The 144,179-nt window shown below is 38.5% G+C and overlaps 2 protein-coding genes across 2 annotated transcripts in view; both read left to right on the forward strand.

Moving 5' to 3' along the window:
- Window positions 1–17,317: 17,317 nt before the first annotated feature.
- LOC309881351 (phospholipid scramblase family member 5-like) lies at window positions 17,318–109,304 on the forward strand (the record flags this gene model as incomplete). Its single annotated transcript, XM_082767214.1, has 8 exons — window positions 17,318–17,444; window positions 18,530–18,703; window positions 100,814–100,965; window positions 105,276–105,318; window positions 106,135–106,355; window positions 107,148–107,309; window positions 108,138–108,299; window positions 109,266–109,304. 8 exons carry the CDS (start codon window positions 17,318–17,320, stop codon window positions 109,302–109,304), a joined length of 1,080 nt encoding a protein of 359 aa, XP_082623340.1.
- A 27,726-nt stretch (window positions 109,305–137,030) lies between these two features.
- Window positions 137,031–144,179, forward strand: part of LOC309881230 (phospholipid scramblase 1-like) — a 12,762-nt gene continuing 5,613 nt past the window's right edge. Inside the window, exons 1-4 of the mRNA XM_082766941.1 lie at window positions 137,031–137,153; window positions 141,337–141,368; window positions 142,158–142,259; window positions 144,071–144,179. The exon at window positions 144,071–144,179 is cut by the window's right edge and continues 61 nt beyond it. Coding sequence (XP_082623067.1) covers window positions 141,362–141,368; window positions 142,158–142,259; window positions 144,071–144,179 — 218 coding nt within the window. The 5' untranslated portion in view covers window positions 137,031–137,153; window positions 141,337–141,361. The remainder of the gene's footprint in view (window positions 137,154–141,336; window positions 141,369–142,157; window positions 142,260–144,070) is intronic.

Consider the following 144,179-nt stretch of genomic DNA (forward strand, 5'->3'; position numbering starts at 1 on the left):
CCGGTGTTGTAGGCCAACTGTTATATATTCTACTGATAAATCAAGTGAGGAAACCAAAGCACAGTAAGGACTGGATTAGCTTTATCTTAAGGACCAGGCTATAGAGCATTTCAGAAGTTATTCATTCATTAGATCTGTATAGTTAAATATACATAAAGATCCTTGGCACAAATCCAAGATTTCTCCTCTCTATTGGATCAGGATTTGTATTTTTCTCTTTCAGCTTCTGGGGAAAGGGCTACCAGTGAAATTGTCTTGGACTTTCTTGCACTCTATGGAGCTGCAGAGGAGAAATTGCAGAGCTCAGGGAACCCAAGAAGAGTTTTACTGTTTCCTGTTCTTGTAATACTGATGAAGCAGCTGCTCCAGTCTATTCCTATATTTACATGTATGTCTGTTACTAATAAGGACGTAATTTAGAAAAAAGAGGGAAAAAAAAAGGTAATTCCATCAGTGAATGTTTTTCTATTTGTTTCTGCTTGAAGCAAATAGTGCAGCACTGAAATTTAGCAATGTCTGTTATATAGATTAGCCAGCTAACATTTCTTCTCCCTTTTCCCATATGTGTCTCATATATTTCTCTTGTAGCTGGCAATGTGGCATATATTTGTCGGCCACTTCGCCGATCAAGTATAATAAGCATAACAAAGACAGCAGAACATGACACACAGTTTTCTGCACGTTGTTGTGTTGATCCAACATTTGTCAGTTTCTGAGAAATTAAAGCCAAGCACCAGAGGTTGAACTGGGGCTCAGAATTAGAGCAAAAGACACAAGTTTGGGTCTCATTGTGCTCAGCAGGGGTCACGCTCCACAGCAGATGTACCAGAGGGAAAAGAAAACAGATGTAGGTATGGAGAGACTTGAGTCTGTGCACAGTGAAGCTTCTCCACATTACCGGTGTTATATGGTGTTATATATGGTATTAGAGCAACATCATGGTGGGGTGTTGTAGTTCAGTTGTTTTTAGTAAGTGTCATTGTGTGCTGATTGCAAGCACTCAACTGTTGAGAAGGGGGAATCAAGGATACCAAATGGGGAAAAACAATACACAAGAGTCTAATATCTTTAAGAGGATAAATTATCTTTTCCTTGAGAAAGCAGAAAATGTTAATGGCTAAGTCTGCTAAGACATTTTCTAACAGAAGTAAATAAAGATGCAAAAGATCATTCCAGTCTTTTTATGTGCAATTATAATGTATCACTTGTTCTCTTACTGATCTGTGCAATCCTGGCATGACAAACTGATCGACTCTACAGAATATTGCAGTGGGTTTATGGCTGATGAATAAGAGGGAAGGTTATTTAGGGCTTTAAAAACAGCTGAAATGGAACATAAAGGAGCTGATAAGTGTGTGCCCTTCAGGACTCCTCCTGGAAGTTATTGGGGCTTGGCTTGTCATAGTCATCATACGTGAAGTTGTAAAGATTCAGTACAGATAACTACCTGACTGCTGCTGAGGACATCCTTTGTTGTATCTGCTATTGGTCTGTAGCCAGCTGACTGCAAGCTATTTGAAGAATTTTGGACATGATAAGCACGTGTACATCACTGTGGCAAGCACTTCACAGAGCATATTTCAAGTAAAATACTGTGTTTTAAATGGGTACAGCTTATTCACCACCTTCTTCAGTTGTTTTGCTGATGCCATGGCCAGGCTGTTTAGATAATCCTGTGTTCTCCTGATCCCAGGTAGCTGAATCAGCCTTTGGGGATCTTGGATCAGGTCTGAGACTGTTCCAAGCTGAGCTGAGCAAGAGGAGCAGAGACAAATACAGCCCTGCCCTTGGGGAGTGTTGAAGGGATTGAAAATAGAAAAAAGTGGCACTTCTAAACTGTGTGATCTTGAAATTAGGCAGCACATTATAATCCTGGGCCCAGAGCTCAAAGTGACTGTCCTGTATGCATGAGAATATTACTGTGTATACGAGTTAGTACAGTGATAGATTGAGCTAGAAATCATAATCAAGAAATACATAAAATAAAATCCTTTCCTATTGGTACAACAGGTAAAGATGATTCATTAAATGTAAACTAAAGCTCCAGATTATCTACCATGGAGCAAAGAGATGGACATTTTGAGATGTGCCATATTTTTCCTCCATCAAGAAGATGCATTCCAGGGAACGTTTTTGCACAGACTACTGGTAGTAAACATTACTCAGTGCTTTTTTTTTCTATAGTTTATAAAGCCTCATCCCTGTCTTACTCCAGGGAAGCTATGGAAGGCTCTACTATGGTAAATATGAGCTAATGATGGGGTGAATTAATAGTAATAATAAAACACTGGAAAACTAATGGTGTTTGAGACCTAGATCTTTATAAGGAACATGCCTTTGACAGAGTTTCCATCAGCCAAGTTGAATAATATTGAGTATTAGTTACCAGTAGTTATTTCTCTCTTATCAGAGCCCTCCTGTGTAAGGTAAAACAAAACCTTGTGACCCTGGCAACTACCATCCTACAGCTTCTGAAAAAAAAAAAAAAGAGAGCAGTGAACTAGATTGGAAGACCTTAAGGGAAGGGGCAGAACAGTATGAAAAGCATTTATGAAACAGAAATCCTCCTAAAGATGTTGCTAATGTTAGAAAACCTCTCTCTATTCTCAGAGAGATTGTACAAATGTTCATACTAGTTGCTTGTCTGTTTTGATTTCTAAATGCTATTTAACCATGTGGTCTGGGGACTAGAAGCTTACAGTATTGTATTTTTCTCTGAGACAGTTTTCCAAAAGATTTCTTTTGTACCATAAGTAATTGCTCTAAGCAGAAGGAGCTCTGGAGTTCAGGTGCACTCTCTGGGGTTGCTTGCTCTGAGGGCAGTGTGAAGTAGCAGAGGTTAGGCTGGAGCACACCTGATCTCTTCTGGAAAATAATGTAATGATCATAATTCAAAAAAAAAAAAAAAAAAGCAAATAGTACTGCAGTCCCCTTTTCTCTGGAGGAGTCATTTAAGACACTTTTTTAAAGAATCATCAGCATAAGTAGAAACTAGCTCTTGGAGTGAGTGGTAAAATGACCCATAACTTCAAAAGAAACACTCTTGAAGTATGACAAGTTTCATAGCACAAGATCTGGCAATCCAGGTTTATTTAGGATTTTATTGCATCTTATTTAAAACATGTAAAAATCCAAATACAGAGGAAAGAAAAAAAAAAAAGAAGAATCAGTAATGGTGGGGGTTGCAATGTGCTCAGCCTCACACTGAAAAGCAAGATAGATGTTTTCATCAGAAAACTGGTCACAATATATTCGTGTACCACACAGCTAATAGTTGAAACACGGCTGTAGGTGTGAACCTGTATTTTCTTGTACTGCATGAGTTTTTTTCCATAGCTCTCAAGAAGCGGATCTACTTAGAAGCAAGGTGTCACATACTGTAGTGAAAGAATTAAGGTAAGTGGACTTTGAGGTTTAACAGATGTCCAAGAAGGCAAGTTGGTGATGACAAGACAAAAGAAGGCATGGCAAGTGCTGGATAAGGCAGGAAGTTTTGGTCTGAGGGCAGGTGAGAATCTTGTCTTTCATAACGTACATCAGAAATGGAATATGTGGGAGAGGTAAGGAAATATCAGAAAAATAGTAGGACTTCATTGTGAGCTAACTGAGCCAGCCTCTAGGTGATGTTGACAGTGACCCAAGTTACAGCAAGAAGCCCTTCTCTTGAGTGACACTGGTGAAGCAGGAGTCTTCATGGGACAATGCTTCCTTGGCATGTGTAAGGTGCCTCATGCCAACAGCCAGCTTCGTCTTGTTTCATTTCAGAAGTACATCAGAAACGTTGACTGGGTTAAACAATGCCTGTTGAACCCAATTGTCCTGGTTTCAGTTAGGACAGAGTTAATTTTCTTCCTAGTAGCTGGTAAAGTGCGATGTTTTGGGAGAATGGCCCCACCTGGAGCCTCTGGCAGAAAGAACCTGGGGAAACTCAAGGTTGACCCCTGGGGTTTTGGAGTCGTGGATACAGAGGATCTGAGGCCCACTACACTCCAACCAAAAAGGAGATATTGACAGCATATGAAGGAGTTCAATCTGCTTTGGAAGTGGTCAGTACTGAAGTGCAGCTCCTCCTGGCACTCTGACTGCCAGTACAAGGCTGGATTTTCAAAGGAAGGGTCCCCTCTACACATCGTGCAACTGATGCTACGTTGAGCAAGTGGGTTGCACTGATTACTCAGCAGGCTTGAATAGGAAACCCCAGTCACCTAGGAATCTTGGAAGTGATTATGGACTGGCCAGAAGGCAAGTATTTTGGGATATCATCAGAGGAGGAGGTGGTCCATGCTGAAGAAGCCCCTCTGTACAACAAGCTATCAGAAAATGAGAAGAAATATGCCCTATTTACCGATGGGTCCTGTCGTATTGTGGGAAAGCATTGGAGATGGAAGGCTGCTGTATGGAGTCCTATATGACGAGTTGCAGAAGCTGCTGAGGGAGAAGGTGAATCGAGTCAGTTTTCAGAAGTGAAGGCCATTCATCTGGCTTTAGGTATTGCTGAATGAGAAAAGTGACCAGTTCTCTATACTGATTCATGGATGGTAGCAAATGCCCTGTGGGGGTGGTTATAGCAATGGAAGCAAAATAACTGGCAGCGCAGGGGAATACCCATCTGGGCTGCTGCATTGTGGCAAGATATTGGTGGTGAACCTGGTTGTAAAGGTATGCCACATAGATGCTCATGTGCCCAAGAATCGGGCTACTGAAGAACATCAAAACAACAAGCAGGTGGATCAGGCTGCTAAGATTAAAGTGGTTCAGGTGGACCTGGACTGGCAACATAAAGGTGAATTGTTTATAGCCTGATGGGCCCATGACACCTCAGGCCATCAAGGTAAAGATGCAACATACAGGTGGGCTCACAATCGAGGGGTGGACCTGACCACAGACACTACAGCTCAGGTTATTCATGATTGTGAAACATGTGCTGCAATCAAGCAAGCTAAACAGTCAAAGCCTCTTTGGTATGGAGGACGATGGCTGCAATATAAATATGGAGAGGCCTGGCAGATTGATTACATCACACTCCCTCAAACCTGCAATGGCAAGCGCAATGTATTTACAATGGTGGAAGCAACCACCGGATGGCTGGAAACATATCCTGTGCCCCATGCCACCACCCGGAACACTATTCTGGGCCTTGAAAAGCAAGTCCTATGTCGACATGGCACTCATTTCCGAAACAACCTTATACATGTAGACACTTGGGCCAAAGAGCATGGTATTGAGTGGGTGTATCACATCCCCTATCATGCAACAGCCTCTGGAAAAGTTGAAAGATACAATGGACTGTTAAAGACTACACTGACAGAAATGGGTTCTGGGACATTCAAAAATTGGGATACGCATTTTGCAAAGGCCACCTGGTTAGTCAATACTAAGGGATCTGCCAACCGAGCTGGACCTACCCAATCAAACTTGTTACATACTGTAGAAGGGGATAAAGTTCCCGTACTGCACATAAGAAATATGCTGGATAAAACAGTCTGGGCTACTCCTGCCTCAGGAAAAGTCAAACCCATTCATGGAATTGCTTTTGCTCAGGGACCTGGATGCAATTGGTGGGTAATGCAAAAGAATTGGGAGGTCCAGTTTGTACCTCAAGGGGACTTAATACTGGGTTAGAATAGTACATGAGTTGAATTGTATCATGTTAATTATTACATAATACTGTATGTCATCACTACCATGATTACTACATGTATATACCCTAAATTAAAATGGTGATTAATTAGAATGTATGGGAAAGAGTGTAACCTGAGCATGACATAAATGGTATGGAATAAGGGGTGGATAGATTTCCTGGTTTCAGTTAGAAGAGAGTTAATTTTCTTCCTAGTAGCTGGTAACGTGCGATGTTTTGGCTTAGGATGAGAAGAGTGTTAATAACATGCTGATATTTTAATTGTTGCAGAGCAGTGCTTACACCAAGCCAAGGACGTTTCAGCTTCTCACTCTGTCTTGCCAATGGGCAGGCTGGGGGTGCAGCAAGATCTGGGAGGGGACAGACCCAGAACAGCTGACCCAAACTGGCCAAAGGGGTATTCCATACCATCTGACGTCATGCTAAACAATATACAGGGGTAGCTAGCCGGGGTGGGAGGGCCAGACTGCTTGGGGTTAGGCTGGGCATCGGTCAGCGGGTGGTGAGCAATTGCATTGTGCATCACTTGTTTCATATACGTTATTATTCTTAGTACTATTATCATCATTAGTGTTATTATTATTATTATTATTACTATTTTTCTGTCTTAATAAACTGTCTTTATCTCAACTCACAGGCTTCACTTTCCTGTTTCTCTCCCCTGTCCCAGAGAGGGAGGGGGGAGGGTGAGTGAACGGCTGTGTGTTGTTTAGCTGCTGGCCGGGTTAAACCACAACACCAATATACTGGGTCTGAATCTTCAGTTTGCAGCACAGCCTGAAACCATCTTGAATCACTGCAAGGATTTAATATGGCCCAAGAAAATAACATTCAGGCTAATGCAGAGGCTTCTTGTCTCATGGATACTGTGAACATTATGAAGAACTACAACTCCTGTGGAGGTTTCCTAAAGCATGGTTGTGGCCATGATACATTTCCCCTGTGAAATGTTAAAACCTACATTTTACATATTATGTCCTTACGGCAGGCTTTTAGATTCACGTTTGTGTGCCCTAGGTCTAATTTGCTTTTGTGGATGCCCATTACTTGAGAAAAACAAAAATTAACTTAAAAGTGGTAACATTTTTACATAGTCATAATCTATGTAAACATAATCTATACACATAATCTATACACAAAAACAATTCCATAAACATGTGCTTGGACTTGCTTATTAGCCAAATAATGTCTAAGTGCCATCTTTAAAATTCTTTTTTATGCAGCCATCAAGGAAGAATATTGCTCTTTGCATGCCCATAACCTCATTTCTAAAATCACCAATATGACATCATTACTCGAGGATGACATAACTCGTAGTAGTAGTGGTGAGCCATGTAAAGAGCACTGTTACTAGCAGGGTAGATAATTATGTGTTTCATCACATTATATCAACACAAATAAATAGTCTTTGGCTACTGAACTGCTATCAAGTGCATATCATTAGTTTACACAATGTTTACAAGATCACCACAAATACCAATTAGTACAGCTGATGAAGAGGACATTATCTGTGGAACAGTGTTTGCCACCCCTATTCACAATGCATAATGGTCTAATCAGTCAGTTTAAAGTGCTGTGCATAAAGGAGCAGATCCTGGTTCTGTTTCAATGGGTTTATATCATTTCTGAAGAGTTGCATTGCTTTATCACAGTCAATGAGCTATAACAATTTACACTGAGTGGGTAACTAGTAAATGTTTTTTAGGAGAAATTGGTGCTTTAAAGTTCCTCTGTTGTTGTTCTGGATTAAAGTTTCATGGAGTAAGAATGGCAGCTATGAACGCACAGCTAAGGTCAGACATTGGCCAAGAGAGCAGATGTACAGTTTTTGGCAATTTTACTGGTTTGTCTCCAAGTATGATTTCCAGATGCACTCCCTTTGCTTTAATTCTTCCAAGAACTATTTGGAGAAGTTTTAAAAATATTTTATTGTCTTAGTTTTTATGATTCCAGTTGATAAAAACAGTCCATCTTTACCACACTTATATTGTAATATCCTACTATATTGTGGCAAAGTGCTGTGGTTTTATTTTTATTGTGTTTTCTAAAATTAGTATAAGCCATAGAAACTGAAAAACCTTCTTGGGAAAGGGGGTGATAAAGATAAAAGAAAGCAGCATTTTGTTTTCTCCCCAACCAGTTCCAAATGTGCCACTGTGCCTATTACATCCCATAAACACCAGGGCAAAAGCACCAGCTGCTCATTATTCTCAGAGGAAATGCTATTTCCTCTCATTTTGGCACAAACTACCCCTCAAAAGGAAAACAGCCCTTGTGAGCTGCAGCTAAACATGAAGTCTTTGTTACGGCATTATGTATAAACATTGTGATGTGATATGTCTCTCCTGACAGCCAAGCCCTATAAAGATATAAAATAAAAAGATGCACTAAACCAAAGGGCATAAAAGGTGTTCGCCTTTTAAAGCAGTTCTGTGAGGATTTTCTACCAGCTTGACTGTAGCTGTTACTCATTGGGTGGCTGGAATAAAGACAGGCAGGGAACTAAGCACCCTTAATATGTTAATGCCACTCAGAGGTCTCCTGCTAATGCCAGTTAGAACATTAAATCTATTTTTAAAAAAATAAAATCAGCTGAAAAGTGCTATGTGCTGCTTTACGTTAAATGGGAGGCACATTGAAACATCATTAATATTTGAGATGTGCTTTGATTTAAAACACTCATTAGTGCTTCCCATGTATTGGAAAGCAAACCAGAGGGAGAATCAGCACTCTCTTAAGTGAGGACTCCTGAGGATCTCTGAGTTGTTGCTCATCCAAACACCAGCCTGAAGCAGCTAGAATCTATCCCACACCAGTATCATCCATTTTTATTAGATAAATTAAAAAGGTGAAATTTCTAATTTTTTTTTTATTGTTCAAGGGCCACAGCTTCTGCCTGCTGCTTCTATATTTCAATGTGAATCCTCTTGATTGTCTTCACCATCACCTCTTTTCCCTGCTTGGAGTGCCCAGGCTGATTTGAAGAACAGGTCTGGAAAGAGAGAAAATCCAGCAGTTTCACTTGTGCCAACTGATAAATAGGTGAGACTGGCAGCTGATGAGGAAAAGGTCAGGGAAGATAATCTGCAAAGAAAGGAGGATACATCAGTGAAAGGTCTTTTGCAGAAAAATTTGTTTGTGGATTTGGAAAAAAAAAAAAAAAAAAAGAAAGAAAAAGAAAAAAAAAAAAAAGGAAAAGGAATTAAGGTGGCAAAGGGAAATTGGGAAGGAATGGTGCCAGCAAAGTCTGGAGATCAAAATTAACTTGAATATATCTTGAGAGATATCTGCATGGCATGCAGATTCTATTCTCCCAAGGATAGGTGGACACTGGAAAGTAAACTTCAAAATAGCAAACAAATAATAATAATAATAAATCAATCAATAAATAAATAAACAACTAAAATGTAAAATCAATCAGGAGGAATCAGTTTGGGCAGGTTCAGGCATAGTTTTCTGCCTTTCCATATTAGCAGGAGGGAGAAGTAAAAAGAAAAGTTAGATCACACTGGTTACTTACTAATAATCAGAGTAACCCATCTAAAAGATTGTGGTAACATAGCAGATGCCAGTAGGGTTGAAATTAAAACATTCAGCTCAGAATGCACATTGTTCTGAGACTGTAAGATTTCCCTAAAGCTCTAGCAAACATTTGGCTGGATTGATATTTTGGGCACTGATCTGCATAGCATCTGATTGAGAGCTGAATATGAGCAATGTAGAGAGGCAAATTTTTACTGAAGAAAAAAAAAAAAAAGACTGACTATTGCCTTCTGTGAGGCTGAGAGGTGAGTTATAAAAAGCCTTATGGTGCGTTTCCTCAGATGCAGTTGTCATGCAGAGCCTCTTGCCCATGCTTTGGGCACTTTGTAAGTGTAAAGGCAGCCTACCAGTCTTTGGTGTATTCTCTGCTCTATTCTGGAGCCATCCAGGTTGCCAAGCTCATCCCTTAGAGGCCAGCACCAAAGGCACTGGGTCAAACTGGTAGCTCATGTAAACCAGAATAATCACACTTCCATCAGCCCTGAAGCAGCACTATGCCAAAACACACATTGGGTTTTGGTAGTGAGGCTGTCAGGGAAATAGCGGCACACTTCACTGTCGTCATAACATTGTTATTCTTGTCTTCCTTGATTTTGTACAGCACATCAGTGAAAGATTGGAATGAGTCCAACATTTAATTTTTGAATGGCACTACAGAGGTCCCTCCCATTTTTTTTTTGTTTGTTTCAGATGATGTGGGTTAAAAAGTGTATAAAATTTATATTTCTTCCTGGGTCACAATCCTTCAAATGGCAATTTACAGAAATATCTGAGACTCAACCTTAGTTCTGGGTTCTGATTGCCCTAATATCTTGCTGCTGTGTATCTCAGACTTATATTAGAGTATAAGGAAGTCATTTTGAAAAGATTATTGTCTCTTCTAATTAGAAATATAGTACTCTAGACAACCTTTTTTTTTTTTTTTTTAAATCAACTTATTATCATGTTAATATCAGATAGACAATTGAATCTTTATTCACAGGAAATTACATTGCAAGAGCTCAGTAACTGAATTTTCTGTTTGTCTAATCTGAAAAAAGAAAGTTACAAAAATGTGTCAATTTTTCATAAAAATATTAACATTAAAATGTTTTTTAATCTATAAAAATATTTAGCTTTTAAAATCAAAATGCAGATTAAAACAATTTTAAAAAATACAAAATACCATTGAAAGCATCAAAAATTTATTTTGGGATATTATCAGGATTACCATTTTTGAGAAAATGAAAATGTCATGAAATATTTCTGTTGGCCCAAATGTTAGTTTCTGAGAATATATAAAAGGCTTGGACTAAAGATAGAGCCTGTATGCATTGCAAATTACCTATGTACCATGTCTAGTGCAATTTGTGTCCAAACCCAGTCAAACATTCCACAATGTTACGGTCCTGTTGCCTAAGTACATAAGATTAAAGCATGGAGTTAACTTCTCCTGTCTGAGGCAAGATACTGTTCCTTAGTACCAAAATTCACTGACATGGAAACACAGTGAGGCTTTCATTGCAGCTAATGGCAGTGTACCTATCTTGTGAGTAATTACCAGTCTCCAGACTTTGGTGCTTCTCTGTTCATGAGACTAATGTTTATTCAGAACAATAAATATAAGGTCTATGACACTTTTAAAGTAATGTTCAGATGTGTCTGTGTAACCATGGATGAGTGGTGTTAGTAGTTTTATGCTTTAGTAAACATATTTGACTCTCTGAGTGCTCCAGGGACAGTAGTGGAGTGTAGCAGATGCCAGAGAAGCGGTAATGATTTGCAATTTTGGATGAACTTGTAATAGACAATGTAATGACAAGGTAGTGGGTTCAGCTTTTATCGGCTTCATTTTCTGCTTCGTACAGAATATTAATGATTCATTTAGCATTGATCTGAATGGATTTGGAGCACAAATTTGTATCTATAATCTACGAGATTGGTTAATTCTTATATCCTCAAGCTAAGTAAATCTTAGTGGTGCTCACAGCTGTCTCTACGTAGTTAATGACCCTGAATAAATTCCATTCTAATTCCTGGGAGCGCAAAGATTTTTCATGGTGAGGAGCTGAAACCTTGCCCACAACCAGCCATCAGCCCAGGTGCAAATGCAGTCTGCCCCTAGGCCAAACATCTTCCACAAGGTGTTTAGCACTGATCACTACCAGCCACTTCCAGTGGGAATTTAATGCCTACAGTCTCCCAGCGATGAGCCTAGTTTTTGCCCCAGTCCTTTGCAAACTTCAGTCATGTGTTTAACTTGACCCATACAAGAATCTTTGTCAAAGTAAGTACCGCTAATCATGGATGTAATGCTTAGCCAGATTTTAAACTTTTGCAGGTCCTAGACCTGCTTTTTCAGTTTTGGCCAACTGAGAAATGTAAGTTCTCTCAGTGTATGATACTTTTGAACACTTTGACCTGTTGAAAAGAAAAGATACTTTTACCTAAAGTAAGCAATTCACCTGGTCTGAGCATTGATATGCCAAATATGGTGGGCTGGGAGAAATTAATTTCTACTTATTTTCTTTGTCACAGGTGGACAGGAATATTTTTGCAGGGTGCTACTTAATGTATTTTAGAGTTACACATAAAAGGATTGTTTCTTTATTTGAAATCATAGACACTTAATAATCATACAGAATAAAGTAGGGAAATGACCATGGCTTTTGAGAAACAGGTTTCTAACCAATAAGCATAAATCTGGTACTGATAGAATGGAAGAAAAATCTGTATTTAATCAATTTGATCAAATTTAACCTTTACAAAATTGAGCTTTGCCTGCATAAGTCATGCATGCACCTGCTGTGCAAAAGGAGGAAATCTTCTGTATCTAGGAGACTACAGCCAGCTAATCAACTTTAACAGTATATTATTTTCCTGTTTTATTTTTTTTTTTTCCTATCTAAATCCTACAGACTGACTAACAAGAACACAGAGTACCTGTGGTGCCTTTTGATTTACAAGATTCTAGGTTCGGTCTTTGATTCAAATTTATATTGTTCACAACTACTTGAGCAATGTGAAATTTAGAGTATCCTTCACAAAAATGTAATGGAAAAAGTAGGTGAAATTTTCACTTTAATGACATGATTAAAAAATATATAAATATCAAAATGGTGACTATCAAACAACAAAAGGAATGATAAAAATGTTTCCTTTGGTGTTACAGAAGATGTCTTGATGGTAGTGGTACCGTCTGTAGAACAAGAAGTTGCTCACTGTGTGATCAAAGATGTAGGTAGAAACTGGCTTTTACTAATTTGAAAATGTTTTCCCGTCTGAAGTTTCTATCATACTTCAGTGGAGATCTGAGCCTCTATTTCCTATCTTAATTCAGTTCTTGGTAAATAGCAAGAATGGACTGGGTTAGCTTCTCCATGACAGCTGTCAAAAAACTATGCATAGTGTGTAGAATGCCGACTTAAGTCAGCACCCTCTTACTCTTCCAAGAAACCATGAGTTTCTAAAAGAAGCTAAATAAGAAACTGATATGTAAACAGAGCTAATTTATACTTGTAATGAAGAACTGTAGTTAAATACTATGTTATTTGTTTTTCAGAATAATTTAAGTGAAAATACTTAAAGGTTAAAAAAAAAAAAAAAAAGTTAAAAAAAAAAAAAAAAAAGTGAAAATCCTTAACTTAAACTGAGGACAATGTAGGAAGAGGAGATTAATTTTTCATCTGTGATTTTTTAAAGTAAAACAAAATAACCACAACAACAAAACACACATTAAAAACAAACAAACAAACAAAGAAAAAACTATTCAGGCAGCTCCAAGTTACACAGGTAACTTGACTAGTATGAATTACCATAGCTTATGAGTCAGCAAGCAACTTTAGCAAGTGTGGATAAGTTTGCTTTACCATGGGATTACAATAGAGAAGGGAGAGTAACTCTTGTAATATATCAAGTGTATCTCACCGGAGAATTCCCTTTCACTCTTTGGGCTGGTTTCACTGGCTGTGCAGACATATTTTTCCTTTGTTCCTCATGCAACAGCCCCAAAGCAATTAAATGAAAGCCATTTCATTTACTGTTTCTTAATTCACTTGAGTATCAATAATTTTATGCAATGTTCATGTCCTCCACTACCTCATGAATATATCCTGTAGTTCTATATATTAAAAAAAAAAAAAAAAAAAATTGGATAAATTCATTTGGTGTAACTAGGTGATATAACTAAATGATGCAATGACTAGATAAGGGTGCAACTCTGATTCATCACAGCTAAGTTTACCCTTAAATTCCCTTCTGCATTTATTGTCTCCATACCCCTTCTTGGGAGATTCCAAATCACAAAACCACATAGAAAATAAAAGAAAAATAAATAAAAAGAAAAAAAAAAAGAGAGAGAGAGAGAGAAATAAAAGAAAAAAAGAGCAGAACAGATCTTTGTTTGAATCATGAATTTGTCACTTTTACTAAAACTTAGAACCTAAAGATTTTTATGTATGAACACTTTGTGAACTTTTTCTCCAGTGTTTTTCATGTTACTAGGACTGCAATGGATACATTAAATAATGGAGATCTTCTGATAGTCCAGAAACAACTGCCAACAGCATCTTACAAAAAATCTATTTTCATGAGTTTCAAAGAAAATAACCTGATCCAAATACACACTCAAACTCTGAGTATTTATTCAGAAAAAATCCTTCCTTGGTTCATCTCATGAGGAGTCACTACTCAATTTAAACCAGCATGAGTCATTAGAAGTTCAACATTAGAGCAAACTGGAATTAACTTGAAAATGTTATTTTTCTTTCTTGGGGACTTTTCTGTTTAAAAAGTCATAAAAACACTTCAGAAAGCTTTGGAGTTCATATATGAAAGATATACTTAAAAATATTAGGATTACTGTATGGAAGATTTTTGACTACTGGTTTTGGATGGGAGGTGCTTTTTTCACTGTGAGAATACAGACCTAGGAAAAACAACAGGTGCTTGAGCTTTTGAAGTTTAGTTTGTTTGATTTTACTACAGAAAACCAGCTACACTGTTCTTTCCCTCCTCCCCCCCTCCTTCCTCACAAACAACCAATCTTATAACCATCCTTATAACCACCCTCTGGTAAGAATAAATCAAAGAAAATAAGAAAACATCTTTGGACCTACAGCAACCTCCTGTAGCTAATTATCTTAATGACAAATGACAATATGGATATATCATTAATGTATTGTATATAATTAATATATTTGACAGAACGTAACAAGAGCTATGGGTTAGCCATATAAAAATGGGATATACTGATAGTCTGATCTAATTACTGATAGTCTGATCTAATTGCCATCAAAGCTGGAGAGTAAAGAAACAATTTAGAGAGTGGAAAAACAATTTAGAGTGGAAAAGTAGGGCTGCTGTTTCTGAAGATATTTTCTTTGAAGGGGAAAAAAGTTTTTCAGTGAAGTTTCACTGAAATGAAAGATCTATAGAGCTCTTATTTTTACTTCACTTATAAGCTGTAGTAGAAATGTATCAAGAATACCATATTGCTATTTCTGTGATTTTTTTCAGCTCTATTTTCTTTTGTAGATAAAGCTATTGATAGTCACAATAAAGCAGAGGTATTTCTTAATGATTAAATTTGGTTAGTGTTCAGTCAGTGCACACACACTACAGCAACATGTGAACAACAGGCAACAGTCAGGCATGTCTCGCTGCTGCTGTTCTTTCTCTACTACTGCCAGCAAATGACTTGTGTGGACAAAATCAGATTGTAGCACTCATGTCAAGTTGTTGGGAGAGGGCAGTTTGCTGTAAATTAGAGCTCGCATAATTTTCCTTCAAAATATTTCTCTATTATTACTCTGCCTTTTCATAAAACAAGAATTTTCAAACAGACAATTTTGATTTTCTGTTTTGACTCTTGCTGTGGGTCTGGAGGATAGCATGGAAATCCTTCAGCCTCCACCCCTCAAACCCATCCCGGTGTTTCTAACGTGATCATGGCTCTGTTGCATTTCAGTTTGGTGATTTGGTGAAATTGCCTATTTATCCTGTGATCATTTAGGTAAAAACATCAATATTTCAGAGTTTTCAATAGTACTTTATTAGTTCGACAATTTTAACATTGCATGTTTCATCTGTCTTCAAAGCAAAATTTGTGGTGCCCATTGTAATAGGATTTCTGGGTGTGAACCACATTATCCACAGAGGTGATATTATTGCCTATTCAAGCTTTTGAGAAAAATGAGATGTTTGTCATTGATCATGGTAATTAAAGCCTTTATTTTTTTTTAATTTTTTTTTTTTTTAAGCTGTGTGATAGATTCAGCATTATTGCTGTCCTTGCTTGGCACTGTAGTAAAGAATGTGTTATGGCCAATAAGATGACTGATTTACTAGGTTTACTAAGTTAGTCCTCACTAAGTTTAATTGTGAAAAGATACGTTTTATCTCATTCACATATCCAGTAAGGAGTATTTTGGTTGGCTGTATGACTACCATGAGGAATGGTAGCGACAGCATGATAAAATTCACAAGATTGCTTTGAGTAAATTTTTAGGCCACACATGGTATTGCAGAAAGGATAGAATGCTAAGCAGACAAAATAATTTAAAACACCAGCTAATGTACAACTGCATACGACATCTGTATACATTTTAGTTGTCATTTTGGGTTCACAGCAATTTGTGGAACAAGCAGATCAAGGCATTTGCAGCAGCATTTTTTGAAAAGACAGTTCACTAGAAGTTGACAGTGTTTTACACTGTCATTTTTAATTATATTTTAACAATGTCAGTTTGCACTTCGATTTTGAAAATATTTATTAATTTAGGACAACTATTGCATATAGTGAGCCAGATGTACTAGGAAATTAAAAATATATATATATTATGTTTTTTAAAGATTTTTTTTTCTGAACATAGATACTTTTTGTTGTTTTCACTCTCCAATGATGTGGTAAGGTAAAAAGCTCATTTCTTTCCAAATTAATATATAATGATACTAGTACTAAAACAGTTGACTGGAAAGCTGATATTTACAAAAATCTTAACATATAATAACTTCACGTTCTTTGTTGAATATTCATTAAATATTCTTTTCTCATAGAGCTTATAAATCCTGTGAAATGCAATACATACACACTTTAAAATTTAACAGAAAATACTCGTATTTCTGAGATAAAGTTGGTTTTTTTTTTTTTTTTTTCCTTCTTTAAGCACTCTCTCAAATCATATATAATCAGGAACATTGGCAACACTGCTGCTCAGAGAAGGCCAGAGTGAACATCAAGAAATCCAAATGAATTCAATCCCATTAAATGTAATGGTGTGGTAAATCTCACTATACCATCTGCTGTAGAACGCTGAGACACTATTGGAATTCCACATCTTATTTACATAGCAGATAAGAATGTGTTGGGAGATTTATATGGTGAATGAATACCAAGAGACAAAACTAAGTTTCTAGTCTGTTCACATCCGGGGAACATCTACATCTGTAGAGCATTATACAAAAACTACTGTAAGTTAGCCTTTCTGTGAAAGACCCTGCCACTTTATTCCAACATTACCCATTAAAGAAAAAAAAAATAAAGAAAAGGAAAAAAAAAAGTGAAAAAGTTCCTGGAAGCACTGGTAGAAGATGAGCTACTTCATCAAAAGAAAACATAACCTTTCCTAAATTAGTACATTTTTCTGAAGGAATTAGCATAGAACATTGTAGCAGATAGGTTGTATCATATTTAAAACATCTGTGCTGTGAGTTCAGTAATCACCTTGTGGGAAAACGTTAAGGAAAATATGCCACAGATTTATTTTTGCCCTCTCTTGAACAGTTAGATTGACACTCTCCATTTTAACTAGATTCATAACTTTCATTTACTTAGTACTGAAATGGAGCTAATCTTCAGCCCAGTTTTATACTAGATTATATCACAGGTGTCTCTTGCACAATATATGAACCACAGAGGAACAAAACACTGTGCTAGCCCCCACCTGATATGATCCTCTTTATCATTATATTTAATACATGGTGAGTTTACTTGAGAATGGCACATCCTTTGTGCACATTGATTATAAAACCCATGAATTGTCAATTCAGTTAAACGTTAAAGTTCTAATACATCAAAAGTGCATAGGGGAGCTGACCTGGGCTAAGAAAGCATTTTATGTAGGAATATTAATAGAGTTCTTCTACAGCTGCCTCATGTACTTCAGATTGGAAACCTCTGAACCAAAGCCAATTGACAGTAACAGATTTGGAAAGGAAGATGCTTTTAAATTACCTCCTTTCCATTTAATCAGACAAGCAACCTCTGAATCCCAAGCCGTAGGTGAATGTTTAAGAGAACATTCTTTATATAGTTAGCTGAACCATGCCCAAGAGCGCCCACTGACAGCTTTCCTATTACCAGGAGGACAATGAATCATATGAACTTTGCTGACACACATACCATAATAACTGTTACATTTTCTTTTAGAATACGTGTATATCCTCGGGCTTGCTTTTGGCCTCACCTTAAAGGTGACAGCTTGTAAGCTACATAACCTAGCCTGCCACTAAATCATCAATAACCATTTATATAATATCCTGTAATAATTTAGTAGTGCATTGGTGCTGATCCTAACGGAATCAGACATCAGCAGTTATGTTATTTCCTCATGGATTCTGGATTGTTCTATTGAACATTTGTTAAAACAGTTGTTCATCTACAGTGTATATATTCCTGCCAAGATTCATGGAAATGTTTCTATTCATTACTTTAATGTCAATTCTCAGTAGAAATTCATCTTTTGTGTTTGGAACTCAGTTTGGTGCTATATAGACATCTTTGTTTCATAAAGCAGACATTGTTATATATATTAAAACATATGCGTCCTCATTCCCTTCAGGTTAATGGCCAAATTTTCACTGCAGCTTTTCAAGTAAGAACATAAGATAAAGTTTTCTGTTTTTCTGTGTCAAAGCCCTGTTAAATCTTTCATGTTCAAAAGCATACTTTAGACAACTGACATTAAAGTCCACTCTATTTTTCTCTGCTAAATGCTCTAAAAGAGATTTTTGGAAGTATTAGTGCATTTTGGATGTTACTACTATACTTATATACATAATTGTTATTAACAATATATGTATTGTTATACTGGAACTTCTGTTCTGAAAATATTCTCATTGAAACAATATGATCATTACTTTTTCCTTAATCATGGTACATGTTTAGCAGTAGAACTGGTGACAGCAATTTTATTAGAGATTTACAATAGACCTTAGCTCGTACTTACCAATTGTGGCACCTGGTGTCCTAGAGTCCTTTCCACATTTTTTTCAGGTTGGCACAGCCTTGGTGTGTGTGGTGGTGGGTATTGCCTGCAGACCACCCCTGACATGTGGCCGTAGGAATATCTTTGTAATTCCTTGCAGGCTGTGGCCTCAGAAGTAAGGAGTACCGCGAATTTGCTCACGCGGGTGTCCCTGAGGAAGGTCAGATGCCACATGAGGAGCTGCAAGAACAACAGTTCTCTGAAGGTATGGCTGATTGCCACCAAAGACAGCACAGGAGAGGTGAAAAATCGTCTATCAGTCAGATGCAGTTGGGTGAGTTAAAATCTTGTCAGAGTACTTAACTGCATAATGTTATGTGTCTGATTTAACCAGTGAAGTTCTAACACATGTAGCTGGGCTACATGTGCAGCTAATAAGTTCCTCCAGAACTGGATCAGCTCTCAGTTTCTGTGGTTGTTCTACACTGAAGACTTCTATGATTAGGTTTAAATGTCCATGACAAGTTTAAATTATGATTAACATGAGATTCATCTCCATGTAAAGAAATGCTGGTATTTATTTCTTAAAATAATTGCAGTTAAAGTCAGAAGTGTTGTTGGATGTCAGTTTTCTGAAAAAATGTTGGATTTTGTCCAGCATGAATTATTCTCTGAAATTCATTTCTACATAATTTTATAATTTTAAAGTTTTGTAAATATTTTGCTATAAGGAAAATGACAACAGAATGCAAGGGTCCTAACTTTGGATCCTTTATATATGCCTTTCAAAGTCAGTATATTTCTCAGTCTGCCTGATAAAGAAAAGCCTTATGTAACAGTGTTACTCTTGACCTTCTTCAAAGACTCAGTAGCTGCCATGTCTGGAGCTGTAGATGTGGGTAGATGCAAGAATTGACTAGGATATGATTCCTCCTGGTTAATATGAGGCTTGAAACCTTCACAGTTTCAGCCTAAGAAAACACATTCTCCCTTTTCTCCTCCATCTCCCCAGAATGTCTTTCAATAAAGATCCCAAATCTTTCTTGAAATCTCCAAACCTCAGGTGTCCACAAAAGCGTCAGTATCCATCAGTGTTCCGCCAGACATTCAGTAGTTTTTGTTTTTCTGAGCCTACATCCTGCCTGGTCAGAGAACTTTTCCAGACTGTGACTAAATACAACAACAGCAAAGACCTAGTCTCCTTTTCCTCTTGTTATGAGACCCTCTATCCTCAACGATCTGGTTTTTCATTTTCTCCTCCCTACACTCTGTCTTTTCTCTTGTGTGTGCACGTCTTGTCTTCATCATTCTTTTCTTTCCTAACAATCTACTTCAGTTGTAATTTCACTTTTCCTCATCTTTCTCCTTGAGATAACTTACTGTATCTCATGTATGATTATGTACATGTATAATTAAGTAAAGACATGTGAATAAATAGACATCGTGGTACTTGTGAGACTTGAATGTGATCTCTGTTTTCCAACCTTCCCATTGGCTATTTGTGGTCACTTTCTGCTTTTGCATACCAGTATCTTGTATTTTTTACCATTTGAGTACATTAATTCATTTGGTAATTCTATACAAATAAAAATGGAAAAATCACATTCCATTGTAGTTCTCATATGTTATTGCTTATTTCTTTAGCAAAAATTAGGAGAAATGTTTGAGTTGTCTTCTCTAGAGAACATGTCCTAATTATGTGATTAGGAATTATGTGATTGGGAAATACATACAAATCATAAACCCTCTTTGAGATGCAGCTCTTCTAGTATCCCCACTGGAGCAGTATGTCACTGGCATTATGGGCAAAGCTTGAAAAGACCACTTAAGCATCATATATTTTTCTGCTTTATTTCTAAGACATGATGTTCTCTCTCTCTCTCTTTCTTTGAAATAAGAATGTCAATTTATTTAATGCAATCTAATAATTTTCCCAAGTATTTTTCAGTCTTCAGAATGATATCTACAATAAATACAGTTATCTCTTTGATAGAGGTTGTTTTGAACTCTTGATCACAGGTTAAATATTTCAATGTGTTGCGATAATATCTGGTATCTCACTATTTAACCTATTTTGCGATATTTTGATAGCATTCTATTTAAGTGACTGCAAGGCTTTTTCAAACATCAGTAAGAATGCAGAGTAAGCATTTTGCTTTGCAGGAGGAAAACTGGCTTAGTGTTTCTAGTTCCTCAAATACAAACTGATGAAACAATTGGACTATGTAACTTGCCATTTAGGACTGATTTATTTGCAAATATTCAGTGTCCTAGATGTCTGAAAGCATCAACTGACTTTTTTTTTTTTTTGGCAACAAATGGAATATTATATAGGTATACAGGTATACAGTTCTCTGGGTGACGAATTGGCTGAATTGCTAGGCCCAAGGGATTGTTGTGAATGGAATTAAATCTGATTGGTAGCCAGTCACTACTGGTGTTCTCCAGAACAAGGGGGGCAGTTTTATTTAACATTTTTATGAATGATCTGGTTAAGCATATGTTTGCTGATGATACGCAGTTAGTCAGGACTGTTGATCTGCTTGAGGACAAGGAGGTTTTGCAGAGGGATCTGGTTGGGCTGGATCAATGGTCTGGGTCCATCATATTAAATTCAGCAAGAGTAAGTGCCAGGTCCTGCACTTGGATCATAACAACCTGATGCAGTGATATAGGCCTGGGTCAGGATGGTTGGAAAGCTGTCCAGCAGAAAAGGACCTGAGGGCGCTGGTTGGCAGCAGACTGAATGTGAGCCAGCAGCGTGCCCAGGTGGCCAAGAAGGCTAATGGCATCCTGGCCTGCCTCAGAAATAGTGTGGCCAGCAGGACTAGAGAAGGGTTTGTGACTCTGTACTCAGCACTGGAGAGTCTAATGGGCCCCTCAATACAGTAAGGATATTGAGTTGCTCAAGAATGTGCAGAGAAGAGCAACAAAGTTGGTGAAGGGACTAGAAGTCAAGGCTTATGAGGAGCAATTGACGGCACTGGAATTCTTTACTCTGAAGAAGAGGAGGCTGAGGGGAGACCTCATCACTGTCTATAACTACCTGAAAGAAGTTGCAGTGAGGAGGGTTTTGATCTCTTTTCTCAGGTGACAAGTGATAGGATGTGAGGAAATGGTCTCAAGTTGTGCCATGGGAGGTTTAGACTGGATATCAGGAAGAATTTCTTCACTGAGAGTGTGGTTAAGCATTGGGATGGTCTGTACACAGAAGTGGTGGAATCCCCATCCCTGGAAGTGTTTAAGAGGTATTTCTGAACATGAGCCAGCAGTGTGCCCAGGTGGCCAAGAAGACCAATGGCATCCTGGCTTGTATCAGGAATAGCGTAGCCAGCAGGGCCAGGGAGGTGATCCCTGTACTCTGCTCTGGTGAGGCCACACTTGTGTACTGTGTTCAGTTTTGGGCCCCTTTACCAGAAAGACGTTGAGGCCCTGGAGTTTGCTCAGAGAAGGGCTACGAAGTTAGTGAAAGGCCTGGAACACAAGTTCTGTGAGGAGCTGCTGAGGGAGCTGGGGTTATTTAGTCTGGAGAAGAGGAGGCTCAGGGGAGACTTTATTGCTCTCTACAACTATCTGAAAGGAACTTTGTGGGGAGCTGGTCATTGGCCTCTTCTTGCAGATAATTAGCAATAGGACTAGAGGGAATGACCTCAGGCTGCAGCAGGGGAGGTTTGGATTGAAAATTAGGAGAAATTTCTTCTCAGAAAGAGTAGTTGGGCATTGGAACAGGTTGCCCAGGGAGGTGGTGGAGTCACCATCCCTTGGGGTGTTTAAGGAAAGGCTGGACATGGTGCTTAGGGATATGGTTTAATAGGTGATATTGGTAGTAGGATGATGCTTGGACCAGATGATCTTGGAGGTCCTTTCCAACCTTAATGATTCTATGATTCTATGAAGAGATATGTGGGCGTGGCACTAGGCGACATGGTTTAGTGATTGGACTCAGTTGGCCAGGTTAACAGTCAGTCCTGATGATCTTTAATGTCTTTTCTAACTTAGATGATTCTATGATTATTGATCATGCTCTTTAATTTACTTCATGACCCTTCAGCCACTAGTATAAGCCAGTAGCTGGGCATACTGTTATAAATCTGATACAATTTTAAAAGTAGTACACCGAGTACCAGTCACTGAAGAGACAGTGTGAAGAATTTACTATAAGGGCAGAAGCAGTTAAAAAACAACAAATTAAATTTAATCAGTTGTGATGCATCCTTTCTAGATCTTTTTTATCTTAATTTAGTTTGCAATTAATTATGTACTTATTTTGCCAAATGAATTACCAAACTTGTATTCTAGCTGCCTGTAATAACAAAGGCCTTTACTGTTGTTAGCTAAATTCTGGTATGTAACCCAGGAGATTTTATGAACAGTGAAAATGTAATCATTTTTAAATAATGCAGAAGTTCAGGTATTACCATTTTACATGCACAGGTCAGAAGTTATAGTGAAAATATAATCTTTATGTTCACTTACCTTGGATGGGAATCCTTAGCTCAGCTGCTAATGACCTTGAGGTTGGCAGCACATAGCCAGGTACAGCTCAGAAGCACCCTGGTTTCTTTTCATTTCTCAAGTCCATTTAAGAAACCAGAGAGGAACAGAAAAACCTCAAGAGACTTTCCCAAGACTGCTTATTGCAACACAGAGAAACCACATTAACCTCTATGGAGAATGATTATGATGCGTCTTTACAGACACACTTCACTATAGGAAATACCCTGTAATGAAAATTGTTTTGCATCTGTATAGTCAAGATATAATGGCAAGAAATTAAAATACTGGTTATCAAATAAAAGATCAAAAAACATAGGTATTTATACCCTTCAAACAGTTATTTTTTCCTTTTCTCACAGCACTAGAAAAGTTACAAAAACATCTTCACTAAGACTGTGCAAAGCAGTGAACCATATCTCAAACCTAGAGTGAACTGGAATCCATTAGCAATTCAAGCTGTATTCATTTATATATTTTATCATTTTGGTACTTCTAATACTCATTTCTACATGTAAAACTATTCTCTTTTCTTTAGGGCAGCCAGAGAATGGCCTGTTTTTATGCTTATTCCCACCCATCTGCAGTCATAGAAATAACACAGAAAATGCTATTTTCTGTCTCTCTGGTTGTGCAAATATATTGTTTTAGATTCCCGCTACTTGCCCTTTCAGAAGGAAAAAAGCTTGGGTGGACAAGTGTGGGTGGTAGATAGTTGCTGAAACACAGCCTCAAGACCATAAACATTTACAGCTCCATCCATCCCATAGGGATGGGCAGCTATTTTTAGAAGAGAAAAATCAAGTAATCATATTTGTAAGGTACAGTGAATACTCAGGGTTCCACGTTTATTGTCATGGCTAAAAATGGCTATTGCTGCCTGCCAGTCAAGAAACTGTCAGACCATGAAATGGCCAATTATTCTATCCTCTGGAATATTTTCAGCTAGAAAAAATATTTTTTAATAAAAAAAATAACAACCAACAACATAAATTCTGCAAGACTGACAATGAGCATTCTCTTACTGCAACAAAAGATACCCTCTTTCTCCTAAAAAACTGGGCTGCTTCTGTCTTCTCTGTAGTCTCTACAACTCTGTGAGGCAAGTCGTGGTGGCTCAGAAGTACTGGTGTAGAACAATAGAAATGCCTCCCCTTTGTATGCTTATGAAAAACATGACAACCTATTCTACCTAGCCAAGGAGCACAAAATTCCATCTTTTGGAACTGAAGGATGTCAGCAGTGAACATCTTAACTCTTATTTACACATACAGTGTTATTCCTATGTTGTTTTGATATTAACTCCCCTGGGAAAAATTCCTGGGGTATTCCTAGTGAAATGGCACTAAATAAATCTAATTTTAATGGAAGCTTAGATCTCTCCTGAGCTCTTTTTTCATCATGAGGTTTTAGCCATGCAGGATGGAGCCCATTAAACAGAAGAACAATGAAACAATACAATTGAACAGCACAGTTTTACTCATTACTGAGAAGTTCTGGTATAAAGCTGGACATTTCTTGCAGGGTGGAATCTTTTCATTCTTGGTTTTGAAGTGGGGGAGAAGACAGCAGAAAAGGAGGAGGGGGAATCCTTTAATTGTTAGTGCAGGTTTTAAACTGACAAGCCTCAAAGGCAGAATACTGACTCTTTGATCTTAAAAGGGTTGTAAAAGGATAGTCTCACTTGTGTTTATTCAAATATTTGCAGGTAAACGCTGATAATCTAAACTGAGTAAAAGCTGAAGAATTTAGCATAAGTGATTTGCATATCAAGAGCCTCAAAATAAATACAAATTCAGAGATCTTAAATGTTGTCAAAAACTAATCATGACTTGAAATTAAGTTGGGACTTGCTTATGTATGGAAGTCTGTGCTCAGAAAATGAAAGAATTCATTTGCAACCATTGGTCTAGTTGACATGCTTAATCCCCTTGAAGAGGGCTGTGTGGTAGCTGCAGGTATCTGCAGTCACATACCTGGTGCTTTGGGGCACACCAAGAGCAAAAGGGCATCCTTGCAGGGCAGAGAAGAGCTGAGCAGATACACGGTGCACCCTTGCTGCCAGACACTATCCACTGGAGACATCCTTTGGAGATGAGTCTGTAGCTGATTCTTGTTAATAACAAAAAGAACTACTTCTAGGGATTGCTCTTGTAGATGACTTGCATTTCTTTGTTTCTGTGCAGAATTGTTAATTCTTGAAATATAGATTCTTGACAAGTTGTTTTTATTATTTTGGTAATTATTTGTGTTTCAAGTAAGGGTATCACAGTTTCTGAATTACTTGGTTGTCTTCACAATCTATTTTTAGAACCTGATTCCTACTATTTATTTTATAGCTAATGACTTGGCATAATTTTGTCTGTTATTTGACTGAAGGAATGTACATCCTGCATTAGCATTGAGACCCATTTGGAAGTAGAGATCCTTCACACTTCTTCTCCAAAAGTGAGCAAAACTTTGTGTTTTGGAAGTCTTACGTGTATGCAAATGCTTAAGCTGGTGAAAGGAGACACTAATAATTAGCATTTATCAAGTCAGATCACCCATACTGCCCAACTTAATGACCTAACATAAAAGTTTCAGCCTCTTGATTCCCTTGGGGGGAGAGTTTATGGCATCAAAAAGTACAGAAGAGACTGGGAAATAATCTCAATTTCTTCAAAAAATTGCTTCTTTTGGTCTGAGCTGATATTGCTTGGAAGATAAAATGATTATAATCTTACAGAATTAAATCAGTTCTATTCCTTCTGGGTTTCTGTACTGGATTTTGCATGGACAACAAAGCTCTGTAAGACTAAGACCAGTTTTGGGCATTAAAAATATATTAATGACATGCTCCTGCATAAGAAAAACTTCAATTTGACTTTTTCAGCTAGTCACTGCTTACTCAGATCCCTTTTCAAGTGTTGGTCAATATAAGATTTTTCTATTCAGATTGACACAAGGTGGTGTGCCCAAAATTTGAGCTGGTATTCTTCAGGGAATGCAAGTGGTATATTGCCAGTCAATGCAGTGACTTACTAAATCATAGAAGGTGAGTGTATGTTTCAGTTCCCTAAAACCCAGTCTCCATTAATAGTGAATGAATATCTACTGAATCCAGTGTGTCTTGGGGTGAGATTTTCATAGGAAATTGCACATTGCCACACTGAGCAGAGTAGTAAATTAGATACCTGTTTTAAAGACGTAAGTCTTAAGGAACGAAATGAGAGTCTCTCTTTTTAGCAGTAATGTCCTGAGTTAATGTGCTGTTAGTACAGTTACATCAAGACGTAATTGTATTTCAAATTCTTTAGAATAAGAGGGGTTTTGAGATATAAGTAGCTCTTTTAAAATTCAGCAATTAAAAAAAAAATGCTGGACAATTTTTTTTTTTGAGAGTTTATGGAAATTGTGTTTAATTTTTTTATTTGAAAGGGAAGACTAAAATCCTTTGGATCCCTGGTAGGAAGCTCTGCCAGCACAGGGGAAAAGTAGGAGTGCTAACAGAAGCACTCAGCACCTACCTTACGCCAGCCCTGAGCTTTGATGATGATACTAAATTCTGACATTCAGAAAAACTTCTCTGCTGGTGTTGCCATAGTTCCCTGAGCTCATCACCTGCAATCCAGCTGCCTCCCCACTGTGATGACTCATTGACATTTCAACACTCGACTTTGTTGACTCTTATTGACTCTCTAACTTTCTGCCATACTGCTTTATTCTTTGGCTCTCTGCACACTTTTCCGAGTCCACTTACACCAATTTTTTATTAGTCAGATGTCCACAACTCATCCAACTCTGAAATTTTCATTTTCCTTTAGGATATCTTACTAGTGGTTTTCCACCACTCTCCCCACACCTTCCCATCCCTTGTCCACAGAGCACACTTTGTGTGGTTTGGATATCTAGATGCCAAAAAAATTGATTTGGAGAACAAAATAACCAACAAGCAGTTACTTTTCCTAGTCATTAGTATTAGTCAGTATAACCCTGTTGCTGTCTGTGCATTTTTCTATTTACTGAGGTACCCAAGTCTTTATCTTTAATATACATTTTTAATTTTAAAAGTGTACATGCTACAGTATTTTATTAAAATGTGCAGTTCTTAGGTTCAGCTACTCTGTGCGCAGCTGGTCATTGTACACAAAAAAAGACTATAGAAGTAGTTTTCACTTTGTTTGTGCTAAATATTTTTAGCACACTGTGCATATGTAGTCATTTCATTGTATTTCTTCAAGTTTTTTGACAATGTAAATTTAGTATTTTCTTCTTGCACACTTCCAAAGGGTAGGTTGAAGATGACTGAAACTTTCATGCTGTCACCATCCCCCCCCCCCCTTTTTTTTTTTAAATAAGATAGCAAGTTAAGGTTTGAAAAGTAGAATGGGATTGCAGAATGCTTTAAGTAGAATCAGATACTGGATAGACATGTCTGCACGGCAGTTGAAAGGCTATTAGTTATTACACGGACTTCATTTATATTACTGAGGGTGATTAGCTATGATGCAGTAGCTTGTCTAGTTTCTTGCTAGTAAGGAAATGCAGGCTCAATACAAGCCTCTAGAAGAATATCATCTTTTGACAGATTTATTTTACATAAAATAGCCCTGTGAATTTTATTTCAGATGCAGTCTGATCTTGTATTGCACCAAACCCCTTCTGTGAAATGCCAAGAATCTCAAATTCTGATGCATGAAGAATTCTGAACACTTCAAGAAATTCTCCTCATGAGTCTTAATGATGCTTTTTGGACTAAAATCAAATGTGGGAAGAATATGAACAACTAATTGCTGGCTGTTCAATCTCACTGAATAGAAGCAAATTTAAAGTGTTCTGGACCTCTAGAGATTTAGTCCCATGTACCTGGGGGATTTCAACAACAAAATCTTGATAGTACATGCTTAAGTATCTTAAATATATGAGTAATTCAACTGACTTATCAGGGACTGCTCAAGAACCCTAAAATTGATAGTACATTTCAGGATCATGACCTTAATGTGTGTGTGTGTGGAAATATTTTTGTGGGGATTTCCTATTTTCAGTTCAGGGGCATTGTACTTAAAAGTCCTTGTGAGTGAAACTGACTGTATTACCAAGTTTATAGCACTGCTTCACTTTACAGTCACTGTCATAAAAACAAAAACAAAACAAACAAACAAACAGAAACACACACACACACACAAAAAAAAAAAAAAAAAAAAAAAAGTTTAATATTGTTCCATTGTGTACATTTTACAAATACTTTTATAAGAAAGAGTTAATGATAAACCATTTTCTTTCTTTTTCCCATAATGGTTGTTGTAACATGACTTCCAAATTTTAATGCCTAATATGATATTTGAAAAGCTATAAACTTTTAACAGACTTTAAACATAAAGTGAGTGAATAAATTGCCAGGGAGTCTGTGGTTTGATCCCAGGAAATCCTGATTAATAGCCTTTAGTTTTACTTAGACCACCCTGAATAAATTGTGAAAAACAGTTGACTCATTTTATGGCCATTTAGATTGCAATTCAACGTACTAAATTTATAACATTTTTTTAAAAAACACTAAATGAAGACATAAGAATTTATATTTCTTCATAGAAGACCATATGCTGAACACATTTCTTGGTCTATTTAATTCAATCTTATAAATGTATAATTCCGTATATTTGCTAACCACATAAAATCTATTTTTAATGTAAAAAGGGCTTAATCCAAAACCAGTGCAATAAAAATAACTGTATTCAGAACATTTCTAGTGATTTTCATTGATTAGGACTCCCGCATTTAAAAGTGAAACCGTTGCACATGTGTTTTTGAAACTCTCCTAATAATATTTTTGGTAGGAATTATAAAAAGCAAAATAATTTTTGAAGATAATTCAATAGATAATCTTTTTTTTTTTTCCCCTCTTTATTTAATGTGTAGTTTATATAACGAGTATCTTAATAACATGGTAATCACATTTTATTATTTGTTAGTATTAATTAAAAGAAATATGTTGTATTTACTGCTGGTCTAAATCTTGACTTTGCTAGTCAAGGTCAAGGCATAGTGATAAATATACTCATTTTGTTTAAACATCATGGTTATCTTCAGTGTGCATCACTTTACAGAAATTTAATTCCTTCATAGGCTAAGTTTCCAGAAACTTGACTGGGTATTGATCCTAGTATGAGCATGAGCAAAGGTGGCAAAATATGACCCATGGTTTGCAATTGCTGCATAAATAGGCTCTCTCCATACAAAGAACATTTTCATGTTCTTCTGCAGTTTTCATGTGTACATACAAAAAGAACTTGATTTTTTTTTCTTATTGAAAATGGGATTCTTTTGGGGAGGTCACAGTATTAGCAATAAGATGCAAAAGAAAAGAAATAATATTCCACAATGCTACTGCAGAAGGCTGATTACTGAAAAATTAATTTGCATATTCTACACAATTTAACAAATCACACTGAGTAAAAAAGTAAACAAAACATCTATATAAAAACCTCCGATAGTTAAGTAGCAGGGTATAAAATAAATAGAGGGTATTTGCATTGTGTCTTTTCAGTATGCTTGGATTTTCTTTTTCTTTTCAATAAAAAAATAAAGGATTTTCCACATAATAGAAAATTGAGTTTACTATTTCTAAAATGTTTTTAACATAGAAAAAGGAAACATTTTAATATTAGTGCTTATCACAACATCTAAGGCATCACCATCCCCCTCTCAAGCTTTCTACTCTTAAATAAAAAAGGAAAAATCCTATTGTTTTCCTAGCTTCACTTTGCTTGTAGTGATTGATGTAGAATTTTACTGCCATCCAATGGCAAGGACCTATTATAGCCTAAGTAAATGTCTAATGCTTTTTGATCAAATTGCAGTCTAGGGAATTGTATGTAAGTGTATGTAGTACACTTAGAATTTACATCAATACATCTCTGTTCGTTACACAGTGAGAAAGAAATATGACTACAGTTTCAATTTATTCCGTGTTTCCTAATTCAATTTAACTCTGAATTACAAATAGTGGTACATAATTACTTAAATGAATAAATCAACCTAAGCTATTTACGAAAAAGTACATTAGCATATAATATTAATTTTTGCATGTACCTTGTCATGTTAGTTTGAAAGATTCCTTTCTCTACAATTAAGAGTGTTTTCTTAGTCAGCAAAATATGTTTGTACTATTATACCCTTCTCCATTTTACTTATTTTGTCTAGAGACTTTACAGATGTTATTGTATGCTAAATAATTGCTTTATGACTCTCAAATGCGTCTTTTTTTTTTTGTTTTTTTCTTTTTCTTTTTGGTGTTTACTAACACACACGCACAAACCTCTTAGAGGGACAGTTGCTGAAAACTATTATCTGCAATGTCTGGATTTTGGTATACTTTTTTTCCTTTATGCTTTTCAGATTCATCTTCAACTGGCAGTCCAACTTAATGGCTACTTTATACAGTTCTAAAAAGCAATTTAGTATTCTAACAATGCAGATACATCTAAGTGAAATAACTTCAATTTGGGGCAAGAATATAAAATAAAGCCACCATCTTTTACTGCTAAGGAATATTAAATTAAGTAGAGACTCTTACAGGAAAAAAACAAACAAACAAACAAACAAAAACTACCAGAATGGGGACAAATATAAGTATGGAGTAAAAGACCAAAAGCTAAATAATGCAGAGAAAGGATAGACTCCTTTATTTCTGTTTAATTCTAGTTGGAAGACTCCTCATGTATGGTCGCTCCATTAGCATTCTCTCCATTGCCTGCTAAAGCCAATAGACACATTTCAAGTGACATAAAGGAGAACTGAAACATGTCCCTCTGAACCATTCCTATCTCCTGGTATGGATGGCTACCTGCTGTCCCACAAGTATATTTCAATTCAGACATTTATAAGAACCTTTATGGTTTCTCATGAAGATACATCCAGTAGATAACTAGTTAAACATCACACCATTTAGGAACACTTTGTCAGACATTCTGTTGATGTCTTGCTGCTATTTTAATTCTAACAATTCTTTGCCCACAGTCTTTGACTATTACCACAGTTGTACAGAAAGAATAATCTTAGATTAAATTACCTCGTTAAGATGGAGCATGCTACAGAGTGTAAGGTTATTGGAGGTGAAGCAAGAAATAGAACATAGAAGAAAGTCCCAGAAGCCTCAGAAATATGCCTTATTTATCCACGCCTTAGTCACTGTAGGAAACAATTACAAAATTAGAACTTTCCTGCTATAACTGAAATACATTGGTTTTAACCTGCACAATCTCTCTGGAGTGTGTGTTCATGGAATAGATTGATTTGGTTAAAAAATAAACATTAAAATAGGCATGCATCTGCTGTCTGACACTTTAGTGCTTTAAGAGGATCAATATAATAGGAAAGTATGAGGAGAAAATGAGGATCATTGGAAATATATGATTTGTATTATTGTACTTATTTTGCAATTAATATCAGGACACCACAACTGTACTTGGAAAACAAAACTCACTTTTCTCAGTATTGCCATATGAACATTTAATTACAAAAGAAATTAAATTTTCTCTCCACCTTTTAGTTTAATTTTTTTTTTGAAAATTAAATGTTTCATGTAATGTTGATGTTCATGAGCTTGGAACTGGCTGAAAAGGGTGGATTGCTATGATATCATGACATACAGATGTAGCTCCTTTTTTCCCTTCATAATTTAGATTAATTTCAAAGAGCACTAATCTCAGAAAAGCAATTTATGTGAGTCCAGTACATATGTTCTTCCTAGGAAATAACCATTTATTGCTAGGTAAGTTCCTAATTTATTTTCTAATACGTTCTTATTACCATAGTTCTCAATGTTTTTGCAGCATATGCTTATGCAAATTTATCCAGTGAATTCAGTTTTAGTTTGTTCAAGACAAAACACTGCTACACTTTAGGTATTAATGCTCCAAGTGAATACACTTTTCACAGAGCAGATATATTCCCATATTCCTCAAAATCCACTTGATCAATTTCTAGAAATGGATAGGAGGAAAAATTGATTTCAACCACTTCCTTCATGTTTTGAATAATACTTTCCCTCCCACCCTGGTCTTTGAAGGAAAGATCTACGTGACAGCTAACAAAGCTGCCCTGCCTTTGTAGCCCTCATTTTATGAGACGTGAGATAAGATGCTCTCTGCATGGGTCTTGGCGAGTTCAGCTGGCCGCAGCACGTGGGAATCTTTCAGGAAACGAAGCCTTCACCCTTGTTTCTGCACACAGATGTGTGCAAGGAGCCTCTGTGTTGGTGAGAGGCAAAAAAAGGAGCTTGGGAGCTAGGCAAGGTGTTCTTGGGCAGGTTTGGGGCTTTACCATTGCTGCAGTGTTCCTGAAGCACAGAACTGGTAAAATGAAGACTATGGAGAATACGGAGTGTAGCATTTGTAAAGGGTGACGGTTGCCTCTGCTCAGATCCTTCCCTCACTGCAGGAAATACCTGCAGTGGTTCAACCTCTGAGGAGCAGAGGCTGTGTGGTGACACGAGGCAGCACACGTGACTTGGCCACCAGCCTTGCCTGGGAGAACTTTCTGTGTGTTACAGCCCTCCTTTCACTCTCCCCACCCATTCATGCATATTCAGATAATGCATCAAAATAACTGGAAGGCAAATATCCCCAGAATCACCATCTCCATTTCGTGAATAAGAAACTCACAGTTGATTGCCTTTTTCCCCATTTAATTTTCCTTGAGCGCATTGCAACAGTCTGTATGCTCAATGATGATCACTTTTGTGAAGCCGCATTTCATTTCCTCTGAGCACTAAAACTGGCTTTTCTCACCTGAAACACATATCATGCACAGATTTTAATTATTTAGTTATGATTTAACATTCATGATATATGGGTATCATTATCAGTGGTTGCAAACCCTCTTTTCTTTTGGCTACTTAACACGAGGAAGATGCTCTTTGTTATTAACATCTGTTCATCGAGGGCACAGACCTCCTCAGCATTGCTAGTACCTTCTGTTTTTGTCAGGCAAAGAGAAAGGGATCAAGAGCTTCATCAGAGCCTAACTTGGCACTGATGTGTTTTTTCTCTTAGCATAGCCTAGATCTAAATTGTTCCTAAAAATTGCAGTAGCTTTTAAAATACTACTCAATAACTAGATCTGACTAGGTGGAGATGAAGATGGTTCAGATACAAATGTAATATTATTTAAATGTTATGATTATGTACGGGCTACAAGATGAAAAATGAGTTATAAAAAAGATGTGGAAGAATTAGAAAATCAGATTAGTGAATTGCTTTAGCCGTGAAACCATCTTCTTAGCTATGAAAAAATAGCTAATCTTATTTTTCCCCACTAAGCTCATTCTAGTTTTTCTATAGATCAGCAAAGGCCTCACAGCAGAAATGTCCCCTGTAAATAACATTTACCTTGTTATTTCAGCAGGCTTTTTATTAAGCCTTTCAAGGCTAGATCTTTGGCTCCCAGTAAAACAAGGTGTTGTTTCTTCTCTAGAGACATTGCTAAGGCACCGAGTCACTTGCAGAAAGGTTCCTCTGTGCTGCCACTTTCCATCCCGACTGATCCAGAGGGGACAGTTGTGCTCAGAGGGGAGACTGAGCCTGAACTTTTTTGCAGATCCTTCTCACAGAAAAGGTAAACAGAAAAGAGATTTCTACTCAATCACTCAATTCTGTGAGCTTTGCCAATACATATGAAATGTAACAATGTTTGTGCTCCAGACCAGAATCTTATTTCTTCCTAAAAGAAAGCATCAAAATCTGATCATGTAGATAAAAGAGAAAACTTCTCATGAATATACTCTACATGATTAAAACTCAAGCTCCCTATGGTTTAGACCTGGAAAACATTTTAATTATCTATCTAACATCTTGCTATTTCTGGAATTTTTACTGCAAATGTTTCTGACATACTGTTTCATGGAGTATCCTTTCCTCACACTGTGCTTTTTTTTATACTCCAGATGTACAGTAAACAACAAAAGCTTGTTTTATCTTTTACTCTCCATCAGATGAAAGTGAAAGATACCTAAATGAAAAAAAAACAAAAAACACACCACCACCACCAACAACAAAACCTTGTAAAAATATATTTTAGTCATAGACATCATGCTTATAATCTAAAAGTCCTATAACAATTTCAGTTATACTTTACCAAATAGACAACTACTACACATAACTACAAATAATTGAAACATTAACTTTGCTGTGAATAAAACTAAAAAAAGAAAAAAAAATCTAAAATCATCTTATTACTTTTTAAACTAGGGCAGCAGACTAATGGTTTATTGAATCTAAAAAGTTGTCAAAAGTTTTCCAAAGTTTCCATTTCCTATATTAGTCCCCGAGTTGAATTTATATCAAGAAAATGATTGGTATCTGTCAGGCCAGGTTTTAACCTGTAGGACTGCCAACGCTGTAAAAGTGAATGTAGTGGCTAGATTTGTGAGTTATTATCTTATCTTGTAAGGCAGTCCTGTGTTATATAGCTTGCCAAACAGAGTTTAACTTCATTACCCGAGCAGTATTCACTGCTGCACTTGGCACTCTTTCACAGGATGTACTAGCTGAAGCACAGCAGCCTGTAAGCACAGCTGGCACCTGACTCAGGGTCTTCATCGCAGCTGGCACCTCAACCTGTGCCAGACAGGGCTTTACTTGGATGTGGGCGTACCTCAGGTGTCACGGTGTCTGTTGTCTTCAGCAACATCAACAATTCAGAATTTGCAAAGTTTGTAAATGAAATCTCTAAACTAGAGACATGGTTCCATGAGACAGGTCTACAAATATTATCTTTCCTCATGAGGAGAAGAAAAACAAAGAAAAATGAAATAGTGAATTCTTACATGTTTTTTAAGACCAGACTAACCACTTTGATGATAATCTAGCTTGTTTTAGTGAGTAAAGTGTACTTTCATCTAGTGATTCCTGCATTCCTAACTTCACATTGAGAAGGAGAAGGATATCTTTAAAAAGCCTGCTTCTTTAAAAGCAGTCATGTCAAACTAATTTTATATGGTGACCTGATCTGATATCGTGGTGTTTGGCATCAAACTGTTTCACATAAATTATTAAATTAAACAGTATTAATGAAAGAAATAAGCTATATGGTATGGTTACTATTTTTTTCTTTTTTTTTTTTTCTTTTTTTTTTTTTTTCCCCCATTATCAACCACTATATGTGTGTTAATAACTATATGGGAAATTATTGCTACATCTATTGGCTGCTGCCTCTTTTCTGTTCACCTGAGTAGAAATGGTGGTGTTTTGAAGGCTGATATGGCCAGCTTTTAGTGAGCTGGTTTGTGAATTACTTGGGCCATGGATGCAGTGATTGCTCAGGTCCACTCCATTCTCAGGACCACTCAAGTGCAACAAGACAGAAGCTGCTCTCAGGAGTTAGAAAGTGCAGCAGGTCTCCTACCACACAGGGCCTGATAAAATACACCTGCTCTACCCATGACAGTGGAATATACATGTATGTTCAGCCCCAGTGCTGCCTGGCAGAAAGTAGAGGAGGAGTATGCTATCTCAAAGGCAGTGAGATCCATCAGGCATCTGCGAAGTCCACTCAGGTTATGCCCTTTGAACTACCCATATGGAAACACTCTTTTAGTAGCTACCAGATTTCAGAAGGGCTATTTCAGGCAGGTATTCGGCTGTAACAATGTATGGACATGTTCAGGGCTAACACTGGCCTTTGTATAATAAAATCTTGGTACTGAGGTGCTTAGAGCATAATGTAGGCATACCAAATAGCTCTACAGGAAACAGCTTTGATACAACAAAACTCATACTGTTTTGGAGTTAATTAGTTAGTCTAACTAAACCAAGCCTGATTTCTTACGGAGAAGCTGTGAGATACATATGTAGTGCTCTGGGTTTGAATTTTGTAACACTTTTCTTCTTTGGGCATTTACATTAGCTATGGCCAAGTCTCTCATTCTCAGAGAACAAAGAGTTGATTGGAGAGTGGATGGCACACACACACATTGCATTCAGCCTACCAGGAGCTGCTGCAGAACTACTCCAACCTACATTAACTGCTACAATGCCTCTAAGATGAGTAAATATGGAGCATCTGGAGTGACTTTTGAAAGCATCATGTCCCACTTAAAAATACTGATTTACTGCTTCCTCCCAAAACAGCATCCAAGCCTTGTTGTCCTTGGAGTATAGGAGTGTTTAAAACACATATCTGGGGTAAAGTCAACTTGTAAAAATGTCTTGTACAATCAACTCAAATTTTTACCCATACTTGACAGATCAGAAATTACCTGCGATTATGCAAGTTTGGAAATTTTGGGCAACATCAGAGTATATTCTGAGTGACCATTTCTGCTCAATATCTCTGCACATCAGGTTGTGTATAAGAATCATCCATGTAATGGATGACCATTAGTTCTCTGACATGATAACAAGCCACTGAGCTATCAAAACTCATTGCTTTCTCTTAGCAAGGCAGCCTTAGGTCAGCAAAAGTAAATGCAGGGAGGTGAATTTGTGAAAGGTTTTCTTTCCAGTTGTAGGTAAATGGTTCTGTTAATAGACAGCCAGCTGTGGTAGTACCTCAAAAATTTTGAGATAACCCACCACACAATTTATATTCTGAAACGTGTTAACTTCTGAACACGGCTCAAGAAGGTTCTCAGCTCTCCCCATACTGCCCATGAAGGGTAAATGGCAGCACTCACCCAGAAAGCTGAACACTTGTGGGGCACAGCCACACTCATGCATTGGGGCTATAACAGGCTGCATCTGGGCTTACTTGACTGGTTACTGGAGGGGAAGGCATGGGGCAGCTCTGTGCCTTGACCAGCAAACAGCTGATTTGGAGGCTTTGCTTGTGCTGCTTAGGCTTGGAAACGGGAGGGGTTGATTGGAAGTGGTAAGTGATTTACATGGATGTCATGGTCATGAACCCATGGTGGGTAATGGGAAAATTATACTGTTTTAGAGAGGGGTGCTAATGACTGAGATCTCATTGTGAGGGGGAAAACTTGCAATAATGGCTTAGCCTGTTAAAGCAATGATTTCGGTGTTTCTGTGTTTAGCAGAATGAAGGAAGTGCATTCATCATGAATGTCAACAGGCAAGTGTGAATCATCAAAAGCTGGAAGGTTCATCCCTTGGAACAGAGATATCCAGAAGAAAATGTTATTACATTATCTAATGGCAGTCAGCCAGGCAAGAAAAACTAATTATTGTAAAAGGTTCTGTGACGGCAGTAAATGTAGTACTGGTATGGAAGCGTAGGCTTAGTTTTTAGTAAGAGATTGTCCTGGCTGTGGTAGGAATAGAGAGTATGACATCAGTTCCTGCTTTTTGGTGCCACTTTATATAATGCTTACACAGTGTTTCAGATTAGGTGAACTGATTGAATTCCTGTGAAGGAAGGTTTATTTTCTGGTGTTGGATGATGAATCTTGGTTGACATTTTTGTTATATAATTTTAGTTGTGAAGAATGCCAGAGTAACAATGAGGGGGGGGAAAATGTTTGTGAAGTGCAGGCAGTGGTAGGCAAGGTGTCCAGATATTGTCTTCTGTGTTTTATCTCTCTGCTCTGGAAGCTGTTTTAGAGCTTGAAAGATAGTACAGTCTCCATAATCATTGCTAATCCAAGAATCCAGTATGTTAAAAAATGTTATTTATGCCATGAAATTGTTACAAAGATTAAAATGTCTTATGTGCCAGCACAGCAAGTTTCCCTCGAGGTTCAGTCAGGACTGGATTTAAATGGCCTTGAGTCCAGCTAATTGCAGGCCAGTTAGCTTTAACCATGCTGAATCTGGAAAATTGCCTCTTTCGGGAAGTGACCAGATTCATGCCTAGAAAACCCCACTTGTATTCTGCTCTGGGGGGTGGGTATAAATCTTTAGTATTCTCATTAATCTTTTAAGCTGGTGAACATAAACATCTGGAAGCTTGCACTTTCAGAGTTCTGTAACAACATCTCCAACTGGTTATTTCACTTCTTTTGTCTATAATATTGCCCTTTTCACTCACTGTGTATTATTCATATCTTAAATTTAATCACCAACCCACTAAAGTTAAAATCACTCTACACCTGAAATATAAACACCATCACACTGAAGTTGAGAATGCATTATGCCTTATACATAATTACCGTTATGCTGAGGTAAGGTTCCCACCTTTTTTTGTGAAGCCACAAAAGATTTTTCTGGTTATCGGTGCCTTTTCATACCTGCGTAACAAATGCAACCTTTTGCAGTTCTTTTTCTTGTACCTTTTCAGAGGAAATTCTCCCACACAGAGAGAGTTTTCACATTTCCTGCTCAGTCTTCATGGCATCTAGGGCTGTGCTGCCTCCAACTGCTAAAATCACTCTGGGTGTCCTTCACATTCCCCAGCAGAAGCACTGTTGTGCATTCTTATGGTAGGCAGGGAATATCTCCAGCAACAAACCAATACAGTGTCCTGCTTTTCTTGAGCCAGCTCATCCTGGCTGGCAGCTCTTGTCTGCATTTGCTCCCCAGATAATTCAGTGATTTCAGTGGTGAACAAAGACTCTACTATAGGTTGTTGGCTGAGTATTTCTACAGAGAGCTCTTCTGTATTGTTGAGGTGCATGTTATAACAGAGTTCCCAAGAGATGGAACAGTGTACAGTGGCAGAGTTGCAGTGTGCCAGTGTTTGCATGAAAAAGGATTGAAGCATCCTTGTTAGAGGGGCACTGTGTCAATAAAGCTGGTCTAGTAGTTTGGGCTTTTTGTTGAATTGCTTGATCTTACCTGAAAGTCCGTAGACCAGTTGAACTCTTATTCTGTCTTCGATTTCTGCAGATGTTTGTTGTTGGTTACCCATCTTTTATGTATGTTTTTTGAGCAGTATCATTCCATTTTTGCTCTTGGTTCTCAGGTCTGTTCAAGACACTAGCTGAGCATCAGCTTTCCTTCAGGATGACTTTGAATAGTGTAGTTTATTACTGACATATATTAGCCCACTATCTTGAGTTCTGACGTTGCCTCCCCACATTTCTTTCACAGCAATGAATTTTGGGAGGATAAAGATTGCAGGATCATGCTTCTAGTATATTTTGTCACATCACATAATAAAACCCTGGTTCTGAGGGGAAAAATAACTTAACACTTCAGACACATAGTAATCACATTTAAGGGTCCTAAAAGGTACTTATTTGCAATATTTATTCAGTCTATATCCAATCAGTATCAAATGTCTTCAAATGATGGAACAGAATTGTGTACTTTGAACATTTCTTAATTTAAACTTTTTCATGGAAAGCAGAAACAAGTTACACAATGCAAAAATTAAAATGAACTTACGTCTGTTAAACATTAAAATGTTTATGCTTTGTTCAGCTTCCCAGTATTTTCTCATGCTTTATATGAAGGTAATATGTACACTTGGTGCTTTTTACAGAAAGCTGAACTTTTCTCTTACCTTTGAAGTACCTGGGTTCAACAGTGCATAAATGGAGTGAGAAAAAATTATTTGAATTTGTTGTCTGGCAATAATTAAAACCAGTAATGTAGTTCTAATGCTGCCTTTGTTACAGGAATCACAGCAGTGAGTGTTACATCTCATCTTATGTTATCTTCAAGAAGCCTTTCATGCTTATGTATTTAATTATCTAGCTTTCTTTTAATGTATTTGTCAAGCAATCTTAAATATATTATTGCAATACCATATCTGTAATAGTATCTCCACATAAACAAATGTGCTTTTTAACTACAGCATTGAGAACTCCCTCTGGTAGGATTCCCAAACTGCTCTGCAGGTTGCTGGCTACAGCAGACTACCAAAACAAATTTCTTACCATGATCAAGGTCAGAACCAGGTCAGTCATTCACAGAATATTACATCTCTGTTTGGAAGCAGGAAGCATTTGATATTTGATTTCCCTATGTGCCATTCTTTGATGGATTTTCCTTTTCTTTCCTGCAGAGGGAAGGATCTGTTATGTTAAAACTGTTATGTGTATTTACATATAATGACTGATACATATTTAATACTGATAGTGTCCTGGAAAACCGTTAAGGAAATGCATCTTCTGGATCTGCAAAAACATGTAATAGGCATTCTGCTGGAGTCTAAGGTAATTCTTTATGAAAAGTGTGTTCACATGAGGACAGCGGTCATAGTGACTTACTTTGACATCAGGTATTTCAGTAAAGTCTCAATCCCTAAATAGACTTCTGCAATGATTTAGGAGTGTTCAAAGAGAGGAACACTGCTATCACCATAGCTGTAGCTTGTCTAATTTTGTTAGGCTAATTTGTAAGGGTAAGTCAGAGATTTCCATTGTCTGTATATGTACGTATTTACAGCTATGGAAAGTGAGCCCCAGAATACTGGGGCTTAAATCTGAGCAATGTGTATGCGTGTATGCAACCCTTAATCCTTGGGTTCTAGAGTTTTAATAACACAAATAACAAAGTTTACTGAGACTCTAGGATTTGTATTTTTCATTTCATAGTCTTCTCACTTTTTTTTTTTTTTTTTTTTTTTTTTTTTACTTGATAAAATGTTTATTTTGCATCATTCTGTGATTTGGGATTGTTTTGCATGGATTCAACTACTTGCTTCAATTCCTCCCTCCCCAGCTCTTTAATACTAAGGTTGTCAGGGACTTCTGATGTAAGGAAAAACTGAAAACCTGAATGTGTTACATATATACTGCATTTTCAGTATGAAAGGGGGTACTTGTTGGTATTCTGTGAGTGTTGTGATGAAATGAAGAAAAACTTTTGGTTTTAAGAGCTCAGAATAGAGTAAAAACCCACTTAACTGAAATTGAATAACTTCCCTGATCTTGTCACATATAACAATGTGCTGTAGAAAGCCAAAGATGGTAGCAAAACATTTCATTGAACTTAGCAATGATAAACAAAGCTGTGGTAGGTCACATTCCTACTGTAGTGCAAGAGCCCTCCCTCATGCTGTCATGGAGCATGACAAGCATGACCAATGACCAAGGGAGACTAAGACCCACTAAGAATATGGAATTTTATCATGTGCATAAGTGTTTAATTTTACTTGCAGACCTGTATGTTGCTCAGATATACCTGATGCACTAAGTGCCTGAATATATAGGAGGATTTAGTTTGAGGTACTTAGGACCCATGCTTGGCAGCTCTTCAAGCTCTATAACCATAACAATGGAATATATTCACCTGAAAACAATAGTTGAAAATTTTCTGTGTGATAAAGTAGATTAAAAGTGTCAGTTTTTTTCAGTGTAATGCTAAGGAAGTTTAGGTATCTTATCTGGTATCTTATCTGGTTTGCAAGCACCACATAGTAGTAAAAAGTTTGCAAGGATGGATAACTGTTTATAGTTACTCAATGTGTAAGTAGAAGTTAAAGTATAATGGGAAGTTTCCATAACCACACACATTTTCACCTCACATGAGGTGATGGTAGGCACTGCTCAATTCTGCATTAGTATGCCCAATATCTAATGTAATACCTGTTCATGTGTACACAATAAGAAAGAAAAATAGTTTTCTTGTCATTCCTGATCCAGACATCTAGAATGAAATAAAATAATCCAGATACCACAGATAAGTTTAAAAACAGTGCAATGATATGCTCATTTTTTGCCTTCAAATCTGTAAAACTTTAGACTTCTCAAGATTCAGTTTAAGCATTTGCAGTCACTTAAAGTAGCAAAAGCAAAACCACAAGAAAACAAACACAGAGAAGCTTGCAGAAATGTGTATTTGAATCAAAGTTTCTTATTCTGTACTAATTTGATCTGTCACTTCTGATGAAAGATGGTGTATAGCAGCGTCTGGATAAGTGGAAAGTAGCTTGGAAAATATAAGTTCCCCTATCTTGCTAAGTGGGGTAAGGGAATGAATACAGATTCCATGCAAGAAAGGGGTGTATGTAGGCAGGACATAGTAGGGAAGTGGTAGCTGGGTAATTCTGTGACTACTTCTGTAAGGGCCACAGAAAGGAACAGAAAGGAACCTCACCTCCATAAATTACTCTGCATGTGTTTTTATGTGCATGTTCGCAAGGACATCTTAAATGCAAATGCTTCCAAAATAACAAGATCTCTTTGACTATTTTTGGTTTAGACCTGGCTCAAAGCACTCAAAGCAAAGGGTAGTCAGGGTAGGCTGCAAGTTGCATGTACTCAAGAGAAGCTGTAGCACACTCATGTTTCAGACTTAGTTTCATGTTTCCCTGGACAGTACTAGGAATGAACCAAATGGTACCCAAGCTACTGTAAGTCATGTCATAGTTGATGTATTAGAGAGTAGCCAAATATGTCTCTGTTGTTGTTCTTTCTGATCTGGCTTTGTTGTTTTTGGTTATGTGAGTAGACATACCAAAAATTCTTCTACTAGTTTGATGAACTATGTAATCCAATGGTAAATTGTACTTATTTTGGCATTTGTCTTGTTATTCAAGATAGATGAAGACTAAAATGTGAAGTAAATCCTAATATAAAGTGGCTGTGATGGATGGCTGGCTTTCTTTTATTGTTGCTTATAGTCCTTTAACTGCTTGTCATTAAGGACTACTAAGATGGTAGAAGCATGAAAATGCCTTGGAAGTTTTTAGGGCTCATTACCTTCATAGTTTCTTAGCTTCCAGTGTCCTGGGAAGATGTTAAAAATCTTTGTTCTTGGAAAAGTTAAAAACCTAATTTTAAGTAATTTCTTTGCAATCAGTTTTGCAATTTACTAAGAAGCTGAGGTTGAATTGAGGGGTGCCAGACAATGTGCATAGTTATCTCTGGACAGTGAGTCTAACATTTACTTCTGCAAGTCTTTCTCTAGAATGGAGACTGTCATTCTCACAGTTATAACCGTGATTATCATTGCTTGCAATCAAAGTCTGAGAAGGTAGAGACTTAGTTCTGTTGAGGAAACCTGTAGGTGCTGGATTAGTGCAATAAATACAGTGGTCTTTCATCCAAACAGCCTCACTTACTGAAAAAAGAAACACATAGATGCACATAATGTACCTTTTCGGTTTCTTCTCTCCAATTATGCTAACAAGCTTCATGCTGAGAGAGGATTAGGGATGGTGGACAATCAAAGACAATGCTTTCTTCTTGGTAAAAAGGTGTGAAAAGATATAGGCACTAGAGCTGGAGTTATTAGGCGTACCTGCAGGAGGCCATATGACTAAGGCCACAAGAGACTGAAGAATTGAAAATGCTTAGTCACTATTCTAAGCTCTTCAATGACATCTTTAACACCTTTTGATTCGAAAGGAAAAGCCACAATGCAAATATTCCCCTGGCAGGTTCTGCTTAGTGTTTGTGGCTCAGCGGGGCTGTGACACCTGGCTGAGTAAAATTCCCAGTGGGAGACCTGCACTCACCCTGCCAGCACTGAAGAGTATGGCACCTGCAGGAGCTCAGAAGGCAAAACTGAAGATTAAAGAGGCAGGAAGGTCCTATGGAATAAGCCCTCTACCAATTTTATTATGTATTCCATAGTGTAAAAGGAGTGAAATAAAAGGAAAAATCAAAAGAATTGTGTAAGCCCCTCTAATACTTCTATTAACAGTGCTGTTGCTTCTTTGGAGCATTTCAAATAGCCAAAGCAAGATGGTCAGAAAAGACAAAATTTCTTGTTCAATTGCATTATGAATCAATTATGAATTTTTAAAAGGAAATGTATAGATGCTCTGGCTGCCTTGGTCTTTTATTTGGCCTTTCCTGAAAATATTTCACTCTAATTTCAATAAGTGAAATTTAAAAATTGGATCAATTTTATTTCTGCTTTGTTGCTGGCTGTTTATTATCCCTTTTAAATGTATTCCTAACTTATGTGTGCAGTTATTCTGGAAAACCTGAATTATATCTCAGCTGCTCTGTGACTATATGCAGTATTGATGCTTGCCTGTGAAACCCACTGGTCGCCAATTGAACTAATCATAAAATACTATGTCAACATCTCCCTGCATCATGGATATATATTAAGTTACATTCCACACAGACAATGTGAAATGCAAATAATGTAACTTAGAAATGGGTATCTAACACAAATGTTATTAATGTACCTCCCAAAGACTGCTCAGAGGCAAAGGTGACCACAGGGGTGGAGGTAGCTGGTTACAGGCTGCCTTCTCTAACATCTGTGTAAATAGTGGAGTGGTGGCCTCTTGAAGTTGCAAGGGCTGCAGTTTCAAATATTAAACTACAAAAAAAAAAAAAAAAAAAAAGGCTGCTTGTGACTGTACTAAAGGAATTGCCTCTAGTATCTTTTCTTTTTTCTTTTTGGCTGCTGTTATTAAGAAAAATATCAGAAGACCACCAAGGAAGAAAGGAGCAGGAAAAGGACATAAGCATAATGAATGCCAAGATTTAATTGACACAGTAGCAGCTCATACTGCCTGTTCTCTTTGTGGAGATGTTATCCTTCACATGTTGATAACACTAATCTAAAGAACTGTATTGAACTGACTCATACCTCTCCCCCCAATATTCTAGAAATAAAATATTTCTAAAAAAATAAAATAAAGTTCCCTAAAGCCAAATATCCTGAATGTTCAACCACCTAACCAGAGTGTTTACAATAAATTTTGATCTGTAGGAGAGAGAGTTATCATTTAAGGCTATTTAAGTTATTCCTAACTTTTTAGCTATGTACACTTAAGTAGTCTACAGAAGGATAGATAGTTTCTTTAAAATGAGAAACAAAGACACTGAAATCCTATGCTTCATTTGATCTCTTCTGATTTTCTTTTAAGGCTTGCCTGAAAGATTTTCTTTTACTTCAACTATGCCTGATATTTTTCAACCCCCTACTTCAGCTTCTGTTTGAAAACAGGTACCAAGGAGAGAATGCAAGTTACAGGTACCCATGTGAGAATGCAAGTATGAGGCTGTGTTAAAATTTGTCTTGTTCTAGTGCTTGAAGGATGAATGCAAAGAAAATGTGGTTGTGTATAGATGTAGTCTGCCATTTATATACAAAGATAAGGTAATAGGCTAGAAATCACCAGTTTTAAGTTTCAACATTTCCATTTTATTTTCAGTAGATAGAAACGTCTGCACAGTATGTGGTCTTATGACCAGTCCAAATCCACAAATATCAGTAGTAACAAAATTAGAAAACTTAAGAACTGTTTTCCACTGCAGTCGGTCACATCAGCTTAATATCAATGCCAACTTCTGATTATAATTAATCTAGGAGAAAACTGCATTTTACAGCAGAAATGTTAATGAATTTGGATAATGTGATATAAGAAAACAGTAGATTGTATCAGAACTTGTTTGCTGCACATCAGAAGTACTGCAGCATTATTTTAGAAGCTCCCTTAAGTGAGGAGGCTCCGTAGTACACTGGAAATTTCTGTAAGGCAATTGTTCTTTCAAATAATGTCCAGGGAAAAACTCTAGAACTCTTTATCATTGTGGCGAAAGTCCTCTGCAAGTAGTTTAAGTTCACAGACAGTATTTTGAATATTTACCCTTTTCATTCCTAGTTTTCACTTTTTTCCTAAAATCTTATATTTCAGGGCAAGCTGTGTTTAAGTTCCAGTCTTGTGTGAAGCCTAGATTTTCCCATTGGAAGTGGGGAGTGGGAGGGAAGGAATGCAGGGACAGTAGAGAAGGTAGGGTACGGAATTGCTAATACCTCAGGGGTATGGTAATTTACTTGGTTAGTGAAGAAGTTGAGTTGAGTTTTAACAATGGGAGCTAGAAAGGCAAAAAATAAGAAAGTTCAAAACCAAGCAGATACAGGTATTTTTTGCTCAGCATACAGTTCTGTATAGAGTTCCTATAAGTTCCTATAGAGTTATAGGTGATGGTCTTCCCTATGGCAATGTCAATTTTACAGTTTGTGTAAACAAACTGAACCCAAAACCCCAAAGATCTATTTTTTGATCTTTAGTCTTGTCTTTTGGCAAATGAGGATTGATGAGGCTAACTACTTAATTTCAAGAACGTAGTTTCCAAAATAAATCCAATGCTTTTCTTTAAAAAATATTTATATTCCATATATTCTTTAATGTGGCCTCTCAGAGGAGGCCTGTGTAGTGCAGTACAGCGAAGATGTATGTGAGGAAGCTCTGAGCAGACATGTGGGACAACTTAAGTACATCTTCTGTATGGCAATATTGCCTCTGGATCCTGAACCAGATCATTTAACACTGCACTTTTCACATCTGTACTCTTTCTATTTCCTCAGGAAAAACATTTGAATCAAGCCTCACTGTAACTGAAAGAGTTGAGAGGTACATATGCAACTGGAAGAATGTCAGCAACAATGTATGCATGCTTGAAGATTTTGATTGACAAGCTGGCAGAAGATTGGTCAGAAATATGTAACTGAATTTTATTGGAATATGTTTAAGACAGAGTAGGTGTGGACTTAATGCTGGAAATGACTTATTGCTTAACATTAGCAGGACAGCTTTGCTTTTTGTTTCATTGTTTGGTAGCTCTGACTTAGTGAAGCAGCTCCTGATTAGGTGATGTTTTTCAGATGAAGGTTTTCAGGCCAAACTCAGAATGCTTCAGGTACATAGCTCAGATGTAGACATTCAAGTGAAGCAGTGTAAGATGTGAAATGAAATCCCTTTGTACTCAGGAGGGAGTTAGTCTAACCTAACTATTATGGCTATTATGGTCATTGCATAAAAACTGGATGACTTTTTTTTTTGGAGGATACTGCTACTGGAAAGGTAATAGTGATTGCTGTGGTATGTGCTGGGCTCAGTGGTCTCCTGATGTGGTTCAGGACACAGGACGAGGAACACTAACCTGGATAGTAAATGGGAGTGGAGATGCCTACTGGCCAGTTCTGGGTGCTTTAATGCATGCGTGTGCAAACCCAGGCAGAAAAGTTGTGTGGGTGTCCCAAAATACCAGAGTAGTCTGTAGAATAGGCCACTGGCTGAATTGCTGACTTGAGCTGAGCCAGTACAGGGACCTGGCAGCTGGTTTGTGCTCCCACCTCAGAGGAGGACTGGGGACACAGCACGGAAGTGCTCTGCCATTATTGGATGCCTCTTCCCAATGGCTTCCCAACATGTAAGAGGATTTTTTCCTCCTCACTCATGCAGCAGCTGCAGAAAGCTGGTACTAGATGAACTGCCTGCTTTCAGCTGAAGTTAGCACAATATTTTCACAGTGGTACACTACTTTATTGACTAGAACATATGTATATTTTTTATTGTATCAGAATTTACAATTTCCCAACATTATTTTAATTGGAAGTTAATGATGTATGGCTCTTCTAGTAACTAAATGAATATTTGAACTACTGCAAGTTGCTTTAATAATTGTTCAGCTAATCATTTAAATTATCAAAGATCTTTACTTGTGCAATGTCATATAAATGGTAAGAATTAAAAATTAATCAACTTGATTTACGTAACTAAAAGCTGCAATCTAATGGATATTGTTCAATAAGAAGACAGCAGTAATTATGCAAAAAAAAAAAAAAAAAAAATTGTTCCTGTAGTTTGAACGATTATAGCAATTTCCACCGGGGGATTTTGTAGTCAGGTTCCAGTTCTGGGCAACAGTGATTAATATAATGGTTATTAATGAGAATCCATTTTTGTACATGGAAGGGTGCTTGGGTGTCAGTGTTCCAAAAGCAATGTGGTTAGCATATTAATTATAAAAGATAGCATTGGACTGGTGACTAAGTAACTATATTGATTTTTTTTCCTTGTTTTCTGTGATGTGAAAGGTCAATTAGCCTTATAGAAACAATGGAGTCTTTCACAGCAGGAACCATCATTTCTCTGTGCTGACATCTTTTTAACCATGTACAAAGTTCATTAAATGTGCAAAGGTAGTAATGTTAAAAGGAAGAAAGTGATTGGGTCAGAGGTCACAAACCGTGGCAAGCTGACAGCCTCTTGTGGATTACACTACAGGAGATAAGTAATAGTGAGAATTGCCTTTCAGGTTGCCCACTGGGACCAAGGGGAATGATGTCATAAGCAGCTAATACTATTGGGTTAATTAAAAGGAATATTGACAGCAGCTTTGTTTGTCTTTGGCTTTGAATAGGATGCTGTTAACCAAGCATTTTATTGGGTTACATAACATTAGTGAATTTGTCTTGAATAACAGATTACCAAATCTTAAAATCTACTGTGTTCCAGTAAGCAAGTATTGAATGGAGCATGTCTGACACTTGTACAGCCTTCTATTTCACTGTGTCCCTCTATATGGTATGTTGTCAGATGTAACCCATTCAAGTCATTTTCTTTTCCACTGAAGCTGGCTCTCCCAGGTGTTAATGTCTAGACATTTTCACAGGAAGGTTACAAGCAGCTGAAGCTCTGCTTCCTGAGATATCATGGCTTGCTAAATATAACTGGAGTGACCACTATCCTCCTGTTCATTTACTCAAGCATTTATAACACTTTTAAATTCTAGTCACTGTCTCATTTAAAACCATAAGAATCAAAGCATGGAAGGTAAAACAAATTCCAGTGTTGAGGACAACAAGTATTTAAATTTAGAACTTGATTTGTTATTGTTCTAATGCTGGCAGAAGAGCTGAGCAAAGCATTCTTGATCATCTTGGTGAAATTAATAACTTAATAAGCAGCACATCTGCTGAGATTTCAAAATTGTCACTGTTGCATGAAAATGGCAGGCTTTCATACTATACATTCAAGAAAATAATCCTACATTTTTAGAAGTTTTTAAAGTGTTTTTCTTCACTGAAATGCTGAAAACATTAATTATATCCTAGATGTAACTAATTTGCTTGTAGTCTTCATCTCAACACGTCAGGGTTTTTACTTCTCCATGCTAAAAAGAAAAGTTGATGTGAAGTCTCCTTGTAGCAATGCATCTGATTGCTTCGAATTTTGTATGATCGTTCTTTGATTTCAAAATGAGCTCAGAGCTGGCTGTGCAGTGAAGATGTACAGGTAGACTTCAAAGCTGACTTTCTTCTTCCATTTTCTGTTCTGACACTAAAGTCCCTTTGGTTTGTTTTGCAGAAGCCTACAGTAACACAGCCTGAATTATCTGACAATGCTAGCAAAAAATGGAAGCAGAAATATAATTACTCTTCTCCTTTCATATCTTGGTTGATAAACGGTGAAGATGAAATCATTCCTTGCATGTACAAGAGAAGCACTTATGAACTGTATTTACATCAGAAAATTGTAAAAGCATGTGTTGTTGTGATAGATTGCTATGAAATAGGGATTTCTACCTTTTAAAAACTGCTATGACTGCAAAAGAGCTGGGAGTGTAGGAGACTTTTGAAGGAATTGTACATCCACAGATTATTAGAACCCCCTGTTTATGCTTTTTAAGGGTTGGATGGCTTAAGGTCAAGAAGGAACAAATTTGACACCTGACAGAAGCTAGCCTTCTAATAAAGAAAATGATCTTGCCTTTCTGTGCTTCTTCAATTAAATAGCTATACAGTTGTAGACATCTGTTTTGGTACATTTATACTGTAGGGAGGGTGCACATTCTGCACATAAAGTTCAATTCATTAATGACAGCCATCTCACTTGCAGTTACTCTTCTCCAATACCTTTTTGTAGCAGTGTAGATTTAATCTTTCACTGCACTACAGATCAGATCATGTATCAGATAACCATTGTCTTGCATGCTTTGAATGGATGGAATCTTACAGGAATGCCCTGCAATAACTGTTTTGTGCTGTTTGTATTCATAGGAAGTTAAACCTCTCATCTCGGAGGAAGTGCCCAAGCTTTTCAGAGTTAAGGTTTACTGCACAGCACCCTGTCAGGTACAGAAGTTCTGCCTTTCAGTCTCTCACGCAGGGATTTGGGCAGAGTCTTGCCCAATGTTTTACAGTGGTATGGTATAATAGATATCTCAGGGCAAGGCCCGCTGTTTAGTATCCTAATTGCTAATTCACTGTTGCAGGAAGAATGGCCAAAAACACAACACACACTAATATGGTCAGATCATGCTCTCTCCTTATTACCCAAATAGCCTGACTTTTATAGCAAACTTAACAGGGGCAGATAGTGTCTCACACAACATTATTGGTCAAAAGACACTCAGGCAAACAACTGCAAGAAAACAACCCCCTTGTGATTAGCAGTCACGTAGATCCCGTCCTTGAAGCCAGCTGCTGGCAACAATATTTTTCTAAATTCCTCAATCGGGCAATGTGGGAATACTGTCATGGGAACTTCTCATAGTCGTCCTGGTAGCTTGGTTTGCTCAGCTGCAGCAAGTCATGGGATCTTTGCTGTTTCAAAAGTCCCTCAACAATTCACCTGTTCTTTTATGAGGTGTGGGTGCTATAATGGTTGAGGTAGGGCCATCAAGCAATAAAACTTCCTGCTTCTATAAAAGCTAATAATAAGTAATAGCTCAGTAGAGAGCTCAACAGTAAAATCTCAGGTGAGATGGAAAAGCAGCTTCTGTTCACATCTACTGTCTCTGAGGTAAAGCAATATATGCAAGTTCAGTCAATGAGCACTGCACTCTAGAGAGAGAACTTGACACTTGTATTCACATCTTTCACAGTTTTCTGCAAGTGACAACTTTTGACACCACTACCTGTGTGTGAAGGGTATTGATGGCCAGAGTAATACACAGTTACTGTCCTGATAGTGTAAGGCTGGCACTCGAAGCATGTATAACCCCTCTAATGAAATAGCTCCACGGGTTTGCACTCCAAGCTTACGTGATCTAATTTGAAGGCAAGTGAGTCATACCTAGTACCTAAGCATGAGCCCTCATCATTAGTGTGCCTGTTATCCAGTGTTGTGTAGCATATCTGCAGGGGTGCAATCTTGCCTCTGGGTGTCCCTGATATTTGTGGTTACTGATTAGTTGCTGCCACAAATTCTTCCTGATAAATTCCACATATAGAGGCTAGAGCCTGCAGTAGTCTGTCATGATGCACTGGAAGTGTATAACCTGTAGTTTCATCAGCATTACTGACTTGTATGCTTTCCTATGCTACTTTTTAAAGTTATATGTCTGACTTGTTGACTGAGATTTATGTACAAACGCAGCATTGCCCAAACTCTACCTGCAGCATGGGTTATATTTAAAAGCTGCTGCTGTTTACAAAGTATGCTTTTGTCTCTACAGTGGATTTACACATGAATATCAAGTTGGCAGAAAGAGCAACGGGGTGCAAAGGGTTATAAAGCTAATCAGATTAATTCATCTCCTCTTGTACTGATTACAAATGAAGTATATTTTCATACTTGTACTCTGAAACAATCAAAAGGTTTTGCCCTAATGCATGTTAATTTGCTACAAAAAGGGTGGACCTAAGAGCTTGGTTGAGCACAGACCTCTGTGAGTTAGCACCACATGTATTCCTAACATATGGGCATAAGCCAGTTCAAAACCATGAGCTATAGCTGCCAGTCAGATGTCCCAGTGTGCCTATGCAGTGCTCTTGCTTCCAAAAAAGCTTTGGTCTCACAAGTCACCCTCCTGAGCCATGGGGATCTCTGTGCTAGCACTTCAGTGGAGATCAGGAGTGAGGACCTGAAACAACTCTCCCAATTGTCCTGTTGTGTTGGAGCACATCAGCTGGATTCCTGTCAGGTTAAATGCTTAAATATAAGTCACATTTAAGTCTGATATATATCTGATATCTGTCAGGAAGACCACTTTGACATCCCATGGCAGCCTGACTTTCAAATAGTTTGCAGATTTATAACCTTCAGCAACTGTGTGGATTCTGTAAGGGGATGTAGAGCTCCTATGCCCTGTTTGTTATTCCCTGCCATATTTTTGATGTTCTTTGAGAACAGCAGCTTTTACTCCTTTCTCTTCTGCAAAGACTTCCTGATCATGTAAGCTAAAGTTACCACAAATTTTCCGGAGGCTGTCTGCTTTATATCTCAAATATTTTATTCTATTTTAAAAAGTGTTTTTGGAGCAAGTGCCTCTTGAGTAGAAAGCGCTGTTACTGAGAATGCGCTTCAATGGGAAGGTGCAAAAATTTAAACAATCTTAAAACAATCTTCTAGTATGTCAGATGTTTGCTTCCCTATGCATCTTTCTGTTGTCATTCAGGCTGATGTCACTGTTTCTTCACTCACAACTGCCTTATTTCAATGTTATATGAGAAATGAAGCAATTATGCAAACCTCCTACCCACTCTATTACAATGTCATGTGCTTGAGGACAAATGAACTCATTTATTTGGGAGAGATGACATCCCAACAGATGTGCATGGCTGGTTGTTACCTTTTCAATAAAAGATAATGGTGTAAGAATGAAAGAAAACTTAGTAAGTACTATTTCTTTAAACTTCTGTTTTAGAGATGCTTTCCTGAGTAGAGACCTTATTGCAGAATGGCATTTCATCATCCAGACTTTCTTATTGAAGGTGGAAGGATTAAAGAATGTATTTGAAGTTATTCCTGTGCCTCATGGTCACAAGCCTCTCCACTTCCTTCAGTAAGCTATTTGGTGCCAACTATTCACAGTGATCAGTTATACCTACTGGGTTTTATTACTCTCAGACTTCTCTTGGTTCTTAATTGTTCAATAGAATACGAACTGAAGTGTGTTGTTTCTTTGACAAGCAGACTGTTTATTTTCCTATGCTTCAGAAAAGAAAAAAAAAAAAAGTTTTTAAGTAAGTTATGTCTATTCTTTATTTCATTTCAAAAATAATTTTGAACTGTCTGCAATGGTGAATCAAAGTCCTGACTTCTAATCTGATAAATTGATCTGCTGAATGTCTATATTCAAGCTTACTCTACTAGTTTGTATGGCTGTCTAATAGAGTCATAAAAGTTACAAAGTCAAGTAACAAAAGTACATGCAGTGATAACCCAATAATGCCAGAAGTGCCCTTTGTCCACCATTATGAAAAATAATACCAGAAAATGGTGATTTTGAGCTTCTAGAATGCCAGACTTAATTGTAAATTTTTAGGAATTTTATTTTCTATCTTTAAATCTGAAAATTAGAACACTATGAATTACTTCCAGATAATTAGCCCTACATACCAAGGCAAACTCCCAGGCCATTCCCCTTGATTCAGTGTCCTGACTACGAGCAAGGCTGTTACTTAGAAGAAATGACTAACTTCTGGACTGAACTGCCCACAGGGACAGTTTTTCTCTAATCCTCATTATTTAATGTTGGCTTATATTCCACAGCATGATGTTAAGCAACTAAGATATATCATCGGCGGCGGGAACATCCCAGACCTGAAAAGCAAATTATTTAGGTATGTTTTCCAAAACTTAGCAATTTGCACTTCAATGAAAAAAAATAAATAAAAAAATCTGCAACAAGTTCCTTTCAAATGTATATCGTGCTGCAGCTTAACAATTCTATAGGAAGCGAACTTACTCTTATTAAAGTCAGGCTTCATCTAATAGCTTTGACATACTTTAGCATGGAAAAAAGTTATATACAAATGTCCTCAGCCTTTTGGAAAGGCTGTGACCTGCATGATACTTAAAAGTCCACAGGAGTATATAGGAATGAACACAGCAGTTGTTCTCTCATACTATGTTATTACAAAGAGAACTGGGGGTCAAATTGCATGAATGATAAATGGAAGGTGCTTGAAATGAGTTGGTTCTTTTTTGAACATTATACATTGACCTTGGCAGTTTTGACAATTACATCCATCATTTCTAAGAATCCATTCCAGAACACCCGTCTGTTCTCTAATGTGGCCAAGTAAACAGGATTTGTGAGTATATGAATCAAAGACTGATCTCCTGTGCCTATACACTGATTAACAGTTGGTTTCTTAGTGCAACTTTTTCATTCTATGAATTATGTGAAGATCATAATTCACCATGTCACACCTGTAGACAAGCATGTTGGAATGCTTTAAACTTTACTCACAAGGTCTCAGTAGGATCGATAGTTGGCCTATGAGTTTGATAAGCAAAATGGAATAAAAACATTAAGAAGCACATTGTATAGAGTAAAAATGATGTTTCAATGCCTTGGTGTTCGTCGTAGCAACAGAACTTGATGAAGACAAAAGATGGGACAAACTGGGGTGGAAAAACTTAGCTGCCATTGAGCATCAATGTTCCCAGACTTGTAAAGTGAAAAGCTTTTCTGTTAGGAATTTACAGCTTATCCATCTCAGACTGACTGTGCAAACAGGTTCTGTAATCTTAAAAGAAGTAACAAGGCATGCTTATAAGTGCATTGTTTAATAGAGAGGTACTCCTGAGTAATGTTTTTTTCAGATCACTTCAATTCAACTGAAAGTCATTAAGCTGAATCAATGAAGCTGGCATGCAGCTTAGCATTACTGTAATACACAAAATCATCTCTTATGCATGCTGTATGTCTTTCAGTGTTTTACTACATTTCTTTAACAAAAAAATGGAAAGTGATGCAAGCCTTCCTTGAAGAAATGAAGGCTGAGATGACAGAACTTGCTCAGAGTAGAAATGGATGCAGATTAAGATTGAAGTCCCCACAGCAGTAACAACCAAGGCTTTGTCTGCTTGGAAAGGAACCAAGTAGGAGCCATCCACACATGAAACAGTAATGTCAAAACCTGCATCCACAGAGTTCACATAAGGGGATTCAGTTATAGTGTTAACTGTAAAATAGAGCTTTATCTCAACTTTTAATTCTTCTTTTCAGAGTACATGGCAAATCTGATGCTAAGGAGAGCACCAAGAAATAGGTGGATTGTTTGAAAGGGTTCTAAGATTTAAGCTTTGCTAAAAAGTTTTAACTTCTGTAATCTTTGGGTAATTATGTAAAAAATAATAGTTAGTCTTTACAAAATGATTCAGTATTGGAATGTATTAAAAGAATAAAATCTTTACTCTGTGAAAACTCAATCTTAATTTTACCTGCTCTTCTTTCCTATTTATTTCAGTAGGATTGCTTGTGCTTCTGTAAAGCATATTTGTGAGTCTACAAAAGAACCAGGCTTAAAATGCCTATAGAAAATGTTCTTGTTTGGGATACAAACCATATAAATTAAAAATGTGAACAGTACGATGCCAATAAAACAACTTTTGTCCACTGATATCTTTGATTTGTGCTCATCCAGGTTATCTGTAGGTGTGTATTACCTTTAAAAATTGAAAAATTTGCTTTTTAAAACAAAGCAATTTTCTCAGTTGATTCTTATTTTAAGGTGGAAGGTGCACTTAAAACTGAGTATTTAACTTCCTTCAGGGACACAATCTGACATAAAACTTAGTGACTCATGTCAAATATATTAAAGTATTCAGAATTCCCCTAATCAAAGTCAATTCTGAGCTTTCTTGCTGTTGTGGTTTAACCCGGCCAGCAGCTAAACACCACACAGCCGTTCGCTCACCCTTCCCCCTCCCTCTCCAGGATGGGGGAGAGAAACAGGAAAGTGAAGCCTGTGAGTTGAGTTAAAGACAGTTTATTAAGATAGGAAAACAATAATAATAATAACAATAATAACAGCAACAATAATGATGATGATAGTACAACTACTAATAATGTGTACAAAACAAGTGATGTACAATGCAATTGCTCACCACTCGCTGACCGATGCCCAGCCTAACCCCGAGCAGTCTGGCCCCCCTCCCCCCGGCTAGTCACCCCTATATATTGTTTAGCATGACATCAAATGGTATGGAATACCCCTTTGGCCAGTTTGGGTCAGCTGTTCTGGGTCGGTCCCCTCCCAGATCTTGCTGCACCCCCAGCCTGCCCGTTGGCAGGACAGAGTGAGAAGCTGAAACATCCTTGACTTGGTGTAAGCACTGCTCTGCAACAATTAAAATATCAGCATGTTATCAGCACTCTTCTCATCCTAAGCCAAAACATAGCACCCTACCAGCTACTAGGAAGAAAATTAACCCTCCTAACTGAAACCAGGATACTTCCACACTCATGGTACCAGCACAGAACTCTGTGAGGTCTTAGAGCTGAGCATCTGCTGTGAGTGGCTCTTGAACCACTCATATCTCAGATTCAGTGAGAAGTATTTCCTATCTCCATTTTTTCTTTGTATTGCTGTTCTCTTTTCATGATGCTGTGAGAATGTCATACCTCACACAAAGATGCGGTATTTCAAATTGAGTCACTTATTAGCCCATGTGATCTCTTAATAGCTATGAATAGCAACATAACATTTCCTTGCCTACAGTTTAGGCTGGCTAATACAGATGCTGCCATTGGTACATGAACCTATTTTGGTTTTTGGTTCCCTATCTATCTTTGTGTATTACAATGCTCTTTTTTTCCACACTTGTATGATGTGCCCTGAAGAAAAATAAATAAATAAATAAATAAATAGCTACATGTAAGCACCCATGGGAGCAAGTTCTGATATTAATTTCATGTATAGGAAATGACAATCTACTGTTATTAAGGTAAATGTCACAGTGCAGTAAACATTACCTTTAACCAAGTCCTCCAAGCTACCCACCAGTTTGGTGCTTAACATATCATTATGAGGGAAAAATGGATTTCAGCTACACTTCAATGAAGACTGCACTGTATTCCTGTTTTTTCAGTTTGTTTTAAATCAGTTCTGTAAATTTAACTTCTTATAGAAACTGCCTCAAGTTTCTAGAGAGAAACATTCTAGAGCAAGTTACTTGAAATATTATTTATTAGTTTTCCAGAACTGTGCTTCCTAATAGCAGCCAGCCTCCTGTCCTCCCTCTCCATTTCAACAACAAAAAAAACCACCACCAAAATAACCCACCCCTACCCTGGTCATGTGAAATGCAAATCCTCACCTAAATCAATAGGATTCAATTATGTTCATATTTTCCTGGATATTTTGTCTTATGATATAAATATATTTGAAACAGTTCTTCTCCAGTGGTTTGTCTGACACTTGATCTCTTCAACCTCAAGTTACCAGTGACTGCATTAAAGCATTTTTTAAAAATTGTATGTGTTCTGCTGTGGGATGTTGAACTATCATGCATTCTTTCAGTTCCTCTCTTGGGAAATAACTAGTAACATCTTAAAACTTGAACAGCTAACATCACTGTCTGTGGAAAAAACAGCTTGCATGGCGTGTCCCTGAAAATCACAGGACAGATTTGAAGAGTCAGAATTTTCCATGCTACTCTGTATCATGAACAGAACTTTCCAGTTATATATTGCCTTGGGGCAACTTGAAGGAAGTATGCAAGAAAAGTGACTTTCTACATAAAATCATCTTGTCTACCTCTTGCGGAAGAGAACTAGAAAAGAAGAATGGTTATTAAAATATTTTAAGTGCCTTTTGTTATTCTTTTCCTGGGGGGGAGGGAAGGGACAAGAATAAAGATTAGGATTAGTGAACTGCTCTTCTGTTGGAGCAGAAGGTTGCCTCTCACATAATCTAATCAGGTAGAGCTCTTTCATACTGGGCTGTGACCCAGGAATTTTCTTTTTCACACATGGTTCCCAATGTCTTTAACTGCTGCAGTTTCAAAACAAAATTGGTAATGTTTATACTCAGAAGGCTAAAGTATATCACTTTGGCTCTTGAGTATATCAACAACTGATACAGCACTTGCAGTTTACTCTAAGGTAGAACCAAGGGTGAGTAGGAAAATACACAGACCAAGGAAAAAGAAAATCTTCCTAACCTGACTGGTAATACCATGAGGGTACCTTCATACCTTACAGATGGTGGGAAGTAGAAATGGTTTTCCTTTCCACTCCTCCTGCGGCACTAAATGAACTATAAAATGACTCAAGTGGTTATGTGGCACAGAATTAGAGATTGCAGCAGGTGGTATCACAGGTGTGTGCTTAATCCCTGTTGACGCACTCTGTAGCTCAGAGATGGAGGGATGAAGATTCCCTGACTGCTGTTAAGAATAAGGGCAGGAGGAGTCAGATTAATAGCTCTTGCTCAAGACATGAGCCTATTATAGGGGATTATTATTAGTGGAATTAGGCATTTTGTAACAGACCACGGTTCCATCCACTTGAGTATTGTATGACATAGGAGGCATCTCCTGATGTGTTAAATGAAGGTCTGTGGTGTTCCCTTTCAGCCCTCCCAATAAATGCAAACTGGTCAAATTTGTGTTGTGTCCCTCCCTCTCCCTGGACCAACAGAGGGATTGCTTCAGCAATTTGCTTACAGCTGGCTAATGCAAGCACAAAAATGCTCAAGCTGTGATGAGCTCTGTATTGTTGATGCTGTTGGTCAGAAGATGAACTCCTCTCCAACCTACTGACAGAGCTGTTGAATTTGGATTGTAAGGTTCCCGATTGGGAGCATCAGATGTTGGTGCATGAAGGACATACATGGAGTCCTCCTACCAGATGGGATGCTTTGCTAATCAGTTAAATCTACTTTAGCTGATCTTTTCATAGCATGGACAGAAAACAGATTTTTGAGTTCATTTGAGTGGGATGGGAATGTCTAGCAGTCGAATGCAGACTTCACTTTAGACTGCAATGCTTTAACTTCAAGGAGATATAAATTAATTCCCCTTATAAAGGCAAATGTGTCTGTTTAATACAAGTGTATGTATTTTTTTTTTTTGTAAGGATTGTTCTCACATGTCTGCCTAGGTGAGCAACAACCAGATATAAATTCATTGCAGTTGGGTGTAAATAACTCTCAACTCTGTATGTTAATCTTTTAGTGATGGCTTCCAGGAAAATCTAAGTCTTTGAAAGACTACAATAATGCCCTGGTTTTAGTTGGGGTACTGTTAATTTTCATCTAGGTAGCCAGTATGGTACTGTGTTTTGGATTTAGGATGAGAGTAGTGCTGATGACACACTGATGGTTTAGTTGTCACAGAGCAGTAACAACCAGTAACTATATTTGCAGAGGATACTAATATCATACAAGATAGGAATGGTAGCTCTGTTTTGTACAAATAAACTTTCAGTGGTATAATGAAAACAAGAGGAGAATAGTTCCCATGTGAATGACAGAAGTGTCAGAATTATGCCCCAAATCAAGAAGGAGGTATGTAACTGTGGCTGAGGAAGAAGTCAGGTGAACAAAAGACACATGTGAAGGTCAGCCCCTAAAAGCTCAATTGCGATGAAGTACAAAAGGATGGAGAAACATGAATTTCCAAAAATCAAAGGGAAAATTTGCTGTGAAAAAGAAGGGTTTTAAATCTGCAGGCAGTTTTGGATAAGGAATGTCTGTTTCTCTTCTGTGGTCACCTATAGCTGCTGCACTGCTTCTGTTCAGTGTGCTTGCCTGTGTATGGGGCTGTACGAGGCTCTTGGGGTTGGGGTGAGCTGTGGCACAGCTGAGCTCCTGGAAAGTCCTGCAGTTTGGTGACTTCTGTGGCACTGAACAGGGTACTAGGTACTTAGCTACTTCTTGGCTGGGGCTGGGGATGTCATCCTTACCTCCTCTGTGTGCCTACCCCATACTGCGTGAATGCAAAAAGAACAGAGAAAATGCTCAAAAACATATGTTAAAACATGTTTTAGGATTGAAATTTAAGTAGAGTCTGGGCATTTTAATCTCTACGTCTGAGTGCTTGTAGCTTTACCTAGAGCCTGATTTATATAGATAAGTAATATGTGCTTATAAGTAGTCTGTTTTAAATGGATTGTTCTTTATTAAATGATGTAGTCTTGATCCATGCAGAAACCTAATAATAGGTAGAAACATTATGCAGTTTAATCCAGTCTGCATAAATCAGGCCACATGAATGACTTTCTGTGCATTGAACACAGTGCATCACGGGGTGTTACAGTAGTCACAACCAATCTCCAAAGGATGAATTTTAAACCCTGAATATCTGCATGAACTTTAGTAACATTAGTACCTCTTCACTAATAATGAAGAATGGTAGTATCTCTTATAAGTTGGACAATGTATCTTGATTTAAGGGCAACTCTGCACAATTGGCACATATATAAGTGCAGAAGGGCATGAATTTTCTGTTTGTCTTCTGAACTGGATGCAGATCTAGTCCAGCTTGAGGACATCTTGTCGTGCTAGTATGGCATAATGCTGAAGCATGCCAACTTAAAAACAGCAGTTATTGAGTTTGGTGCAGCCTGGTGATAATGTGGTTACTTGCGTCTGGACAGGTGCACACTGCAAGCATAGCTTGCAGAAGCTGAGCCCTGCCTCTACATCACGGTGTTTTAATTTTACATCAACACTTGCAGAGCCTTTTCCCTCTGCCTATAAAGAAGCACCTAATAAAGGTGGTACTTATATTTTTGCTCTTTTTTATCTCTTTACTTCTCAAACCATGTAGTTGCTAAAAGATACAGTTCAGGTCAAAAGCTGAGAAAAGATGTTTCTTGCAATTTGTTTGATTATATATGATCCGCTTGTGATGGTATATTTTTTAGTGAATAAAATAAAGGGATCTGCAAGTCATAGTCTCTCTTTTAATTGGTTTGAATTTTCTTCCTCTTTAGTTACTAAGGTGAAATTTCTCTTCTCAGTTTTCCTGATTTGTATAGTGGATGTTGTGAGGAAATGAACTAAAGAGGAAATGTGAACAGTAGTATATTTTTGTTTGTTTGTTTTGGTAGCACTTTATATCCTTCAAGGGAGTATGTAAGCATTTATTAATGAGTAGCAATCTTTCTAATTAAAAGTGATCGATTTGTTGCTTCCTAGTCAATGGGAATTGGGTTTGCAGACAAAAACTGGAGGAGTTTTAGATATAGGGAATCTTAAAAAAAAAAGGCAGATTCAGTAGAGATGTCTTGACATTCTTGCCTTTATCTAATGCTGGTAACATAGTTAAAATCATGTCTATGCTGAAGTGTTCATATATACATGACTAAAGTAATATTGGATCAACTCCTGATTGCCACTAGCCAAGTATCTTCGGTATTAGGCTCGATATAGATCAACAGTTTTGGTATTTGGTGTCTCAGACTGGGTTTCATATTAGCAATTACTATCCTGGTACTTTCAGAACTGCATAGCTAAAAACTACCTTACCCCTATGTGAGCTACAGCCACAGTAGTGTCAATGGTTCTGAAAAACACCAGCTGATTTTGATGAAACCTTGGGTGAAATTTTGCCTGTGTACACTCCAGCTCCAGGTCAGTCACTGGGTAGACATCTGAATTAAGCTAACATGTATATAACTCTTGTTTAAGAAAGAATGAATGGTTTTGTGTAAAAAGGGCAGGCCTGATTTCCCATTCAATCTATGCATATACAGTCTGCTTTTTAATGTCTATTGTGTTTGTGTGCCTATATGATAATGACTCAATACAACATATGGGTGTTACTTTTTTATTGAATATATATTACTTGCATATGCATAGGGCTGGATTGTGCTAAATCCTATGCATAAAAGATCACTTCATAACTTTCACATCCCTTGGTAAGAGGCATAAAAAGGAATGTGAAGTGGATTATTATTTTTTTTTTTTTTTAGAAATGTCTAGAGGCTTAATGTGTGGAGACAATTTACTGTCATATGTACAGCTATTGCAACATAAAGAAAATTCTTTGTCTAGTAAATGGCACACCTTACATTAACAGAATAGTTTTCATACTTTTATGATGATACCTAACAACACAGAGTGTGAAGGGAAGCATAAACCATTACTTTTTTCTATTAACTCATTTTAAATGTTAGAGTAGCTGGAGCATTAAAATACACAAGGGGCATCTCCCTGCACAAGGATTTTCTAAAATTTGCAGGAAGAGGCAGGTTTTATCTGTGCCACTCTGGATTTGGTGAATGTTGTACGCAGTTTCCCATGTTACCTGAGGCACAGTGGTACTGACAGCAGGAAACAAAATTTTAGACTGCCTGAGCTGGATTTTAGATGTAGCACTTTATGTAGATAAGTTTAAAAACACATTGGTCCAAGCCCCTGCATTGCCACTGGTCAGGGATTAGTACTGTGATGTGTTAAGCATTCTCATGCCAATGTAGCCCTGATAATTTGATATTCAATTTGATATTCCCTTTTGAAAAGAACAGCTTTTGGTCACTTTAGACTTTATGTACCCACTAGGTAGTGCTGTTTTGTTTTGGTTTGGTTTGGTTTGTTTTTTTTTTTTTTTACTTGGCATCTATACATGATTTAACTACTGATTTCCAAATATATATCATATCTAGAGGCTAAGTATATTTGAACAGTCTGTTTGCACAGTAAGCAATAATTGCATAAGCAATATTTTCCAACAAGCTGCATGCCTAAGCTTTAAATGGCAACTTTCAAGAGTGGTCTTGCTATTGCTTATAGTACAAGATATAAGAATCCGTGTAAAGTTACCTTAGGTTAATAGCATATTTTACTGCGATACTTAATCCCTTCAGTTTAAAATAGTGATTTGCTTTCAACCCGTGCGCGCTGAAGACATTTTTGTCGGGGGTAGCTACTCAGCTTCTGCATTTTTGCATACCCTTCCTGAGCTAGATGATGACATGAAATTAATAATTTAGTCAGAAACCACTGTTGTAACAGTATATGCATGACTCAAAAACAAATTCCAGGCAGGTTTCCTCTTTCAGTGAAGCAGTCAGTTACCATGGTGATGGGAAGTGTATAAGAACTAGAAGAGAGAGAATAATGTATGACTTCAAAGTACTCCCCTTCCCACCAAAAATGTCACTGTTCCCCATTCCCTGGCAATTCCTCTATATTGAATAGTATATGCAAGGACATTGAACAAGTCCTAAAAAAGTTTATGCAAAAGCACAGAGATTAGCCCTATTTTCTATTAAGCCAAGTTTTGGTGTCATTTGTGTTTTCTAAAATCTTCCAGTGCCTTGGAAAGTCTTCTGCCAAAAACAACTATCTTTATTCAGAAATCAGAATTACTGTAATACAGTGCTTGCTGAATTATACTATTCTTCTGAGCAATGTAATATTATAATTAATATACAAACAGAAAAACACATGCCAAAAAGAAACAATATAGTTTTTGTTTTGGTGCTATATTGTTCCAATTCTGTGATCCAAGCATTAGCTAAATAGTAGAGTTAATGATAAAACTATGAAGAGTTAATATTTAATCTTAAATTTTATGCTAAAATGTATTATTTGAAGGCCAATTTCTGTCCTGACTCTCATCTACAATAATGTCAGAGGGGAAGCAACATCATGCAAGTCAGGGTAGAGATTGCCCCCAAGAGAGAGGCTTTCAACAAAACGCCAAGTAGGCCTGGAGCCCCACAAGAAATAGAGAAATGTCTGTGTACAAACGGTGGTGCCTGTAGGCAGTGGTAGGCATGCAATTTCATTCAAATCTAGAAAATAAGACATGGGCTCTTGGAAAGGTGGTATAAGCGTAGAGTACTTACACTCTCTTCCGCTTTAATTCCTACCAGTAGTGGGAACAGATGGTGCATTACATCTCCTCCCCAAAACAAACCAACATCTGCACTCCCACCCACCAATTTCAGCATTGCAAAAGAGGCAGGGACCTTGGAACAGAGCTCTTTCATGTTGATTTTTTGTTGTTTTACTTCCATGGAAATGATTTGCATAACTCTAATGGAACAGATAGTTGGTGCTAGAAAATAATCGTGTTGTCTTCAAGAGAAGGAAGGAGAAGTCTCAAGGGATGTTTGGAAGAGCATATTGAAGATGGATCCAATTCTAGAAAATGAAGTAGTCAAGAAGGCAAAGTTCAAAACTATCTTGATGGAGCAGATATCACCAAGTAACCTATGTGGGGGAAAACACATTTTTATAAATCAAGCAATTTCCCTTGAGGACACTGTTTAAAGACATGCATACGAGAACGCCAAAGAAGTCAAAACCATTCACCCACTCCTCCATATAGAGGTATCTCAGACTCTAAAAGAAAATGCCAAACTGAATAGATATGCACTCCTTTCAAACTCATGAAATTATACTGACCACAACCACGCTGACTAGGTTAGAAGTCAACTGAATCAGAGCTCATTAAAATTGATGTGCATATACCAAAATGAACTTATGAAACTTTGATATGACCCCAAGTGAGCACCTAGACTTCATTGTAAACAAAGATATTATACATGTACACATATTGCAGCGTTTGGGCAAAGCAAAAGTGGTTTTGAAGAATATCTTTCATGTTCTGTTATGCTCAGAGTTGGAATTTTTTACTTCAGAAGTCTTTATTGCCCAGAACTATTTAGTTTTAAGGAATTTCTCACGGTTTATGTTCCTTCCATATATATCAATGTTTTCTGGTCAACTTGTCCTCTATATTTCTGTTTTTTTATGTGTTTGTGTGACACCAGGTGACAAGAAGTACAATAGTAGCAATAGTAGATGATTCATAAACGAATATTACAGGAAATGCCTAGAAAATAATTAGCAAGTTAGTTTTGTGGTTTTCTTTCTTCCTTTCTTTCTCTCTTTCTCTCTTGCTCTCTTTCTTTTTTGACCTTTATGCAGCTGCAAAGTCAAAATAAACATCAGAGGAACACTTGTCCTGTGTATGACAATAAGGTGCAGATTAGTTACTGGCTATTTATCAAGAAGAAAGCAAACCGATCATCCTCCTTGTTAATATTTTCATATTGTTTTGTTTAGCGAAGCTGGTTTAGCTGAATGTAAAAGATACCTGGGTTATGTTGCACAGTTCTGGGTTGTACAATGGGTGTAGAGCACCCTCTACTTTCTTTTGATCAAATAACTCTACTGCACTTGAAGAAGAGGGTGTGTAGGGGGAACATAGATGCTGTTTTTCTGCAGATTTTTGTACTGAAATCAGAAGAAAGAATTTGTCTATAAGGTTCATTAACTGTTGGCCTCTGCTGGCAGTAACCCATGTTATAGAGGCCACCGTTGTGACATCCTCAAAAGAACTCCCTGAAGGAGGCAAAGTCTAGAAGGAGAATATCTACTCTGAGGTTTCCCACCTTCCCTGAACTATATCTGCAGAGCCACCCCAGGAGGGGAGAATGTGGCTTTGAAAAATAACACCTTTGTTATTCCAAGTGTTAGAGATGAAGCAGAGTTTTCAGATGGCCCCAAGGTTTTTGCACCCTTCACCAAACACAGATGGAAACTGGACTCTTTGAACTGCTTTGAAAATCTGTTACCATGCATTGCTGTGGGGCCTGTGAAGCAGCCATTGCTAACTTCTGTCTGCCTGCAATTTTTATGGCCATGTGATGACAACGGATTAAATAGCTTCATTTTAGCAGCAGAGAGCTTTTATATGTAAAAGTGAAAAACAAAATAAAACAAAAATCCCAATAATTCTTTGCTCAAGGCAAAACCTTAATAGACATTGAGGTAGCATTTCAATGAATGAAGTGAATTTTGAAGTTAAAATGCAAGCAGTTTAGAAATCAGAATTTTATCTTAGGCAATAGTTGCAAAACCTTTATAACATTATGATCTTAGTACGTTGGAATCCAGAAAATAAAGATTGTCCCTTATTTCTCTATTTAGAAATCTATTGGAATTACAGTATATAGTACCATGACTGTTCCTTGTGGTGTACCTGTAATTTACATGGAATTATTATGGAGATGCTGAAAAAAAGTCAATTGTCAATGCATATAATGAAAACTTTGACTCATCTGAATTAATTGTTGTTGATGGTGAATAGCATAGTTTTCTATAAGAAAACATGTTCTCTAAGATTTCTGTTCCATCCTGTTCATTATTTAGACCATTATAAATGTATGTGTTTATTTCAACTGCTCTTGGTTTATTAGAAAAGCCAGAGCTTTTTTTCCCTGTCATTATTCAATATATTGAATTTAACTAGCAATAGATTGTCTTGTATTTTCATCTTTTTTATTACAACAGTATTTAGTTTGCATGTTAGTGAATAAAAACTATCTATTTTTCATAGATATAAAGCAATTATCTCATTTTTCCTATTTGTATAGCATGACTGATCTCAGATGTATGAATCAGGAGATGCACCATGCTATAAACTTCATCCACTTTTCATGAGCATAAGTACTTTGGGCAAATTCAACAGCATGCAATACAGCTAAATTAACTGACTGACAGAGAGACACAAACCTAGGCTATAGACAATTGTATTTTTATCCATTATAGATATAAAACTTAGGTGCATCAGCTTTGCTAGTGGAACAGCTAGCAAAAGGAGACAAAAGTGTGATGTTTTCTACATGTTCTGCCTTTGTTGCCCAGGCAAAGGTCTTCGGCACTGCAGTGGGCACAGGATCATCTAGGCTGCACTTCCTCCTCCTTCAGGCTAAGGTCTCGTCTCCGGATACTCATCTTTTTGTTAAGGCATGAGAATCAGCTTTCCATGAGCTGCGATCCTTTCTGAAACTTGATTTAATGATCTGATCTTCTGTCTGGAAGGTGAATCTACCTAGAAAAAGAGACTACTGCTTTGCAGATTCTCTGTAAATTCCTCATCCCAGAGATGACCAAGGCTTTCCCTTCTCTCCACCAAAGACTCCCACCTGATGCTCCTTCCCCAGGAACTGGTACTTGCTCTGACCAGTAAGAGAGGCCAGTTTGGGTCTGCTACATTTCTGGGTAGCATTGTTTATTTTGAAATAAGTTGGTAGTGATGGCAAGTGCTGGGAGGCACAAAGGAATGTAATGCAACCTCCAAGAATCAAGGTTACTGCAGCAGTCCTATGGCTAATTTCCAACTCATCACTGAAGTAACGGAATTGATCTACCCATTACCACAGCAAGGCAGTAGAGTTCGCTATAAATTTTCTCTGCTCTGTGTAACATATATATTATATTATAATATAAATAACATATATATTATATATAATATATCTAAAAGAACAAAAGTGTGTTCTGCATATATTGCCACTGCATATATACTCACGAAATGAAACTTTATTCCAACTCGAGGAATTTTAATTACAAGCCTCATTGTCATAGCTGCATCTTACATGGAAAACAGCTTACAACAGGCATGTCATGTTTTAGAATTTTCCCTTTAGACTTATTTTTTTCTTTAAATTATATGATACTATACAAAAGAAAATTTTGTGATGAGATGAAAAATAATTAACATGCAAGTGTATTCTCTTTCACTTGCTGATAAAGACAGGAAGAGTTTAAGATGAAGTGGGACAGCTGGTAGCATGAGGTGTGGAGACGCTGGGCCAGTGAGGGCAATTATAATCTTGTAGCAAATCTATAGTACTTGCTTGCCATTAGTCCTGATGAAATTTCTTTATCTGCTAATTGAAATATTTTTTTTTCTACTTCAGTGAAAAGCACAAGTCATTTTAACTCTGAAGAAAACTCAGGATTTTAATGTTTAATCATAATTTTAAACTAATACTGGAAACATAAGGGATCATACTTCCTTTATTAGAGGTGCTAAAAAAGAATATAAATCTTCTGTATATTTTACTAGAGACATGTAATCCTCAACAGAATTCTGATTACTAATTTAAAAAGCTACATTATCTAAGATTCATTCAAAGAAAATTTTCTGGCTCACTTTTTTTTTTTTAAACATTTCCTTAAAGAGCAAGGGTCACTAACTAATGCCAATAAAATCAATGAAGCTGTGTTAACAATATTTGGAACGAGAACAAATACACAGGCAATTACGTCAACCCTTTCATTCTTCTGTAGATTTTTTTTTGTATGCATTTTAAGTCTTATAGGAAATATTCTTAAGAGCTTGTTCATCAAGCATGAGGTAGGTTTTGATCAGAAATTGGATCTTAGTCCTGAGACCTTCCCAGAGAGAACCTCTCAAAAGCAACAAAAGATTGAATAAATTTTCATCATACTACTAAAGTATGTGGTAAAGTATTTGGAGTTCCTCTAGACTGGCTAGACTCAGATGTTCAAGATCAGTGCAAAGTAGAGTCCAATAGGAGGAAAACAATGAACAGTTAGCAGGACTGTTGCTGAGTTTGCAACTGGATGAAATTTTCATAGGCTTCAAATGTAATCCTTGTAGGTGTAGTGGTGAGGGGTGGAGGTTGACAGGGTAGCATCCTGTGCAAGTGAGCATGCACCAGTGGGCTGTCTTATTATGAAGTGTGTCAAGTTTTGGAGATGTACGTCCCCATATCAGTGGCTGTATTGAGAGAGATCTGAGTCTCAGCACTCAATTAACCCTGTACTTCCTACTGCTGATGTAGGCTATCTGCAAATCCTGCTACAGGCACAGATCCCTGTTATGTTGCTAATACAGTCGAATTATCTGCTCAGAGAAAAGTGATATTACACTGGAGATATTCACTCTTCTTTCTATGGCCAAATCCTTTTGTAGCAATGTAGCAATGAAAGATCACTTCATAAGCTTTTCCTTCTCTGAACTGCATGCATGCTAGTCCTGCTCACCTTTGCAGTATAACTACATTGGTCATGTCTAAATAGTAGATCAACTGATCTTTTCTTTCAGCAAATTACGCTCCTATATTTCAAGCAGGAAAAGTTACCTGACATTTTGCACTTTGGGTCTGTAAACATTGCAGCATACTCTATGACAGGGGCAAACCTATCTTCTTCTTCAGCTCAGCTTGCCGGCTTTTTTCTTTTTTTCTTATAGCAAAGAATTATCTATGATACTTTGAAAGAGATTTTGGCCTAATAAAAGGTCACATTAAGGCAACTTGGCTAGTATTAAGTGCAAGCTGCTGAGCTGGATGGCTTGACTACAAAGGGACAATTGGGGGAGGCTTAGTTTAATAAGCTAATTGTATCTTATTAATGCACATAACTGCAATTCCTTTTCCCTCATGAATATCTCATGAAGAGTAAGTTGATCTTGGTTACTGTAGCTTTGTTCTCCTCTCGGGCCTCAGCACAGAAATTGGAACATACAAAATGTAATATGCTTCAGACTGCATGCACTGACCCTTGGTTGACTCATGAACTTTCGGTGTCTTCCTGTATATGGGCCATGGTGCCTGCCCAAAGCAGACTGCTGTGCAGAAGACCATTGCCTTCCACCTCTTCCTTCACCCCAGAGGCAGGGATGGATTCTTTCCTTTGTACTATCTGCAAAGTGGCCCCAATTCTTAGTTGTAGCAAGAAGTCTGTGAGTACCTCTGTGGGATGTCTTCCTTCATTGGCAGGAGTGGGGCTCACGCATCAGCCTGGCACTGTGTCAATCACTGGGAAAGAGAAGACTCCACTAATCATTTCTCTTGAGTAGTTTGAAAGTATTTGGTATTTCTGCATTTGTATTTACCAAAAATATTTGGTACTGACTGCTGCTGCTAAAAGCTTACAGCTAAATGCTACTCATAAAATATTTTACTGGTCTGTAGGTATGTAACATGCCTATGCAGGTACATAATGTGGCATACACTTCGGATACATCCTAAATATATTCCCGAGGGGAGCCAGGAAATAACTGGAGGGGAGCAGGTAGTGTTTTTTAGACTCCTTCAGCTTTAAATGCAATGAGAAAGAAATTCCACTTTTTCAAAGGAAGTTATGAAATACTGTGTTCTATATAGTTATTTTCATGGAGAAACATTCATTTTGCATTGATAGATGATGAATAGTGACACTTGCCTCTTGGAGGTTTTCTGACACATAAGAGACAGTAGAATTGGTGGAAGCAGATTCAAGTCTCTTCTAACACTTTCTAATCAGTGAGCAAAATTCCCTGCAGTAAACGGCCAGCGGTGCAACATTTTGGGTAAAACTCTTTAGTATGTCTCTGTGCAAGATTTGGACATGGTCAAGAAATACTTTTCAGTACATGGATGGCAACTCCCCATTTTATGGTTTATCAACTTCTGTTGAACATGGCATAGCCATGTAAAACACTTTCACAGCATATAAAACACTTTCTGTACTTGCAGATGTCTGTGCTTTGGCTTCTCACCACTGAGTTAATCAGTTATTAACAAGTTAAAAGACTAGAATAAGTGTTAGATCCTGATGCCTTATATAATCAGTCATGTAAATACAAATTCTCTGGGATTCTGCACTGTGGGGATGGGAAAGACATGAAAGCCTTAGCAACAATGAACTTGCTGGCTCCTTAGTAATCTACAGTGTTGTGTATGTAGAAGGTAATGAAAATTGTATTGGATACAATTTAAGAAAAAACAGCCTATTTATAATTTTTTAAAAAAGAGGGTTATGCCATTCTGAAAAGAAGTGTTTGTGAAACAAGTTTCTAAAAGGAACTCTGGTATTATAAATAAAACTACTAAACTACTAAGCAACTTATTTTAGTAATTGTAAAGAAAAAAAAACCAAAACTCACCTAATTAAATTTAGGCAGCACGCTGATCAACCAAAATCATCAGGGAAGAGCAATAAGACAATTCTTGTGAGCAGCTGTAATCAATCTGTACAGCCTAACCTGAATGTTTGTGGGGGAAAACAATGCAGAAATTACATAAATCTTAATTTCTTTCATATATTTTATATCTCTTAAAATGAAGGAAATCTCCTCGTTCATAAGGTTTTTCAAGGAGGAATGTTGGGTGAATAGAAGCTGAATCTATAGAAACTGAATCTATTGTGTGTCCTTTTGTGGCCTTACAGTCTTTACTTCCTATTTTTTCCTTTTTTTTTTTTTTTTTTCATACTGCAATTGTAGTTCAGCATCTCATTTTTCATAATTTTGATATTGAATACGCAGTTATTCCTTTGATGCACTCTTCTCTTGGAGTGCTACATCCTCAGCTGGTTGGAGCTGTTTAGCTCCTGTTGTTCCATCATATTCAGCTTTGTTTATTCACATCAGCGTAGGATCAGGGCCTGGAGTCATCTTTTTCTATTTTTCTATTTTTTTTTTAAATATGAACTTTAATGTTCTTAAATGTTTTGGCATATATTAATGCTAAAGGCTGATTTTGTTATTTCTTTGCAACAACCCTTTGAAGAGTGTTAATTAATTTGTAATAATTGAAATTAGTTAATAAATTTCAGGGGATCATGAGCCTATTTTACATGCAGGAATTGTTTACTTTCAGGCAGTTCACAGAAGAAGTCAAAATTGCCTTAGGTTAATTGTTTCTTTATTGCAAGAGATTAAGTGTTTTGTATGTATGACACTGGTTTTATATGACTGGAGCTATGGGAAGAGTATGGCTTCCTGATACACAAGTTGAAGAAAAATGTTCTCTAACAATTGCTGAAATGGATTAACATTTCAGAAGGGTTAAAGTTTCCTCCCAGAACAAAAATTCAAAGATATGGAGAGTGTGAATGGGACTCTAATGGATTCAACTTTTCTAAAAACTCCTTTTTTTTTTATTGAAGAAAAAAATAAATTGGAAAACAGGAACCTTCTACACCTTGATTTTTCTAACATTCAAGGATGCTTCACTTGTGCAACATACTACCCTTCCGATCCATATAGTAACTTTCAAAATTGGCAGATGTTCAGATATATTAAGCACTGAAATTCTGAGGGGAAACAGAAAAGGCTCCTGACAGAAGTATTGCTGGCTCACTAAGGGGCATGCTATTAGTGGAAAATGAGAGGGAAGGTAGTTAATGTGAATCCCAGATTTCTGGTAGAAAGAAAAAAAAAAAACATAAGTATCAATAAAATGAAATTACCCAGGTAAAAAATCTTCACTTGTGGGTGAAATAGGATAAATACTGTGAGAGAGGGGGACTGCAAATTAAAGTCAGTTGAGCATAAATTTGACCAGATAATTGGAAACTCCACAGATGTAAGCAGGCAAAGGGAGAGAGAGGAGCAGCATTCACTTCAAAAAATGAGTAGAAATAAAGAGTACGCACTGCCATGGAGGCAAGGAGGTAGGTTTACAGGGGGTGCATTTTTTCCTGCACTTTCCATGCACCTGGGACTGCTGAAAAGGGGTAGTGTAGCTGCTAAGCCCACTAGCTGGCAGAAGCTGGGCACATAAGCCTATGCCCTCCGCTCTACCTGCATGGTCCCATTTTGAGGCATGGGGGTTGTTTGGCTTCCGATTCAATACTACTTGTATGTGAGGGTTTTAATGGTCGAGAGGAGTGAAAGCAGCAGTGATTAGTCTGGTGAAGCTCATGTCGAGCCTTCAATGTTGTCCTTCCCTGCACGAGGTTTGGAGGGGGGGAATGGTTGTACCTGGGACTCATCCTGATCCATTTTCTCTTGAGCCAAACACCACTTGGTCCATAAGGGGACATACATGGAGCAGGATTTGCAGGAAAAAAAATATATATATATATAAATTGTGCTCTGTGGAAAAAAATTAAACTGTTTTCTGTATGCTAACTTCCAGAAAGAAACAGGAGTTACAGCAAACTATAGCATGTTCCTTCTGAATTTGTCTGCCTCAAAAAATCTCAGGTGCCTGACTCATTTTATATACCTTTCTGTTGTTAAGACAGGCAAGAAATTTGAGAACAATATAATTGTCAGTATGATAAATGAGAAGGCAAAATACTGTTGAGTAGTAGAGGACACCGGGTGTTATTATGGCCTATTGTTGCTATGAATAGAACCACCCAGACACCAATTAACATCTCATTGCTATGATTACTTGCTACAATATCTATTCCACTAATCAAACTTGCACCTTTTTAGTCCATATTTTGATTTCAAAAAGTTATACTAAGAACAGATTACATTTGTCTCAAATGCAAATAAATGTGAAGCTTAAGAAGCTAATTAAGCTTATAACCACTGAGAATAACATTAAAAAGAAAATTAAATTGCTTGGTTTGGAGGAAAACCTTTTAGGAAACATTTGTTGAATAAACATAAAAGAAGTTCTCTTAATGTACTCTTATGCAAATAGTGTTCTGTTTATATTTTTCCATATGTCAATCATATATAACTCATAATTTTTCCTTCACTGAAAGTTCTTCTTTATAGGAATATTTACTGTCAAGTATACAATATGTATTAAGTATGAAAGCTATATGACAGCAATCTGCCCAGACTTTCTGAGATATTCCTTTTCTCTCTCTCTCTCTCTTTTTTTCGTGGTCATAAAAAGTACCAGATTGAAAGCCCTGGAGGAAGGAAGTTTCTGCTTATGTATAGCACAAACATAAATAATGCAGAATTTTTGGGTCTGGGCTCCATCTTATGATGTGCTGTGTGGCATTGCTAGTCTAATAGGCTGCTAAGGCGCATCCATCATCTATCGAAAGTCGATAAGAAATCAAGGGTAGTTAAGCAGACTGGTAAGTGTTTTGGTGGGTCATGTTGCTCAGTGCCTTGAAAGGCTGAGCCCATGCTGCAGTGCCTCAGCTGTGGGACTTCCCACTGGGAGCAGTCCTGGCTGGTGCAGGTGTCCTCTCTGCAATTAATTCCAGAGAGGACGAGGCTGGGGAAAGCCTCCCTTCTTGGTGCCTACATACTGGTTTAAGATTTGTAAGCAGCAGAGCTGTTTGCAGGGTGTCATGGCAATACAACTGTAGCTCTGACTTGTCCTGTAGGGTCTGGGTGTCCTGGATGAGCTGTGTGGTGGCCCTACCCTACCCTACCCTACCCTACCCTACCCTACCCTACCCTACCCTCTGCTGGCAAGAGCTTAGTTCCTCTGAGCTGGACATGATGAATATAGGGAGGAGAATATTGTGATGGAAATGATGGGTATGATGACATTACCAAGGCCTTGGAATTAGTATTTTGTTAATCCTTAACACTTTAGCCTGCTGGTGTTCAGATAGCATCACTTTCATTTCAAGGGTTTCAATTACAACTACAATATTTTGAACTTTGAAATGTGCCCCTGATGATCCATCACTTTTTTTTTTAAAGCTTTGGACGTGGAAGAGCAATGCTGAACTTGGAGCTTGGATTTAGATATAATTTTTTTATAAAGCAGCTGACAGGTTTGCTGGATTAGTGTTTATAATACTTATTGACATCCCATGATACCTTTCCATAGCTGAGCAGAGTTTAGATTGACTCTGGGGTGTTAGTACTTGATGAAGGTAATCTGTTTTCTTGGCTGAAGCTCACAAACAAAGCAGTTAAATCCCCATTACAAATGGCTAAACAGGGACCCATTAAACTTCTTATAGGCCTGTCTGATTTCTATAGCCCCTGAAACATTTATAAAGGGCACTGTTAAAAATTTACAGAACCTTGAGATAGTTTCTTAAGCAAAGCTACTCTGTATATATTACCTGAAATATACAGTCTTCTTTTAAAGAATAAAATAAAAGTCAGTAATTTTTTTTCCTATACCCTTTGACCTACAGTAGCTGTTTAGACTTTTCATTCTTTATTTTCAAAGTTTCATAGAAAAATAAGTGTTACAGGTAGGAAAGACCAATTCATACTGAAGCTATCATAGGAAGCACTGGGATTGGGAAATAATAATCAAACTGTCTTTGTTAATGTCTATTTCCATTATTACTTCTCCAATCACCCTTTTTATATAGAAGCCACTCTGGAAATTGTTGGCACCAAATTTATGATGAATATGGTAATACTGGATGTATCATGCTAATGAGAATTCTCATATTAAGAAATATAAGACATTATTTTAATGATTCTACTGGCATCAAACCATGGAAGCCACAAAGTTACTTTTTATTGGGTAAATCCCTGCAGGCCTAAAATAATTGTGTGAAAACTGTTTTTTATTTTATTTTATTTTTCTTCCAGTAAAAGACAACCCCAAAATGAAATTATACATTTCACTGTTTTGGCTGATGTTTTGCAATGATAATACCAGGTATTTGCAAACCTCAAAAGAAAGAAAATGTTTAGCACAGTGCTGGATTGGGGAGGTTGAATGAGGCCTCCTAATGCATGGCAATAAAGAGGTGATAATTAGAAGAAGGAAAAAAAAAATAAATAAAGCCTTCATTAGGCCACAGATTATTTGAGTTGCATGGGCAAACTGTCAAATTGCGCTCACCAGGGATGACAGTATTTGTGAGACAGCCTGTACCTTAGTGCGTGGGGATAGCGGCATTTGTTTGCATAGTGGGGACATGGGACTGGGAAGGGAGAGGGGATGTCCAAGAACTGGAAAGCACTATTGTCTGGTTTGATTCATTATATTCTTATTCTGATCATCCTTTCTAAGAGATTAATCTTCTGCTCAAGTATTAAAAAAAAAAAAAAAAAAAAAAAAAAAAAAAAAGAGAGAGAGGGAGAGATTCTGTCTTCCTAAATATAGGAGGTGATGCAGAAGGGTAGGAAATAATAAAACCACTCTGTGTATATATTTTCTAGTTCCTGTGAATTTTGGTAATTTGCAGATGGTGACTTGTAAGTTTATCCACCAAATGTGAAGGATGGTTTTATAGACCACAGTATGTATTCTAAGACACCTCTAAAATGTCCAGAAAATTGGAATCTTTAGGAACTGTTTTTCTCCTTCACTGACCACTGTTGTTGCAAGGAACAGTAATAAAGAAGTTAATATGATAGTGTGGTTTTTATTTATATGGATTCTGAAAATATTTATTAAGCTATCTATACCATCTGCTCCACCAGGGTCAAAGCCCCAGCTGTGCAAGCTTTAGGAGTAAGTGCTGTAGAATTCATATTTTATGTGGGATGAATTTGGTGTTTAAAGTAGCCTTTAAACAAGCAAGCCTTTCACAAAATTCAAGGATGCAACTGACACTTGTGAGTATATTCCTTCTTGTGAGTTTTTAGTTGAAAAATAACAGACCTCTTTGCCAGGTGTCTTAAGCGTTATTAAAAAAATCCCATCTGATCCCAGCTGAGATGTTAAAGTGGCTTGTTTACTTTTACAGTATGTAAGGGAACTACTGGTCCAAATAGCCAACTAAATATCCATCATCACTTAATAAGGCAATCTTCCATTTGAACAATTTCTACCTGCCCAGCTCCAGAATATAGATCAACTAAAAACACATCCCTGTGCTGGATTCCTTTCTCTTCTTTTTGTGCTGATGTTTGTCAGTTTCTTGTTAGCTAAGTACAAGACATTAAGGAATTATACAAGCCCTTATGGTACTTGTATGTGTTCCAGGTACTTTTTTCAGCCCTGTATCCTTTTCAAGTGGGGAAGTCAGACAAAGGACATGAAGTGTAGGAAATTAGCAGCAGCAGAAAAGATCTCTTTTGGATACCCATGTCCCAGGATAGTTAGGATGTCCCTAGGATGTCCTGAAAGAATCATCCTTGTTGCTAAACAGTTTGTTTTGAATCTTGGCTGTTTTGAATCTTTGTAGATAAAATGTGGCACAAGTTAAAGATTGCAGAACTTCACACAAATATTTGGTTCTTTTTTATACTGTCTTGGCTGGCTAGTTTCCTAGAAGATCCCATTCTCATGTTGCAATTACTTTCACATCCTTATTGATCCCAAATGCTTTTTTACTAGAAGTAATTTTAACTATGAGTATTTATGATCTTGTGCATCACAGCTATATGATGCCATATAATCATAAAAGCACATCTTCAGAATATGACAGAGTTGCATGTAAAATTACCAGGGATAATCTTCCACTTTCCCACAGACTTTGTAGCCTCTTCGCTCCTAGATATCACCACGTATGTCAGTACTTACATACATGACAGCCTATGCTTGAAGACAATCGTGAAAACAGGACTGAAAATACATGTAAAATTCAGAAATACTGCTGAAGGAGAGCAGGGAAAAGTAAACCTCACATACCACATTCCTACTGTTCTGCCTGTTTAGCAGTTACGCCAAGTGCCAGCATGACATGCCAGAATGTTTCAATCATCAATTTATTATTGTTATTACTAAATAAAGAATTTTAAATCCATGGCTGGCACCACTTCTTGAAATGCCATCTTACTAGCATATCTGATGAAGTGCTATTTGTTTGATACTTGCAGGTCATGCTTAGATGAACTTTTCTGGGAGCTGAGTTTGCCCTTTGGAGCATTATATTGGTACTGGTAGTTTGGAATAAGCAACTCAAGTCCTCTATGCATTCTTCTGCAAATCAAATTATCTACTACATAACTGTGAGAGCAACAGCAGACAAAAAACAACTTGTCTGAAGAAAGAAAGTCATAAAGAAGGGTAGTAGTAAGAACTCAAGTTATGGCATTTCATACATCAGTGGAAGAGAGGAATGCAAATCTGGAGTCTGACCACAAGCACTGTTTAGTAAAAATGCAGTTGTAATTGCACTTGCTACAGGTCTGTCCTGCTCTTTTCCTCTTTGCTGAAAGTCTGACTGCAAGAGGTGCTCTATAGCAGCCTTGTTATGAGAAGTTATTTAAGGGCCACACGAGGCCTGCTGTAAAACCCCTCAGTTACTGGGAGGTGGTATTTTCTCCAAACACAAGTATGTCTGTAGTCCAGTGCCAATGAAGTAATGAAGATGTGTCAATTTAGGCATTAGAAGCTGAGGACGTTCTATGGAGTCTGCTTCATGTGCAAGGCAGATTGTTTCAGAGTTCAATCCATTTTTAAAATGTCACGTCAAAATTAGTTTTTAAAAAACAGGTATTTGCAGGAATATGGTACAATTACAGCAACGCTTTTGGGAAAACTTCTGTACCTCTGCAAGGGAATTTCACAAGAACTGACAATGCTGTCCCAGAAGGTCATTTAGTAGTTTTGCCTTCCTGCTCAGGAGGAGGAGACAGCAGCTCAAATACTTGTCTTCCTGTTTAGGTTAGGGGCTAAATTGATAGTTCTTAATGTTTATTGTATTGCAACCTCTGAGTGGACAAAAATGGGTGTAATTGCTTTCTGTCCCATAGGACAGAAAATCCTGGGCCTGATTCAGAGTAGGAATATCTCTGGGATGTCATGGCCTTGGATATGCCCATCGAATGGCTGGGATTCCTTCTATGTCTGTTTGGCAAAGATATTGTGCTTCAACCTCCTTACAAAGCAAGAAAATTGTTTCCTACTAGTTCTTTCATTCACATTGCTCTTTTTCAATAGAAAAACATTGACAACAAGTTTCTACAAAATAGTTCTGATTAATGTGCTCATATACTTGGGGAAAGGAGAGAACAGAGTACTCAGTGGTCACCTTGCTTAACTTGTTACTGGAAGTTGCTCGAAGGTAGCATTGTGGGAATACTTATATAAAACATTGTGTAAGTTATCCTGAATTTCTTGGTCATGCCTGCAGTGTTCCAGAATATATCTCAAGTATCTTAAACTGTTTATTTTCACTTCCATACCTTGATGATATTGTTAGATACTGTGGGAGTTTTGTGGGGGTTGTGGGTTCATCTTGCTGTGAATTCAGAGAAGCCACACTAAGCCTGATATGGGTACTGAGTGAGTTGGGCGGGCTGTCCACCTCTGCCCAGGCCTCCAGGGAACTTGGTGGGCAGGTGCAAGACACCTTGTTGTTTCATGAGCCAATGCCAAGGGCCAATGTTGCTGAGTGAGGTTTAACACGTGCTCACCCAACCTTGAGTGTACTCAGCATTTATTTCCCTGTTTTTTCCTTTAGCTCAGACTATTCCTGCTTACCATTACCCCAGATGATGGACAAGTGTTTCATTTTTGTGGATATGATTGACTACTTCTTTTCCATTCTCTTGAGTTCTCTAAATATTTCAGAAGCTCTCAGAAGTAGGAGCAGACTTCCCGTTTCCAAAATCATGACTGCAGGTTCTGTGAAGTAATGTCTCTTTCTCGTCATAAGGTATCTACTTGTATGAGAAATGTGTGGTTTTGGCAGGTGCTAAATATTACTGCTTAAATCTATTACAAAGAAGAACAATTTTCTGTAACTTAATTTCCTAAGCCTAATGAACCTAGTAAAGTTCCTCTGATGTCTTCCCAAGTTAATATGATAAATCTAATTTATTTTTTTTTTTCCAAATAAAAGACAAATTTCCTCTTAATTGGATTAACCTAGAAGAAAAAAAAAATGTATTGTTATGGAAATCTGTGACTAATAATTTCTGGGTTTAGCTCCATTCATTTACTAGCCTACAATTGCTATTTTTGTTTGCTATAATTTAACTAGAAAGAGTTGACTGCTGCATATATGTATTTGAAAAGTTTCATAGATGATACTGAATTACTTTCTTGTAATGAAATGTCGCAGAAGATTTTCTACCCTACATGATTATTTGTATACTTACTGGATATTATATTCACCCATTGATTTTCTTGACATGTTACTGGTATTTTGTGAACAACACTAATAAGTGGATGATGTATTTTCATAAGCAGTAATATGTTCAAAGTAATTTTGTAATGTTTGGAAAATTGAATCACAGCGAAGTTCCATCAAAAGCTAAAACAAAACCATGACTGGGAGCAGGTCCTGGAAAAGTTCAGTAGCAAGACCAAAACATGAGTTTGTCTATGTATCCTACTTCGATGTTTTGTGAATAGGGTATAAGAGAGATATATAGATAAGAGGGACACGATTATGTTTTGTTCTGGAATGCAATTCATATTCTTCGCGGCAACATCTATGCTCCTGCTTTCCTGACGCCTGTTTATTACATGTGGAGAGTTATGATATAAAGAGTGGAGCCAAACCTCTGAAAAATATATTACAAGGGCCAATAATGAGTGCAAATCCATGTATGACCTTTAGAGCATTCACGCAGCTGTCTCCACCCTCTGATGTGGCTTGCGCTGGAGGAATCCTACTGATATCTAGCATTTCAAAATGACTATGTATATCAAAAGGATAGGACTGGATTCTTTTGTTTGTACATCTCTACTGATTTCAGAATTGCTCAGAAGAAAATTTGATTTTAAAACCATATGCCAAAGATCTTTCTAACATTCTTACATTTTAAAGTGACTGCTAGTGATGTCTGATAATATTTGTAAATGGTCCAGAGTTTTCCTGCTTTTTTTTTTTTTTTTACCCTGACGTTTATATCTTTTTCAGCACAACAGCAGTTGTATGAAAAATAGACAATGAGCTGCAATAGTAAGGTCAACAGTTTTAGTATTAAAATCAGTTTACAGTATGTTTGCTTGAAGTGCACATAAATTCAAAGAGGCAATAAGTATAAACAGAATTGCTGATTTCTTGGATGCACTCCAATATAATTATAGCTATTCACCCTTGTGACTATTTGTGTGTGTAGCTTAAAGCTATTTGCCTGCCCTAAGGTACAGTAGCAGTATTTTTATACATCTTTGTATCTGATTGAAATGCAAAACTCAGTAAACCTGGCAAGGAAGCTAACAAGCTTAAAGAAATGTATGAGTAAAATTAACCAACAGATTGACTGTGCATTTTTGACATTTGTTAGCAGCACCACCCAGTTCTTGGTGCAGGTATCTATCATTTGCTTCAGTTTTGAAACTGTGAGATATCCCTAAAGGATTTGTCACCAAAATAGTGTACTTCTAATAGGCAATTATGAAAAAAAAAATAATTCATCATCAATCACATTTATTGCAAACATCCCATAAAACAGTAAAACATTTGTGGCTATGGAAGGCAACTACGTTGCCATGTAAAATACTAAGATTTGCATATAAAGAACAGCAGGCAGCAAACAAGTATCTTTCCCTTTCTTATTCCATTTATACAAATGCCTTTGATGCAATGCATATATTTAATTTACATCAAAATGTTATAGCTGCAACACCTGAGTGATATTAACTGTCATTAGGTCTGGGAAAAAAGCAACATGAAGGTAGCTGATAATGCTGCTGTCTTCAGGTAGGGTCCATCAGGCATGTTGCACGTTGTCACAGCCTGTTTGTCACCAAGGAGGCAAGGTTTTGTCTCAAGCTGATATGCACCTGTCAGGGATGTTTTTTTTATTATTATTATTTTGCTTGTTCCCTCCCCCAGTGTCTTTTTTTTTTTTCTTTCTTTCTTTTTTTTTTTTTTTTCACCAAGCATCATTCATGTCAGGACTTTGTTTTCAAGCTAATTTGGGGATAGTGGGACTCTGTGTTGTTTCCACATGAATAAGAATATAATGTAGGTGCTTGGAAAGACACAGCTCTTTTTGGGGAGGTGGGGAAGGGGGAAGCGTATGGCAGCTGACTGTCAATACTGAGATTTGCTAATCTCCCCTGTAATCATATGTCCTCAGCAAATGCTCAGAAATCATTTTCTTGAAACTTTTTTAATAGCACAGAGTGTGTCTACTGTGGGGCTGTTTGATACAGAATGACTACTAAAATGTGAGGTTATTTGTCTGTCAGAGTTGGTAACAACTGTCTTTATCTGGCTTTTTCCACAAGCCTGAAGGTAAAATGAAGCAGGCAGCATGGCAGAGAAAAGAGAAATGAATGACATCACATTGTACAAATCTGTGGGATTTTTTGACATTTGATTTTCAACTATCATTTTAAAAATTCTGCCTTCTATTTACTTGTCAGAACTGGATTTAATTCTTATATCCTACAAGGAATTCACCATGTTAAGATATTGATATAACAAATTGCTGAATGTTTTATAGATTGATTCTTGCTGACCAAAATGGGCTTTCAGATTGGAAGTCTTTTTTTTCTAGAAAACACCTGCTGAGATAGAAGTCTGACTGCTACACAAAGGAAATACGTGGTTTGTTTAGTCTGCTTCTATCTAGCAATTTGCAGATGCTATCAGAAATTGCATTTTTTTAATGAAAATTACCTAAGGATTTGGCAAAGACCTTTGGTTTAAATGGACTGAGTGGCCAGTGTCAGGCCAGTATTAGCATACTGATTGGTTGTTACTTCTGTCAGTCTTGCTGCAAAATTATGACAGACCACACAGCAGGGAGTAAATGATCATTAATACTTCATCCTCTGGGACACAATAAACTGCCATTCACTTGCATACAAATAAAATACATAAAGCTTGTCAGACAAGATGACAGAAAAAGGTGCTTTTTCAAAATAATTTTATACTACAGTGGGATGTGATCATTTAAGATGTTTTTGTATTGTGCAGTGTATGATCTTGGCAGCAGAATCTTTGATTTTTTTCCATGTTAAAACAATAGTGATCAGTTCTTTTTCCCAATGTTTATTTTCGTTCATTAGAAGACAATAAGATTTTGAGCACTGTTCTCAGCTGTACAGTGGAAAGTTAACACTAAATCTTGCAGGCAGCAATGTTCCTACTATTTAACCCAATCCCCCAAATTATGTGTGTGCTTGTGCATGCTCTGTATAGGTGCATGCAAAGTCAAATTCCAAAACATACCAATTAGAACAAAGATTTCCAAACCAGAAGGGGAAAAAAAACAAAAACAAACAAACAAATGAAAAACAACAAAACAAAACAGAAAATCTGTTCTAAACTTGAATATACAGTTTCCACATTTTCAGTAGTGGAGGAAAAAAAGTGTTATATTGTGTTATCCTTTTGGTAAGGTCAGAAAGAGCCTAGAATTTGAGGTATTTGTTTAGCCAGTGCTTCCAGTAATGCTTTTTCTGTTCTGGGAAGTGCACTGAGAAAGATAATTACTGATTTATGAGGATATTTTGCATGTTCTGCCTATAGCGTTTTCTGTTTTGTTGTTTTTTGACGCATCTAGCAATGAATTATTAGGTGGTCTAATAATTGGGCATTGGAAGGTCTCTGTAGGGAAAGGGGCATAGGATTGCTTAACCGGGCAGTGTGGAGCCTGATAATCTCACGATATTGGCAAGTAATTCCTTCCACATTTACTATAAAAGCAAGTTTTCTGACAAACTCTTAGTGTTTTAACACATTTTACTACTTCAGTCTCCCATGGGAGATTTATGGGATACACTGAATATCACTTTGTGCAAGCATACAGTTGAAATATTTCAATTTCATTAAAAATACATTTTTTAAGGAAGCAAAAGATGTTTTATCAAATATTTTGACTGAATTCTGCAGGTACAGTGCTTTGTATCATACCAGTGGATCCCATCTACAAAACTTCAAAGTCATACTTGCTTTCATACTTCAGTTCCAAGGCCTGTTAAGAAATTTGGACTTCTCCTTTGTCAAAATTGATTCTGAATTAATGCTTTCAGAGTTTGGCTTGGATTTTTTCTTCTCCTGGCCTTAATGGCAAGAAAGAGTATTACTAATGAATGTTCTCTCTTGACTGAGCTAGAAGGAAGAATCACTGGGAGTTTCACAAGAAAGCTTAGCAGATCCATCAATGTTCTCTTCTTGGGTTTCTGCCACTTCCATGTCCCTGTTAGTGTTATAATGTCATCTACTTTAAAGACCCAATATGGCAAAGCATTGATGAATGAGAGTGAATGTTAGTAACTGAGAAACAAGCATAGGTGCCACTGAAAGTGTTGCTGAGGAATCTGCCAATATAATGTAAGAAGAAAAAATATAAATGTTGAATCCATGTCACTGGTGTTCTTGCATGTATGGTTGGGCAGAGAAGGAGAAGAAAAACAAACAAACAAACAAACAAAACACATAAAAATACTTGAACAACTTCTCTAAACCCCTTCTCTAAACCCTGGATTAAATTCTGATAATGGAACAGCAAAACTAAACAGCATTCTGGAAATATTGGTGGAGGAGGCTGGCTGTGATGGAATGTTTTGTTTGTTTGTTTGTTTGTTTGTTTGTTTGTTTCCCCTTTAATGCTGATGCATTAAACACTTGTGGTTTATTGTATTTCTGTTATTTAGGAAATGCCTACTGATTTCAGGCCTGAATAGGAAAGTAAACCTCTTGTTTTGGCAGAAGATTATCTTTAATAAAGACTTAAAAAAATATATATATAGTTAGATATTTTTTGGTTGGTTGGTTGGTTTGGTTTTAATATATTAAAGCTTATCTTTACATTAAAGGGAATACTCCACAAGACAAACCATGAGACTGAGAGCATACTGGATACAGTAATGGCTACCTTGAATTCTGTATGATATATTGTTAAATATTGTGGTTCACATTGCTTGGGGATTGTGAAACCCAGTGATGAAATATTTTTTTGTTTTGTTTTGGCATAGTACTTTCCCTTCACCTTCCTTCTGGTCCTATCCCTTCTGGTTTGTGCATGCAGAAGCATAAAAGTTAGGACTGATTAGCTGGCATTGGCATTGCAAAATCCCGAGAAAAATACTACTGTTAATGAGAATTGTGCATATAACCCCCTGCTAACTGCAATGACAATTCACTCCTCTGACTCTCTTAAACATTACAAAAAATAAATAAACCTGATAGCTCAATAATAAATAACTGTTCAAGACACGTTTTAAAAATTTTAAAGTGCAATAACCTAAATCCTCAGCTAGATTGAATCCAACTCTCTCCACTGAGTTCAGGGCAGCTAAACTGATTTACAGTGGCTGGGGAATTAGCCTGTCGTGACTCAAACTGTAAAGCGTGCAAAGGTTTTGAGAAATTCAGTTGGAACACAGGCGGAAATGAATATGGGGGTTTCAAATGTTAAAACAAAGCATTGGTTTATAAAAAATAATACAAAATACTTAAACTACTGTTTGAAAATCCTCAACTTACCACTGCATATGTTCCAGTAATTTGTTCAGCCATGCATTGTGCTGTATTCGCTAAAGGAAGAAAACTTCTCATGAGAATGTTTTAAATGTCACTGAGGTTCAGTGTGGATCAGGGTGCAGGTGGCTCTACAAAGGCTTTGCTGAGGGGATGTTTATACAGTTGCTGCTGATGGATGATATTGATTGGTTAGGCAACTAATAAAACAAACCACCTTACTTTCATCTTTGTTCCTTCAGTACATAGAAAAGTGGTTTTAATTATTCACATAATCCATTTTAATGTTGTTTTTCTTTTGTTGTTGTTTGTTTGTTTTGTTTTGTTTTGTTTTTCTTTTTTTAACTGTCATCCACCCACTGTCTTATAAGCAAGTCATATTTATGTTTTTTGATTATTGAACAAAACTTGCAAGGGGGCATACGAGTGAGTACAGATAACAAATTTTTGAGAACAGGAGAGTTGGTGCTGCATTGCTGCTAAGGTGAGCAGATGTCTCCATGTAATGAGACCGTTTAGGTCAGCTTCAGGATGACAACACTTGACAGTGCTGTCATGGACTCAGCAAAGAGAGCACAACCTGTAAACACCACAGTTTGAAAGGCAGCACATGCCGATGCCTGTGAACCAAGCATTCCAGAGCATCCAAGGATCCACGCTGGAAGCAAGTACCATGCAGAGCATGCCCTACCCCTGTACCATTGTGCTGTGACTGAAAGCAGATGTGGGATTGCTTGGCATCAGGAAAATTAGAGCTGCCTTTTGAGCGCCTTGGACTTCAAGTCCTGTTTTCCCACTAATTACTTTTTGCCTGAAAATCAGAGTGCTGTGATAAGTCTTTTTGTTTACCGTGCTCTTGCCAAGCTCCTCTTTACACCAGTGTTGTAAGCTTTTGTAATAATCTACCTCAAAGGGAGGGCATATGGATCACAACAACTGCAAGTATTTGTTTTTAGATGTAAAAACCATGATACTCTAAAAATACAAGTTGCGAAGAAGTACAAGCAAAGCATTTGGTGGCAATACCTAAATCTGAGATGCTGTCAAATGTTGCCACCATAAAGCTGACCCAAACAGTCAGAAGAAAGTAAGAATATGACTTGGTTAGAAGACAGAGGGTGGATGAGATTAAAAATAAAATGAAATAAGATAAAATAAAATAAAATGGATTATGTGAATAATTAAGTCTACTTTTCTATGTACTTCCACAGCAAGTAAAATGAGAAAGTATAGATGGGAGAGTTCCACAGCCAACTATTAGAAGAGATTGTTTGGAGAAAGAGCTGTGGTGAAGTGACCTTTTTTTTTCTTTCTTTCTTATTGAGATGTTCCATTTTCCTTGAAGCTAATTTTAACTTTAAAACATCTGTGATTATTTTCTTTTTAAATCAAGTTGGGCCGTATGGGGAAGGGAGGCAGAGAAATGAGCCCAAAGGCTGTGAGGTGGGATCCCTCCCACTGCACAGGCTGCTGGTGGGCACAGTTCCAGCGGGAATCACTGATGGATGGCAGCAGAAGCTGCCTCACCATCTCTGTGACATATATGGAAGTGAAAGAATAAGAGTACAGCTTTTCAAAACCTTATTTTATGTTTCCTTCACATTTAGCAGTCCAATCTTGAATGCAAGTACCAGTTTTGTGTATTCCTTTTATGCTTTTGTTTCCTCTAACATCAGTCTGTCTCTCAGAAGTAATAATTTGAGTGTGGAAGAAAAAGTTGAGCTGATTACAGAGGATGCATATTCCCCATCCCCAGTAAAATAAACTAGGAATCCATGTAAATGAGGCATACAGTTTATAATGAATTGGGCTGATCGCGATGATGTGTTTGAGTGTCTCTCTCAAAGTTCATTAACTTAATGTAATATACAGTGGCAAGAATGATACCTATGATTACTCCAATTAAAATGATAGTTTTGTGCTTTTCTGCGCTGCAAGTTAGTGCTGTGAGAACGTGAAACACCTCATAAATGCTACCCAGCTGCAAAAGTAACAAAGTGAGTCTGCCAGCTTTTTCTAGCAGCTTTGGGAATAACAGGCATGGCAGTGGCTGGATTCTGTCATTGCTGACAACTGTCAGTTCACCAAGCATGGTAAAACCAAGGCACTACGTCTGTGATAACATTGCTCAATAATTCATTAAAATACACTAAGTAAAATGTGAAAACATGTACTTTTAAATTGAAATAAAAAATAAACAGAATTAAAAGCATGGTGTGTGGACACCACTACGAGGAGGCTGTAAGCAAGGCTCACCGTCCTGCTCAAAAGAAGTGCAAGATTAAAGCTGTGCTCTGTTTTGAGCTCACTGCTTATTAATAAAGAGTGGATGGTAACTGAAGAGATGAAGAGACTGTATTGTGTGACACCACAGAGCTCTGCATGTGTGATGTTCCTTCTGATGCCATAATAACCATTTGATTTCTGACCCTGAGGTGAATTTTGTATACTCATATGCATGAAGGAGGTGAAAGGATATTCACTGAGATATGCCCTTCTTTCCACACTGTGTTTTTAAATGTGACATAATTGAGGTATAAATAAAATAACAAAGAAAGCTTTTTCATATATACATTACTATTTCAAACTGCCAACAGTTGTCTTCCCACTTGCTGGTATTTTAGAGCCCTTAATTTTAAATGGCACAGCTTTCCTTTACCATCTCCTGTAAAATGCATTCAACAGAGAATGCAACTTAAGGGAAATCAGGTCTATAATCAGGTCCTAGGAACTTTGCTGGAGTTTCCGGCTCATTTCCTATTTGTTCTGTGACAATAAAGAATACAGAGCCCTAAAATTGGCCCTTAGCAATAGACGAGGCTGTATCCTTTCCCCAAAATTGAAATGAGGACCTTGTGCATGGTAGTTGCTTAAAGTGTCTGCCATTATGTGGAATGCCAAGATGCCATCCCCTGCTGTTTTCTATTCAGATGAATGGGAAACCTATGGATAAATTACCACTTGCAGCGTGTGATAGCGGACATTGTAAGCAGCTGTCACTATAGTTCTGTAATTATGCAAGTATTTTTCCAATATTATACAATTAGATGGCCCCATCTCTCTTTCTTTCTCTTGATAATGTTTTTGTAGGTGTCAAGAGCACTGAACTCTCTCCTTGTTCTATCAGTTACATCTCAGTGCAGTACAGCCAGCACTTTGCCGATGGTTCTGGAGCTGGCACTCTTCCTACACAAGAGGTTGTCTTCTGCTGCATTTACAGTACTATCTCACTCTTTTTTTTTCTTTTTCTTTTTTTTTTCCACTGTGAGATAGTGAAAATCATCTGTCAGTAAGCAGTCACACCTTACCTTTGTTAGGGATATCAGGCAGTGTTGGTTGTTAGAAAGATGCCGCTGGCTTGGAGCATTTGGTGGCCTAAATGTGATGTGGGAGATAGACCAAACAGTGGCAGTACCTCCTGCAAGACTCTGAGGGGACTTTGTACTACAAGGATGGGAGAGAAACTGGATGGTATGACACAAATCCAGCTTTCTTAAAAGTAAAAAATAGAGTTCAGTTCTCAGCTATTAGCAAATTGTTAGTTTGTTCCTCGAAGTTGTTCAGGAAGTTATGTTTTACTACAGAATGCTACCTCTTTCATTATCATCTCTTGTTCCTTTCCTTAGGATGCCTATAATTAATGGTGAGATCATGAATACTAAAAAAAATGCATTTTCCCAAAGATTGTTAGTAAGAGTGGCTATTTTTTTTAACTTTTTTTTTCCACCTTTATTGTCATTTTACAATTTAGTATTTTTGATTTTGCCCATTTATCATGCATGGTGTTTCTGCAAGTCTATTTGAACATCAAACTGTGGAGATCTGAGGCCACACAGCGTATCAAATCTCATCCTCAACAGGTGGTCTCCTTTCTGAAGGGGTCTAAATATTTATTGTTTAATCATCCTAAAAAATCTGCTGATTTCATTTTCATCCTATAGCTTTTAACCTAAAGAAACTCTGTTACATCAGAAGGGGATTTGTTCTTCGAGGCAATCAATCTTTTTCTATTAGACTAAAGTTTAAAATAATTTTAGATTCAACACCAAGGTTGCTAATTAGTGCCTGTTATTTTTATTTTTGTTTTACCTAAATTTGGGCTAAGTCACAATGAATATTTTATTTGAAAGGCTTCCTTCTTGCTGCCTTAAAGAAAATTCCCATAAACAAAAATTATGAGCCAATTTTGAAATTGCCTTTAATTCTGCTGTTTACAAGGTCCTCAAACCCTGTCTCTTCAGTAAGCATGCAAAGATTATTAAGCTGGGCTCCTGAAGCAGCTGTACCAATTAACACGTTAACCCTCTCCATGCATTGACATGGCACCTGGCTGTGTGCTATGCTAGTCAGCTCGAGTGCAGGCTCACAAGGGTTTTACTGAAACCACCGCTTTTACTGACCTGTGCTCGTGGTGAAAGTTGCACAGCCATATGAGAAGCGAACAGGGATACTGATGTTCTAAATCACTGCACTTATAGGGACAAACATGTACCTCTGCCCAAAGCCTCCTGGGCAGTTGCACCTACGGCATGTCCTGCAGTGTGCTCCTGGGACTTCTGCTGGCTGTGGTGGGTATCACAGGAGCCAGGAGGCTGGCTGCAGTATGGTGGCAAAACCAAATTAATGTGGCTGGGCATTGCAGAATGCAGGTTCTCCCACTTGTGTTTGATGTGCTGCACGAAGGCACAGGTGGATCAGGGCCATCCTGCTCTCTCCCATCACTGCTGCAGGTGCATTTCTTCTCAAGTCAACAGCAAGTGAGGGAACACTGTCATGCCGTCACATTATCTTTCTCATCTCTTTCCATAGGTTAATCCCTTGCTAACTTTGTAAATGTACTCAACAACTCATTTGGGGGGGGGGGCACATTACAGATTTATCTACATATTTCAGGGTATATAAATGGATCTAAAATAAGTTGCAGGTAATAAAACAGGATATGCAGTTTTTCTTTTGGATGCCTGGAAACATTGACAAGGCAGAGTTTGTAGAATATCATTTTCTGCCTTTATTTCTTGAGCTTTTGCAAATATAGGACTTTTGAGAGCCTGATGAATTTTGATAACAGAGCATCATTCTAAATTGATAAATGAGAAGTACGAACCATGGTAACATAATGCCCCCTATGGTTTGCAAGGGAGTATGTACAACAGCATTATGAGGAATATTCCCTACATACTTTCCTTCAGTTAAATCACAATTACATGTTATACTCCTCAGCTACAGAGGGAAAAATAGCTGGCTGGATTTTCTTAATAAAGAGGTCAGATGCTGCTAATTTAGATGCTCTGAATCTCCTCCTCCTTTTCGGAGATTCAAAGCAATTGGGATCAAAAATGTTTTTAAGTACTGTAATTGCAGAACCAGTAGCAGCTGGGTGAATACATTTATGTACTGGACTGGGGTCTGAAGGAGGAGGTCGCCTAAGGAAAGCCAAGCACCTGCCTCAGAGGGGAGAGGGTGCTCTGTAGTTTAGTAAACAGCCACTTGATGGCAACATTTTACCACGCATAAGTAAAGCCAGCATAATTTGACAGTAGAAACTATAAACCTGTAGGGAAAAACAAACAAACAAAAAACACAGGCAAACAACAACAAAAAGACTGTATGTTTCCTCGAGACCCAGTTAAAAAAAAAAAAAAACTCCATATATTAATTCAGCATTGTTTTCCCACAGCCTTTGCAAATAGTAGCTTTTTATCCACCACATCTTGTACATGCCATGACTGTAAGTACATTTATGTGTTCCCTCGTTAGAAGATTTCATTTAGCAAGTTAGTGTTTCCTTCAGCATGGCAACCCTTTTAAGCAGAAGAGGGCATAATATATTCTTAAGTTTGCAGAGTAGTAAGTTGCCTCAGCAGCAAGAGATACAGAAGATAATGAATAAATAATGATAGGACATTTTTCTGGTAAATTAGCTGTTTTCCATTCAGAGTTCTTTTCCTCTGGCTCCCCACATCCAGTCTAAATGCAAGTCTTCCCCCTTTGACCTCTCAGTTTCTTTGATTCCCTGGTCACAATAAGAGCAAAAGCAATGCTGCACTCGGGAGGGGAGCAGACATGTCAGATCTGTTGTGATCTGAAAGTATGGGCAAAGCCGTCCGACCTGTGAGAAACACGTACAACAGTCTGCCATGGAACTGTGAAGGCAATGAGCAGGGACAACCAGCTGATCCAAGACCTGCAGCTCATCAGTTCCCTTGGATGCCCACAAAGTTCCTTTTGAACCTTCCCAGAGTACAAATGAAACTGATCCTTGTACAGTGGTGAACCAGCAGCAACTGGGGTTCACCCACCAGTATCAATGGATGCACAGATACAATACAAACACAAACTGGCTAGTTCACATCCCCAGGGGGCTGAAGAGCATGTGTGTGGAAGTGGGTTATTCACGCAGGGTAGAAGTAATGTGGTTGCGGAGGTGAGATGTCTCCTAAACCCAAAGTTTTGGGATTATGTCATGGATCAGTTGGTGATTCCAGACTTAATTCTTATAATGGCATTCCTCTGTTGCAATAGCTACTGGAGACATCATGTTTGTTTCAAATATTTGTCTTTGCAATCTGGCGATTGGGTAGGAAAGAAAGATAAAGGACAAAGAAGGAATGACTTGTTCTGTTTTGCATTTTGTCAAAACATAATGAAAATTATTTTGGTCCTCTGCTTTTAAGTTGAAATTCAGGTAGCAAACTGTAGTCGGACTTATTTAGCAGTATGTATATTTAGAACTTAAATAAATAAATAAATAAATAAATGTCACCAATAGTCTATGTTATTAATCCTCTTGCTACCTCTCAGTTCCAGAGTGTGTCTGGAGTGGCGAGTGCCTCCTCTCCCTCCCTTCTCTTGCAACAGCCAGTTTATTTGTTGAACTGGGACTGAAAACACAATTCACTGCTAAATTTGCAATAACAATTACCATTAAGTGCATGGTAATTGTTATTCCAGCTACTGGTCCATGGCCATATATACAGTTAATATTTAAAATCCTCAAAAAGACTTATTCAGAAGGTTTGTGAAAAATGAGGCAGTTTTTCTTCCCATAATGTCCAGACCTCAAATGAGTTATGTTGTCAATGGGAGCTCAAGAGGTTATATAGTTTTCCGTAATCTATAAAGCTTCTTCAGAATCATGTCATTAGCTTTCCTGTGGTAACACACAGCAGAGCTAATAATGCAATTATGGTTCATGTAGTTAAACTGTGCTATTGATTTTTTTTTTTTTTTCCCAGGAAGCCTTCATTTCTAGCAATTCTAATCATCTTCATTGTACAGCTGTATGGTTTCCATGTTTCACTATGAGGGAAATAAAATTGCAAATAAATACCATATTTCCTAATGTCTCTGTAAATGCCAGATTTAGTAACCATTAACCAAGTGTTGGAGTCTATAAAATGTATAATTTTTTGTCTTAAAAAAAAAAATAGAAGAGACCATATTCATGTCTCAGTCACTAGAATAAACTGTTATGCTGGAGTAAATGAGAGCAGAATTTCATCCAATATTTGGTTAATTCTCATTTGCTGAAAGTATAATTCATTATATTTCCAGGTTGTGTTATCCAACTTTTCCAGTATCCACTGTATTTAAAATGTAAGTGTTAAAGTAAATTAGTATGGTTACCACATGAAAATGGCATGTGTAAAAAGTTGTCTTTTAAATTCCCATTCTTTGGAACAAATCTGGAGAGTGGAGTCTTTTACCAGATATGCAATAAATGTGAGACCTGGCACTTATAGAAATGTGTTTATTATTATTATTATTATTGTTGTTGTTGTTGTTGTTGTTGTTGTTATTATTATTTTAGAAAAGGAATGGTGCCATCTGTGCCAATCCCCACCATAGCAAAAATCTAATTCCTGAGAAATTGGAACCCTCATTCAAAACTACAGCAAGTAGTGAAGAAGTTCACTGCCTGCATGGTCTCTGTCTTCCATGTTTAAGGTTGCTACAGGAAGAGAAAACAACAATGATGAGCCTCTGAAAGGACTGCCCTGTTTTCTTGATGTAAATTTTGTCTGTGTTAACTATTATGTTTCTTCTTGAGTAAACTATCAAAGGCGTTACAAAACCTTTAGAAAAGAACAATGATAATAGGGTGTTAATCATTTTTTCTGAGGAAAGAACTCCTTTAATGTTCCTGGGACATGAATGTGTTGAAACTAAACACAAACAATGCTTGGTGTGAGGTGGCTGAGGAAAAACTCCAGATACAAGAGTAACCTGCGAACTAGGCTTCCTCAGGGGACCGCATGAAGATGGAAGGGAGCTGAAAATGCCATTACAAAAATAAAGTAAACATAGCTAAGGGCTTTAGCCATTCTTTCGAAAAGTTGTTTTCTGTTATAATGAACCCTCCATGCTCTGACTGCCTTCATGACTCTCAGTCATTCCCCTGTGTGCGGCAGCAGCACAGCAGCACCAGGTTGTCACTGGGGATCCCATGAAGGGGATGTAGGAACTGAGGCAGCTCAAGACAAACCCAAGGCAATTGAGACAGAGAAAGAGCAGGAACAACTTTAAGGGTCTGAGCACCTTGTTATGGGCATGGAGTTGTTTCTTCCACGATGGCTGGAAGAGAGGTGCAGTGACAGAACTAGCAGTTGTACTAGTGAAGTTCATGTGTTTTCCCTTATTTTTCAATTGCTCAACTTTTTCTACATGTTCTATTTATTAATGCTATTTTATTTTTTTTTCAGTAACTGTTGTTACTTTTGTTCTTCAGTAAAGTACAGAAAATATTCAACCTGTCAGTCTGAAATCTTTAAAGCCAAATTGTACATGCATATCTTCCTACTGGACTCTCACTCTGGTTTGCTTGCAGATGGTGCTAGGTCAAAGAAACAGGCTGTGTCTGTATAGGACAAGTGGTTCTGAAACAATGAGCATCAATTTCATCTATGTAGAAGTTTTCTTCTTAGCTTATTTTGCTATAGCTTATTTTGCTAACCTAAACCATTGCCAGCTTGCTAATATTTTCTTCTCTCTTCTTGTCTTACATAATGAGGAATCTGCAAAATGCTTGGTAATTATTTAAAGTACAAATCTGTCACTTCTGGCAACTCTAGAACAAATTCAAAAAATTTTCTGTGATTTTTCACCAGTGAATGAACTGTGATACAAGGAGAGATGAACAAGAAACAAATTTGGGGAAAAAAAAAAAAAGATTCTGCTCTCCAGATCTAGTGCTGCTTTGAGCAGACTAGAAAAATGTGACTTGACCAGTAGTGTATCAGCCAATTGGTGAGCACTGGATAGTTCAGGTAAACCAAGGTGCACAACACATTCTGAGAAGCTAGTGTTCCAGATATGTTCCTAGATTTTTACTTGACACAATGGGATGCTCATGAATTACGTGCTGTTTTACAGGTTTGTTGGAAAAACAGCAGTGCATAAGGATTTTTAAAAATCCATGTGTTATCCCATGGGTTGTCAGTTTTAATAGTAGTAAACAGTATGGAAAATAAAATTAGCTGGTATCCTCTAAGAATTATTTTTCTTGGTAAGCAAGCCACTGTCATCCCTTCAATAAGTAGCATGTAGCACAATAAATGCAAAAACAAAATGTTTTCAAATTTTAAAATATGTGGAATAGTTCTGCTATAGCACTGGGTAAAATTTCTAAATCTTGCTGCTAAATGGAGAAAACAAATTGGAATGAGATCTTAAATTCCTTTTATTTTACTTATTTTACGGGTTGAAAAGCTTTATTAGAATTAAGCTCATCATTATTCTTTCAGTATGCTAATTAATAGAGCAGGATCATGGATCTGTTAATTAAAATAAGATACCTCGGGGAAACTGAAATTAATTTTGATGTCCTAATAGAGTTGCCATTATGTCATTAAATCTCATGGTTTTCTTATCCATTTCTCTTCTCTCCCCTTCCCCCTCCCCCTAACATTTATTTAGTTTAGTTTATTTAGTTAGTTGGAAGTTGGAATTAGAATATTGAATAGTGACTTCCAAAAATGCAGAGGAGATCAACTGATAATTTTGATTTGACCTTCATGGGGCTGCCAGCACTGTTCACCTAATAAACACCTAATGTGCTCTAAAGGAGCACAAAACTGTTCACCTCTAGGTCACTGGGTCTGTGCTTCCAGAGGTTAATTTTTGAACAATCACTCCAGCTGCCTCCCGGAGTCATGAAGCAATGCTGGTTTGTATGACAAATGGAACTAGAAAACCCAACCATCAGGCAATCATCTTAATGACTGCCAAAATTTACTGCATCTTAATGAAATGTCTTTCCTGGCTGGAAAGTGTCATATGATGGCAATACTGTGGTCAGCTGGGGGTGGCTGTGTTAGTGATGTAGTTCAGTCAATGTTTTTAAGGCAAACTCCTGGTCATCGCTGCAAAAAAGCATCCAAAATATACACAGTGTTTTCTGATAACAACAGTTCTGATTTTACCTAATGAATTTTCAAAGCTAGTGAAGAAACTAAGAGTGATTAAGCTGTGGAAAATGCTGCATCTACTTTAAGACATATGGTATCTTTTCTCTATGGACCCACCTGGTTGACTGAGACTCTCTTCAGGAGGGACGTGTGTGTTTTGTCTCTGCGCTGTCTGAGACGATGATGTCATAGTCGGTGGACATGTTTCCTACAGGCTGCAGTACTCTGTGTAATATATACCCATTAACTGTAAGGTGATTGTGTCAGCTTATGACAAACATAGGGATAGATCTCTGCGTTTCTGGAGAAGAGGTGGTTATAGAAAAGAGTTGTCCGTTCTTTTACATCAAATACTTATAACGAGTGCAAGGAAAACAATTGTTGAAATATTAAATATAAGCAAATGGTTGGCTTGAAATGCACAGTGTCAGAACTACAATAGTGTAAATGCGTGGCAGTCTAATGAACTGAAAGCTTCTGAACATTTCTTATTAACATGGGATGTAGTATGAAAGCAACATTTTTTGTACAACAGAAACAATTACTTTGTGATAAATACCATATACACCTGTGCTAACTGCAGGACAGAAACAGGTGAATAATGATCTAAGGGGAACCTTTACCTGATCCAACGCCTCTTCTAGTAAAATCAAACACAAATAATTAGATATAAAGACATTAAAAGCTAAATATACTATATTTCCTTCTTGATAAGTAAATTTTAAAGAAAAAAATAGGAAGGTTTCTAGACATAAATTCCTCCAGCCAAGCAGTGCTTGCCTGATCTCAAAGACTCTGATTTTAATAGATCTACCAAGGTGCTAACTTGCAACTTCCAATGATTTGTTCATCAATCTTTATAAACTTTACAGAATGGGATGGAGCAAATCTATTTTTCAGTTAAAGGGAATGCACATACACTCACTCAGTTTTTGTTACACACAAATTATTAATACCTGCAAACATGTAAGGTGTCCAGCACCTTAATACAGAGTAAGGGAGCAGGCTCAATGTTAGTGTTCAGTCCTAGTAGCGAAGCAAATGTAGGCAGCGAGCCCTGAAGCCTTCAACAGGGGGCAAAGGTTCCCAGCTCACAAAGGTTCCCAGCTCAGTGTCTTGGCAGAATTTGGGTGCTGCAGTTCTAAGTCCTTAAAAGTTATCTAGAATTAGTTATATATAACTATTCGTCATAACTAATATATACATATATTATACTATATATATATACATAATTATACATATAATCATATATTATATTATATATATAGTATTATATATAATATATAATTGTATTACAATATTTTATATTATATATATTATATTATAACTATATATATAGTTATATTATATATAACTAGTAATTATAACTAATAGCTATATTTAATTCTTTAAATGTTCCTCCCTTGTTTGTAGTTTTTCTCTATGTATTTTTAAATAGCACCAAAGGATGCTTGCGTTTGTGGATAAATATGATTAAGTCTTCTGTTGCTCCAGTCCTTAGTGAGGCTGCCTTAAATCACAGCTGGAGCAGTTTTTGACCAATATGTGAGTACTTGATAAAAAGATAAATTGAGATTGAATAAACTATTAAATACATAATTTTAATTGTAAAGACCTATCTCAGTGCAAAACTTGTTCTCAATTCCTGCAGAAATCTCTTGATGTAATCTACTAAAATGATTGTTTCAGAAAAATAAAAATAAAAATTTAATAATAATAATAATAATAATAATAATAATAATAATAATAATAATAATAATAATAATAATAATGTGGTAAGAGGGGACATTGTGAAAGATATGGAAATTTGTAAAAGAAATGGAAAAACATAAAATGCACTTCGAGCCACACTTTGTATCTTTCTATTACCTGTTTACTGCAATTTTGTAAATAATGCCAGGAAATTAGTTCTTTGGGGCAGAACTGCTTCAGGGAAATGTTTATTTCATGAGCAGCAGAACAACAAAGCCTGGTCCCTGCCTGTGCATGGACCTGCCCATGGCACCACGGCGGCTCCAGCTTCTAGAAGGAGCCCATGCTCTGGAAGGAACCTCTGCAGCTGTGCTGGGGCAGCCCAGCCACCCTGCTGCCCTCCTGCCCGCTGCCTGGCACCGGGATCTGGCTGCAACTGGCTGCGGTGGGCAAAGCAGAGGGCTCCCTGGGCTGGGCTGGGCTGCCCCAGGCCCTTACAAGCACGGGTTGGGGATGGAAAGGACTAGCCAGAGAGCTGTTTGGAGTTCTCACAAAATGCTCTGCAAATGTTTGAAACCTATTCCTTCAGCATCTATCTCTAAGTGTGTGTTTTGTCTGTTTTAGGTACATTTTTCTTACTGCACCACACTTGCTTTATGTGTTGACAGAAGCTTTTTTTTTGTTGGTGGTGGTGATGGTGGTGGTTTGTTGGTTTTTTTTGGTTTTCTGGGAGGTGAAGCAAGTCTTTTTTCATTTTCAAAGCTGGGTTAGTGCTGTATCTGAGTTGCTTTTTGAAATTTTCGATCCATCGTTTTCAAAGTTATGTTTACGATATTTTCCCAGAGCTTTCCCTCTCCTTTTCTTCTTCAGAAATCTTGTTTAAGCTTTGTGTCTGCTCCCCAGGTTAGATCCTCACTCAGAAGAAGCATATCTTTGACAAGGAGAAAGGAAGCAAAAACTTTTAGTCATTCCTAATCTTTCTTTCCAGTGATGTCAAATTTCTTCCCAGTCTGGAGGGATTTATTTGGTGAGGCATTTTTCAGTAGCCAAATTCCTTTGTCAGTGGGCTGCCTTCTCCCTCCACGCCATGTTTCTAGGGGTGAGCCCAGCCAGGATCAGCTGGGTAGGGCTGCACTGCCCAGTGACTTCCCAAAAGTGCAATGACAAAATGCGGGGAGGTTTTGCACAGCCAGATTTTCACATGTTCCACTGGGAGACCTGTGGTATTTGAATTTACTAATACAGTCAATAAAAAATAGGTTCCGTGTTTGTTTATTATTATTATTATTATTTTATTTTTTAGGAAGGTTTTTCTGTATTCTTCCTTCATAGATTCTTCCTTGTCCGTATCTTCCTCAGCTGTACCCTCTGGACTTAAATCGGCTCGGATGTGCCCCTACAGACCATTTCAAACTGATAGGACCTGCAGTAACAGGATAGAAAATGGTCCCCAGCACCTCACCCTACTCCCCTGCACCCTCTGCTCAGGCTCTGCCATTTTTGCAGCCATGCATCATATCTGTCTGTGGCTCACAGGTGCGTGATCTCCATGACGACTTGGGCACTTGAGGTAGAAATATGAGCTGGTAAGTCAAGGTTACTTTCCATCCTCCTCCCTTCCGCTCAGTGCAATGCCGGTAATTACATGTGATACTTTTTGGACTGGGCTGTGCTCATATGGAGCAGAGCACAGACAGCGAGTTTTAATTCATCTATGCAGTTTGAACACCTCACAGGGATCAGCAGCGGAGCCCCACATGTCAAGGGGCTGTGGAGGGGCTGGCACAGGGTCCTTTCCTGGGGCTCAGTGACATCCCTTGCAGGGGACACTGATGCCCCACCAGTGGAGCACAGAGAGAAAGCCCAGGTAGCTCCCCCTGCTCTGAGTACCGGGTTTGCTGACTGAGGGCCAGCAGTAGGGAAATGCAGGTAATTAGCTCCTTTGTCCTTGCTGGATACCAGCAGAAACAGAAACATAAATATTGAATTATAAAGACAGAATGTATATAGTCATGGAATGTATACATACATTATAAAGTGGAATTTCAGGTCTAAAGCATTCAGTTACCCAGTGGGTACATTGAAGTTTTGTCTCTTTGTATGCACAAAACACTTCCTCTTTCCATTGGTGCAAATGACTTGAAATGAATAATGTTTTTCTTGTTTGTTAGCATCATCTCCCCCTGTAGTCCATCTACATGAAATGCAGTGTTCTGGAACATGAGAAAGGCAATACATTTCCTCCAGTTCTTTGTAAGCTGATACGAAGTAGACAGACACCTTCTGAAGTTTTGTGCATGCTGTGCTCTTTTTTTCTTTGCTGCAACAAGAAAAGTCTTTTCTTTTAACCTGGCTTACTTTGAAGAAGTAACTCAGGAAGCTTCATGGCCTCTCAAGGTAAGTGCATCTATAGTCTGTATTTTTAGATCATGTTTACAGAAAACTATAGTCTTGTTTCCAGCAATCAGCAGTCTGATGAAATGAGAGTTTCAGGCTAAAATCACAGCAGCCAAACTATGGTTGTTTTGGCTTCCTTTAATTTGTCAGCATTCAAGAGGTTCCTAAGGAGACTAAAATCTATACTGGAATGTTATTTGAATAATATATGTTACAAAATGTTAGTATCTGCATTCAGTCAGAAAATGGTGTGTTCGTGTGTTTGTTTTTAAACCTGTCAGTATAGGCTGTATGGAAAGACATGTATTGATCCAAGATTAAAACAGATTTTTGCACTATTCTTTCCTATTCCACTTTGAAAATACAAAATCTGCAAATGCTTTTCACTTTCAAAACTGCCCAGAGTAATATAGGAAAAATAAATATCTGAAGAAGAACTGAATTTAACCAGATTACTTCTATCTGGGTTCATTTTTGTCAGGTATTGTCTTTGAGCTGCAGCCCATTGGGTATTCAGGGCTACAGATAAACACTATATGATCAGATATATAGTAGTATGCTGATCTAACAAGCCATCAAAATTCATTTTTTCTATTCTGACAAATACTAAAACTAAGCAGAAAGATACAAATCTGTTTTTTCTTAATGTGAATGCAACCCCACAGAGGTCACCCTGGTGTGACGTATGGAGGCAGATGCTGGCCCAGGGAGATCCAGCTATGTCTGTGTGTTTGCCAAATGTTTACCACCCTCATTCCCCCCTACAACATACTTAAGACATTCAGCATTTTCAGTGCTTGAATTTATACAGCAGCAAACAGATTTAAGGGCATTGTTGTACTATTGGAATATATGTTTTTCTCTAAGGAGTATACATTTTGCTTATTTTAAGCCATATAAAAGAGATCTGGTTATGTGTATTTTAATGTATAGCTATTAACAGAAGCAACAATATATTCATGTTGTGTAAAATAGTGCTCGTAATGAAGGAAGTTGATAATATGCTTCTATAGGAGCCAGTAGCTCCCTACATTATGATTGTACAGAATGCTCACTGTATCATATAGTAACTTTTAAGTTCTCCCATACCGTAAATGAAATATCAAAGAACCACAAAAAAATAAATAAAAAATAGACAAAGCCTCAGAGTAGCTTAGGTTGTCATCAACATATTTACTGCTTGATTTTTGTATAGCTTAAAATTTGACAGGTAGAACTGCAATTTGTTGACTTTTTTCTCTTTATTATCCGAGAATAACACAAACACTCGGCCACTTCACAGCATTTCATGTAACAACAAGAGTTATGGCAGTAACAGAATCCTGTGAGGTAAAATGATGCAGAAGAGCATATAAAATATTTATCACCCAGTTATATATTTTTAAAAGCCAGCTACAAATTCAAAAGGGTTGCTTCTTCTTCCTGTGGCCTCAGACTTTGAAGGAAAGCAGTGGCTGCAAAGGCAAATTAAGATCAAAATATGATTAAACAATGAATCAGCCAAACTGGGTTCAAATAAAGCTAAAGGATCTCATTTAAACCCACACCTGCAAAATAGATCTTCAGACCTAGAGCCCAAATTCCTTCTGGACTTCAGGCCTTATTGTGCCCAAGTATTGTTATGCAGGAGATAAAAATGATCAGTCTGAAGACTGTTTTCTTGCTGAGGCACAGAGGCTCAGTTTAATACGAGGACTTTCAATGTACATGCTGAGAGCTTCAGCTGGCTCCTGCTTGTTCCAGCAGAGCTAGTGTTACTGAAGGCTGTGGAAAGATGCTGATAGTGAAACCAATGGGAGTGCAGAATCAAATGGCAAAGGAGCTTGCTGCATGGAGAGAGAAGATGCCTGTGTATACGAGCAGATGCATGCACAGAGGTGCCAGTAACAGTAAATGCCCACGTTACCTCCAGCAGCACTGGTCAGGGTAAACAGCATTGTGTCCTAAAGGAAGGGTTTGCAACAGCAGACGAGAAAATGCAGCTTACCGGTATCTGATCTCCTGTTAAGATTAATGAATAATGCACTGGAAGAAGCTGTAGACTTTTCATACCACAGCAGTAACATGTAGCATGGAGAATCTGAGATCCCTGGAAATTTTATCTCTAATTAAAGAGAAAACATGCATGCCCTTAAGATGCTGGAAGGGAAGCCAGCCCTGACAGGTAGCTGGGTGGACATCAGCACAGCGGCAGCAGTGCCAAGCAGCCCATGCTCAGGAGCCCACGGCCACCCCATGTGTGAGCACGGTTCAGCTCCAGCCTTGTCCCAGCATCTCTGAGTTTAGTTTTATCTGAAGGGGTCTCAGTTTGCATGCTCCAAGACAGCTTTGTAGGGTGAACTGGAGTGCTGGAAGTGAGGGAGCATCAGGAGATTAGCTTCAGACCCTTGCTCTTCATCTGAACTAAAATGCTGATGTAATTCCAGGCAGAATGTGACACTAATGTCCCAGTTTGGATCCGAGCAGCTAGCTGCTGTTTGACACTGCTCATTTCTGATTTTTTTTTTTAATTATTTTCTCCTCCTGCAGAATCTCAACAACAAACAACTGCAATCTTTAAGGATTACCTCCCTGGTTCTTCTGGCCTTCCTGAACAAGATAAGCCTGTTGAACCCTCAAGCCTCTGGAAGCAAACATCACATGCTCATAACTTGCCACCTGGTCTGGAGTATCTGAATCAGGTCCTGAATATTTTCAAATGCTAAAACTGTTCTGTTTTCATCATAGACTGATAAATTTGGGAGTGTTCTTTTTTTTTTTTTTTTTTTTTCTTGTGAAGAGGGAGTTGGAGAAGGGGAAGCTTTTTGGTTGTCTGATATTACTATGAAATAAGGAGCATAGGACTAATAAGCTCTTCCTTCATTGCTGCCATTCATTTTTATGGAAAACCATTTGTTGTGTGTACAGTTCTCCTTGCCCCCCAAACACAATTTTCCTCTCTCTAAGACTCGCTTTTTCCTGATCATAACTTTTATCCCTCTCATTGTCCTGCCCAGATTCCTTCCAGCTCCTTAAGAGCTCACTTCCAGGGAAACCACTGCCAACCTCCGTCTGACCTCAAAACTAGTCTGGTTGATGAAAACAAGCAGTGTGCTGAAGGAACTGTCACATTCCATCCTTTTGGGAACATGCAGGGCTTCTGAGCAAATTCCTTGTGCCCACCAGGACAGTGCCCTCAAGGTTAGAGGGAGGGTCCTGGGAAAGCCATATCCCAAGGGGATGACATGGTGACTGAAAGCCTGAGCAGCTGCAGACCCACGCCCACTCTGTTTTGGGCTGTGGGGCAGGAAAGGGCTAATGCCAAAGACAGAGAATTGCATGGAAATGGAAGCTAAGGTCACAGGCAGGGGAGGGAAAGGGAAAGGGAATGGTAAAAACATCTTAATCCTGGTGCTAAGTGTGCACCTGTTCAGCTTGTCCTGTGAAACCACACAGCCCCTGGAGCTCAGATCAGTGGAGGTCTGCAGCTCCATAGCTTCAGCAGGTCAGCTCCAAAAGTTTCATCTATTCCTGATTTTTTTTTGGAAGTCCACCCCTGGCTACTGCTTTGACACTGTCTCCAGTTTGCATTTCACAAATGGCCAGATCCTGTCACTCTTACATACATCGAATAACACTTCATGCATCCCAGCTGGTATGTCAGAGGAAAGAATCAGGCCCACAGTGTAGTCAGATGATGGTGATACACACACTTCTGTTGTATTTGTGTTTAGGTAGTGCTGAGAAATGTTTGTTTCACTTGAGGGCTCTACTTCAAATATGCTTGTCTGTAGCTTGGTTTAGAAACAGAAATTGAATGCATTTTATATTTGAAACCTAAGCCACTTAGATAGCTAATGAAACCAGGAGACCCTTCAGAAATCATCTTCGATGTGGTGTTATGATTTTCATTTCATGGTGCCTGTGCACAAAATGATATGTGTTGTCAATTACAGAAGTGTTTGTTCACAGACTGTCGAGCTCCATTTTTTAGTCAAAAAGTGATTGTGATAGTAAATACTTGCCAAATTACATATTCAGTCTTCTGCATGAACATGAATTACACCTCAGCTTTAGCCATACAATGTGGGCAAGCAAATTCTATTTCTCCATTTTATAGAAGCTTTACATCTGACACAAAGACAAAAGAGCAAGGAGCTGTCAGAACTATAACTAGAACTCAAGACTTCATTCATGCTTGTTCTCAACCCAATAACCATGTGCCTGTGCTGCAGCCCTTCCTAATTATTCTCAATTTGCTCTGCTGTCTGAAGAGAGTAAAAAGGGTGTGCAATGCTGAGCCAGCCTGGCTTCCTGACACAACCTTTCTTGCCCCCGAGCAACCCACTGCAAGTTTTCTGTTAAGGATTTTCATTGTGTAAGAAAAAAAAAATACACCTGCTTGCTGGAGAGTGGCTGTAGAGTGTTAAGCAATCTTTACCGAGGTTCAGCTTCTCCAAGGTCAGGTCTGGCTGTTAATGTGGTCCGACAGCATCCCCTGGACTAAGGGCTAGGGGACAGTAACAAAAAAAATAGCGATTGCACCTCTTTGTGTTGCACTGAAGATTTCTGCTCACCAGGATTTTTGTTACTGATTCAAGCTTTGAATCCAATCTGCTGGAATAAGGGAGGTCCAAGGATGACTTGTGGGTCCATGTCTGCTGTGTCACTGCCTGTGATGCTGCATTTGTGAGAGGATGCAGTCAGCCTGGCCCTCACTGTCGCCCCTGCTGGCCAGGGAAGCTGTGGAAGAACTCTCCCTTCTCCCTCATTCTATGGATTCTACTTTTCTAGATGACTTTTTTTTTTTTTCTAAGTAATCCAGTCTTCTGCTCCCTTGTATTTAGATCTATTTAGAGATTCAAACATCCCCTCCTCTGATTTATTGGCGTATACCACACCTAGTGTTTCCATGCGTTGCAGAATGTTTTGGTGCAGGATGATGCTCATACTTGCTGTGAGATCCCCACAGTCTTATACAAAACAGGAACTCAGGTGTTGGGAACTGGCACAAAGGGCATGGACATGAGTCCATGGAACAATTGTTCGATCTGAGCTTGCTTTAAGCAACCAGGAGTAGGCCTCAGCAAATCCCATGGCCTGCTGTAGCTGAGCAAACCAAGCTACCAGGGCAACTATGAGAAGTTCCCACTACAGTGTTCCCACGTTGCCCAGTTGAGGAATTCAGAAAAATATTGTTACCAGCAGCTGGCTTCAAGGACAAGGTCTACGTGACTGCTAATCACAAGGGGGTTGTTTTCTTGTAGTTGTTTGTCTGAGTGCTTTTGACCAATAATCTTGTGTGAAACACTGTCCGCCCCTGTTAAGTTCACTATAGAAGTTAGGCTATTCGGGCAATAAAATGGAGCATGATCTGACTCTACTGGTGTCTGTCGTGCTTTTGGCCGTGCTTCCTCTACACTCAGGGGCCAAGCATGTAGTGATGGGTGAGAGGAAAAGAAAATATCTGTCCTGTTAAAGCTGGAAAGAAGTATTTCCCTCTGGAAATACACACCTGAAGCCAGCCATGCTGTGGAGCAATGCACTTGGCTGTTCAAAGCTCTTCGGAGACTGACAAAGTAACGCTTCTGCCCTGGTACACTGATACCATGCTTTCTGTAATTACCATGAAAGTGACACCCTAAACACTTTTCTACAAGACAGGTTACCCAAAAACCATGATTAACTTCCAGATCACAGCCATAGTTCTTGGAATTGTGCAGTGTCCAACCCAAAGGTCATTCCTTTGCCCAGAGCAGGAATAGATGGAAGAGACCTGAGATGCATTTTCCAAGAAGATCAATGTTGTGTTGTGCCACTATCCAGGCTTAACCAATTTTGTAAGAAGTTTCCTTGTTTAGATTTTGTTAGACTGATCAGATGTAAATTTAATACTGACAAAACTGAATTCTGACAATTAGCTGTGTATAAGGAATTTAAACACATCTGAGCTCAAGAGGACCGAGAGCCATGTAAACCAAAGGGCTTTGGATGCTTTCAAATGCAGTGCAGAATTCTCTTAATCCACAAGTGTCCTAATAAAAGATGCATCAGAATGGCTGCCTTGCAGAAACAAGGCAAAACAAACAAGCCTAACAAGTGGTACTGCTGTGTTGTCTAAATATTGCCTCTGCCTGGGACACAACAAACTAATACACAGAGCAAAATCACTCAAAGCTTTTAACAATACAGGCTCATTATTTTTCTTTTCCCTTTGAAAATCTATCTGGAGGAAAGTAATACATATTAAAATCAATACTAAAATATTAAAATAGCTCTGCCATCTTTAACCTGTTTATTCATTTTTCATCAGCAGAGCTCTGTACTAACTTCCCATGAGCTCTAAGGTTTCTCATATCTCATGAAATCTAAATGACAAACAGCAAATATTCTTGGGAGAAGATTTTTAAGTCCAAATATTTTTTATTATTTCTGGCATGTGCATTCCAGAGATTAACAAAAGGGATACAGAAGTTTCTCTCTTACAAGTTTTTCTTTGCTGCCTGCACTAGCTGCAGGAGATGACTGGAATTGATAAATGGCTGCAACAGTTGGAATGTGTACCAGGTAAGATTTGTCAATTGTAAAATATACAAATGCCAGAGAACTGCAACATGCTGGTCTCAGAAGTCCATCACGTGCTTTTTGACTTCAGCTGTGAGTAATGGCAAAACCCTGTGTCAGCTGTCTGATACCTACCAGGGTTTTGAGTAGAAGGAACTAGCAATGCCTAACATGTCAGGTAAAACATGCACAAAAAGTCACATAAAACTGGAAGGTGGGCTGAAATCAAGGTAGACTGAAATTAAGGTTTTGTAAGACTGGTGATTGTTTTCTAAGCCAGAGTATGGCAGAGGTACAATAAGCACAGAAAAGCTGTGTGTCATGGCAAAGAGTTTTTCTCCTGCATTTTCACGGATGAGGACAGTTTCAGACAGTGAAGTGTAGGCTCTTCCAGCACTCACTACCTTGTTTTTTGTTGTTTTTTTTTTGTTGTTTTGATTTTAAACAGCTGGACCGGATAATTATTCATCAGCAGGTGGAGCTCCTTGAAGGTATTGTGCAGTACTTATCATGCTCTAATGGTGCTGGTACACAGGTATCTCCAGAGGGTTTTCAAGTCTTCTCCCCATCTTGCTGGAGTCATTGCAAAGTCTTCTGCTGACCTTGCGTCAGGTCTCTACTGTGGTGGTAGTACAGTGAAATGAGGAAAGAAGGATCAGAAAGAGCCTCTGCCTCAGCCCTAAAACCCCTCTCTCAGTTATTAAAGATGAATTTTTTCCATAGATTGGAAGGATGGTTGTTGTCCTTAACAGCAATTAACATATGACAAGTGAATAGAGAAAGAAAGGTCAGAAAAAAAAAAAAAATGAAGCATAATTTTATTTACATAGTTCCTCAAAATTTCAAAGTTTCAAGTTCTGCAAGTAAACCATTTTTTAAATGCATTTCTCCCTCTTGAAATGTTTGTGGCCTGATTCTTGGGTACCTCCCTGAGTGCAAGTTGTCACTGAAGTGGGATGGCCTCATATCATTATTCTTCACAGGTTAAAAAGAAGAAGCCAAAAACAAAACTCAGGACATGAATTCTGTTTTGTGATCTATACTTCAGTGTACAGCAAACCAAAGTCTTTGAACTAAATGTTCTTTCAAAATACAGAGCTGCCATTATTATATCATTATTATTGTACTTTGTGTAATTTCAAAACATTTTTTATACAGTCTCTGTTCATAGATTTTAGAATATATAAGGCAGAGAAGACTGAAGCTGTAAACTTGTATGCAAAGCTGAATTTGGTGAGTCTTGGCAGAGGCTACCTCTAATTCTAACATTACAGTACAGTAACACCTGACTTGTTTTGCTTTATTAGCCATACTTGGCACAGAAACCTGCAGCAAGTATGAGATAAAAAACCATTTGGGACAAAGAGTTTACTTTGCAGTGGAAGAAAACGGTTGCTTTGATCGTAACTTGTGTTCGCCTATAAGGTCTTTCACCATAAGGATTGCTGATAACTCAGGCCAAGAAGTGATTACAGTGAATAGACCCTTGAGATGCAGCAGCTGCTGGTTCCCCTGCTTCCTGCAAGAGGTGAGTGCTGCCTAATTGCCTTTTGTCCGAGCATATCACTGCATGTGCTCAGCATTAATTAAGCTTTGTGCAACTTCAGTGAGGATGGCAGGAAGGAATTCCCAGCCCCATCCCAGCCCCGGGCTGTGCGGAGAGCAGCTTCTGTTCTCACTTCTGCATGTGTCCAGGCAATATTACAAGTGAGAGGAGAATAAAAACCTTATACTGGCTACTGGGCTATGTTCTTACTTCCTTTAAAGACCATTCTTACAAAAAGGCCTTAATTTAGAAGCAATTATTGCAGAAAAAAAAAAAAAAAGCTTCTTTGAGCGAAAAATACAGAATCAGATTTTTTTCATTCCATTTTTGTCTTCTTCTCATGCATCTTTCTTATTTTATGAAAATGTTTTATAGCATGACTCACCTACCTATTTTATTGGTGCTGCATCAGGATTTTAGAAAAAAAGGTCCTCGGGTAGCACAATTACTTCATGAAAAAGCCTGTAGGATACTCGCTGATTATAATACTTTTGCATTACATTGCGCATTACTTTTCTCAAATCTTACATTGATGTTAGCTTCTAGTGCAGCTTTTGAGGTTTGCATTGTTCACTGTATATAAAAACATATATATATACATATATATAAACACCATTAGACAGCCATTAGATATCCAGTTCATGATTCGGTAAAATTATACATAATTACGTTCAGTAAATAAATATTTTGCAGTTATCTAAATGATACAGTATTATGGAAAAATACACTAATATAAGACCAGTTTATAAGATTTTGCTTTGTTTTGTTTGATAGCTAGAAGTGCAGTCCCCCCCAGGTACAATAGCTGGGTATGTTGTACAGAACTGGGACCCTTTTCTGCCTAAGTTTACTATACAGAATGAAAGCAAAGAAGATGTTCTAAAAATAATTGGCCCATATGCAACCTGTGGCTGTTTTGAAGATGTTGAGTTTGAGGTATGTTACTTACGAGTGGTAAGAATTTTAAAGTTACTGCTTTGAATGAATTTCTCACTTGAAAATCCTATTATTCTACCCTTAAAAATATTAAAAACGCTAAAATAATTTGGGAACATAATTACAATGACTTGCATTGCAGTTCCTGACTTCTACGTGCAGATTCCTGCAGGTGTTTTCTGAACAGGAGTGACAATTCTGCATCCATTTAACATCATTTGTCAGGAGAAAAGTAATTCTGAAGAGCTGTTGAAATATTTAGAGGGAGATTTATGAGATGAGAGGGAGAATGGGAGATGATTGAAGAAACCATGGACAGAGGTTTCTGATGTGAACAAAGCTCTTTCTCTTAGTTAAAGATTCATAAGAGTTCTGTGTTCTTCAGAAGAGTTCAGTAGGGATTGTCCCAAATTTCAGTATAGTCTGAGAAACATGAAGATGGCTGCACAATCAAGAACATATCTGTTAGTTGTGGGGGACAGTGGTCCACAGCAGTGATACTACTGTGACTTGGAGCACATCAGAAACACAAAATGGGGGAAAAAAATCTGTTATGAAAGAAGAATTGGTATAAATTTTCACAATTACCTTCATCCACTTTTCCATCAAAGAAGATGCTGATGTCTCCAAATGTTTAAGAGAGACCCTTTGTTGAGTGCCATTCCTAAAAGTAAATCTGACACTAATAGAGTATTTCAATGACAAGAACAGCCTGGCAACTATGGCATACTCTGCGTACTGGGGCAGTCATTAATTCTGTTAGGATATAATCAGTGCGTATTAGATTTCTTTACTTTTTTTTTTTTTCCCTATCTTTCATTGGTGCAGGTAAAAGTTCTCAATGAAATGTCAACCATTGGCAAAATTTCCAAGTACTGGTCTGGATTTGTAAACAATGTTTTTACCAACACTGCCAACTTTGGGATCCAGGTCCCAGTAGATCTTGATGTGAAAATCAAGGCAGTGATGATTGGTGCATGTTTTCTCATTGTAAGTATGAAAAATCAAGAGGTAGTTTCATGGAGCTGGGCAGCTTGTGGGAACAAAGGGGCCCTTGCTGTCAGCTGTGATCCTACAAAGGCATACATGCAGTGAAAAGTCAAACCACTGCCTGGAGGATAGCAGTTCACTGGAAAGCTTTTATTTATTTATTTATTTTTCATTCCATTTTTAGTTTTTCTATTTTTGTAATATTTTGTTCACTAAACTTTTAAAATAGTATTCTGTGTGTAGTTCAATATCTTGCATGACAGGATCGAATATCAAATGTAGCAAACTTCCCCAAGCTTCTTATCTGCTGTGTTTGTATGATCCATAACAAAGGTTATGGTAGCTCTGGTGGTAATTTAAAACACTGAGCCCAGTTCTTATGTTCCAGGGCAAAACCAACCATCTAAAAATTAACTGTTCAAACCTGGTCCCCAGCTGGGACTCCTTGGTGGGGAGGGAGGCAGCTGTCGCTTCAATAACTCTGTTGAGTGTTTTGCATGTATAATATTCAAGTCATATGATTTCTCCTAAAAATAAAAAAAAATCTCTTGTGAAATTAATTGTAAGAAAAGAATTACATATGAAAAAGAGAATACTGTTATTTTCTTAATGCCTGCTGCTTTTGTCAACTTTAACATGTTAAGAGAAGCATGCAATGGTATCAGTCACCTTCAGTATATACATCAGAAAACACAAAAGGACAAAATTATGTAAATTATTCACTAGAAAGTCTTTGCTTTAAAACAGCAACAGCTGATATTTAGTTTTTATTAGGTTAGAAATGTAACTTGTGGTACTTAAGATTTTTGGATTGTCCTCTGAAACTCTGGTTGCTCAGTGGCAAAACAATGTAAGTTGATTGACTGACCTAGTTACTTTATGTAATAAAAGCCTACAGATATGACTTTTCATATTAATTGTTGTATTTTTGTACCTTCCTTACATTCACAGTTTGTTTATTTGTAGGACTTAATGTTCTTTGAAAACTCTCTGGATGGATTATAACAGGATGACAGAAACAATAAAATATGCAGAATGTGTTTCAGTAAGTAAAAATGAACATAAATTGATCTTCTTGCTTTGAAGACTTATATGTTAGATACTTTCTAATTCTTTTTCATTTTCTTCCAGAAATCCCTTGAGCTTTGGACATGATTTTGAACTGCACAAATCCTTGTTCCATATAGGAAAAGAAAGGGAGCTAATGATGCTGTTTATTAAAATATTTCTCATGTAAATAATAATTTTGTCATGTATGCATTGTAGCTAAACATATACTTTTCCCACAGAGCACTGTTGCTTTGGAACAGTGCTATTCTGTTCTTTCCCTTTTGATGTTTCTGCATGGGAAATCATGAAAGATTAGATGAAGACTTGCAGCATCACTCATGAAAGTCTATGTTTAAAGAACCCTTTGATGCTCTGTGAGTTATGCTACCAGTTACTAACCACATGAAGGTGTGTTGTTGCTTTTTCATAATTTTAGAAGTAATTTTCTGATTTGTAATTTAATTAATATCAGCAAACTGAGTTTGAGAGCAACAAATATAAAGACATCACCCAATGTGAACTTCAAGATGGTACCTATTTAAGTAAGTTGAAAAAAAAAAAAAAAGAGAAATGATGTTTGCTAGTAATTTAATTTTATGGCAAAGATTTATTTAATGAGCAGCACCCAGAAATTAGTCTTCCAACACTAGAGTGGGGAACAAAAATTTCATTCAGAAAATCTGGATTTTCACTGCCTATACTGAAGGCAGGAAATAAGGTTTGAGAGAGAGTCATCCCCTGTGTGCTAGAGGTGCACAAACCACTTAACATTTGAACTATTTGATTCTGAAGGAATCAGAAGGATTCCTTCAGATTCTGAAGTCTGAAAGATTCTTGTTCCCATGAACAAAAGTCTTTTTTTTTTTTTTTTTTTTTTTTTTGTCCTCTTCATAATATCTGGTGGTAGATAGTTTCTCATTCAGCCTTACCTGAGGCCACTCTAGAGCAAAATGCCTTCCAGGGACAGAATTATTCTTTCCCTTTGGCAAAGGACTATACAACAGCAGCTTTTTCTATTTCAGGTAAGTTTTATATAGCTGTTCATTCCTGCAGTCACACCTCATAATATTGTTCCTAATCATTCACACCAACAGGCTTTTACTAATACAGGCATCCTGTCTAGGAACATCCATGATACACATAAAATATACACAGAAACATTTTTGTTGCAAAGTATTTGCTGTGCAAGGTTGCTTATGTCTCTCTTAAAAAATACAATGAGTCCTTCAAGAAGCAGAACAACACCATAAAATACTGATGGTAAAACCAAATGCTGTCATAATCACCAGTCAGGTTCACAAGGAGAAGATTTTACAAATCCCCTGGAATGCAGGATTTTGTAGCATGAACTGGTAATTCAATTCTTGTAAATAACCAAACACACCAACGGAAGGGAGAGGAGATGATGAATTATTCATAAAAATGAAACAGAGCTAAATTTATCAGGTGATTAATTCTCAACAAATATTTAGACTAATTTTAATTTAACGTTCATGGATATGAATTCAAACACAGTGAAGCCAGGAAGCAGCAACTAAAATTCCCATAGCGAAATTAGCTCAGGAACGCTTATAGATTTAAACAGTATGTTTTAGATTATATACCAGACTTGGGTATTTATACAGAATTACATATGTCTTGAAAATAATTGTGGTTAACAAGCTCTGACAATCATCATTATTTGTTAACCGTTTTGTTACCAGCTCTCACTATAATTCCTAGCAGCACATCAGGCTAGAGCCATCCACAGTGGTGAGCTCCAGGGAAGTACTGCCATCTCCCCTCCCGGTACATTTCCGTGTTCTCTACCTATGGGTATAGTGGGCAAGATGCTCCCTCCTGTGGAAATTTATAGTTTTGCAGAGAGGTACAGATGACATGCCAATTTGCTCTTCTCACTAGTTACACACTGGTGTAATTCTAGTAAATTCAGTCCTTTTGCTGCTGACTTAATCTAATGCAGACTGAGGAAAAGAGCAATATTACTGTTTTAATTTATCCCTTTAAATCACCTTGCTACCTTAGACAGAAGTAACTGTACTGTAGCAACAGTGTTGGGTCTCATGTAATACCATGTTCTTGTACTCGTGGTGTGTGTGGCTGAACTCAGGGCCTGGTGAGAGCAGCTGGTCCTGGATTATCAGTCACTCTTCCAGTTTCCAGCCCTCTGATGACCCTTAGCAGCCAAAGACATCTTTAAAGCAAATGTGTTCAGTCCCCACTGAAGTCAATACAAAACAAGGTTGTCTTTACCTGCAGGGCTGAATTTGGCCATGAGTATCCACACATGCCCTGTAGGTGAATTATGCATACTTTTATATATTTTTATATATTGCAACCAGATGATGGTACTGTATTTCTTGTTCTTAGTGACATTGTTGCTTGTTTTGTATGTTAATACACATTATTTTTCTTTTTCTTTAAAAAAAAAAAAAAAGGAAAAAGGTAACAGATGTGTAGGAATGTATGAATGTCCCTGTTTACAGCCAGGGACAGCTTTTGAGACATACAGAAACAGGCTAAGCCCCTGGATAAAACAAAGCAGAGGGGCTGGGGCAGCTCTTGCTGGCTAGGAGAATTTCCTCAGCAGTCTGCTTGACTTTGGTCCTAACTTCAGCATCCTGGTATAAATCTAGTGCCAATGCCAGCAGTTTTTCAACTGGAAGTTCCTTCACTTAAACTACAGTTGCCATGGGAGAGCAGGAATTCATGCTGCCAAAAGATGAAATCCTAAGTGATATTATGAAAGAAAAGTTAACGTACTACAAACATTTTCTAAGTAATAAGAATGTTCTACTAATGTTCTTATTAACACCAATGCATTTCATGTGATGGAAGCTACATGAACTCTTTACAAAACCTCCATTTCACAATTCCCCAATGCCATGAGTGGCACTCCAAAAATTTGGTATTCCCCCAAAGGAGAACAGATACTGTCTAAAGCAGAGTCATGTCCTGAACATCTAGAAAGAAATATGTTTGTTCTAATGAAAGAGAACTACTCTTGAAAGCGACTACTTTCCCATTTGCTAGCTAGCTGTGGATCTGGGTAGTACATAATTCTTGTGTGCAGTAGGTGGCAGCAACAGTTCATTATTGGAATATTTAGCTACAAGTGTACCCGGGACACTGATTAAAGATCAACATGCTTTTAACCTCTAATTGATTTCCAAACTTAAATGGAGGATTTTTTCTTTGTTGCCTGATATTAAACCTTTGGCATAAGATGCTTGATTGTCTTTATTGCCCCAAATTTACAGATGAGTCATGGTGACATATTTTGTGACATCTGGTAGATGCACGGGCAGAATCCAGTCTACCTTAAAGAGGGTTCTTTTGGTCAGTCCAAAATCTATTCTGTACCTGGATCATCTCTACAACTTCCACAGGTGGAGAGGGGAGAAGCTGCAGTCCCAAGGCACTCCCCACCTTCTGCAGAAACAAAGTGATGTGTCTAAAGGAAACTGCTTTGTGGTGGGGTCCCTAGAAGTGTGGGGAAGTTTTCTATTAGTGAAATTTGTCCATGTGTCGTATTATCATGGTCTATCACCATGTGCTGTAAAGATGGAAACCCTTGGTACTGCCACAACCCCAGGTGACACCAGTACGTGGGAGGGAGCTGCTTTGTCCATGGAAAGAGTGGCAACACAGAATCTCTGCAGGCTCTGAGATCTTTGGTTATCTAATAATTTGCAGTATGTGAAAGTGCTTTTCTTTGAATTACTGTGATGCATATATTGAAAAACATCTTTTTAATTATTTTTTTTAGAATTAGACAAACCTAGAAATGATGTAAAATAATCATTTTCTAATGGAGCTAAGTGGTAGCTCTCATTAGGAAAACCAAAATGCAACTTCCTCCTATTAACAGTCTTCTTATTTGTATTGCTTTCCTTCAATTAGAATGATATATTCTCTGTTAGAATGATACATACTAGTTTAATTCAAAGATTAGCTCTAGGTTTTTAAATGGTCTAGGTTTAAACCTAGAGGTTAAAGAGGTTTAAACCTAGAGGTTAAGCTCTAGGTTTTTAATATTTCTCTTCCTTAAAAGTGGCTCCATGGTGGGGGTAAGGACTTTAGATCCTTAGGAAAAGATACCCTATATTCTGTGAGAAGAGATTTGTTATTTTTTCTGGAATCCAAGATACTTTGCTAAACCTGATCCCTCTTAAGAATGCCTTAATGCCAAATCATTGTTGAGGTACTCTGTTAGCAATTGCTGTGAGATGGACTTGTTTATTTGCCACTATTTTGTTCCTTCACTCTTCTTAAATGAAGCTAGCAAAACAAGCCAAGACAGATACAATTTTCTGCTTTCTTTTCTATATTTGTTAGGGTGCATTTGTAAGCACAGTACTAACCTCTTACAAAATAAAGGTCAGCTAGACAGACTGACACATGCCCAGTGACTGTACCCAAAAACGTGTACATTCCTTTGGAATGGACATTCAAGAGGAAACTCTTGGCACTGTGAAGAGGATGTCTGCAGGTGACTTCATTGTTGTGCATCTCCTGGGTTTCCATTGAAAATTCATCTCAATTCACAATTAGGTCTTACATTCCAGTCTCTTTGCAAAAATGGTAGAAGAGACTTCTCACCCTCATTCTCTTCCATTTTCTTCTTACAAAGGAGAACAAACCCTGACATTTTAGTATTTCTGTAGGAATTTGCCTTGATAACCATGAAGTCTACTTGAATTATACAGATTTTGTACTGAACCTGCCGTGTTATTGTACCTGGGACTATGCAGTGCAATGAACCTTGGATTTCACTCATTCCCAAAAAGGTCCCATCAAATTTCATATCAGAGCACTGTTTCCCATGTGGAACCACATCCCAGGATTGGCCATGGAGCAAGGCAGCACTGATGTTGACCTGGCTACTTTGTCAGTATTGGTTTTATAATATATGTATTTTATTGTAGTAATCCTCAAATAACTATGTAATAAAAGACGTCATCAAGACCACCTGAGTTCTCACATGACATCCTAACTGGGAGAAAGGTCACTGCCCACCTGTGGGACCTTATTGACTGTGCTTGCTAGTAAACATTGACAGGCTAGGCTTAGTGTGCAACAAAGCACAATGGCATTATGTAAAAGCAGAGGACAGAAGTGCAGGGAGCCACAGGGTGGCCCCACGAGAATGTCACTGCCACCCAGCTGGCCCCAGGTCGAGGCTTCCCTTCTGCCTGCGTTTTGGGAACACGAGGCTGGAAAATACGGATGCCCTCACCACAAATGATCTATCCTTAACTTTCTGTTGGTCAGTCATAGCATGACTAATAGTGTTTTTATTCCAGTAAATGGCAGTTATTGAGGGGAAAAAAAATCCCACAAGTCATTTCAACAGGACATGTTAGCTCAATGCATGTTTCCACCCTCAGATATTACTGGCAGGGCCTTTTTACTCCATGCTGACCACATCAGTTAAGTGCTCTACTTAGAGTACGATTGTTTTGTATTAAAATAAAAACCCCAAGGGACCACTGGTAGCCATTGCTCTACACAGAAATACTCCTTTCTAGACAGAAATGAACCTGGATACCATTGTGTTTTCTTTTCTTTGTCTTTTGTTTGTTTGTTTGTTTCAGGTGAGAAAGAAAATGTTGGTGTGTATATGGTAAGTTCCAGTGTTGCTACATAAGTATTTTCCCAGTTGTTCATGAATTGCTTACAGAATCTTGGGGAATTTTTTGATAATTCTAATAAATGTGTTACCTTTCTACCCATGTCTCATTTCATGCCCAATTAAGAATTATATTTTGCCATCAGGAATCATTTTGTGCAGCCATCTTTAATGATTATGCCCCTGATATAAGGGCTGTAAAGGACTGAAATAAGAAATGCAGGCTGGGATCAAACTAAGGATCATTTCTAGAAATGCTTCATATGCTGCATTGTGAGAAACATTCCGTAGCCAATAACTTAGGCTCGGGCGAGGATCTCAGTGAAGTAGTAATTTATTCGCAATTGCAATAGCGGGTGCCCCACAAGCAGGAGAGCGCATCTACTAGTTCCAAAACACAGTTTATATACTTTTTGACGACAGGACTCTCCCCTGTTTCCCCACTGAGTGAGTAATCCAGGTTCACAATCTATCTGATGCTTCACAGACAATGCACGGCCTTCAGTTGCTGGCCTGTTAAATTTCAAATTTCTTTTGACACTTTTACTGTTTAAAGTGGTAATATTCCTTCACTTATCTGACTTGACTTAACATCGTGATTTTCTCCTAATTGCTCTAAGGAGTCCAGTTGTCTGCATTTTACAAGGTTGTTTGTTGAGCTTTCTTATCACTGCAAGCATATCTCAATACCACATTCCTTCCTTCTAAACAATGTAACTCTGCAAAAACATTTATATTCCCAAAATTCCCCCCTTTTCCTTTTTTATAAACTGTTGATTTTTGCAAAAACTCTTTTTAAACTCTTTATTTTTATTTATTTTTTTAAGTGTAATTTGGTAAATATCTTCCTCTTCTTCACTTTCTTTGTTCTCCATTTCCTCTAATATCATCATTTTATCTGAGTAGGGTGGTGGATCCATGGTAATTTGTTTCAGTAATGTGGTTTCAATTAACCACTGGACAAGTCCCCTTACACAGGGGATAATGCAACAACCAATGGCTGTCAAAACTCCTGTTACTACAATCAAGGATGTAAATATAGACATTACCATCCCTTTCCATTTACCAAACCAAGATTCCAACCATCCTGTGATGGAAGTGTCTGCTCCCGAATTTTCTGCCAGTTCATTGGCAAGGGTGGTAAGCCCTTGCAATGCTCTTGTTACTGTGCCATCCGGGGCAGTATTGTTAGGGATGAAAGTACAACAACGGTTGCCCAGCATCACGCATACACCACCCTTCTCCGCGAGCATCATATCTAATGCTATCCTGTTTTCCCAAGCCATTTTGCTGATAGCATCTTGCTGTTCAGTGATTTCTCTTATCGCATCCCTGGTATAATTGATGAATCTCTGCTGATTATAATAGATATAATTAATCCAATCCACATTTTTATTGATTGTTACCCACCAGAACAGTGACTTAAGCCCTGCAGCAATTTGATTTATGGCTTTATGTTCATCTGGAACTCCTCTAGGTACCCCAATAGAATCTATGTATACTCTATCATCAAATGATATTCCTAAGCCTCTTTTACTTCTTCTGGGTATTTGTGATGTTTCTCTTTCAAAGGCCAGGGTGAAGGGTATAGCTAAATGAACAAGTGCACAAGTGCCTCCCCAATTAGATGGTAGGGTGGACCGTAAGATCTTCCCTCCACAGTACCACCAGAGATCTGCCCTGGGGATCTCAAGTCTTGAGCAGTTTCCCATCAAGTCCTTGGTAGCACAAGGCATATTCTCCCAGATGCTGGGTAGCACTCACACCCTGCCATGAGAGGCAAGCTGTATGATTACCTATAGCTGTAGAGAATGCAGGGGGAACTGCAATATTGCTATCACGCAAGGAACAGCAAAGAGAGACTTACAGCCCTCATTTCCCCAGGCAGTCTTTTTTTGGTACAATGTAATCATACATTGCATCCCCTGGGAATCCTTGGTCAACCCCCATGGGAAGGGCACTATCTGGGCAATTGGTCATCCTGAGGCACAAGCATAGCAGTAGTTACGGTTGAGACTCTGGATGGTATATTTGACCCATTCTATCCAGGCATTCACATCCCCATACCCTGTTTGAATCTCAAATGTTTGAACTGCCACATTTCAGAGGGCCTCCTGTTTTCTCCTTGAGTTTCTCCCTTTCTCTGATGGCAATAGAGGATTGTTTCCATACAGCTATTCTCAATCTGGCTGTTGGGTCTCTCCCAGTTATTTGTTCTCTCTGCTCAATTGTCATTGGGCATTTAAATCTCCACAAGCTAACACCTCACAAGAATCAAATGTGACGGCTTGTGGTACATAACCCTCTGTCACAGTCACCCATATTTTGATGGGGTATCCAGTTTTTGCTATTTTCTGGTCATGCCTTTTCCAAGTTGCCAATTGACCGAGGCTTTCTCTGAGGCCTAGAATCACTAAAAACAAAATTAGTAATCGATTTTTCCCTGTCATTATTTTTAAACCTTAGGTTTCCAAATAATTATCAATACAAAGAATAAGATGTACACTACTACTATAACAACCCCCCTCCTTGGGAGCACTGCAGTTTGCTATAGGTCTGTCCTTTCTCTCAATCACAAATCACACTCATTACTTACCTGTGAAAATAAAAGGTTAGTTTACAATTGTAAGCTTTTATCCTGCTCAGAGTCCACTATGAGATTTTTCTCTTCAATTTCAACTTCCAACAAGTCTTCTGTAGGAACAGCTTCCCAGGTACTAGGGTCGACGGATGCCTTCACTAGAGTATACTGAGTCCAACCTTTTTTTGCAGTTCTTACGGCTGTTTCAGTGGTTAGTAATTGTCCTTCCCATTCAGGCCGGAGCTGACTCTTTCCAGGTCCGAATCAGGACCCGGTTTCCTGGGTGTTGGTGGTGAATAGGGAATTCCAAAGGTGGGGTTTGAGACAACAACCCACAGGTCCTGAGAGATCACAAAGAAGAGGACAACCCCAGAATACAGTTCTTAAGAAAACTCTCTTGTTTTGAATTGTGGTATCTCATCCATTCTGCCCAGATAGGGCAATCTGAACAGCATCTCATATGGTGAAATTCCTATATCCTTTCTTGGTGCTGTTTGAACCTGTAGGAGTAAGCATTTTACCCAAGGAAGTTGGGTTTCTAACACTAATTTAGTTAATTGCTTCTTTAATGTCTGGTTCATTCACTCCACCTTCCCAGAAGAGGAGAGGTGCCAGGGGCTGTAAAAATCCCACTCAATTTCTAAGGCCTGCTTTAATCCTTGCAGTAAAGCTTTACACCCATCCAGACACGTGGTCAATTAGGACAAACAAGTAACTCAGTAAAGTCTACCTGTATACTTTGGAAAGGTCAAAGCCCTGGCTCCTGTCCCCCTCTAGATGGGTTACAGAAGACCTTTTTATTTACCTTTTGACATATGGCACATCCTCTGCATATGTGCTTCGCTAAAGTGTATATTCCTACACAGACATACTTTCTTAGCACTACATCACACATTGTTTGCACCTCCCAATGACTCTTTTGATGTAAAACAGTTAATATTTGCCTCATTATCACTTTATTCAGCATTTCTCTCCCATCAGGGAGTATCCATTTTCCTTCAGACTTCATTCCTTAAAAAAATCTTCCTTTTAAAACTTTTTAGCTCTTTCTTAATTTTCAACAATTCCCTGAATCCTCTCTGCATTTATTCTTTGTTTTCCTTCAGACATTAGATGCCTTAAATACGTGACTTCTCTTTCTACATATTGTAATTTATTTCTCAATACTCCCAAGCCCTGCTTTCCCAGAAAGCTGGATAGCTTGTTAGTAGCTTCCTTCACAACTGTTTTCTCCTGTCCTGACAATAAAAGATGATCCACATATTTGTAACAGTAACACCTCCTCAGGAGGTTGGAGTTGCTCCAAAATCTGTTCTAGAACTTGCCCAAATAAATAGGTGGCCCTGTAAACCCCTGAGGTAAAACTGTCCATCTGTATTGTTGCTTCCGCAAAAACAACATTTATATTCCCACAGCATACATTTTTAGAATTCAATTGAATGTTTCAAGCTTTTTTTTTTATTACTACTTCTGAATCCAATAGAAGAATTCAAAGTGACAAAATACTGTTTTATTTTAAAAAGAGTAATCCTATTTCCTTTCATTTTCAGGAGGGATTTTTTGCTATTATACAGACAGCTTGCTGAGTGTATAGGATAGAAGTGAAAAAAAATGTTTTTTGATTTTTTTTTCCACCTTCTGTCCTATCTCTAGTTTCATGTAGTTGTAGTATCTGAGTTGAGTATCTGGGAACTCGGTAAGAGCCACAAGTAATGCCTTCCCTAACCTTCAGCATTGCTCAGCACCAGGGCAGCAATACCCCACCTGGAACTGTAAGTTTTCCTCCAACATAGGGCTAGGGTTAGACAACATTAGTGTTTGTGATGCAAGGGAATTTTTAAAATGTATTTGAATCAAGAACCAGATGTGCACTTTAAACTCCTCAGAGCTTAGAACCGTTTTGTTCTGATATTTATTTTGTTCTGGAACGTTTCCACTTAAAATAATTGAGCCCACCATGTGGGAATGGCATCACTCCAATGCTCTAACAGTGCAACAGATAGATAAAGACAACGAGTTTAGTGGGATGCAGAACAATCAGGTTATTAATTGAATTAATAATTTAGCAAATACACTAATACATTAAATGGTTGCCTATCGGACAGCTTTATCACAGTCCTTATCACTGCAGACTGTCAAGGCCAGCAAGATAATGCACCAGAAAAGTGAAAGCCCAACAGGAACTTGTGCTGCACAGTGTCTTTCATCCTTGTGACACCTGTGCTGTGGATGTTGTCCCAGCGAAGTCAATGCGGTACCACAGTTTGATTCCTTTGATTTCTTAATATAGTCTAATAGAAAATTAGAGAATATTTTTGATGATCTGCACAACACATCATTCCCAATGCCCTCGATCCACATGGACATTTGTCATAATTGTACTATCAGACCTGTGCTCACATAATTAAAAGCACAGTGGTACTGTGCTTCGTGTTAAGGAGACCTTGAACAGGTGTTTTCTTCTGGTTTTGCTAACTAACAGCAAGCAGCGTGTGACAGAGAAACCTTAACAATTCAGGAAAATAATGTGAGGCCAAGAGACCAGAAAAAAAAAAAAAAAGGGGCTTGGAAAACTGACTGCAGAGAGCAGTGCCTGTGTAAACAGACAGGGTGTGTCTTCTGGCACAAGCTTTGTTCAGAAACAGCAGAGAACACCAGGCTGATAAGCTTACGTTAAATGTGCTGGTAGGTGTTACACCTAAAGTTGTCCCTGATCCATAAAAGCCTTTTGTAAGCTAAAATTGTTTGCTTTTAGCTGCAGTAGTTGGAACCAGTGGCACATAGCAATTTTATCTTGATTTTTTTTTTTTTCCAGCACAAAAAATTATGTCCTCCTATGGTCAGATTCACACAACTTCCACACTCAGACCAGGTGTGAGACTGTTAGCATAAGAAGGTGTGGTTATATGGCTGGGGGAAAAAATAGACATAGGTGTGACCTGACTTCATATTAACCTGCTTGCAAAAGCAGCCTCAAAATACTTTGTCTCAAGCACTTTGAGTCCTTTGTTCAGTCTACTCTTGTAAGGACCAGGTTTGGCTCATTTTAGGAACAATGCATTTTATAGTTCAGCTGTCACCATCATAAGACCATTGTCATGATGTCAGTGAAAGGTCAAATGATTGTGAAGTTAGGAAAGAGGAAGAACCCGACCCAGATGAATCACTGCAAAACTATAAGGTAACTTTCAGGAAAGAGTGAGGCTATCATGGGAGCAGAACGGGAAGGAGGTGGAGGAGGGTGCAGGGAGAATGAAATATTCCTAGCAAGATAAATAAACTCTTTCAACTAAGTGTTCAGTTTAATCATGTCTATATAAATCTAAGCTCATTGGAAAAAATATGGTGAACCTTCATTACAGAATAAACGTCTGCTTGGTGTAGTTAGTTTTCTAATGCACTGTTGATCTGTTCAAGCAATAATGCTCTGTTACTTTGGACTTCAGAATATCACTGAAAGAAGATGATAAAAGAAGGAAAAAATGTCTTAAGAAAACCTGCAGAAGTGGGTGTAGGCACTGGCTAAATTCCTCCAGATCTGAATATTGAAGGTCTGCCTGAAGAGTGTATTTGATTCCAGAAATCTGCAGGGCCTACCTGCATGGACTTGTGGACTGGCTCATCCCACCTCACCCACAGAGACTGTAAGTCTCTGATGATGACTGCAAAATGCTGTCTCCATCAGGAGAGGGGGGCCCCTTTCCTGCGTCAGGCTGCAGGGCACCAAACCTCCTCCAGCAGCACCTGCAGACCTCCTTGCAGCAGGAAGCACCAGTAGCTTTCTGCAGGGAGCTCCCAGCAGAACCTGTCCTGGCACGGGCATGGAGGCTGCATTCAGACATGGTTAGGAGTGGGCATCTCCTCCATCACTGGCAGCCAGCAGCTCAATTATGTTCGACAGTTGAATCAGGAACTGGCTGGCAAATACAATTTATAATGCCATGTGAGAGACCAAGCCAGAGCTGTGAGTGACAAATCTGGCAATTTTGGTTCAAGAACTACTAGGGCTAAATTTGAATCCCATGAAAACTGTGCTCAGGATTTCTAACGAATGGTCCTGGCCTGAGAGTGAGTTTTCTGCTTTGATGAGCAATTTCTTCACGTGAAATTTCTTCATGTGAAATTCTACTTCCAAGGCAATTTATATGAGGTAAGAGAGTTTACTGTAATTGACATTTGTATCTGGGACTTAACAGGCTTTATGTCTGATGTAAATCTGCTCCATTTTCCTTATGTATTTCCTTATTTCCCTTTCCAGCCTCCAGACCTTCCTGCACCTCCCAGCTTTCTGTGAGCAGCAGTGCCTGGTCCTGGGTTCTTAACTGACCTTAACTGCAAGTTCATATCATAAACCCTTTCAGATCAAGTGGCCCTTCTATCTTTACAACTTAACTATCTTCTTAACAAATGAAGTCCTCAGTGACCTCAGTACATTCTTATCAGATGAATCACTTATGAAATAAATCTTTGACTTGGACTTTATTGGTTTTAATAACATCTTGTGCTTAGCCTGGTTATGCGTTTAGGTATTGCAACATTCATCCTTGGGTTGATAAAAAGAAGCAAGTGCCAGTGGGTTTTACAGAGCAATCAGAAACCAACCCCATTTGTGGTTTCACCTTCCTTTAGGATCTCCCTGACAGAGATAAGGGTGCAAGGTTAAGGACAGTGATGTAAAGGGCATCATATTTTTCATAATACCGAAATCAAAAACAATGCAAGGATCCAAAAGACTAGTAACTGTAAATGAAAGCAGGTGTGGGCAGGGTGCTTTCAGATATTCTTTGCTGTGCTGGAACAGAGGTGGGCTGGGGAGTGAGGGGATTTGCACACAGCTGCCCCTCTGTGCCATTTCATGTAGCTTTCAAAAAAGGAGATAGACACCAATTCAAGGCCTCAGGTGTCCCAGCGTAACTGAGTGGCCACAATTCCATGCTTGTGCACCTTAGCAATGTCAGATCTGGAGGCATTTGGCCAGCATGGCCCCTGCACGCTCCTTGCTGGTGGTGGGGTCATGCTGCAGGGAGGGCAGTGAGCAGGAATATGGGCATTGCGTCGCAGCTGTGAGGTTGGAGGTTGCCTGGGACAAGGGTTAAATGACCTTGGCTTGTGAAAAAAGCTTAAAACAACTCTGGACAATTTAAATTGCCTGGAAATTCAGAGCACACGCTTTGACATGTGGAGCTGCATTGCATGCCTGTGGGGTGAGGCCTGGATCTGGCTGGAGCTGGCTTTCTTGATATATTACTTAAGCTTGTATTACTTATGCTTTTTAGGAAAAAATCATGACTATGAAAACAGTGCCCATAATATCTATTTGCAGTAAGAGTTTTTCTTTAGTGGAAAACAGGATTTACACAAGCTGTGTTTTAAATTTGTGGTATCCAAGTTAATCCTAAATGTTCCAAACTGTAATGGCCTATTTCTTTGTTGAGTTGTTCTTTTCCTCTCTATACCCTGGTTTCTTACTCTAAAGCAGCTTATACTGGTTTGTATTTCAGTGCTGACATTCAAAAATGTGTCCGACTGTCTGCAGTAAAACTTTATCATAGCTTCTTCCTCAGCATAAGAAATGGGTTTGGCACAAAAAACATTTAGTAGCAAAATCAAGTTTGTTGTATTGGAACTGCTGTTCCATTGTTGTTTTCCCCGTTAACCAACTTGAGAAAAGATGGATAACAATGGCTGTCCATTCACTCTGGGAATTGCTTTTCCTGTTTAGATGATTATCTCCACGGGCAGTGCCAGCCTGAGGAAACAGGGCAGTGCCAGCCTGAGGAAACATGCCGCAGGTCAGTAGGTGAGGACCAGACCACTGCTTTGTGTGATTTGGAATTCTGAAGCATAAAACCCTCTCATCAAGATGCTGATTTAACAAAAATACAACAATACTAATTCCATTTTCACCCATTTTGCTCCTTTAAGAAGAATGTAAAAGTAATTTGTTAAGACTACAGGCATGATGGCTAACCTGACATTGCTAAATGAAATCAGATAAGTTAACAGTCCTGTTACCACAGACACAAATCTTTAATACAGAGATAACGTGTTAGCTGCCTCTTCTGGCTTCATGAATACAGCTTTTATTATCTTAGGGAAGGCCTATTCACTGAGACAAAAAGAGAACACAATGCGGACTTGGGAGATGTTGGCTCATTTCTCTGCCTGTCAGCTGTTTTTGTGATGGGATCCGTTTGCCCCAGTTCCACATCAAAGACATAATAATAGCAATTTATCTATTAAAAAGAAAAAAAGTTTAGATTTAAACTGCCTTTTACTACATGTATGTCACCTCTGACACTAGTGGTTGTTGGGTATTATTAGTCATGTATGTTGGGTATTATTAGTCAGGTTGTTGGGTATTAGTCATGTTTCATCGACATGGTTGATGTCTCATCGTCATGGTTGGGTAACACAGGATCCAACAAAGTACCAGAGAGGCTGAAGCAGTAGTAAGTGATATTCTGAGCATGATGAACATATGCAACGTACATCAAAAATGGGGCCAAGAACCTGCAAATAGTGTTTCTTTTCAGTTAAGTGTGATAAACCTAAAGAATAGTTTAATAGGAGCACAGTCCCCTTCTCACTTCTTTTGAAGCAATTCTAATCTCTGTCCCAAATGTTTAAGGCAATGATTAAATTTGCTAACTGGAACAAATAAAGAGGCTCTGTGTGATCACTGGCAGGCAAACACTGACTGCCAGTTGTGACACCAGTGGCTCCAGTTGGATATGGAAACAATTTGGGTATTATTTGATACAGCAAAGACCGATGATTTACATTGTGTTGTATGAAACACAGCATATTTCTTCTGCCCCTGCAGGTGATTAGGTTTCTTCCTACTCTTATAAATGAGGTCTGAATTCAATCTCAATTTTGTAATATTTATAAAACAAATATTTCTAAAAGGTATAAAAGATATAAAATGTATAAAAGGCATAAAAGGCAAGTAAACAGCGCTGGGTGTGTGGGGAGTCTACGCTCCACCAACATGCACACACTCACATCAAACATTCTAAATACATGTATACAGAACATTGCTTTACATAATAACCCGAGTATGCCTATACATACATGCAATCAGGATAGGTAACCAAGTAAACAATCCTTTAAGTTCCATAACTTAACAGGCTCCATTTTCCATTCCTTTTGAACAATGTCTTGCTTTAAGTTGTCTCCTTTTCAAGGCCAATAGGCCTGGGTCAAAAGGCACGTTCAGGTCAACAGGGGGCGTAACAGCAAAGGCCTTCGATGGCTGCAGCAGCAGAGGGGCCCATGGCATAGCAGTCAGATCAGTAAAGGAGCCCGCTGCTCCCTCAATATCTGGCAAGCCACACGTTTGTGATTGTGGCTCCACAGGGCTCTTCAAGGCCTCAGAGACTGCTCGCCAGGTGCCGAGCAATCCCACTGCAACCTTGCCATTTTTAGTTGCAGAGTCCCACACCTTGACCTCAGTTTGGTCCCATATTTCAGGCTCATAAACTGTCCAATTGTTAATAAGGAGAATGAGCTGTAAGGTTACCAGGACAGTCTTTGCTCCTAAGGACAGATTCCCCATAATGCGCAACTGCTTACCAGCGAGAGGCAGTTGTGTGCACAGGTCCGCTTCTCTCAGCTCGAGCTTCTCTCCAGCTCCATTGCCGCCTATTTCCAGCGACGAGCTTCTCTGAGCGGCTTGCTGAGTCTGGCCGAACCTATCTTCATGAGGCGATCAAAGTGCCTGTTCCCGTCCTGGTCTCCATTCTCCCAGACTGTTCCTCTTCACTTCTTTTTCCTGCTTCTTTACTGATGTAACTTCATCGTGCTGCCTTTTTTTTTTTTTTTCTTGAGGGCAGGCTCCCCTCTTATACCCTGCTCTCCACAGCAGTTCTTTTCAAAACAACTTTTCATTGGTCAAACAACTTTGAATGTAACAACAACAGCAAACACCCAGAAACATCCATGCCTTAACGGCTGGAGAACAAGAGAACCAGCTGGAGAACAAGAAACCGGAGACTGCATGGAGTCTCCTGAATCACCCTTCTTTGTTCCCTCTAAACTCTTTTACATTCCTGATGGCCTCTTCGTTAAGAGTCTAATGTTATCTCAATCATGGGGTTTTCCAAACCCCATGGCCACATTCCTAAATCTCCCCCTTCTTTATTAATATCAACCATTTTCTCGACACGAATTACTACTCCATATATAACACTACTGAAAAATGCCTGAGAGGAAGAGATACAGTGCTAACTCTACTCTCCTTGACAAGACAAAGATCATCATGTAAGAAATAATGTTCATACCTACATCGAACAGCCATGTTTGCTAGGCAATAGAATTTAAATTTCTGGGCTGAACGGAGCTAATTGCAATTATTTCATTTCCATTAGAAAGGAATACTAGTATAATACACTAGTATGGATTTATGATTTTCTGTTGTAAGTTAGACCACACAATTTACTGGTCTATTGAAATTATTTTATTAATCAAGTAAGCAGACAAGCAAAACAGCGCTGGGCGGCTGGGGAGTCTCCGCTCCGCAACAGCATGCAACTTCCCCTTTCCAGTGTCGCTGTTTTATAGCATTCAAGTTCTGGCATGTCAAGACTTGACTTGTCGACTTGTCGAGAGCTGTCGATTTGTCGAGACTTGTTCTGAGGCTGCGCAGTCTGTTGTTGGGGGTCGTTATTCTTCCTCCGGTGATCATGCGTTGTGCTTGTGTTCAGGTGGGGGCAAAATAGGATGTCTTGCGGTGGGTGGGTGGTATCTTACAAAATCTTTGTTTTAACAAGGATGTTTACCCAACCCCCCTTCCCCATTTGTCCCCATGTTACAATGCCGTGAGTTGTAAAACCTTATCTCCTCAGTAGATTCTTTAAATTCTCAAGGACAATGAACAAACCCCTACTAGTTTATCACAATCCCTCCTTTTTCTTTTTCTAACATATTTTGTTCATTGAATTTTTGCAATATTTGCTTGCTGAGCATCAAAGTTTCTGCGTCGTCCTCCTCCTGCTCAAGAGATTCATACTTAGCACGCACAAGCATAAGATGAGCTGCCTCTAATCGGCTTTTCACAATTGCGATTACTCGATTGAATATACATGGTCCAAAAGTCAGTGTTAATATAAGTAACAACAAGGGCCCCGCTATGGTTGATAGCAGGGTAGTAAGCCAAGGTGAGTAATTAAACCAGGATTCATACCAATTCTGACTAGCCTCATTTTCCCTTTTGTGTTTTTCTAATCCTTCCTGCAATTTAGTCATTGTATCTCTTACCACCCCAGTACGATCTGCATATATACAACATTCTTCACGTAGGGCTGCACACAGTCCTCCTTGTTGTAAGAAAATCAAATCCAACCCTCTGTGGTTTTGGAGTACCACTTCGGATAATGACCTAACCGATTTTTCCAGAGCTGTTATTGATTGCTCTATACGGGCCAGATCCTCATCGACGGCAATGCGTAGTAGAGAAGTAAATTCCTGGCTTTGTTTTATCAGGGAAGCAATTCCAGTTCCTGCACCTACAGCCCCAAGGGCCATTAAAGTGGCTAAGGTGACGGCCGTAATAGGCTCCCTCTTTACCAGATGGTATTCAGCCACTGTGTGATGGGTATACATATACTCTTCAGTGTGGTATAGAATCCTTGGTATAATGACCACCTGTACACAAAAATCATGAGATGTGTTAAACAATTTTAAACATAGGCAAGGAGTGACTCCCAACGATGAACATACACACCTAGTGTTATTTGCAGGAATTAACCATTTGTGTGTTTGGTACATTTTTTTCAGTGGCATGGCACAGATCATTTTTATCTCTTGGAACTGTGCTGATACATCTACCTTTTCCCGTAACTTGAGTCAAAGTTATCCCGATTTCCTGACCCCAACTGCACTTGGAAGGATTTGACTCATTTGAATATTCAGACCTCCCCATATCTCCTATAGCTTCATAATATGGGGGCTTAACACTTACACATAGCCAGCACCCTTCAGTTATCTCAGGATTAGTTTGATTTAGTACCTGGAAAATAGCATTTATAACTTTCCACATACTACTCTCGGGTGATCCCCTTTCTTTTTTCACAATGCTTGGAAGCAGTGTGGGAAAGGATAACTCTGTCGACTTATTAGAAAACACTGTAGTAGGTTGGGCAGTCCCAGGTATCTTTACAGTCTGGACAACCAAACCTTCCCCTATTAACTCTTTATTAAGCCCGACTACCTTAGAAGTCTCGGGTTTTTCCTTCTTTATTAGTATGAGTCCTCCCCTATCTGTTCCGTGTTCGTAAAATCTGACATTTTTCCTAGTACCCAGCTAGTATCATCCGAGTTTGTTATATTTATATATAGAACCTTGCAAATTTCTTTATTTCCGTGGAAGGTTCCTGTATACCCTATACCATGCCCTCGCCACCTGTGACAGGGATCCAATTGTCGGTTACAACCTTGCAGCCCATATCCCACTTGTAAGAATTTATCCCGACCAGCCCCGAGTGTCCAGTCTGTAGCATTGGTTTCACGCCCCCGGTATGCACAATAATACACGTTCAGGCATTTACAGTACCCCCTTCCCAGGTTAGAACTTGGGCAGAAATAAAATCCCATATATTCCCAGCATCGGGACCTCGAGATCAGCTGACATAGTGTAGAAGTAAAGCTTGCCCCCCCCCCCCCCCCGATGTTATCTGGGTTGCAATAACCTGTTGATCTTCGAATCGACTTAAAGTCCATTTAAAAGGTTGGTGGGGGTGGTGTTGAGTCGCTATGCAGGATGAAATCACTGCGAGAACCCCCAAATACCGATAGGAATGGCTGAGGGAGGCCCATTTCTTTCCCCACTTACTCACTCCTCTGCCTCACTCATCAGTTGGGTTGCAGCCAACTACGAGGTTTTAGTTCTTCTCAGCAGCAGTAGTGTTCTTCAGGGGAGAGCCTCTACCTTAACCCACGGTACCTATCGAGGTCATCGCAATGTGAGCTTCAGGTCTTTGTTTCCTGGAGCGATCTCCCACTTCTCATCACAGATGGGTCCTTTAACACGGCTGGCATGTGTCCATTCTTTCTCTGCAGTCCGGATGACTGTTTCTGTAGTAAGCAAAACAACATAGTGGCCTTCCCCATCGTGGTGTTAAAAAAGTCTCTTTCCAAGTCTTAATTAGAATTGAGGGTGATCAAGTGGCAATTTCAAGTCATAGGGCATACCATATAGCATTTCAAAAGGAGAAATTCCTACATCAGTTCTGGGCTGCGTCCATATGTTTAACAGTGCAAGGGGTAAGCATTTTACCCAAGAAGCCTTAGTTTCCAGCATAAGTTTTGTTAGTTATTTCTTAATTTCACCATTCATTCGCTCTACCTTTCCAGAAGAGGAGGGGTGCCAGGGGCTGTGAAAATCCCACTCAATCTCTAAGGCCTGCTTTAATCCTTGCAGTAAAGCTTTACACCCATTCAGTCACGTGGTCAATTAGGACAAACAAATAACTCAGTAAAGTCTACCTGTATACTTTGGAAAGGTCAAAGCCCTGGCTCCCGTCCCCCTCTAGATAGGTTATAGAAGACCTTTTTATTTACCCTTTGACATACAGTACATCCTCTGCATGTGTGCTTCCCTAAAGTATATATTTCTACACAGACATGCTTTCTTAGAACAACATCACACATTGCTTGCACCTCCCAATGACTCTTCTGATGTAAAACAGTTAATATTTGCCTCATTATCACTTTATTCAGCATTTCTCTCCCATCAGGGAGTATCCATTTTCCTTAAAATGATCCACATATTTGTAACATTAATACCTTCTTGGGAGGTTGTAATTGCTCCAAAATCTTTTTTAGAATTTACCCAAATAGATAGGTGGCCCTGTAAACCCCTGAGGTAAAATTGTCCACCTATATTGTTGCTTCCGCCCTCATTTCAGGGTCTTTCCAGTCATAGGTGAATATACATGTATGTTTGCTCTCAGGGCCAGAGAGCACTCCATTCATAACACTGTTATTCCAGTCTAACAATTTACTATTTGAATGCTCAATTTAATCATCAAATCCCTTCCCAACAAGTTAGTATCCACCTTGGATACATACAATAATTGCCCAGTGATCATTTTATCTCCTGGTCTCAGCTTGGTATTCCCCAAAAGTGGCACTGTTATCCCAGTCCCTTCTACCCCCATCACATTTAGGGTTTCATTAGTTAATTTAATCCCTGATACTTTACAAGTCAGTAATGACTTAGCTGCCCCAGTGTATTGGGTTTGATGGCAAGGTTCGGGGGGGGGAGGGTGTGTGTGAGAGGTGTGGGGGTGGGAAACTGCAGTGGCAGCCCCCGTGAGAAAAACCCAGAAACCTCCCCGTGGCAGATAAGGGACAATTTCATCTGGCCCCAAAGGGGCCCACTGCTGCCCAGAGCCAAGCCATGAGCAATACAGTCCGTGCCTCTGTGAGAGCACATCCACGAAAACAAACAAACAAAGAAACAAACAAAAACCTGCTGCTCAACAGCAGTTGGGAGAGCGAGAAACCTCCCCGCAGACACCGAAGTCAGTGCAGAAGGAGGGGGAGGAGGCGCTCCAGGCGCTGGAGCCGAAGCCCCCCTACCGCCGCTGGAGAGGCCCCTGGTGGAGCAGGCTGTTCCCCCCTCCCCGATGCTTGGGAAACTGAACAAACACCACACCAAATATGCAAATATACCAAAACTTCTAGACTGTTACTTAGATAATGCCTACATCACTTTTCCCTGCTCATTCAATTTCAAACAGCTCTGTTAAATACTACATGCCACACCTTTAACACCTTCAGCAACCCTTTTAACACTTCCTTTATCTTTCTCCAGCCCGTACTTTTCTAACTTTTGGTGCCCGTACCAGCACCAAAGGCTCAGTCTGAGTCCAACTTAATGCCATACCTTTTTCCTCCAAGATACTGAAACAACATATCAATCAATATACCATATTTCATCCCATTTTCCTTCTTTCCACAAAAACAACATTGACTGTAATATGGTGTTATAATTAATAGTTCCATTTAGGGGCCACTCCGCTCCATCCTCTAGTTTATAAAGTGGCCACCATTGATTACAATATTTGATAAGAGTTCTTTACTTTCTGTACCCTCTCACCTCACTATGTCCCTCCAATGTGTTAGTATACATCCTAGAGGGCTTTTCCTCGGGATTTCTTTGCTTTGAACTTTTCCTATTGTAATCTACAGTGGTTAATATTCCACTGTTTTCCTAGAAGCTCTTTACTAGTCAATCCCAATCCCTCCAAAATCCACAATATATAGATACACAAGTAAAATCAGACCACTGTAAATTAACTGCCTGTTGACAATTACACTGAGGACATCTAAACCTGATGAGCCGATAATATGCCTGGGCAGATTTTGTTCCCTTAGACATACACCTCAATGGCAGTTCTTATATTTACATATTTACATATTTACATATTAACATATGTATAAAAGAATACTTTAACAAAAATGCCCAGGCTTTTATATATACAATATACAATGTACAGTTATTATTCCAGTTAGAATTATTCCTCAGCAGCTGCAAACATGCCAGTTGCCATTAAAGCTCGCTTACCCTCCTCCTGTCCTTTTCTTAAAATCTCGGACATCCCCGGAGTTAATGGGGATGGCCACATATTCCATTCCTGACTGGGGTCCCCCCATCGCTGTTTCTCGTAGGGGATATAATCCCTCCCTTAAAGCAGATTTCTGATTTCTTGCCCTGCTTCTGGTTACCGGCCCCTGTGTTTCATGATCCGATTCCAATTCTCCTGGATTAGCTAATTCGGGGAGTCTATTAAGGACGGGAGCCGTTGTTGCGGGCGGTGGAATATAGGGCGGGGGCGGTGTCGGGACTTCTAAGTCCTTTCTCTTTTTATCCCACCCTCCTTTTTCTTTTAGAGGATATAGGTGCGTCCTCGTATCTGAATTTATCCAGGGGTGCGCATACTCACTTTCTTCCAGGCTAAAGGGTTCCTTTGAGTTTACATAAATATTTAGACCTGACAAACCCAATCTTCAAAAGACCTAAATACAGGTCAGTAAAGGTGGTCTCCTCGAATCTGTTTACCACCCCAAACTTCAACACAATAATGTATCATTTTTACTTTATTCCTTCCCCGACTAAAAGGGGAATCCTGCCAATTTTTAATCATTAATCCTGGGGTAACCTAACATCAGACGTTACCCCACCCATGGGACCAGAAGGCTTACTCTTCTTCTGTCCCATCTTCTGGAACACCTTCACACACACATGCATGGATCGCTTCCCCCTTTTCATGGCCCAGTCCTTTAAATTCTCAAGGACAATGAACAAACCCCTACTAGTTTATCACATTTTCCAACCATGTCAGCCTATTTCTATACCTATTTCTTACAAAATATTTAAAACCTATATCTTGTTATCTGGTATTAATCCTCTTAGTGGATTCAATGCAGATGTGTGGAAAAATGACAGCTCCAGATTAGATTTTTATGTGCCTGAGGAAACCAGCAAAATAAAATCCCCAAATTCTTGACATGTCCAGTGTCTAAGTGAAATTTGGTGTGTGACTAGAATTTTTTGTTGAATATTGAAATAAAGACCATATTTGGGGAAGTAGGAGATATTTTGGGAGATAGAAGAGAGAGGCTGTAGAGTATATAATGCTTCAAAGTGACCTTCATTTACTCATTTCTGTTTTCTTTAGTAGGGATTCAAATTTAATTCTCAGTCTTGGGATATACGAATGCACAAAGTATTGTGATTAGATTTGTCTGTTTTAAATTAAGAAAAGCTTGATTTACAGAGATATACATGAACACCAGCAGCCCCAGCATGGATTACATGCTTGTATAGAAAAGGATGAGAAAGGTGAGTTCACCAACATTGCAATCAACATGAGCCAAATTGCTCCAAGTGCTTTTTTTCCTGAACATTTCAGTTTTTATTTCTTCTGTTCCCATAACTGTGGATTACGTGTATGGGTGTTTATTTTCCCTCTGAGGTGGTACCTTATAAGCAAAGTAAAATATTTTCAGATATCATTTATTGCCATTTTGATGTGGACACAAAGCTTGGAGTTAACACCTGTACTTATATATGTAACCATGTATCCTTCAAACCTTTGATGGGTGGGGGGAAAATATTCTGCGTTTGGAGATAGAAAAATGTAAATTTATTTATTTATCTATTTATTACAGTCAGCTATACAATGTCCTTTCAGCCTTTTATCTCTGGGAGAGCATGTTGTGACAGGTGGATAAACACCACACAGCCATTCACTCGCTCTCACATAGAGGGATGGGGGAGAGCACTGAAAAAAGGTAGAAGTGTGAAAAGGTAGAAGTGTGAGAACTTGTGGGTTGAGATAAGGACGATTTAATAAGAAAGGGAATAAACCTAGAATTAAACAAACAAAACCACAAGAAATGCACAACACTGTTTTATTGTCCAGCATGATGCCACATGGTGTGGGACATTGGCCAGCTTGGGTCAGCTGCCCTGATTCTGTCCCCTCCCAACTCATGGTGCACCAGCCTCCTCATTGGCAGGGCTGCATGAGAAGTCCTTGACATAGTGTAAGCACTGCTAAGTAGCAGTTAAAACATCGGTGCTGTTGACATTATTTTCACCCTAAATCCCAAACAGTACTGTATCAGCTACAGCAAATTAGCGCAATCCCAGTTGAAACCAGGACAGCGAAAAAGAAAGGCTTTGAAGGAGCAAATGTTGTTAGGTTTGGGTTGTGTTTCTTTTTCTGTTGAAGCAGAGCTATTGAAGCATTTTGATAAAAATTTTGTTTTGTATTTTTTTTTAAGTGAACTTTAAGTACTGCGGTTCTGTAAACAGCACGCACTTTAATATCAACATCACTGTAATGTGAGTGAGAGCTCTCTCTTCTTGAGGCTTGGCATGACTGCAGGCAGAGGCTGAAGTCTGAACAAGCGCTTCTTGCCCTGGCACTGCTCATGTGTGGGGCTCTGGCTCAAGGAGTCAGAGCTGGGACAGGCAGGGGGGCTGCTCACCAAATGGATAGTGCTCCTTGCTGCAGAGTTTTACTACAAGGTTGACTTAACTACAAGGTTGACTTTGCTGCAATCTGAAAAAGTTCCTGCAACTTTTCCAGATGTATGCAAGTTTTCAAATACTTAGCATTGAAATCCTGGGCCAGCTCTGATGGTATCAGGGAGACTGAGCAGCTCCATCAGCACTGTTTTTGTAGCAAGCCACACCATGGTGTGCATAGCACAGCTGTCTCAGGTCACACCACTGGAGCAGCACGGACTGGATCCCTCTTGGATGAACCAAAACCAAAAATCCTCTCCAGGAGCGCCATAACGCCCTCTGTCACGAAGGGGAGGTTCAGACTCTCTCAAGAGGCCCAGAGACAAGATGGTGGCTTGGAATGGAGATGTGCAGGCTGAGCAACCTCATGTTGCTGTACTTGAGGCCTAGCTGCCAACTGCTCCATAGCCACCTTAATGCCTTGGCTTGTATCTTCACACACTGCAAAAAATGCTTTTGAATCATATTACAAAAACTATGATTCAGATAAAAAGACTGGAATTTAAAGCACCTTCTACTTGTTGATACATATTAAGTATTTTTTAACTGAATTATCTGTGAGTAAAGGTCTCTACACAGAAATTTTGTGTAAAGCTAACAGTCACTAAGAGGAAATGTCTGTTGTTTCAAAACTGTGTGAAAACTAATCTGAGAAGACTGGGATTTCATTAAGTGAAATACTTTGTATTTCAGTTAAAGGTCTTCCACTATTTCACTTGATGATAACAAGATTGCTTCCAGGCATTCAAGAAATTAAGTAAGCAATATGCTTTCTCAGCCTGATATATTTTTTTCTAACTTTTTTGACAGCTATGTTTTGTAGGAGTGGTTTTTATTATTATTTTTATTATCTCATTATTTTTTACCTCCACCTGTACACACTATACATGTAATAATACCCAGTCTCCCAAATGACTTTCAACAATAAAAACAGTTTAGAAGATCCTAAAAGTCCCTAATACTTTTTTTAAAATAATGACCTGGTTTCAGTTAGAACAGAATTAATTTTCTTCCTAGTAGCTGGTGGAATGCTGTGTTTTGGCTTAGGATGAGAAGAGTGCCGATAACACCCCGATGTTTTAATTGTTGCAGCGCAGTGCTTATACCAAGCCAAGGACATCTCAGCCTTTCACTCTGTCCTGCCAACAGGCAGGCTGGGGGTGCAGTAAGAGCTGGGAGGGGACAGACCCAGGACAGGTGACCCAAACTAGCCAAAGGGGTATTCCATACCATCTGACGTCATGCTAAACAATATATAGGGGTGGCTAGCTGGGGGGAGGGGGCCAGACTGCTCAGGGTTAGGCTGGGCATCGGTCAGCGGGTGGTGAGCAATTGCATTGTGCATCACTTGTTTGTACATATTATTATTACTTTCCTATTATCACCATTGTATTATTATTATTGTTATTATTATTTTGTTATTATTATTTTCCTGTCTTATTAAACTGTCTTTATCTCAACTCACGGGCTTCACTTTCCATTTCCATTCACTTTCCCAGAGAGGGAGGGGGGAGGGTGAGCGAACGGCTGCGTGGTGTTTAGCTGCCGGCCGGGTTAAACCACGACAAATAATATTAAAAAAAAAGTTCAATTTAAATTTATAATGTTCATCAAATGACCTGGGAATCAAAAACATTAAAGTAACTAGTAGGATATTTCAGTATTAGATTAAAAGCTTAGGAAAATATTTTGTTATTCTCTGTAACATGTTAGAAAAAAAATGGAATTTAAATAGTAAGATGTCATTAATATGTAAATAACAATCCATTACAGTAAAAACAGACTACACATTTGTAAACAATAGGACTTCCATGTAAATCCTAAATGGCATGTAAAGAAATGTCTCTGCAAGCTGATCCTCTGCAATATGTTTTACAAGTTTATCTGTAACACTGAAATATAACGTGATTATTGTTGATAAGCATTGCGTAAATCTACAATGACCCTTATAAAATCAGGCATTTCACTTAAATATATCTATGGTTTATCTAGGTGACATTTATGTTCACTGCATCTTTTAATAATCTTTACCCTGAAAATACTTGTAATATGTTTGGTGATAATGCAGCTTTTCCAGTAAAAAGCTGAGCTGTAAGTGAAGGATTTAACACTTCCCTGTCTCAGTCTGACCTGATCCACCAACAAATGGGACACTTTTGATGAAATATTTATATAGATAACATGTATAAAAGACTTTTATAATATATAATATATATATAAATTATAATATATAATATATAAAATATAAAAATTATATATAATATATATACACACATATATAGTATGGTAGGCCTTTGGGTCCCAAACTCCAGGTGCTCTTACATGAGGGACCAGCTCTCCTTCATCACTGATGGGCTATTAACCACAAAGTCTGTGTGGCTCCACAGACTTTACATGGAAACAGGAAAGTACAGTAAATTTTGGTCCACCCACAAAATCTGTTCGTATACAGGCAGTTTTGAAGTTAAAGTGTTCTCTGTCTTTCTTGGCCTAATATAATACGGGCCCCCTTTCCTTACCATATTTCTCGCAATCATGTTCTGCATCTGGAGTCTGCATCATGAAGCTGCCTCTTTGTAAGACTCATTTTTGGGTAAGCTATCCAGAGGTAAACGTTTTTGAAATAAAACTGCTTTAAAAAGAGACAAGAGACTTTTTATAAACTTTGGACCATTTCAGACTTAACAACGGCATTTCCTCAAGCATTATGAATCCACGGCACCATCCATTATTTCTCCAACTAGTGCCATTCTATTGGTAAGTACTACAGTATTGTCAGGCATTAGAATGAACCAACGGCAAGGTAATCATAAATAAAATAGAAATAAATAAATAAATAAATAAATACAAATAAAATAAAATACAAACAAAACCTATATATATATATATCATATATTTTCAGGAAACCTTTCAGAAATAGTTTTCAGGGTAGGCACTATTCAAGTGTGTTCGTGTTTTTTTTTTTTTTTTCCCCATTGTGATGTGTATTTACGAGACATCAGCTGTCTTTGCTGAGTATTTAGGTATTACTGGCAAATGCGTTGGCAGGACGTGATCTTGTTAACACCGTGGGAAGCCTAGGAGACGCTTTTTAGGCTTGTAGCTGACTGTCAGTAAGCATTCGATCCGCATGTAAAAGCCAACACCTACAAGGGCAGGGCCGGAGAGCCAAGCCTCCTTAATTTCAGAGCACGTGTTGTTTGAGTTAAGTCCGGAGAGCTGCTGCCACCTTAAATTTCTGCCTTCGCAAGAAAATCTGGAACTACAGCGGCGCTTCACTTCTGTAAACATTTGCCGTTCCGATCCGCCGCCAGCAGAGCGCCGAGGCCAGGCGGGGGCTGCCCGTGACGCACGAACGCGACACCGCGGCCAGGCCCCACTCCCTCTCCGCCCCTGCCCGCCCCGGAGGCGGTGGCGCTCCCCGCCCGCTCCCGCCCCGCTGCGGGGGGCCGGGTAGGGCCGAGCAGGGTCGGGTGCTGCGCCGCGGCGCGGCGACGAGGAGGGGAGCAGGGACTGGTGCGGGAGCGGGTGGGCTCTGCTGGGGAGGTGAGCGTGTGCCCACCGCGTGGGGTTTGTTCTAGGGGCTCCTGTAAGGTTCGTGGGCTTTTGCCATAGGGGCGGGAATGGTCGGGGGGGGGGCACGTTTGGCTATTCGGGGATTGCGCAATGAGTGACAAAATGTTTCTCTTTTGCGGTAGCTAGTTGTTAGACGTGGCGAAGCACCCCTCCTGCTCCCAAATTATGGGGAGGGGGTTTCGGTCTTGCTGATGGCCGCTTGGGCGAGCTGCGGGTGGCAGGCACGGCTCTGGCGGTGGTCGCGGGGGCTCGGCTCGGCACGGCTCTGCCCCGGTGCTGGCGCCGCCGGCCCTTAGGATTGGGGTCCGCGAGGGCCAGGATGCTCGCTGCGCCCTGCCTTCCGGACGGGCTGTTCCGGTAACTTGAACGGGAAACAGCTTTTAATTCCATCACCCGGATGATTTTTTTTAAGCAAGCTGTGTTTCTGGAGTTGGGAGTTAAATCCAGGGTATGGTTAGTCGAATGTGGTGATCAAAAAAGTACCACGGAGCTACTTAGGGTGAACTAACGTGTGCTTTACGGGTATTCAGCATTCTGTTTTTCAAATCCTAAACCTTCTCAGAAAGGGCCTGTTTTGGTATTTAAGTGACGCTGTGCATGATGTCACTTGGGGGCTTGTGTTAGTGTGCTCATGGCAGTATCTTACGCAGCAGGGTAAGAAATGAAAGTGGTGGTCATGAATGAAGCCTGTATTATTTTCCAGATAAAAAGCAGAAGCTCTGCAGTTTAAGTGAATTGAGATATCTCTAAATTAGTTGCAGCCTAGCTACAGGCATTCATCAGGATAAGTGAGATTTGGAAAATGAGAAGCTGTGCGATGCAGTTCTTAAGACCAGAAAATGAACCATGGGTGTTCTGCTGTCTATTGAAAAGGAACAAACAGTCTCAGGCTGTTCCCTTTTTGTTGTTCTCTGAACTGGGACTGTTTTATTCCAATTTTGTTCAGAACCTTCATTTCCTTAGTTGCTTTTCTAGAAGGTTTTGGCTGACCCTTAGGTACTTGGGATGAGACCTCCTGGGGAGGGAAAGCCGCTGTGCTCCGCATGCGGGTGCAGCTGAAGGCTGCTTCTGTGCCTGTTAGAGTAACACTGCAGAAAAGGAAGGTTGGGTGTGTGCTGCCTTTGGGCTGTTGCAGCACTTTAGTGTGAGCTCTGAGAGCAGAGGGAAGAGCCTGGGAGCTCCCCAAGGGTGTGGACGAGGATGGACGGCACTGACCTAGATGGCACAGCGCTCGAGGTATCGAGAGCGAGGCCTCCTGTGCCCCTTCATCTTGCAAGTGCTGAGGCACGTGTGGGGCTTGGGGCTGGTGTCCCGGCAGTGCACTGCTGTGGGCCCCCGAAGGAGCGGTCTGTTTGTGGGGTAGCTGGGCCCTGTCACTCGCTTTTGACACTAAGGTGGCGGTGCTGGCTGTTCTGGGAGGGGCGACTGGCAGCCAGGTGGTCCAGGGATGGCATTTCCTAAGGGCTGCTACTGGGGCAGCTGCTTTGTAAGAAGTGCTCTTGGTTTTCCTGCTACTTGCTTCCTGCCAGGGAGGTGGCTTCTGCTTTTGCCTGGATAAAGCTGAACCAATAAACATAACTCCTCTGGCAGGGGGAGGATATTTATATCTCCTGTGAGGCCAGAGCTATGAGTTACTATGGGAATCTTAGCCAAAACAGGACAAAGCTTGAACAGAGTGGTGAGGCTTTTCCTGGCATGTGTTCCCTTCCCTAACCCTGGCCCAGAATAGCCCCAGCCAGGTCCTCTCATTGCCTGCCTTCCCACAGGGATGTGTGTGGGCAACGGGTGCCTCACGTGGTACCATGGCATTTGAAGGACCCTTATAATCATAGCATGTTAGGTTGGGAAGGCTTAAAGGTCATTTGGACCACCAGGTTCCTTCAGGCCTTTAGGCTTTTCAGGAAATGTATGCAAAGATACACAGTTCCTGCTGCTGGGACATGAGCCAGGCTACTGCCTGCAGTGGATCTTGCTCTGGATTTATGTCCTGAATGCAGGTTGCTGCATGTGGCCAGCACAGCACAAGGGATTCATGCAGCTACTGTTTTTGTTGGTATATTGGTATAAACCAAAAAATTTGGTGATGAGTATTTGCTGTAACTTTCTTTTAAGTCTGTGGAATTTTATCTCCATTACAAAGAATTAGCATTCTTCCTTCTCTTGTATTAGCAAAGTACTTTTACTTTTCTCTGCTCAGTAAATATGTTTCAGTGGTTGCTGCCTATATTTATTTAAAAACTGCTACTAGAGCTAGTACCACACAACAGTATGTAAAGCTCTTTATTAAACCAAAATGAAGATGTAGACTTTGAATCACAGATCTTACATTGCTCAGTGTAACTGAGGCAGCTAGGAACCAAGACATTTTTTTCAATGGAGCAATTGCCTTTTGCCTGTTGCTACATTTTCTTCACTAGTTGGGAATTTCCCTGTATGTAAGAAGGTTGCTGAACAATAAGTTGTGTAATATAATAGCAGAGAAAAACGAATTTTTGTTCCTTTGGTACTTCGTTTTTTTGTTTGTTTGTTTGTTTCACAATCTTTTTAAACTAGTTGGATGAAAAGGAAGGTATGACTGACAGTGTTGTGTTAATCTTGGAGGCTGAATCAAAAGCTGTAGGAGTTGATAAAAAGCAATAGAAGAAAAGATCATGCTATTAAAAAAATATCTCTTTAGCATCTTGTTAGATGAAATGGGGATTGAGCTCTGTAAAATCTTTATTGCTTTGCTATCTGTAGAGCACATTTCAACCTTTTCTGAATCATATATTGCACAAAGGAATGTATGTATGGCTGTAAAATAACTCACGATTCTGTCCCTATTTGTCATTTATGAAAGGGTTCAGTTGTAATTCTTCATGTTTCACTGAAATTCAAGTACATGGAACGTCTCACAGCGTAAACTGATAAACTGATCTTTTGCTAGTTAAAATAACAATTTTTTAAATCATCTTGAATTTGCGTATTCCTAAAAGCCAGAAGTTTTGTCACCATATTTTAATATGAATGTAAATTAAACGTGCCATACTAGATTATCAACAGCAAGAACAAGGTTTAAGTTACATACTTTGAATGTGTTTTTTCAGTTTTTTTTTCCTTTATAGATAAGATGCATAATATCAAATAATTTCATATTACTATTTTTTTTAAACGTTATTCATACGAGACTAGAATCAAAATACATGTAACAGTGTGATATTTTTGTTAGTAAGGTATGCTAGTACAGAAGAAAAAGTATATTAAAAAAGAACACTTTTAAAACTAATTATTAAATGACGAGGATGTGTGTAAGCTGGCAAGTGAGCTGGGTGCCATATCATCCCACAACCATTCATCCTCTTGGATACAGCTTTTGCTGTGGGAGTCAGAAGCATGAAGGAACTCTTTTCAGTTTCAGTTTAACTCCCTGCATTGGATGAGCATGTTTGCTGGACTGAAATAATTGGATGAACTGTAGCAGACAAAATGTATTACTAGGTTTTACTGTTTTTTTTTTTTTTTTTTTTTTTTTTTTTTTTTTTTTTTTTTTTTTAAACTCTAGAGACCCTGGAAGAGTAGAAAGAAAAAGACAAACAGCTGGCCCTTTTCCTCCTGGCATTCTGCTGTGGATACCCATTTGCCTGTGCAAGCCCACCTCTTATTATGTGTGGAGACAAAAATAAATAAATAAATCATATGTGATACTTGGTAGTACTGCTTCAAAAGTGGAATAGCATCAGCTGAGTAGGTGGCAGGTGTCACAGCTGCTTCAGGTTTTACCTAAGCAGGTTTTGTAGTCCACATCAGTAATGAAACCAGTTGCCCTGAAATTACTGTTCCATTTGTTCATATGAGTGATTTTGGGTAGTTGCACAATGTAGTCCTGCAGTCCAGTGAAATAACTGTACATCCTGATGCTTTCTGCTGAGTTGAGGATGATTTCAGGATACACAAAGCATGAATGCAGCAGGCAAAGATAATTCAGATTAATTTGCGGTAGAGGCTTAACCTAGAAGGAAACTGAGATATTTAAAGTTATTTTAGCTTGTATTTAAAATTCATCTGTCCCATATAATTTAGACATGCAAATATCTTTGATCACTAATTTAAAACTGCATAATACCACACAAAAGTAATTCATTCAAAAATAATAAACGTATATTTTGTTTTGCAGAGCAGTTATAAGCAGATCCACGGCAATGGAAGGTGAGTAAAATATAAACCAAATGTCGTCTTTTGTCATATCAAAGATAATAGGGTTTCTTCAGGGATGTTCAAGTAATATTAGCTTAGGTATAAGTTTGCCTAACTTATGATAGATGTTTGAATGATTTAAATTTTAAAATTGAATAACTTACAAAGTATATAGCTTACATTTTAAAATCTTAATTTCTGAGGTTAAGTAAAAAATAAATAAATTAATCATATTGAAATGCAGGCTACTTCTTCTTACAAGCTGACCTTGTTACTTAATCCATAACTCTGAGTCAGCTGGTGACGAATTAGCATGTTACAGGCTAGAAGAACTTGGGAGAAAATGTTTTATGTAGTGAAGAATGGCTCATTAACCAGTCTGTTCTGTACAGGAGTACAGCCTGTCAGTTTGCTGCTAGTTCTTTGCGTTAAAGCCTTCTTGTGAATATAAATGAACAAGGCCCTTCTGATCCAAACAACAAGTGAGCTGACCCTGCTTGGCTGGGCTTTAGGTGACTTCCAGAGATCCCTTCCAGGCTGAAATGGTTCTGTGATAGTATGACATCAAGTGTAATGCCTGTCTTTTTTCCTGCACTTTAAGGGCCAGAACTCTTTTAAGTCATACTCTGCTTTAATACACATATTTTGCATAAAATATAAGCTTATTATATAGTTTTTGCTATCCAGAAAATAGCTTAATTTTTATGTATCTACTTTGAAGAAGGTGGCAGCTTGGGGATCTTTCCCCCTATGTGTAGGAGGAAATGAGCAATACTCAAAATATGTGTTGCATTCTTCTAGCACATAACCCTGCATCAGCACCTGGATTTGCAAATGTTGGCTATGCACAGGGAAATCAGGTCCCGTATGGCAACCTGCAGTATGCACCTGGGAATTTCCAAGGTAGGTTGCTTGGCTACAGATCTGCTATTTTGTTAGGACATAAGCATGGGGAGCAGGAAGTTTCACCAGAGCAACCATCTTTGATTTACTTTTCTGATATTAATTCTGTAGAGTTTCTGGTAACTTCTATTTTGCTGAAAGTCTTACTCTTTCCTTGGTGTTAGTGTGTGCTGAGCAGAGCAAGTAGCGGAAGTTTAAAATGCTGGATGTTCTTCCTCACAGGTCACCAGTTGGAGTTTGTTAGGGAGGTGTCACTGGTGCAAAGCAACTAATGTGTAACAGCTTCTTGCTATTGACGAGATTTTTTAAATTGAAACATTAGTTTATTTTTCTTCAGAAATCCAGAACTGAATAATTGTTTTCCTTTCACAGTTCTCCTGGTCATGTGGATCCCGTTCCTTTTTTCCTACCCTTTTGCTGTACTTTGCACGTACACTTTCATTTCCTTTCTACTTTTTCTATCTTATGTTCCATGTTCAAAACAAAGCACTTGTAAATAGTTTCTCATGTCCTGGCATCTATCTGTCTTCTGAAGAACCAAATCACAATGAGCAATATCTAACAATCAAGCTCTCAGCGCGTATGTTATGGATAAAGTGCAAAATGTTTGGCTTAGGTTTCTGTGTTGTACATAAGTTAAATCTTGTGTGTCTTGTAGCAAGGAAATCTGAGTTCTGCAAGTTCGCTAGACTTCAGCAAAGAATGAGCATGTGCTACCTTTACTACAAAGGTCAGGAGATCATATTTTTGTTCCAAAGAATTGCGCACATACACTTACACAATGGTAGTCAGTGTGTGTGCAAGGGCTGTGCTCAGATGTACGAGGGAGTGTTTCATAAGCGTGGTTCCTCACCGGAGTTGAGTGTTCCTGCTGGCTACAAGCTTTAAGCCACTGTCATCACCTGACTTACGGCCACAGCATCATCTTCCACATGTAATAGCCCATGTTTTGTAATGTAGTATGAAACATTGGTGCTAAAGGTAAATCTATGAGTCAGCATCTCAAATTAGTTATATTTGTACAGCTCTACAAAAGTATTTGTGGTGGTTCCTACTTGTATTTTACTCGGAAGCACACAGAAACAAAATTCCTCTGCATCTGACTGAAGGTCTACTGGGTAGGGAAAATTTACAGTTCCTGTTTCATAACTTCCAGTAACAGCAGCGTCAGCTGACCCAGCTGCAGGGGCCCAGGGCTGCTCCGTGCTGCGGGAGCCATCTGCAGGGCTGGGTGTTTACATGATGGGCCTGCTGCAGGAGTGCGGCTTGGAAAGCGCTGCCTTGGCCCTGGTAGGCCCTGGGGCTTTTTCCTTTGGTGTGCACCTCCTGTATGAGGAAGTTGTTGAATTCGGGGGATTCTCACCCAAAACTCACAAGCGGGAATGTACTAGTTTTGGATCCCACTCATTTAGTTTTAAGCTGGAGGTGAATTTTGCAGAAAGGACATTTCTTACCATGTAAGTAGAAGGTGTATTCTAGGAAAACTCTGTCTTAAAATTCCTCTGGTATTTACAAGTTGTCAATTGAGCAAATACTTTTCCTGTATTGTAATGCATTGTGTCATCTTTACTTATAAATAAATAGGATTATTTCTTTTTTAATTTTTGTGTGAATAAAATTTCTACTATATACAAGAGTAACATATTTGTTTATTTAACTTGTTTTTGTCTGGAGGGATTAGAACATCCCTGTCCATCATGAATTCCTTGGGTCTGAGGATCTTCATGCTTCAGAAAAGTAAACAAGTCTTTTTGAAGATCCATGGTGCAGCAAGACCGAAGTTTCCTAACTGTATCTCTCCTTACGCTTAGGTGGTGCTGGAGCAGGGCCTTATGGTTTCCAGGCACAGCCTATGGGAGGCCCACCTGGTCTGGGTGGTCCACCCATCCAGAACCAGCCCACTGCCAAGGACGGGACAAT

This window comes from Aythya marila (genome assembly GCF_965140915.1).
Source record: "Aythya marila genome assembly, chromosome: 9".
Lineage (NCBI taxonomy): Eukaryota > Metazoa > Chordata > Aves > Anseriformes > Anatidae > Aythya > Aythya marila.